This window comes from Erithacus rubecula (genome assembly GCF_903797595.1).
Source record: "Erithacus rubecula genome assembly, chromosome: 3".
Lineage (NCBI taxonomy): Eukaryota > Metazoa > Chordata > Aves > Passeriformes > Muscicapidae > Erithacus > Erithacus rubecula.
The window spans coordinates 103751177-103895355 of NC_136689.1; the positions used below are offsets into that span (position 1 = coordinate 103751177).

Sequence of the window (144179 nt, forward strand, 5' to 3'; positions counted from 1 at the left end):
AGGGAATGATGCAAGGATTCACTGTTACACTGAAGGTTACGGAACCAGGTGTCATTTTTTGATGGTTTCCCTGGGCTGAGCTGGTGTCATTTTCATGTCTGACCAACAGCTTCTCTTCCAAATGGGACACAGCTTAAAAGGGACAGCACTGAAGGAACAGCAGCTACATGCACCACACCAGAAGATCCCTCAAAAGCCTCTGCTGCCTTTAACACACTCCACCCTGTGCAGGCAGCACTGCCTGCCCACTGCCTTGCCCCTCTATACACTGGAGTGCAGTGCAATCCCATCTCTCTGCTTCTGTTGGCTTAAACCAGACCCTTGTTATTTTAAACAGGAGTTTATTGTATTTAATACATTATAAAATTTGAAAAAATTGTAGGAAAGCAGCAGATTCAAACCAGAGCATCTCTACCAAATATTAATTATTCTGGCCCCCTTTGAAAAACACAAAACAAAACAACAAAAAAAAAACTCATTCAAAAGAAAAGTTAACCTTTCACATCTGTGAGGGCAGACAAAAAGTGTGCGACTTCTGTACAAACTACATTTAAAATTTCAGCTTTCCAATGCAATGGATGGTTGTCTCCTGAACACCTGCCCATCCACCTCTAAAAAAGACAGACATAAACCTCCATATGCAAATAAAGTCGAGTCAAGGTGTGTACACATTAGAAAGTGGATGGCTGTTTGGCAATGAAAATGGGTGAAGAGTAGTCTATGAATCCCCCCCTGGCAATGGCTTGTACACTGTTCAGTGGGCCTGGGAATGGCCTAGGACACTTAATGGCCATCACAGCACCAACCTCATCTACCACATTTTGTCATTGCATTTCCTACCCTTTGACATATACATACATATATATATGTACAGACATACATATACATACATATTTTTTTGTGTGTGTGTGTGTATGTGTGTTTTCTTTTATACCTTGAGGTTATTATTATCATAACTACTATTCCAAGTGTTCCCATATGAATTCAGGTGTTGTCTCTATATTTGATATAAATGTGTCTTTTATTCAATTTTAGTTCCAGGACTTGTTTGGAGTCCAAACTGCACATGAAATGTCCCCCTTTGTTTTTTTTCCTCTTTTTTTTCCTTTTTTTTTTTTTTTTTTTTTTTTTTTTTGCATAAAGAAACATGTCCATTTTAGTCCAGAGGCTCTTGCTTTATTCGAATGACAGAGGGTGCACGAGATGTCCTTCTGAGTTCTCGTCTCAGTACGTATTCACTGAATTGGGAAGAGTCCACCCCACCTCCACATGAGCCAACAATCTCAAACCCTCTTTGCTGTAACCTCTCAAGTACCTGCAAAAAAGAGGAAACAAACACCAATGTATTAGTAAATAAACAGAGTGTTCACTGTCCAATGATAATAACTGCTGTTTTCAAATGGATTCAGCTAGGGGAAAAAAATAATTGTTATATAGCTTAACTGTACTGGATTGATTTCTGCTGATTATGGCCACTGAGCAGTGAAAAAGAAAAAATGAAGAAAAATTTGTTTTATGTTTTTAGTGCTGCCAACAAATCCAGTCTTCTTCTGGCCACAGAAACACGACTAGAAAAACATATTCTCTGCTTCCCAGAATTTACAACACTAAAAAGGGTAAATGCATGATTGCACAGTAGATGCTGAGCAAAAACACCTCAATGAAATGGTGACAGTGTAGGTAACATGGTCACAATTTCAGAAAACCTACTATGATATTTACTAGAGACTTAAAAACCAACTCTTTGTTACTTTTATCATCATCTTTACCTGTTCTGGGCTTCCTTTGCCTCACCTGTGAGGATTCCTGGGATGTACCAGGCTCAGCCTGGCAGCCACCAGGGCCAAGGAGGGGGCTGATTTCCCAGACCCCACAGGATGTAGGACCCTGTATTCAGCATGAGAGTCAAGGCCACTGAGAGACAACTGTCCAAGCATAACATGGGTGAGATAGGTCTATCCAGACCCTTGTGTTGAGTGCTAGCACAAGTGCAGTGCCCAGCCAGCTTTCAGAGTGTGCCCACTGCTCAGATTGCTTCATCTGGAGAAAAAGAGGCTCAGAAGGGGTGACCTCCTACAACTACCTGAAAGGAGGCTGTAGCAAGGCAGGAGTCAGGCTCTTCTGCCAGGAAACCAGCAACAGGTCAAGAGGAAATGGCCTCAAGATGCACCAGGGAACATTCAGGTTGGGTTGGACATCAGAAAGAATTTCATCACTATGAGGGTGATTAAGCATTGGAATGGACTACCCAGGCCAGTGGTGGAGTCAGCATCCCTGGAAATATTCAGGAAATGACTGGATGTGGCACTTAGTGCTGGTTTAGTTGATGTGGTGGTGTTTGATCAAAGTCTGAACTTGTTGATTTTGAGATCTTTTCATGGCTCTGTGATTCTCTACCTGGACAGTGGGACCTGGTAGATGAAATTCAGCTTGCAAGCCTGTTCTGTACAAGAATTCGCTCATAAGTCTGCAGCATTTAGGGGGTGTGTTTAAACTGAACAGCATTAATTGTGCTATTGATGATTCCACATGGAAAGTGCTGGCAATGAGGTTGGTTACTTTTAACCAACCAAGGACAAAAACATAACACTAACACTGAAGTTGATTATAATTATTCCAGGACCTACCTGAATTTGTCTCCCAGTTTTTTCTTATTCATTTCATAACACTACTGATTTTAGACATTGCTGCATTGCATCATAGACTACTTTGTGTTGAAAGGGACCTTTAAAGATCATCTAGTTTAACCCCTCTGCAATTAATAGGGACATCTTTAACTAAATCAGGCTGCTCAGAGCCCTGTCCAGCCTGACTCTTGAATATTTCCATGGATGGGATATCCAACACCTCTCTGGACAACCTGTTCCTGGGTTTCATCACCCTCACTGAAAAATTTTCCTCCTTTTATCTAGTAAAACTCTACCGTATTTTAGTTTAAATCATTACCCTTTGTCCTAATTGCAACAGGCCTCTACTATGCTATAAAAAATCAGGAAAAAATCACTGAAAGAGAAAGGTTTTCCCTATGACCACAGAAAATTCTAACACTACTGTAGTTTGTTTGCAAACACGATACACGTGATACATGAATTAAATTGATACGTTAATTAAATTGATATGTGAATTAAATGGAGAAAGACAACTCGACACGCAGAAGTAAATAACTTGCTGAAAGCCTCCAGCTGATTCTGCTCACCAAAACGCTCCAGTGGCACGGAACAGGGTCAGCCCTTTCCAAAGGGCTCCCTTTGAGAGAATGCAGAGGTGAGCTCCTACCTGAACTGAGTTGAGGTGGCAGTATCCGTTCAGCGGGAAGCGGATGACGTGCGTGGAGTCGTGGTTCCAGCCGGCGTTGACGGAATTGCACATCACATCCCCGATCTCTGGGAACACCTCCTCTATCAAGGACTTGTCTCCGCTCAGGGTGATCCTCTCGCCCAGGTCTGGGGCCACTCTCACCACCAGGCACTCGCAGGACTTGGAGAAGCGCCCGCTCTCCCGGTCCTGTTTCCACCGCTCCATCTCTCCCAGCATGGGCTGCAGCTGGAAATACTTGGCTTCTTCATATAACAAGCTGTAGTCCTGAAAGACACGTACATTACTGTGCACAGTTAAGGGAGGCATGGCTGATGGGGTGCTTAAGGTATGTGGGTACTCAGGCTGGTGCTGCTCTAGTTCTGGAACCCTTCAGACAGCTCCTAATTACTGTGTAGAAAGGTGGAATAAAGTAACAGTGCAAGAAAAAAATAGCCATCAGCCACCTGAAACACAAAAAGTGTAGCAGCACTTGTAAGAGTAGGGAAAGGCTATGCTTGCTCAACTCCCTTCTGCAAAAAAGAAAATATCACACTTTTCTCCATATTTCATCCCCACAGTGATGTCATATAATAATGATCTCATTGAACAGATGGAACAGAATTCAATCAGGATTCAGAAAATTCATCACTAGGATCCATTGTGTCTTACAGCAATACTAGCAGGCATTGTAACAGGTATAAGAATGTAAATGAGGGAGCCTGCAATGGTTGTTAGTGTAAAATGATTCAGATATTTGCATAATGTTTCCACATATTAGTGCATTTTAAAAATTAAGTATTTTTTAATACTTCCCTATTTTGCCACTAGTATTGTTTACTACATCATCTCAAATGTCAGAGCAGAGGGAAAGCATTTTTAGGCATAGCCACTGCAGAAGTAATTTAGAACTGATGATGTAGAGTCTGCCTACTGCCATTTTTTAAATTCAAAAAACATAAAAAAAAAAAAAATCTTGTTTTTCTAGGTGTAAGAGCATAAAGCCATTTGGAAAATATTTTTACAGAGAAAAGAGATACATGAGAATTAGGGAAGAGAGAGAAACAAAATGACAACAAGAGAAGCTTGCTAACAGTCAATATAGTCCTGAATTTGAACTAGAAACCAAATACTTGATGAGGACACCTAAATCATGGTAAAAATAAAAAATACTGCTTACATTTATTGTGTAACAAAAATGTAACCTATGTATTTCTAAGCAACAAGAAACACTGTTCATTTTAATCACTGCTTTTTCGTACACCTTAAAGCATAACTGGGGAGAACACCCCTTTGAACATCACAGCTGGATGAACTTGCCAGGAGTTACATTTTTAATTTCAGCACAGCTACAGTATATTTATGTCTTTAAAAGGCTCTACATATGTAATTTCTTAATATTCCATGAAAGGTGACTTTCCCTTCTTCTGTATTTCTGATTACCTGCAGAAGTGCTGAGAGCAGCACAAAGCCATGCTAAGGCTTCAAAAGAAGGAAATGATGCTTATCTGTTAGCTCCAAACTCCCACATTATTCAGGGAGATCCACCCTTGTCACCTATGGGAGCAGCAAGGATGTGTCCACCAGATGATTTAAAAGTTGCTGAAATACAGTTCCTGAACTCAGCCTCACAGCTATTGGCCCTAAACTCCTGAAAAACTGTCTCAGCTATGTGGGGAGAAGGACTGCATACCACTGTGAACTGCTCCATCCCTGCCCCATCACCCATCCCCTCTCCTGTTCAATCCCAGTTGCTGCATTTCCTGCTGTGAACCAGGTGCACTGATGTGTGATCATTAATTAAAGGTAAGGATCTGTTCTATTGAAGACACCACACATACCTCATGTATACCTTCACCATATAACCTCATACCTACTAGCAGACAAACATCACATGGATTCTGAAGCTCTGCCTCTGTAGACTTTCTCTGACAATGAGCTACCACTAATTTGATTTGTTACTAAAAAGTAAAAAAAAAAAAAAAAACCAAACAAAAAAACCCCAAAAACCAAACCAACTAGGCTCTTTATTAAAGTTTAAATAATGAACAGAGAACTATTAATTCCTGACTTCTCTAAAACTCCAAAATTAAACTTGCAGTATGCATTCAAAATCTGAGGGAGAAAAGATTCTATGACTTAATGCCCAAATACTACCATGTGTGCTGTTTATTTTGTCAATACTGTGATTCACACACCATTTTTTGAATTTCAGTGTGGGAGTGGAAACTGGTGCTGCTGCAATCATTGGGGAAGCACAAAAATAGATGAAAGGACAAGTAATCAGCAAAGCTCATGAGCAGTCAGTTGCAGATTGTAACATTGCTTCTGTTTCCATGGGTATGATACAATATTTAATTTCCCTAGGTCAAATCTGGCAAGGCTGCTTTATTACCACAATAGCCAGGAGGGGAAAGTTTAATATTGATGCCACTCTAGGAAAGGAAAATACCACTTTAGCAACCCCATTCTTACTTTTGCCATGTACCACAAACCAAACACCACACTAGTTAAGTTGCCCTTCCATATCCAGGGCTCTGTATCAGACCAGACACTTGCTTTACCACGGTACATGCAAAACACCCAAGACTCTTGAAATCTCACCTTGAAATCATCAGGAATGAGGAGTTTTGATGTCCTTAAGAAATTCAAGATATATCTGAACATCTGCCCATCTCTGTCGATGAAATAATGCTGCTTGAGACTGTCGAGGACGATGGGCTCCGTGCCATCGAAAAGCCGGCCAATTCTGGAGAGGAAACGAGAGACAAGGACCACAGTCAGACCAAGCTCAGCTCAAGAGCTGCCCAGATGGCCCAGTGCTACAAAACCCTGCCATGAAAACTTCACTGAAGCAGCTCTGTGGCTTTTTTTCATTAGAAAAGGGCTGGTTTCAAACCACTGTGTAAGCCACAAGTTTTCCAGCATGGCCTCATTAAGTTCCAAGCAGTACAGCTGGGGAGGTGGAAGGGAAGAAGCCAAGCCAGCAGCCTCTCCCACCTACCTCACTGCCCCAGTCTGTATCTCATAAGATGACAACTCCTCAATTATTTTGGACACCTCTTTTGAAAGTCCCCTTCAGCACAGCCCATCTCCTCTGGATGTTCCAACGCCCCGGACTGACTCATTCCAGGGCACTGCACGGGGAACTTGATTTAGTTTGGAAACTCTACCTAGGGAATAGTTTGGTTTGGCCTTTTGCTTGGTTTTCATTTGTTTTTTAAACCCAAGTCCTTTTTTTGGATAAAATTTACTGCAACCAAAACTAAGGCAGGCACAGTTGAGGTGAGGTGCAGCACTTTATGGTACTATAAAGATGGGAGTACAGAGTTGATAACATTTTAATGTGAGGTAATGCTTTAATGTAAAAGTTAAGTGCTTGTGGCAGGTGTCAATCAGAACACTGAAATAATACAGAAAAAAGTCTCAGCTTTTAGACACCACCCACTGACCACCAGAACCATGCAGCCACCTAGAGAGTGGCAACAAGTCTTGCAACATCAACCACTGGGTGCACTCACATTTCTGGATGTGGATCTCCCAAACCAGCTTAAGTTAGAGCAATAAGAAGGGCTGAAAATGCATAACAAAACCCTCAGAGTAGCACCAAATAAATGTTTTGTTTCTGCACTGGGGCATTTGCAAAACACTCTTGAGTCACTGGTGGTTTTCCAATGAAATGAGCAGGAGTGACTGGCGGGTCTGATTTTTTGTGCCTGTTCATATTTCTGTACGTGCAATATGGAAGTACTTTTTGACAATAAACAGTCAACATAGCACACTGTTTTTGTTTTGTTTTAAAAGCAGTGAATAAGCAGTGAACCCCCAGCAGCAGCAATTAAAAAAAGCCACCAAATACTCAGAGATGATCAGTTCTCCTGGCTGCACAAAGCACTCCAGGCTGAGAGATGCCCCATCCAGTGGCCAGCAGAAGGGGATGTCCAGAAGGCATTCAAGAGGCAAAAGAGGCTCTAAAGAGGGAGAGGCAGCAGGGCTTGCAGCTGGGTCCCAGGGAACTGCAGAGGAGCAGGGCTCCAGGTGACCATACACTGTGTTGCATCAACAGCCAAATATCCTCTCTTTGAAAAAGGCACAGGCAACCCAAATTGAGTTTGGAATGATGTCTGTGCCTGGAGCAGGTGTATATATATAAGTTGTGAACAGAATACAAATCTCATCTATAGTTTCTCACCAACTGGGAGGAGACCAGGAAAGAAATAAAACTCCATTAACCCCAGCTGGCCATTTACAATTCTGTAATAAATGCCTGGATCAATTCAAGTTCATGAAATCTGTAACATACAAGGAATTCAATGTATTTTGCATCATGAGCAGGTAGAGAACACTTGTTTTTTCAAAGCCATCCCTTGAACTCTTCAAGCTTTCTTCCTCAAAGACTTGTTACTGCCTGCCCTGCTGCTCAAAATTTAAGCTGTGACAGCCCATATAACAGAGGCTCCTGCTCACTTGGTGTATGAGCCGCATTTTATGTCTAATATGGAAGTACTCAGCATTTAGAATTAATTTTCCCTTATACTCAAGCATGTCATCTTCAAATTTATCACGGAATTCACACACAAAACATGTATTTGGCCAAGTCAGTCATTACTGAAATGTATAATTGTAATTGGTTTCTGCAGCATTTTCCTAGTTCTAAATTACTTATATAATTACATATTTTAAACCTCTAGGCTTTTTGTCTCCATTTTATTAATTGTTTAGAGAAGAGCAAGATAGTATCAGAGGATGGAGCCTTCTAACAAAACCATAATGCTGAGGAGAGTGCTCAGCCACTGGGAGTGCTACCTGGGACCTGAATAGCTTTGGGAATGGGCTGGAAGCATTAACAGAAAGCTGCCTTAGTGTTCTGCTGCTCTGCAGCAGCAGCAAAATCCTGTGGAACTGCCAAGTCCACATTCCCTCCCGACTCCCCTCCCAGGATCACTCTGCAATACACAACTGCTCTTCCAAATATTAATATAGCGTTGGAAGAGAAGACCCCCAGCAAAGAGGTTTCTGTAAAGAAAATTAAAACATTTTTCCTTTTAGGATAGAAAAATGTAGATTCCAGCTTCCTTCATATGTCCTTCAGGGATTATCTTGGGATACTGTGGGATTGAAATCTGGTGACATGGTCCTGTTCCTCCACATCAGGAGAGGAGACTGGGCTGTGCCTGGATCTGGGGAACAACCAGCATCCTCACCTTCCAGCCTCACCAGGAGCTCTTGGGTACCTGGGGGCACAATGGGAAGCACTCTCTCATGCCTCACTTGTCACCTCCTCTGTACAATACTATTTGATAACCATCCTCCCTGCCACCCACAGCTCTGCTGGCACTCCTGCTTGGTCTCACACTGGGAATATACATGCTTAAGTGACACCAGTCTGCTGGCACAAGAAGGGTCTTTAATAAGGTAAGTCATTACAATACTTTACTTACAATAAGGTAAGTCATAATTTCACTTCCCAAGAAAACCTGAAAGATGTTTTTCCCCATCTCCTTGACAATGTTGGCTGATGATTGGCAAAGACACCTTTCATTTTTAAGTGAGAAATGCATAACAGCTTAATGGAGTTTCGAGACAGGAAAGAGCTTTGAAGGAGGCTTGCAAAATAAGATGATAATTATATGCAGAATTAGCCAAATATCAAGGGTAAAGGATAAGAAACTGTAGTCCATTTACAAGAAAATGTGCTTCTGAAATATTTAATTAAAACTAACAGGCTGGAATTTTCCATATATCAGGAAAATTAATGTCCCATGGGTTGAAAGTGCGACCTCCAATGGGTAATAATTAATGTCTGTGGCTTTAAGTATCATATTCCACTGTCAGAAATCAAATGCTTCAAGGGTTGAAAATATAACCAGTGGAAACCACTGTTTCCATCAGAGAATTTGGTTTTGCTTAAAGGACACAAACTAGATATAGATGAGCCCTTGTTTACTGGGGGAAAAACAACAACAGGGAATGAAAAAGATAATTTTTTTAATTACATAAAAAACTACAGGAATGGATTTTCTTCCCACAAATCAGCACTCCTGCACCAGCATTTCTATACCAAAAAGCTAGCACAGGAAGATGAGATTACTGCAGGATTTCTCAAATTCTTCAGAAAAAAGTCCTGCTTGTCAAGTATAAAAATATACTGTCTGCAGCAAAACTGTATACATAGTGTGTTTATAGCCTTGCTCTCTTATTGCATAAATATTTAAATATAGTATTATTATACACATAAAAAGAAAAGGCTTCACTTTAGTATATTCTGCCTCAGCTGGAAATGTGGGAAAGCAGCAATAAGTAGGAACAAGATGGCCAGTACTAATTAAACAAGTCAACTATTGTAGAACTCTCTTAATGCCAGGAAAAACGACAGTGTTCTGCAGATTGTTTTAATGGCTTTGCTGGACAGAGCTAAAATTCTTCCTTTCTGTAATCAAAAGGATGCAGGGAACATGGAAAATCTTCAAGCCTTGATGTTTGCAAACATGCAGAATATTACATCACTTTCAAATTAAGGTAGAAATAAATTTTTTCTTCTCTGAGAAAATACAGGTTTCTTATAATTGAATATATTTAGTATATAATTTCTCATATTAACATCTTTATCAGAGGACACTACAAACTCCAAACTAATGGAAAATCTTTTTCAATAAACCTCTTTCAACAGTTCTAAGCTGTCAGAGTTCCCTGCTCCCCATGCCTTTCAGAGAACAACAAAAAGGGAGGAAAACTGGTGAGAAGTCCTTTTCTTAACCCATCAGAGGGGGCTGTGCAGCAGGAGGAGCATCAGTGATGCCCTGGAACCTGCAATCCCACACTAATGGCAAGATTTCTGCCTGGAGTTCACCAGGGTGGATATTCAGCAACTAGCAAAGAGCAAAATACTCAAGAAAACACATCTCTCTCCCTCCAATAGTGAATCACATGACAAAGTAAATGCATTTTATTTGAAATCTTACTCATCTGGTTGCAGCCACTGCAGCAAAGGGATTAGGAGTTTGGTCCTTAAAAGTTAAGTGCAAGTTTTATTATCACATCATTATATTTATGTGGCTAATGGGAATGCTTATTTAACACTCTGGAGTGTGTAAAGAGTGAGCTGGAATAGGCTTTTACTTTTTTTTTCTCTGCAACTTTTTAGTCCGAGCTGTCCTTATTAATATCTTTTCATTTTCTTTTACTAAGTGCTCAACGACAATTTGCATAAGAGTCCATTATAAATTAGATCTGTTTAATGGTATGCTCATCTCATGGCTATTTAATTTTAGTTCCTCGTAAGTCTAAATTATATAATTTTGCATTGTCCCCTAGCAGCTAGTACAGTTGAAGAGGTGTCCATGCCAGTGAGAAATGTTATCCTACCCAAGTGGAGAATGATGAGGTTTCTATGGTATTTTTTCAGAGAGCCACTTTGACAGTATCAACCTGCTCTTCTTTTTTGAATAACTCACATTATTTTGGATCCATAGAGACTGAATACATAGAAACCTTTATAACTCTGCATAACAAAAGTTGGCTCATAAACATAACAGAATACATTTGCAATTTTCAGGAACATATATTATGAAAACCGCATTTTAACCAAATACCCTGTTGTAATCTCTTGCTCTCAGTGCTATTATAATTTGTTCTTATCTTTTTCTTCTTACATTTAAAGTTTCGTGTCCATGAGTCTCAGGAATTCCTTGGCTCATACAGTTCCTACATTATAAGAAGATGCATGAATACATATAATTATAAAGCAAAGGTAACAGGGGAAACGTATTAAAACCTAAGAGCTCATTAAACCTTTTATAGAAAAAGTATTTGTATAGGAGCCAAATGACAGAGAAGAAGAATGTACAGGAAGAGGTATTAAAACACCAGTCCTTACAAGATTTTTTTTTTAAAAGTTACATGGCATTTGAAAGAAGAGATAAATGCCAAATACTGAGTAAAAGGATGTCAAACCTTTGTGGAAATATTTGCTAAAGATTAAGGAATTGAATCATTTACATGGAGAAGATTTCAAATATCTTAAGATTGTTACTTCAGCATGACAATAAAATAAAAGGTAGGGAAAAGCTCAGAGGGCTCATCATGCATTTGGAAGGAAGTGAGATAGACAAAAAGTGGTGAATAATTTTAAAGCCAGAGCAAAGCATGTGAGGAGCAGATGGGAAGGATCTGAAATGATGAGTGACATGGTATCATCAGGGAACACACCAGAGACAAAAAAAAAAAAACTCCAAGAGGAAAAGAGAGAAACATGGGATTTGCTCCAACCTGCCTGATCAGAGGCAGCATCAGGAGCAGAGATGAAAGCAAATCAGACACATTACAAAATGAACTAATAGTCGTTGGATCTAATCCAGATGGACAAACTGACACATTAACTGGAAAAGTATAAATTGCTCAACATGGTGTAGTCATGTTGCAGGAATGCTACTGACAGGAGAGCAAACTACGTCTTTCTACGCCACAGAAGAGCGTGGAGAACGGGAGAGGTGTCCCAATGACAGCAGAACAAACGTGGATACACAGCTCACAGGGAACACGGGGGGGTTGAAAAATGGACAGCCAAGGCTCCACAAGTCAGTAGAAGCACCCTAACTTGTGCTTGCCCAACAAAGTTTTTCCAAAATAAAATAAAACCTGTATTTCCCCTGCTAAAGAGGTGACCTAGCTACCTAGGAGCTCCACACCAGAACTAACGATTACACCATGAAGTAGAGCTAATTCAGCAACTCCCTGGGTGTACAGAACACACTGGTTGACAGCCAGTCACCCTGGTGGGTGTAGGGTGCCCAAATGTTCAACAGAAGCCAGTTCAAATGTAGTCTCTGTCACAGCCTTCTCTTGGGATCTTCAAACCCTCATTCCCAAACTCAGGACCATAATTTACCCAGACACAACTGGCACTTGTAGAAATGCTGACATTTTAGAATAGAAAGGAATAAATAGTTGGGATGGGATGTTGAGATCTGTTGACTCATGACCAGAGAACAGTTTATGCAGGTGGATGGAAACCATCTCCCACACTGCAAGATGGCAACAAGGGTGAGGCCAGCAGAGCACTACCCCACACCGTGGATGGGCCAGGCAGTTTCTGTTTACCATATTCCTTCTCTCTCTGCTTTGGTGTACCAGGGAGATGCAGACTGATAAGAGGAACAGGTTGAAACCTTAATCTGCATTTTTTCACGCAAGGCTGGGCAGGTAAATGTTTTAAAAGCAATTTCAATACTGTGTCATCCAAACCTCCTGAATCTTCAGGCTGAATTGCAGGCTTCAGATGTGGCTGAGAGGGGTCTATCCTCTGCTCACCAGCTGTTCTCCCACCCCAAACCAGGAACTTTACCCCACAAATCCCATCACTTTTCAGAAAGTGAGGTTCCTCCATCTGACAGACACTGAAGTCACTGGCACTTCCCAAGACATGTATGAGCCATTCATTTACAAGCTGGACTCAATGATCCTTGCAGATCCCTTCCAACTCAGAATATTCTGTGACTGAATACATCCCTGATCCTCACAGTTTTGCTTGTCTTCAGATACCCAACACACCTTCAGGCCCTTTTGCTACCATACAGATATGTCTCCAGAAAACCTCGGCCTTGCAATGCCCAAATAGGTGTTTCTTCAGCCAAACCACTGTCTGCAGACCTGTGCCACAGCCCCTCTCTTCCTCTGGGACTTTGAGACACCTCTAGGACCAGCCAGCACCCTGAGTGACCCACCTGCCAGATCATGAAGACTCAGAGCAGGCAGGAGGCTGTAGATATCTGCCTTCATCCCTCTCCTCACAGGGGGCAATTAGCTCCAGGCATTAGTGAGGACACCAGGCAAGAAGGAACTGGTACATGGCCTTCCCTGCTCACCCACGGGTCCATAGCCACAGCTTGACCACCAGGATTTTAGTCTATTAAAATGCCATCTCTACTCTTTGTTTTCATGTTGTGCATGCACTGGATATACTGAAGAGCAGTCTACAAGCCTTTAAGTCCCACATCTCCTACAGTGTTTAGTATCTTGCAAATAAGTCCTTAAAAACTTTCTAGTTTTCCAGAGCATATCAAAACCACTTTTCCTAAAATCACCTAAACCAATGAAATGTTAAATCAATTATTCATGCAAATACTTTTGCCATCTCTGTTTTTTGTAACCAAGTTTTTCTTGGCAATGATAACATTTCACAGAAAAATTAACAAATACTCTCTTTGCTTGCCAAGATGATTTTACTAAGCTTGAATCCGATTTCATTGAGGTATGTTATTTGTTTTATCTTGAGGGAAGCTGCCTATTAAGTTAGTAGAAACCGTGTCCTTTTGCTTGTGATATGGTTATTACTGAGCTATCAGGAGTACCTTTAAGTTATTAGGGTGCAATGGCAAATTAAGTACTTTGCGTCATAATTAGCTAATAACTTTTGAATTATATTTTAATCATGTTTAAGATGGTCAGGTTGGCTGTGAGTACAGATAATGGAGGATAGGAGCAGAACAGGAGTGTTTATCACTCAATACCAAAAGCCAGAAAGTAGGTAAACTGTGGATGCACAACATCCCAAAGGAATATATAATCTATATATTCAGAACACTGGACTCCTTCACAGGCAGCAATGTAAAAAAACTGGAACTTGTGTTTAGGATCACATTTAAGTAAAAAGGAAAAATATATCAGTTTCAACTCAGCCTATTTTGAGCTTGTCAACTTTATTTTTTTTAAATAAAAAGATTGTCAACAATACCCATCTTCAAATCCTTGTTGATAAACCTGTTCATGAGGATTCCACAAAGAGAGGACACACTTAAAGCAGCTTGGAAAAAACTACCAGAGACATTTCCCTTTCAAAACTCATGATGTTCAAGAAAAACCAAACAACCAACAAAAAAACCTTCTCAGAATAGGGGAAATCCTTTGATGTATTCCTTTGTACATCAAGCTTGCCCCTCAGCTTTCATGAATTTCATTCAAACCACTATTAGCTCTCAGTATTTCCTCCATATCCTTGAGAAGACTCAGCATCGAAATTCCACATACGAATCGCCAGAAATCAAGAAACAATCTGAGATTCTCCATGAAAGTTCTGCCTTAGAAAAGCAGCAGCAAAACAAGTTCTACATCCAAAACCAATAGATCCCACTACAGCACATGCATGCTTTGTAGAAGCTCCAAGGTGTTGCTAATTCTGCTCCTTTCCAGGATGTTGCTTTGAGAACCTGGCGTCCCACTTCACATGCCTGAGACCTCTTTCCCTATAAATAATAACCATGGCAATGAAACCATAATGAATTAACCTTTCCAAGATCTCCACAATTTTGACCACTCAGCCAGAAATCACATCTATGTTGTTTTGTTAACTGCTGCCTTCTCTAAGAGAAAGGACAACACGTTTCCATAGACAGGACAAGAACACACTTGCCTTTCCCTCTGCAAGAGTTGCACAAGTTCCTCCTGCGTTGCAGCCCATAAAGACAGGAGAATGCACAATTAACCTCTGTGTGCTCTGTGGGGCATTCTACAGGAATGGCTTCCTGAGAGAGAAAGAGGCCACTACTGCATTAAAGCCTAAGTAAAAGCTTCCTATTAATAAATAAAATTGAATGAATAAAAATAAATAAAATCCAGAGAAACAAAGGCTTCTAGAACTTTTAGATGTTAACTATGTCTGTGCCCATGTCCCAAAAACACCATCCTCCAGAGCCCAGAATGAAGTATTCCCAAACACCCTCACTCTTCTGCTTTCAATAAATACTCATGAAAGTTACATACAGAGGACACCAATTTGCTGCTGTGAGCTTGTGCAGCAGCAGCCTGCAAAACACATTACCAGGTCTCAGCCTAGCTGCTGAACTTGGGCTTGGACTGTCAGAAGACAAATTTGCCAGGGAAGGTGGAAAAGATATTCAGTCTGCTTTTTAAAACCCCTACACAAATAGACAAAGGAGAAAAAAATACACATACAAAGAACACTATTAAGGCAGTCAAAACAAGCTTCACAAGTTAAGATATGTCAGATATTAGAGATGCTCCTGCAAGTGATATTTGCAAACCTCCCTCTGTGTGAAAGATTTTAGACTGTGTTTAATCATCCACTCTTTTCTCATAGCACCCTGAACTTGGCACCTAAGCCAGGGATAAGCCAGGCTTGCAGAGCAGGCTGCTGCCCACCAGACCCCTGCTCAATCCACTGGAGCTCTGATAGATGAGGAAGGGACAGCAGGAAGGGAAAATGGGTAGAGGTAGATGAAAAATGAACTCTGTCCAAGAGTGTGCCAGATTTCCTGTGTGATGCCACCACTAAGCACCCTTCCCTAATTTTTTTAGCTCCTTTGAGTGAAGCAAGAAGGCATCAGACTAAGGAACATTGTAAAGAAAACATGCAAGAATGACTCTTCAGAACAAGACTCAAATAATATGCAGAAAATACAGCCCAAGGGACACATGCTGAACTGAGGAGGAGCAGGAGATGCTGATGACATGTCTAGTAAGTAAGCAACACATCTCTCTGCACTGAGGCAGGAAAATGTATTGGAGATAGTATTATTACACATATACTGTGAAAACCACAAAGGTCACCCTGACTGCCCAAATAATGTTATTTTCCTATAAAGCTTACTTTAATTGCAATGAGAGAAACTGCAAGGCCAGCTACCAAACAGCACACTTATTATTCTTCAAATATCAGTGTTCTCCCTTACTTTCTTAGCCCACCTGCTCAGAGATTCCTCTACTAGACTGAAAGCAGTAGTTTCAGACTAACACCCTGGATTAAAAATTCTTCTAGAAGGGCAATCCATATAGTATAAAAGCCTACACAACACATCACAGAATTTAGTATGAGAAACACAGGACTGTACTCTGCTCTTTTTTTGATTAACTGACACAGAGTACAATTACATTGCCATGATTCCTAGTGTGGACACACACAAGTGTCTGCACAGAGAAACGTGTTTATACCCGTGTAACTCATTCCCATACATTTACATGTTTAATTGCTTCCATGCTAGAGGTTGAAATGATTTATGCACTTCAGTAACTAGAAAAATCACACCATTAACCAAATCAGTTCATACAAAACCTGTGTGCTAATCAGTTAAGAGGACAGGAAAGTCCACCTAAAACACCTTAGACAGTGGCTCTGAGCAATAAATAATGCTTATTGCACAGGTTAGAAATGCCAAAGCCACACCTGAACATTTTGCTGCTGGTGGGGTGATAAAAAAACACACAGATAACATTATTTCCATTGACAAACTTTACATATACAAAACAGTGGCTTTATTGTTTATTAAATTAGATGCTGCCATGGTGTAATCATCCCTGCAGCCGTACCAAACCCAACAGCAGGTCAGATGCAATCCTGTGGAGAAGGTAGAGAGAGAAGGAAGAGAATTGAGGCACAGCACAGAAGCAATACAGCCTCATAAACTAGTGATGCAAGGAACAATTAATCCATGGATGTGAAAACAGATACCATAACTGTAGAAAGCAAAATCTGCAAAAATACCACATCACAAAAGGAAATGTTACAACATGGTTCCTTTAATAAACAATATTCAGGATGTGATTCATCAGCCTATTGCCACTTGAGGTACTCTAGGGCATCCCAAAATGCTGGGTGATGGCACAGGGACACTACTGCTGGAGCAGCCACAGAATCCAAGCAGGAACTGTCCACAGGCATTAATTTCCCATGTCAAGGTGAGTGTATCCCACTCACAAAAATGACCAGAAACTAACTGTACCAAATTCATACATTATACAAAATCTAACATTCTTCCTAGACACTCATTTCAATTTTTAAAAAGTCAGGCTCTATTAAATAAAAAATTACAAATTTGTATGATATTAAATTCAGAGCAAAAGTTCATGGTGCTCCTAAATTGTATGGAATTTGTAACATTTTTCACTTAGGAGCTCTTTTACCCAGCAGCTCAGGTCACTCTCACACAGAGGAGCTGACTGGTCCTGAGCTACAGCTTCACTACAGGAAACAGAAGAGTGACATCCAAAGTTGTATTACACTGCAAAGTGTGTGAGGAGTCCCTCTTCCTAAATGCAGTCAGCCTCAAGTATTTCATCAGGGTGTTGAAGTGAGCTGACTCCAGAATCTAGCTACAGCCCATGGACAGACAGACTCCCGCATGTGCACCACTGTGCATCACTGCAGCAGTGACTGTGCACCCCAAAGACTGCAACAGCTCTGTCACATAGCAGCTAATAAATGCTGAATGCAGGCAGACAGGTGGGAAATGATCTCTCAAGAATCACTCAAACAAGCATAACTCCACCAGTCTGGAGCATTTTCAACAGTGAGGATATGTGTTTTACATCCACTGTGATCTTCCTGGTGGAAACCAGCACAACCCAACAGTGAAAATCTTCCTGGGGTGGTTCCAGGCTGCTAATAAACATGATTACTATTAAGCTGAGCACTGCTTTTAAACTAGCAGAAATATGCTGCTGATGAAGCAGACTACTGCTTGAGTTTGTAGGTTTTTATCCTTCACTTAACTGGGAAGCTTTTACACTTGGGGTAATAGAAGGGGAAAAAAAACATTTCCTAAAGGTCTTTCCATACTGCATCTGCCCTTTTCCTCAGATGCTGGTAAAAACACAAACCTTCATACCAATAAATTAAGTTGCAGCTTGCACTAAAACTGAAAAAAAAAAATCTGATCAAGAACCAACACAGGTACATATGCCAAAGGACTAGGATTCCCTTGAAACAAGAAGAAAAAAAAAGCTAAGAATAAGAATTTACTAAGAAAAATATTGAATTTCAAACCTACAGATTTTTAGAACAATGCAAGTCTGGTATTTTTGGGGACAGAAAACAATTTCAAAAAGTTCTCCTCCATGTTGAAAATAAAACACATTACAACCACCTTGCATTATTCCCTCCACTTGTGTACTTAGTTAATACCAATGCTTTTTGCTCTATATGTGAATGTAATAAAATTTTAATTTAGCAGAAATCCAGGTGTCTTGGTAGATTTCTGATTTTTTTCTTTCTTTCATCACCCCAAGGCATAGATATAAATTGTTTTCTGCTATCTTTACAGGAGATCTACGGAACCACGTTATCAAAAGGTGCAGAAGACTGAAAATAGTTTAGGGTAATCAAGACCTGCACTGTTTCATCAAAGCCCCATCTCTCCAGAAGCCACTGGTGTTGCAATAAACAGTTTGGGGCTATGGTTTGATTTTGATTATTTTCCATTACTTTCCTAAAAACCTCCTCTTTTCATGGCAGGCAGAAGCCAATTAGCACCATGAAGAAGTCTGAAGAAAGATAATGTGTTAAAACGGTCAACTTTGACTAGGAAGTCAGATCACCAGATTAGAGGTGAAATGGACCTGGGCTGCCCAGCTGTCTGCTGCTGGGCACCAGGATAGGATTGAACAGGAGGGAGAAGGCTCTGAGGTCAGACTGGGCTCTGTAATGTCACCACTGATACTGCAGCAGTGCAGCCCAAGAGCAGCAAGACCACAGGTCTCACTTGCAGCTGCCCCTCAGACCAGATGCTTTCCCCAAGCCCTACCCAGCTCAGCAGCTGTGCCCACTCCATCCCTGAATGCTGCAGCCCACCCAGAGCTCCAGGCACAGTGGTACAGGCACATAATCCATCTTTGCTGCCTCTAATTGCCACCAACACTATCTATGTGCTTTGATGTCAGCAGACCTCTGGCAGGGATCTGCCCCAGGGATTGACACTGCAGTAAAGAACACTGCAGTAAAGAACCTGCCCTATTCACGCTGGAAACACAAAGGCAGCAACAGCTTTGCAGGGGTCCCTGAGAAGTGTTTACTAAGAACTGAGCCTTGCAACACATGACAAATGGAAGGGATATTTCTCCACTGTGCTTCAAGGGTGGGTTGATCTTCGAGGAAAATCCTCTGCTGAACAAATTCTAAGTGACACAGAAACAGCCTGCCTATGACTGTGGACAGCAGCTCAGGCTACTCAGCAGGATCAAAGTCAGACAAAGCATGATTGCTCCTCAGAGTCTGTGAATGCAGGCAAAATTAAATTGCACATCTAATTCTGGGAGCACATCGCTGGCTTATTTATTATAAATAGACATTCAAATGAGAAAAAGAAGGAGCTTCACCTCAGCTCTGAAGCAGGGAAAGCTGACAGGAACACATTCTTGCTGGCTGAAGCATGTGGAGTCACTTCTGAGCAGGGGCATCAGCTCCCTCCACACTACCTGCCCTACCACTGCCAGTATTTTGTTACTACATCAGAATAATATTAGGACAGCAGTGAGGGAAATACACTCTGTTATGATGGATGTGCACTTAGTCAGCAATGTGCTACAACAAGCTTGACCTTTATCAGGACTAGATTTCACTGACTACTTTTTGAGGGACCTCACCCCATTTATTTTATTCTGTCTACAGCAATTTCCAGCTCATAAAGCTTTTAAAGCTGATAAAGCTATCACCTTTCCCAGTGGAAGCACACTGTAAAGAAACATATTCTGGCATGCAAGGTCAAGGGACAGAACCCTTTCTGTGGTCCTTCATAGCACCAGAAAGGGCTCTTGTTAGAAATACTCCCAGAAGAGCTGCAGATGAGCTGTCCCAATGTGAAACAGCCTGGCACAGCCCCACAGAGTTTCTGCAGGCTCAGGTTCAGGTTTGCAGAACAACATGACTCATTTTTCTTCTCTGAATAAGAACTGCACTGCCAGCTTTATGTTTTTTTCACAGTACCAAACCTGTCATATGTTCTTCATCACTTCCAGGGCCATTCATGTTTATCATGTTTCCAAGATTTCATTAATAAACAAAAGGAAGAAGGTTTTATACCTCGGATTGAACCACTTTGCATTTTAATAGGAAATAATAAATTGACCCATGTGGAAGCTAATCACAATTGAAAGTTGCAGCCATACCAGCTATTTCTATTTTCAAACCACTGCTTTATGCCTTGTGATGATAGCAGACAGCAGCGACTTCCAATAGCATCTTTTTCATCCTTCATTTTGTTGAATCTACCCAAGAGAGAAGCATGAAACATACCTGATTAGGGCTTTTATTTCTACTTCCCAAGAGGGGAATTAAATGCTCACCTAGAATCAGACCTCTGTGGTCTGGAGAGCAGCATCCATTCAGTTTTGGAGAGCTACACCATTAATCCAAAGTGGAAGTGGGAAAGTGAAATTGTAGCTCTGCTGATGAGTTTATCGAGGTTAGCTACTAAGCAAGGGAAGGCCAGTGTGAGAGGCATGGCCCAAGGCCCAGCTTTATGAGACAGCAATATTAGAAACTGGGAAAATGAGAATGCCTGATGAAAAGTGGAGCCTCCAAATGCGCTTTAGCTACAGAAAAGCAGCAGTTTTTCTCCTTTACTTTTCCCATAAGGTCTTCCAAAGGGGAAATAAGCAGGTATCCTACCTGCCACTGTTTTGCCAGCTTGTCTCTCCCTAGCATAACATTTGCCACCACTTCATGCACCTCCTTTGCACCACAAGGATGGACACTGGACTTGTCTCTGGGGCAGCACAATGGAGCCAGTGTGGTTCCCTATGGCATTACTGCAGCAGAGCTGGAAGCTGCCATGGGCAGGGGTATCAAACACCCTCCTCATCAGGTTTTGAAAGGCCAGGGGGAAGATTATCACTCAGGGGAGCTTATACACAGAAGAAGCTAGTAAAGCAAAATTAAATCTTAATATTCTGCAGAGGATAAGGACATTGTTTTGGAAAATGTTAGCAAGGCACGAGAAAAATATATTTAAAAGTCAGCCACTGGCATATCAGGAGTCAATCGTGCTGGGCAGCAAAATATTCAGAATAAACATAAGATTAATATAAATATAGCCTACATGTTTGAAAAGTACACATTAACAGCTTTTCACATGCTTTATGGCGACTTCAGTCCTGTGCAGCTGTAGCCACAGCACTTGGAGAAAAAGCAAAACATCTCATTGTTTCAAACAAACATGAGCAGTTTCATGTGACAAGCTCCAAGTATGAAATGAAAAAAATACTCCTAAAACTCCCACATTATACTGCTAGTAAACTAGAATTTCATAGCAAAAGTGGATAAACAATAGCTTTTGAGGCTGGAGAAATTACCATCATGGTGTTATCTAATCTCTCCCCAGAAGTCAAGAATTATGACTAAACCCTTCCAACATAGATATAGCCTGAAATTCTATGTCAGAAGTATGTCCAATTGTATTTGGCAATCCTTAGCCAAGAGAGAGGCTGACTATAATTGGATGAATATTTGAAGTGCTTCATTATTCATGTAGGAAGGCTAGGTAAAAAGTGTTTTGTAGTCCCAAGACACTGGAGGGTGTGTGTTATTGGGTAATAACCAATTAGGAATGTTGACAGCACTCTGCCTTTGGGATTACCCTGGCCAACAAAGCACCTGGGTGTATGTTGTTGTGCAAAGGCACACACATGCTGCCTACTGCTCAGTTTATTTAAGCTAGGCTTTCACCAAAGGAAGTGGAGGACACCCCAAAGGATGTGTGTTTGACAGCTCAGTTACATTCAGAAATAGTGCTTCTTCATCGTTCTGTCTTCCAAAAATACACCTTTTTTCAACAGGATTTCTGAATTGCTGATGCTACTGGTTATTGAAAACGAACTCCAGTTCTTCTGTTTTACTGTTTATAAACTACCAAAACAGCAACATTCTTACTACTTCCAGTAAGGAAACTGATGGCAAAAGAGAAGCTCTCCTACCCCTGTAATCTGGGAAAAAATTCCACAGTTCTGTTGTAAATACTGCAATCCCAGAACAACAGAAATTAATGATTTTCCTTTCATACTCATCTAAGAAAAACATGCAAATCATTACTACAGGCATGCAAAAGATTTTTAAGACTCCAGCACTTAAAAACTAACAATCCTGACACTTGCTCACAAGAACCAGAAATTCAACACCAATTCAGGTAATGATAGAGTTCAACCCTAGTGATAGTTCAACCCTATCACCACCTCTCACAACAAGGGTAGAACGTATTGATGGTACAAACACTGATTTTTATTTACTCCTTTATTTTCTTTATCGTTGTAATGGGAAAAAAAAAATAGACTCTGCAAATTTACATTCTCATTGAAAACAAAGAAATGACAAAGAAATTACAAGCTGCCCAACAGGACTTTCATACCACAAAAGAAACATTCAAAACTTTTCCTGAAAGATTTGCTTGTTTCAGACATGCAAAAAATGTTATAAGGAGGAACATATCAGTTTTTCTGCAGCTCTCATTTTCTGGCTTGTATCATATTTAGCCTGTCCTGTGGCACTGAGAGTACTGCAGCATTTTCTCTGAAATCCCCCGAATGCCCCCCACCCTCTCCCCCATATATCACCAAGACGATGATGTTTTGATGAAGCATCAAGCGCGGGCCCTCGAGATAATGGATTCAATGGGATACACTTAAAAGATCATTTTTCTCTTTTGTATTGACTGCTTGCACTGCTCTAAGACAGGAAGGGCTTTCATTTTTTATGTAAGCTGCAAGACCCCGAGGGCCCTCTAAAGTGTTTAAGAGGGATCAATTTTCAGATGGGTGGAAGGGGCCCAGCAGACCGTCACGGTTTGGAGCGCCTTCTTCCCCCGCATCGCCAGCAAACCTAGAACCAGCTCCCAGCCCAGCCACCCTGGCATGGCAGCACTTCCACTGTCTGGGCTCTGTGGTTAGCACTCCAGCAGAACTATAATTTATAGCATGCATGGAACAAAATGGGAAAAAAGGTTTCGCAGAAGCAAAATAATCACGGGCTGACAGAGATAAACAGCAGTAGAGCTGCTAAGCAAAGCAGGGCTTGGCGCTGCTGCAGCAGCAGGAAACCATTACCCCATGTCACTGGTTTAATGCAGTGACATTGTTGCAATTACATCCAGGCAACCTAACAAAACAAATTCATTGTATGGCACAAAATATTTCCAATTCAACATTGCAACATTTATTTTTAAATTACAGAACAAAGAACAACTTTTGGGGTGTGGAAGGACATAATCCATCATTTGCTCTGAAGTGACACACTTATGGCAAATGCAGTATATTATAACTTTCTATGCCACAGTAAGCAGCTACAAGCAATTTCTTAGGCAAGGAATGCAAAGGGTTTGGGTGTGGTTCTGTGAGATACAGCTTATCCCTCCATCTCCCTCTGCGTCAGCAGGCAGCCAAAGGCAAGCCACATGTTGCTGCGCTGGGACTTCAATCACTCCTGTTTTACATGTGTCACACAGCTTGTGACAGCCTTTCACCTGCAACACACCTCACATGGAAAAAGTTTTTACCATTCAAATACAGCCTGAATGAGAACATAAATATAATTTTTAATTAAAAGGAATGGGATGTTAATAGGTCACTTAAAGAACAATTATGTCTTCCATTTGATTGACAGGCTTTGCACATTTTATAATGAAAATCCCATCACAGTCTAGAAGTTAGAATGTATAAGTTGCTGAACTGCTGAAGCAAACCCCATTGCATTTAACACTGCTTTGCCCAACTATCCCATCTGAACAAAACCCTTGCCTCTTTCTATTACTCTCCCCCTTTACCTCTTCTAATCCTTTGCAAAAGAAAGTTTCTAATTCACAGAAACCAAATTGCCAGTGTTGCTTTCCTTCTCCAAATGCCTGTTCTGCAAAATGCAGCAGTGTAAAGAAATAGGAAAGATAGGTCTTCAGTAATTAGCTCAGGTACCAGACGTGGCACAGCTGAGTTTGCTGGAAGCAGGAAAAACGAGTCCAGGCAGAGCGTCGCACTGTATTGCTTTGAGCACCTGAGCTACCCAAGTGTCTGCACACACCGTGCTGCACAGTGGAAGGACTGGATAGGAAAGTGACTGTGAGCCCACTGCTTTCCTAAAGGCTTGTCCCCACAAAGCAATCCACAAGTAGCAGCTACAAGCTCAGTTTAAATGCTTTCAAACTAGTCACAGGAGCCCGTTGGTTCTCTGAAGCAGGCAGAAAGCGCCTTGAAAGTGCCTAGAAAAGTGCCCACATGAGCTGCACACACAGCTGTGCTGGAAGAGTCCCAGGCTAATGAACACATCAGGGCTAGGAAACATTTATTTGATTACTGATTTAAAGACTCAGTGAAAGAGATCAATGTGAATGAGTCTCAGAGCATCCCTGAACTGATGACACTAAGAGCAAAAGCATCATCTGAGATATCTATAGAATGCACTGGCTGCTTACCCACTCTAAGACAGCTCATTATTAACAACAGCCAGATAATCATACATGTGTGAGGGAAAAGGACATGCAAGCAAGCGATGTGCTTTGATCTGGTCAGGTAAAAATCACTTGTGACCTCTGTAAGCTGTGACTCCTTCCAACAGAGATAGAAAAGTGTGTATGAAAAAGAAATCAATACAAAGCAATGAGGGACTAGTTGACAGAAGCAGGGTCAATGCTCAGAGTAGAACAGGGACAGACAAAAAGATACTGAAAGGCAAGAGTCAAAGAGACATCAACATCTTGCATGGCATAGACAAAGCCAGAAAATGTCCAAAAGGACAAAAAACAAAAGTAGAATAAATCTTGCCAGATGACACTTTTCTGGTTATGATATTTGAATAAACTTCAGACCAGTTAAGTTAGAGAAAAAGTTCCCATAAAATGAACTGGTGATATTCCCTTGGCCAACACAGCATTTGTGCCTTATTGGCATTAAAATGACTGCAGATAACCATTGAGTCCTGAGCAGTTTTCACCATTTCCTATGCAACCTCTGCAAACACATCCCCAAATGGCAAGCATACTTATATACATGAAACCCAGCCAGAAGGTTGATCATCACCAGAAAGAAGTAAGCCAGAAGTTGGAATCTATATCCTAAAGCTTCAAACACACCCAAGAGGTGGCCGGGTGTTGACGGAAAAAACTGGAAGCCAAATGTTTGCTTCTGCAATTATGTATTCACTAGATGCCAATTTGCTTAGCAACTACATTGCAATTTATGAAAGACCAATGAAGTACAAACAGTTTATGTGGGAGCAGAATGAGAACCTTGTGCTAACATACTCCTTGCCATCAGGAACCTCTGTAAGTAGAGCAAAAGGCAAAACAAACCACTGAACCTCAAAATTATGGCTCAAACCTGGGCTCTATCAGAAGTGACCAATAAGCAGAATATTCAGAGCCATCTCAGTTGCTAATGGGATTTTTCTTATTAAGTCAGTGAGACCAAGAGTCTCAGAATATTGTTTCATCTTCCCAGGTATTGATCAGGCAGAGGGACAAATGCTTGGGTGCCTTCACCCTAGCTTATGAAACCATGCTATTGGACTGAAACATACAAAAATTTTAAGTTTCCCATCCACAAATTTCCATCTATCGAGGAATCCAAGCAGCCTTTGTAGTCAAATGATTTCTCAAAGCACAGACCCTTAACCTTGTTATTGACAGCCTCTGCTGGACTTACAGGTTGATCCAACCCCTACAAACCCACACAAGCCAATTGGCAAAGGAATCTCTACACTGATGATATGGTTATGGATTTTCTTCTTTCACCTCAAGGAAAATGATTGTTACTTCTGAGGATTAGTAGTCTCAGAAATAAGGAGCTGAAGGCTTTAGCTTTCTAACACTCCCAGAGACACTTATTCCTCTGAACATATTTCTTTATACACTTTTATAACCAGGCAGCCAGAGACAAGCATGGCATGAGCCCCTGTAGCATCACGTCTGCAAATCTACTTTTTCTGGCTTTGCATATGTGCAAAGAGCTCTCCAACAACCCACTATCTTGATTTTACTGTCATTTTAAACATTTGAGTGCAAAAGCATTGAACAAGTACAGGAACCTGCTTTTTACCCTCCAAGTAAATACATATAACCCCACTTTTACTGTTATTTAGAACAGGAGAAAGGCATCAATTTTGTGGCCCCTTTCAGTGATGACTCACCATCAGTTACTGACCACATAATGTGAGAACCTGCTAATCTGATGGTGCTATTTCTTTCACCTGTCACCAGCCACAAGCAACAGCAGCAACTTGCTGACCTTGCAAATTAAATTTATTACAGGACTACAATTTGAAAAATATTTACTTCTACAGAGGCAACAGTGATGACTGACCTGTGGTGATCATTAATTGAGGCAAAATGAGGTCAATATATAGCCTAAGTTCAATATACTTACCTAGAGCTACAATTAATCTTGGTTCAGCCAGGACCAGAAAATACCCCTCTGAGCTCTTTATTGACAGATGTGTGTTGCAAGAGAGTTCTCTTTAAAATATCAGTTGTGTAGATTCTCTTCATTTCTTTAAATAGGCATAAAGGATAGTATCATTTGTAGTTCTGTTTCTATTTTCTTTTCAAGTCTGTATATTTGGTTACACTGACCAACACAACTGTATTGCCTGACTGTGTTAAGTCTGGTCCTCATGAATCAACAGTTAATTTTAAATTTTTTTTTAATACATGTTACTGATGATAACAACATCATCAACCACTATCTCAGTTACTGGATCTATAAATATTTATGCTTAGAGATAGCAATCTTTTACACTTTCAATCATCATCCCAAAGCACTCTACAAATTGCTTTTTTGTTAGTCTTGGTAGGAAGCAAGCTAAGCTCAAAGTTAAATCAGTTATCTTGGGTCACAGAACAGGTCAGTGAGAGTCAATGCACTTCCCTACCCCAAGCCCTCACTTTTCCTTGCCACAAGACCATGCATCAATCAAATGATGAAATATAAAAGATTAATAACGAGATAAGTAAGACAGGATAGATAACAAAGACTGAACTGACCCTCTGCCAACTTCTTCTGCCTATTTCCCTCCTACTAGGAATGTTACAAAACATTAAAATCTGTGATCTGGACCATTCATGCTAACACAGCAGACAAAGATGATTATAGCAATACTGAAAATTTTCACAGAAGCTTGCTCTTGATGTTGCTATTCTAGAAAGACACAGATAGAGATGTACCTCTCAGGAAGATAAAACCAAACAAGGAGAGTGGAAATAAAGATGCAGTAACGCCCGCTCTCTCAATATTTCCTTAAAAACCCAAATCACCAAATGCTCATTAGTTAGAAAGTTTTGTATTTTTCAAGTTATGCTTAGAGCAGTTTGAGAATTTCCTACTCGCTTTCCAAAGTGACAGGGCTGCTCTCATGGAGGTGCTACAGAGGAAGGTCTGAGCCAAGTGCAGACCACCCTCACTTCAGCAGGTCTCCCACCAAGACAGAAGTCTCCAGCATGGTGCTGCAATTTGCAGGAGTTTGAACCAAAGATCATGACAGTTTGTTCTGGACCTGGGGACTGGCAACAGAAACTGCCAGAGCTCTGAAACAGGCAAGCAGTGCTGCCTGATTCACAGCATGTCCTTGGAACTCTACCTACACAACTTGTGAAAGATAAGTCTTTCTTACAAACTGTCAAAAAAGGCCAAGGACAGTCTGGGCATTCTCTTAAGTAATTCTGTGCTCTTGATGCAAAAGAAACCCTTATTGATAAAAAAAAATAAAAAATGCCAGTGTCCTAACTGGATCCAAGTGTGTGAAATTTAATTTCCCTGAGGGCTGAGAGTGAAGATTGGGTAAGAAAACTGGGACACGAATGGATTGGTTCATATGAAAACCTGAAATAGCCCTGGGCAGAAATTTGGAAGGATTGTGAAATACTGTATAAGAAGAATCCATCTTCATATGCAGGGAGTAACTCAAGATGGGAGATGTAGCAACACAAATAGATACTCAAAATGTTATACAAAGTTATATACAAGGTTTAAAGTGAATTTTTCCCATTCTGTAGTGGGAATATAGCATGTGGCAATCCAATGCCATGATGTTATGCAAATATTTGAACCAGATAACTTGGACAGAAGTAATTAGAAGTTCAGATGCTTTGAACATACCAGATAGACAACACTGCTGATATTGCTGATATCAGAGATATCAGACAGTTGATGCTTGTATGATCAAAGTTAAGCATCCTCCCATTTAGCTCCAATACTCAGTTGAGGTTGCCTTAGCCTGGTAGACAATAACTTTTGGTAGATGCCATGCAGACAGCATTAAGGCTGAGAGGTGCAGGAATGCTGACTGCAAGCAAAGGGTTCAATCCCACTGCAAGATGATAAGGCACTGGAAGGAGAGTAGGCTGCTTGGGTTAAAGTATCAGAGTTAACCAGCCAGTGCTTCCTCTCCTCACAATCATAAATCCTAGCACCTCAACCCATTCTCCTCAGGCTTTCTGGTGACCACAGGGAACAATGGCACTGCATGCATGTGCCTGAGCTCTTGGGGAGAAAGGTTCCTTTAGCAGACCCTCATCTTGGATCCACCTTTCCTGCAATATTATTTTTTCCCCAGGCAATGGAAATAAAGCACTTAAAAAAAAAAATCTTCATTTGCAAAAACCAAGCAATTAAAAAAATGTTTACACCCAAGTCTTTAACAGATAGCTCTCTGTTGCCAGATACCAACCAGAAGATCTGGTAACTTCAAGTAAACCAAAGATTGTTCAATCTATGCAGGAGTGACTGTATCAAGATCCACAGTCTTGGTGGAGAGAGGTACATAGAAGGACACCTGCTCCCTCCTCAGATTTAAAAAAAAATTTGCTATTTATTTCAGCAGAGAGGCCTCACATTAGGTCTTCTTGGTAGACAGGCTGATTCAAACTGCCTCCTCCTGAAGCTTAAGTCTGGCAAATTTGTTATTGAGCTTCATGAGACCATATTTGAGGCATGGTCTCACTGTTTTCTTGGAAGAACCTGAAGCCTGTTGATGAACTAAAGTATTATAGAGGATTTTCCTTGTGGAAACAATATGTTCTCCCTAATCTGGATTATAAATGGGCTCTTTGAAATTATATGAGACTAGACTTTAAAGTTAATTTTGGGGGCTTTTTTAAAGCATTATTTTAGCTTCAGAATTTATAATTCTAGGATTACTCAATTCAAACCATCTATTAGATAAGCTGCTTGTCTGTCGAATTGCTTCACTGAGTCAGCTTTTGCCCAAAACACAGATCAGTTCTGATTCTTTGGCTTTTTCAAGCACAAGAGCATTTGAGAAAAATCCACAATAGTTTTTCCAAAGCAAAGGACAGGGATCCAGCAACAGTAGCAAGACACTTTTACAGTCACCCCAGCGTTTCTTTGGAGGAATGAATAGATATCTGTCAGTAGGCATTTTACATGTCAAGGCACACAACCAGATTGGGGAACCTAACAGAAGTATTATGGAAAATGATCCCTTCAAGCTACAAATCTTTACCTGATATAATTTAGGGAACTCTTTTTTAAAGTGCTCTTTCCAATTCATACTCTACTGTCCAGGAAGAAGAAAACAGCGAGGCACAAGATGAGATGGTCTTGATCCCAAAAGGAGAAGGAAGAGCACACTTGCTCCAGAGCAGAGACTGCTCTATCAGAATAGGTCTCCTTCACACCAGCAAGTCAGATTGACTCCAAAGCTGCTGGTTTGAATATCACCCTTTCAATCTCACAAAGAAAGATGACTCTGGTACCTGGCCCACAGATGAAAGGTTCATTTTAGGCTTCTGGCCCTTAGACTACATGTAATATGAGTCAGAAACCTAATGACTTTCGTGTCTCAACCTGTTACATGCTGGAGCCTGCAACTGATGCCTTGACTCATCCCTGGAGCACTGCTCTTTCAGGCAAGATAATCAAGACCTTATTTTTCATAGACAATGCTTCATACAACAGTAAGTTGGAGGAGGTTTCAACTGGCCCAAAAATATCTATGAGACCTTCCTAGTTTTGATATCATTCACACATGTGATATTGGCAGAAAAAAACATAAAAGTAATGCTGACAAAAACCTTGTGCTAAAGTTGAGTAACAAAGTTAGAGTTTAGCTAGATATAAACTGACCAGGTCAGGTTCCAAGAAGCAATTTGTATTAATGTCCAAATGTTACTGGATAATTTTTACCTAGCACTCATTCTATATAAATATGTATAGATATATATACACATATATATACATCCCAACCCTCCACTGGAAAAAAGCCTGATGGCAAAATCTCAGACAAAACCCAAACAACTATATCATGATTACTGGCATACTGCTTCATGCCATTGTCTTGACATTCAAACGAGTTTAATAATTGCTCTTTTGAAGCTGCTAATGTTAAAAAAACCTCTCAAGTTCTGGAAGTGGCTGGGAATTCCAGGTTCTAACACCTATGCTGGAAATATTCACTCATCAAGAGGTTCAAAAGACACTGTCAGAACTGAAACACAAACACATGTCAGAACGACTTGAAACAGAATTACTATAACCCAGAGTTTGGGTTTTCTTTAAATTATGTTTGAAGAGCTTTTAAAATGTTTAATTTATTAAACTGGCTTTGATACTACAGGCATAGCTTTCACTTTCAAGTGCTACAATGGCTCAATTGAGCATAGAATACATTAAGCTTAAATTCTACTACCACCATACACATTTTTGAACAACATTTTCATTTCTTCATTTGAAGCAATATACTTTCTCTGTGAATTTGACATGCAAACAGACTCAGCAGCCTCTCATTCTGCACACACAAGTGTCAGACACCATCACTGCTTCAACAACCAAAAAAACCCACTAAGTAATCACAACTACCAGGAGCTGAACACAAGCAACTTCTAAAAAAAAAAAACCCCAAAAGAACAGATTTGGTTTTCAAAGAACAGTTCAAGTTTTCCCAGACATTACTTCAATCTCTCCTGGCAGATCAGGCTTTGGCATGGCTTCTTTTGCTCCCCTCTGCTGGGCCTTCCTGGAGGAGGCTGTCATAAGGAAGGCCATGTGCCTTGCTGCATGCACAGCTCTCTTCCTCCAGCCCTGCCAGCAGCACTGCTTCAGTCACCCAACACTGTGAGCTGATGATGCACAGAGTGCAGGATCGAGGGACACCCAGGCTTTCAGGGAAGTCACATCCCATGAAGAGTGCTTTGTGCCCTTTGAAAAGGCAAGCCAGAGCTGTGGGATCAAGAAACTGAAATTTTCCCCCCTCAGACTGGAGAGAACACAATGGGAACACTGCCTTCCCTCCAGAGCATTGGGCAGCGAAGGGCAAGGTATAGATTTATACAGTGCACACAATGAATTCCTGCTGTCTCTTAACCAACCCTTAGAGTTACAGTACCAATACACTGCTTGTCTGCCAGCACCACCAGTTAATGCCCACACACACAGTTAAATGCACTCTTGATTTCTTAGAGATGCACTTTTGTTTTACCTACTCTACAGGCACCTTTTGCTCACACACACAGCAGTTTGCTGTCTGCTTGACACCAGTGTGCTACGAGAGTCACAAATACTTTGTACAAATGGTATGTGCGAGTTAAGAGCCCAATTAATTGAAAAGTCCTAAGATTCTATAAAAAGTATTCAGTTAATACTGTCCTACAGTTTGCTTCATTCAACCTTGCCTTTGCCACAAGTGACACATCCGAGATGGTGTGTTGACAGTACAGCAGAGTGGTTACTGTTCCAAAAGAAACAAAACAAATACCCCAACACCCCCACCTTTGGGCTTAAATGCAGTATCACTACAGTTTTTGAATGTAACAAACCACAGCATGGGTGCCCTGGCATAAACCCAGGATCCTAGGTAGTAGAAAGTAAGTGCTCTTTTCTATCAGCTTTGTTTCAGTACACACACATCAGGATTTGCAGAAGTGCCATTTGTCAGAAACACAGTGGAGCAGGGAAAGAAAAGTAAATCTCTAACTGCCTACTAACAAAGAAACCTAATTTAATTTTGAAACAAAAGGAGCTAAATTCATCATTCTGAGACAGCCCCAGGACGTCCAAGTGCGAAAAGGAAGAAAAGGAGTTTGCCAAAGACATGCAGAAGAAGCTTTTTAAAGTTACCTGGAATCGGGGTATTTTGTAAGCGTGGCCAAGCTGCTGGTGTACATGTGCCCACCCACATCAATGTGAACTGGTGCGTTGGATTTTGTGAGCTGTGCTGGAGTGGGGATGCCTTGATTGTTCAATGGAGATGCAGGGGATCTAGTGATCAGAGGTCTTGACATATTGGGCCGACTGTCCTGTGAAAAGATAGACCTGGGTTAATGATCTCCTGAAAAACCTTACCAAAGCCCCCAGTCTTGAGTCAATAGGACTGTCTCATAGCCTCAGATTATGACTTTTATCTTAGTAAAGCACAGACAAATATTCGGCAGTTTTTGAAATTAATCCGGCTCCGAGAGTTTGAAACGGCTACATTTTAAATAAGAGGGGCAAAACGCACTGATAAAATCCACAAAGAAGAAACCACACTCAATAAAACAAGTTTTTCCTGAACACTACTTGCAACAGCCAATCCATACCAGCAAAAAGGGTCATTCTCGTTTTTAAGAGTTGATGAAAGCACTGACAGAAAGAGATACAGACAAAAAGACTGAGAACAATATCTTTCTTAATTAAGACGACCCCAGGTAGACTTTCTGCTCCTTCCCAATCCCTCCGTCAGTGCCGTACCACCAGAACAGAAATACAAACCCTCAACTCCTCCATCCTGCACACTCTTCTCTGGAACTCCCAATTCACATAGCACAGGAACAGAAGCAGAAACACCTGGACTAGTCAACTGCTCATGGACTGCAGACCACTGGACATCGGCAGCCTTTGAGAAAGACATTTTCCATTTAAAAGTTGTGCGTATGGCGACAGCTGCCCCCGCGTGTGGCGCTCAGGTGCTGCGAGGCTGCCCGGGGCCGGCGAGTGCGGGCGCGGAGCGGGAGCCGGGGCTCGGCCGGCCAAGCCAAATTTCGGTGGAGCCCGTGCTCTGCTGGCCAAGCCAACTTCCAGCGGGAGCCCGTGCTCTGCTGGCCAAGCCAAATTTCGGTGGCGGAGGGAGCGCCGCGCCCGCACGGAGCGAGCAGCCCTGCGCGCTGCGGGTGGGGCAGGGCAGGGCAGGGCGCTGAGCTGGAGCCAGCAAGGCAGGCGGCAGGCAAAGCTGCGGATTAAAATAGAAATGCATCCGAGAGCGGTTTGGAGACAGCCCCGCTTTCGACTGGAGGACAGCTCCACACGGGGCGGAATCTTATAGGGATGCCCTGAGAACTAAAAGCCCTTGCAAATGACTGAGTTTTACATTTAAAAGGTAAGCAAAGCAGCGAGAAGTCAGATACACTTCATCACAAAACTCCCTTTGTTCTTTCAACACTGTCTTTCGGCTGCACAAAGTAATGGGTTCCTTGTAAACATCTCCTCGGAGCCGGGCAGCGAAACCTCAGCAAAGCGGAGCGCGGTCGTGAGAGAGTTACGGGCACCAAAACCAGCATTGCTCCGTTTTTCATGGCTCCTAAAAGACTCAAACCATAAAGGCAACGTGAGCCAGGTAATCGTCTGGCTGAAATGATTTACAGGCCAACGTTGCACAATAAATCCGAGTAATATGTAACAAAAGGCATCTATAAACCACAAGGTGCTTAACTAATTTTCTTTCATACACAAAAGCGAGCTTAGGTCTAATACTGATAAAAACTAAGGGAATGAAGAAAAACATCTAGTTTAGATCTTGGGGGAGGAAGGGTTGGGTTTCTTCTCTTTCTTTACAAGCAGAAGTTAATATAAATCTGCAGAAATACCAGGCTTAATCACTACAATTGCTGGAGGAGGTGCCTGCAGTGCAAAGAAGACAAGTCCAGACAAAATAAGGTACACACGCTATGCAAAACTAATGTCTGCTACAAATGCTATGTGGTACAACCACCACCCAAGATGCTACTGATCTGCAGAGCGGGATTTAGTAAAATAATGAAGAAAAAATTAAAAACAACAGCTACAAAGGTGAAAGTAAGAAGTCGAGGACTGATACAAACTGGGGGTGGGGGGAGATGTGCTGGACGATTAGCAAGAGGAAAGCAGCAGGTCTGAGAAACCCATTTCAGTGCTTAAAAGCAGACAGTTTGGCAGAAATAAAGACAAATTATCAATGAAAGCTGAAATTTAAAAGAAAAACAAATTCTGTAACTTGTATGAGACAGACACCAGCATGTCCCTTCACAGGATCCTCTCTGGCAAGAAAATATTGCCCTCTTGCAATTTAGCACAGTGCAGCACCACCTAGTCTGTCATAGTTTTTCAATTGGACACCTTCTCCTGTATACCCTGCCTGGGGCTGCTCAAGAGAAAATGAACAGATTTGCAGGGTTAATATTGTAGTTAGGCTGGAACCTCATTCAGTGTAGCTGTGATAGCACTGGCTGCACAACACAGTAGAAGAATGTGTAGTGAAAACATCACTGCCAGGATGGGAGATAGTTTGGAGGACCGTGGGCGTTTTAAAAGGCAAAAGAACTCACAAAACAAAAGGGAACCAGTTTCCAAACTCAAGTCATATCCAAGCTGCCATTTACACAGTTTGCCAGCTAAAACTCACAAGAAATAAAAATGCTTTACAGTAAAACATTTTGCTCTTTTATTTCACCCTTCTCCTTTTCAACATTTCCTCTTCCAGTTACCTGTGTTTATTGTGTCTCATGAAACAAAGTCCTTCTTCTCAATGGCTGATATTAAGCACAACATTGCTAACCTTGCTCCAGTCCTAGCCCACAAAGCATATGTCCCTGATAAAAACAGTTTGGTAACATTTTGGAGACACTTTGAAATTAGGTAATTGTATTTCTACTGCAGTTGTCCCAGAGAAACTAAAGCAGCAATGGGATTCAGAGAAGCAGGTACTTTAAAAAAATCCAATTTTTAAAAATGTGGCACAACTCAATAGCACTGTCAGAGCACAGAAGAACACCATCCAATAGCTATAGCATTTAACAGATCAGTTATATAATTGCATTTGTTAAATCACTGTATTGTTCAGCTATGGAAAGGATGACACAGAGCAAACAGTATCTGAAGAAATACATGGTTTGTGTTGGATTATTGCAGACATGGAAGAGATCAAGCTTTGGTAAAAAGTAGTCAAACAAGGCACTGCTAGTAAGCCAAACTTCTACCACCTAATGTGATTACAAATACAATTCCTTAGCAAAAATTACAGGTGGAGGGAAGGAAGTCAGAGAAACTAAACAGACTCCAGCAAGCTATCTGGAATGGCTGACAACAAAAAGAATCTAAAAGCTCTTCAGAAGCCTTTCTTGGTGTCAGGTAGGTGAGACATGAACCCAGGAATGGGTTCAGAGCTCAGCCTGGTTGTTCCCACACAGGAGATGACAGAGGTTGTTGCCTGCCTTGGGAACTGCATCAGCTTTGTTCACGAGTGGGGCACAAAGCGTGGCACCGCCTGCACTGGCTGGATGGGCAGTGACCCTCCTGACCCTTCATAGCTTTCCTTCTCAAATATTTTATTATTTATCCTACAAAAAATTAAGTAAGAACAGAAAATACTTCAAATACCCTGTAAAGCATTTATCATTATTAATATCCAGATGATTCTCTCCCCCCCCCACCAAATAAAAGTTCCCACTTTCACTCAGAATGAATGTATGATTGAAACTGTGTAATCAAAAGTTCCAAAATCTGTGTGCTAGGCAGGCTAAAGGCATCCAGGTTGTCTAAACCTATTCAGTTTTGGTTCAGCACACAAAAGCACTGCTCTTAGAGCAGTTTGGGGCTCCTCCACTTCCTTACTGATATTTGAAGGAGTCTTTCCACAAGAAACAGCTCATAGGCACAGGTCTTTAGAGTATATCTGAACCTGCTTCACATTTTCTGCTCTAGGCAAGCCCTCCTGTAGGCTCAATAAAAGCAAAAGCAGCCTTGCCTTAACTACTCTGCCTAGGATTTACAAAAATACATATAATTTAGAAGTCTTCCTACCAAAGGGGGCCAAGGATCATGGAGAGGAGCTCACAAATCCCTTCTCTTCTCCCTGCCTTTTCTTCTACACCATCTTCTCCCCAGCTCCACTCAAAAGCATTGTTAAAGAATAAGCCTTTACACCTGGGTTGTAAAAATGCACAGCAGCTGCAGGGCTGAGATGTGCACTCATGCAACTGGTCTACCATGACAATAGCACAGGAATCATGTCAATGTTCTGGTAGCAAGTGGAAGGAATAGGAGGTATCTGAAGAACATGGGTCATTACAATGTGCTAAGTGCACAAAGATCAAAGAGATGGGAGGCTTACTCCTCTCCTCAAAATATTAACACTGGGGTCCTAAGTGTTACTCATTCACACTCTGTGGTCTTGAGTAAAGTCACGTTGGTTCCCTTCTTAAGATAGAAACCAAATGCCACTACAAGACAACCCAAGCTCAGGCACAGGACCAGCATTCAAGTACAAACTGTCTGCTTGGCTCACTGGACTGTGAGGATCATTGCAGTTTGCAGCTCAAGACACTGCTAGCTAGAATTATTTTAGGCAATGTCTTCCCTGTAAGCCAGCCCAGCTCAAGCAGAAGTGAATATGCTTCTCAGTAGCATATATACTACCTGTCAAATCCCCAGCAATTATTACTGCTGAGAAACTCAAATTTACACATTCCTAACTCCCTTGGATTTCTTGGGGGGAGGTGAGGGCAATCTTGTCTTATTGGTTCTAGAAAGAATAATCATGTAGCAGTTTATTCTAAAGCATCAAATCAGTCTATGTTCATTGTCCTTTTTTCACAACACAGAGACATGAGACAGATGCCTCTCCTCACAAAAACTTAGTGCCCAGGAACAACTGGAAACTGCAGTTAGCACATCCACATCAGCCATCTCCAGCAGAAGAGTCTGAACACATATATCCCACTGTATAGGGAATGAATGCAAACAGCAAACAAACTTCAGAAGCTGGCATCAAATCTCTTTTCCTCCAGTACAGAGCAGATATTACTCAAGTGTCAGGGACATCTGTGTGCCTGCACTCTGAAATAAACAGCAGGCTGATGCTCTGGGGTGCTTGTGGGATGGGTGAAAGTACAGCTCGAGAACCTCATCCAAACCAGGAACATTAGAACTGCTCTAGAATTTGGCTTCTGCACAAGTGTCCCTGTTTTGAAGATGAACTTTTTCAAAACAAACATTTCATTAAAGGTTAAAGAAATAATCATGATCATGTCTCACCACAATGCTTAAACAAGTACCCCCCCCCCATTTTTTTGAATTCAGCAAAAAGAGTTGCCACAACAAAGAGGCTGGAGAAAGCATTTATTCAACATAAACAATATCAGTATAGTACAAACAGCACTTTTGGAAGGTGCAGCAAGCAGGCAGAGATACAAAGCTATGTGTCCAAGAAACCCAGGAGCTTATCCTGCTGGAAGGGGAAAATCCCACGCTGGCTACCTCTGTGGGCTGCTGATGTCCTCACACCAAATTCTCTGGCTGTGGCTCTGGTACTCAGCATCCACAGTTGACACCAAACTGTGCTGGCCCCTCAGACAGAGCCCTGCAAGGTGGTCAAATATGACCATGCGCACCACACAAGCATGCAAACTGCATTTTGTCAAGGTGTGCATGCCATCATGGTGCTTTCTCTTCCCCTTCATTCTGAAGAGCCCAGAAGCACAAAGAAATTGCTCAGATCTTTGTCAAACAGTCTTTACATGTAAGCACATCCATCCTTTTCTTCTGCTTCTTCACCCTGACACCAGTGGTCGGTAGCTCCCTGAGGACATGGCTGGGCTTTGCTGCTGCCACTGGGTCTGCAAAACAAAGAAACAGCCCATTGTTTTCCCCAGCAAAAATATGCCAATTGCACTGTCATGTTTTGCCTTTCATCAATATAATCCAACTGCCCTTTCTCTCACAGCTGCAAGGTTTAGGATTGCTGACTCTGAACATTAGGAATTATGTTTATAAGGCAAAACTCCAGAACAATTGTGTTTGAGCGTCACAGGAGAAATGAGCCCCAAAACACAATCAGCTGCAATTCAATGCCACAGTAAGCTAAGACACCAGGTCCACTGAGACTCAATAGTAGTACTAGATTTATTATTCTGAATCTCTAAAGCTTCATTTAAAATCCTGAACATCTGTCAACATATGACAGAAGGTCACATTATCCTATGCAAGACTGTCAAATACAATGGAGAACTTGAGAAGCAGGAAGGTTTTCTGAATATGCTGAGCCACCAAACTGCAGATCTACTATGCCAAGCAGCTGCTCACCCCTCACACAAGTGCCATGCTTGGGGCACTCAGCATTATTTGCAGAAATGCATGCAGCAATGCATTTTAGAAAGGTGGGTGTCACAAGGCCACCTGAGAGTGGGGACAGAGATACCCAGAAGGGTCCCTCACAACCAGGGTGTAGGGTACAGTTCATCATGACACAGAAACCTTGTCCAAAACTCTTTCTTGAAGGTGTCAGGAACAGTATTAGGCTGTCCTGTCTGTATCCTAAAACAGCCCAAATGCAGATGAAGCCAACAAAGGTGATAAACACACCTCTGGTCACACCAGAGTGGCTACAGCAGTGGTGTCTGGAGCACTTACCTGATGGGACAGTTCTAACTGGCACACTCTCCTTGTCCCAGAGTCACTGGCCCTGCAGTGGAGTGCTGATCTGGCCCCTCAGCAGGGAGGTCCCTTTCAGCACATCCCAAATGCTGGCTGCTTGCAGCCTCCTCCTTCTTGAGATGCTGGCACTGCTGGGCATACACACAAGCTAAGTGCTGCAAGTGCTGGAGAGATGGGCTGGCTTTTCCTTGGTAAAATGAGCCTTGATGGGATTTCAGAGCTGACCAGGACCTAGAATAAATGACACAGGTGCAGAGAACCAAATGCAAGGCAAGGGGCTGAAGGAAGAGAGGTATTTGTTTGTGCTGAGTGGAGAAAGCTGCCTACCTGGAGACACAGGACAGTTAAAAACCACCCTTGGACAAGAGCTTGGAGGCACTTTGATAATTCCAGGGCCCAGGAGCCAAGTCTATAGCACACAATTAGCCTGAGCAGAACAGCTCTAACCACAGTTTTCATCAGAAACTTGCCACTGAGCACTTAAGAAAAATCTTTAAATGGAGAAAAATAATTCATGGATAATGGCACAAGTCAAATGAGTGCCTGTGCTTACACCAGTACAGCAGCAAAGGTGAGTTCAAAAACCTAGCAAAGTTTACAGAGATGGGATGTATCTTCTCAAGCACTTATAAAATTTCTCTGAAAACTTCCCTAAGCCTCAAAACTGCAGACAAAAGTTTAATACCTGTCTCAAAATATTTTATAAGTTTGCAGTATTTATGGAAGATTAACTCAGCCTCTTGCTTGTTTGGGTGAGTAGTGCTGAGGTCAGCCCAAATGTTGCCATTTATTACATGCCATTTCTTCCATGGGTCAAGCACAACCCTTCTGCTGGAGGTGGCTGATGCACACACTTGCTGTGCTTGGGCCAAGCAAGTGGCCAGCACAGAATCTGACTGAAGCCCCTGACACAAGCAGGATCCTTGGAATACACCCAACCCACTGTATTATAAAACAAACAAAACAAATTTGGGGTTCCAGCCCAGATTCACTACCCCTAAACACAAACACTTTGGCTTCCACGATGGAAACAGAACTTGTACAGCCTTTAAAAGTGCCAATGCAATTCTCACTCAGCAAAAGCGTCCATTTAATTTACAAGCAAAACCGGATTGGAAAGCTGCTCCCAATGAGTGCTCAGCACATCACTGCCCACCTGACACTAATCACAGGCTGTTCAGGATGCAGCAGGCAAAAACATCCCCTAACCATGCTGGAGGACACAGTGTTTAGATGCAGCAGGACATTGGACCAAAGGTAACAGACTTGCCCATGACACTGCTGAGGGTGTCCTATGAAAGGGGCAGACTGGACAGCCAGCATTTCAGGCTACCTGCTCCACCAAGGGCTTGTCTGTTCTGCACCAGCATCTACTCAAATTAGAAATGAAACCGAATTAGGAGTGACCAAATGAAAGTGTAACTCCTCAGCCTGAGCTGGACATGACCAGTTCAAAATATTTCACAAGGTACAAAATGCAGTGCTTTAGTCACCTTCACTCAAACTTCTTTATTCTCACTTGCAAGAGGGGACAACTATCCTGTCAGATACTGCAGAAACAAGCCAGTAAGTATCAAGTGATCCCTTGGTCTGAGCAGAGAATGAGTGCAGTCATTGTGGACACAAAAAAAAAAAAAAAAAAAAAAAAAGGAGGAAACTCTATTAAAAGATGAGCAGTCCCTGGGAAAGGCTTCCAGGTCTGAAGAGCCCTTAGCAGCCTGGCAGCCCTGCCCACAACACTATAGCTTGATACAAAAGTCTTTGCTTCTGCCCTGAGGACAGTTTCATTTACTTTCCTTTAAACCTGGAAAATAGGTCGCTTTTCTTTTCATACCTCTATCAAACCTCAGGTAGCAGAGACAATGTGAATTTATTTGTACTTCATAGGAAAGCAAGCACACATGAAGGGAGTTTCACCTTTTGCAAAGGGCAGAGATGACAGACTACTTCCCCACCATACAAGGCTTCACTTATTCCAGTAGAAGCATTGATCCAAATATCTTGGATCACTTTATTCCTGCTGCAAGAGGTTTGACATGCCAACTACTTTGCAGATAGAATACCTAAATACTCTGGGGCTCCATTCAGAGTCTACACCTCCTCCCTGACAGAGGCAGCCTCTCTCCAGTCCCAGGGAATAGCCCAGCACAGAGCAGTCAATAGATCCCACTGCCTCTGTGAGGGATGCAGCTTCTGCCAGCTCATCTCCTGCACCAGTGAAGGCAGGAATCTGACAGCCACCTTCATCACTTGTACATGGGCCAGGAACAGCTAAGGGAAGGAGCAGAGGAACTCTGAACACTGGAATCCATCTTTCAACAGCTCCCAAGTAGACTGCTTGTAGGTGGAGATTTATTAATAATGCAATTTTTAGCCAAAATTTTCACTCAAGTTCTGTTGCCTTTTATCCATTTCTAGCAGGCACTCTACACATATTTTGCAAGAGTCTTCACATAAGGATAAGGGAAAAACAACAACAAACACTCTCTCTTGGGTTTAGAAGGAAAGGACTTCTCTTTGCCAGAACCATGGTGGTATATTTGAATGCAAAGTCAAACAACTCCTTAAAAATGGTGTCAAGATTTGAGTGGGAAAGAAACCAACTGGTTACATTCTTCTTGGACCAAATTTGCAATCTGTCCAATAATCTTCTAGTGAGAAGTAACACTAAAAAACAAGCATTGTTAAAATCTGTTTTGTTTGCAAGGTAAGATCCTATCAGCAGTACATGAATAAAGATTAATGTCTTGAATTGCAGTTGCATCTGAAGTTTTTAAAGACCCATAAAAATGTAGACTGCAGTGGGATAACTGGAAGACTGTCATGAATTCTCAGAATTTGAGAAATGGGTTTTTCTTCTTTAGATTTGGCTCATAAACTGAACAAAAATAAGCCTGTACTGCCTTATTTGAAGTCAGTTTACACTCCAGTTTGAATAGCACCTGCCCTTGGGTATGTTCCAGAAGAACATCTACCTTTCCACAAAGGGAGGCTAACACCCATTGTAAAACTTCCAGAGGCACATTAGATGTCTGTTCTCCCCCCAGCAATTTCACCCTTAGAAGTAGAAGGAACACTGCCAGTTACAGCCTGTGCTGAGGAAACATGAGTTATAATTTTACCCTGGGAAAATTGCTGAACTGGGAGCTTCTGGTGTGGCATAGGTCTTGCCTTCGCAATCCAATGGTTCTTTTGATTCACAGAGGCTTTGAAAGGGTGGTGATGAAAAACATAGCCTCTCCCTTTGAATCAGCCAGCTGCCTGCTTTCCTTTGCACTTTTAAATTTGGTTCATTAATTTGCCTAGGAGCAGAAAGAAATAACACTGACCCATCTAGAGAAGATATCTACTCCAGATTGAACAGGAAAACAAAAAACACCCCCACTTGTGGACTGTCTGAAGAATTCTATATCTAGAACAACACTTAGCATGCTCAAGAAAATTACAAGGAAGTCTTTATTAGGTCTCCTGGCCATATGAAGAGGAAAAAGGTAAGGGACAAAATAGAAGGATCTGATAAAACCACATCTTTGAAATGTTGTAAGACACAAGAGCTCTAAGCACTCTGCAGATGTTTCTTGAAGCAACCAGTAATAAAATATTCTCTGCTGGAACTGAAATTTTGAAGACATTGAATTGACTTGGTAATTATGGCAGCAGCCAGTAAAAGACAGCTTCATCTATAACCTGACTGCAGGAAAAAGGCATGAAAGTGCTTTAAAGCAATACATTTGTAATCATCTAATGTATGATAAAAATGTAAACAGAACCACAATTTTGAGAGCCACAGCTCAGTCTCGTAGGAAATTAGAAATAGGGTGTGAAATTGTAATTTTAAATTATACATTCCTCACTCCAGTATCAATGAAACATAATGAGCAAAAAATCCTGCTGACCTTTAGCACCCCAGTGCCACTCAGTTTTCTTCCTTTCTTCCTCTCTTTCTCATCTGTTCCCCTTCCAACAAGTCTCTAAAGCTGAACTTAGCAAACCAACATCCCAGTCTCACCAAAATGATAATCTATCAAAACCCCACTAGAGGGACAGAGACTGCCAAGAGGGAGAACAGTGCAAGGAAAGGGTACGAGTTGAACTTACTGAGATGACTGAGGCTTTTTGGAAGTTCTTGTCAAGCTGGACTGCAATAGGGAGCATTTACCTGCCTCTACCACAATCCCATGCATTTCCAGGGCTAGCTGGGACTTCCTCTCCTCTTGTAACTCCCATTAAAATTATCAGCCTACAGATTTCATAACAAGCAGGAGAACGAAAAAACCCAAACATTATCGTGAGAGAAATCGTATTATGATTAACTATTTCAAAATGCCTGTGGGTTACCTAACACCTTGGGACAGGCAGCATAACAGCACCAAGGTGTGACAGTATGGGGACAGAAACAGCCCCCTGCTAAAACAGGAATGAGGCAGCACACAGCAGTGGGGGCCTCTCCCCCGGGAGAATGGGAATGGGCTATGCATGTGGCACCTGAAACCTGCACTCAAACCCATTGGTGACACAGATACTTCCCTACCCCTGCCCCACTCCAAAATCTGTGCATCTCTGGATTTTAAATCCCTTAGAGAAGCAGGGGTTTTTTTTGGTAAGAAGAGGCTGAAGTCCTGAACTAAGCTGTGACTAAATTCAAAAGGCTCCCTCAATGTAGTAGTGCATGAAGGTTTTTACTTCACTTTCCTTCTTTTCTGGTGTTTGCAGTTTTCTCTAAATGCTGGAAATGTATTCAGGGATGAAAGGAGAAAGTCATAGCCCACCATTCCCCATGCAGGTCAATTCTGTTTTGTTAGTTTGAAGGGCAGGATTCAAGGAAAGGAGAACACAGGAGTCTGCTCTGGCAGGCAAAAGGAGTGCTTGGCAAGACAACGACCATATGGCACATGAACAAAGCATATTTTAGATTTGGTTCATTTGATTCCATTATATGTAAAAGATACTCTAAGATCCATGGCTAAGAAATACAATTTTGGTTATTGTTTTCAGACCTGTAGGGATTTCTCCAAATAGTCCTTGTAGCTCATATGATAAAAACATCCATTTGGCAGCTTATTTTAACTTATTTTTTACCCACAGGGGTGATTAACCCTGAATGTATATAACCCTGTGCTATTTGCTAACAGCAGCCATCATTGCCTGTGCCAACCTCATGAAGCAGCAATCCACTATTTAGTTGTGAACAGTGTCTGCTGAATAGCTTAGCAAAGTCTTAATTTTATATTAAAAGGCTTTTACTCAATCCAACACCAATCAGATCAGCACACAACCTCAGAAGAGTGGATGAAATTTACATTATATACAATATGAACTTTTTTGGATAGCATAGCCTGAGTCTGTGGTAATACTTCTCTGGTCATTACTAAAACATAAAACAGCAGTGGTTGGGCAACAAAAGGACCTGAAAATGTTTAAAGAAGCAGAAAAATCCATGCCTGTCAATCAAAGATAAATGCCTATCTCACTTTCTCTAGCTACTAGCTTTTATTGCCTCTAATGTACAACACATTTCAATAAAATTGAAAATAAAACCACACTGGCATAAACCAATAGCCAACATATCTATGTCAATGCACAGAGAAGAATAACATCCTTAGATGGTTCCAAGGGACAGCTCAAACCAACAAACAGCAGCTTCATCAGAAAAAAAAAAACAAAAACAAAAACAAAAAAAACCAAAACAACATAATAAAGGAACATTATTTTCAAAACACACTGAAGTTGTTAACCCTGGACACAGGCTTGCCACAGCTGGACCAGCCACCAAGGGGTAATAGGCATTTGGCTATGAAATAAATGTCTCTCCTGTCAGGCTGCTCTGTCACAGGGCTCTCAGAGAAGCTGGCAGTGGCCAGAAGCTCAGCTCAGCTCAGCTCAGCTCAGCTCAGCTCAGCTCAGCTCAGCTCACTTCAACTGCTATTGAGGCAGTAAGTTTTACATGAAATTACCCTCATTCAGAATAATACTTGAAGAAATATTTGTTGTGTTTGTAGGGAAGCAGGGGAAGACTTCATTTAACCAAAGCTAGAGGAAAGAAACTCCCTGAGTATCTTGAGTGTAATAACCAGTAAGACCATGCTAGGCCCAAATAGAGTTTTGAACATGTCTTCAATACAGAAAAAACAACTTTAAAGAAGGATAAAGGCTACAAGATTGGGAAAAAAATCAAAGATTTTTAAAAAATAATTAAGTTTTGAGTATCAAAAGTATGAGAAGGTCTCAAGTGCAGTAAACCATCAACTATGATGAAATAATTTTTTAAAACCATATGCAAGAAACCCACCACATCCCAATAGGGACCTGAAACATGGAAGAAATATTCACAAGAGAAAAACTTGACAGGTAAAGGGACAATTGCATATGGCCACACATCCAGAGTCTTTTAAAAACAGATCTCAGATAAAGTATGGGAGATAACTGCAAGGGATTTTATCTGAAACCAGGTAAATTTGAGGGAAATATCTGGAAGGCCTTACAGCCTGCATCTCACTTCATGCTTACATCCCACTCAGGAGCAGTGGAGAAAACCATCAGCTCTCCCTGATGTGGAAAAGGAAGAAAGCAGAGGCTGAAGCACTAGCATTCCTGAAAAGGGCAAGGACACGATGCAACAGAGACACGAGACACATGTTGGCAGTGGGAAACCAAAGTATCCCCTTTTGAAACACCAAACCCCTGTGAAGAAAAGGAAAAAGCAGATAGAAGAAGGAGGAGGCATTAAATTGCTAGGAGTGGGGGAAAAAACTAAAATCATCTCCCACAAAATGCCAAACATTTCAGTTGATAGGTCTCTCCTCCAGAAAAAATATTTGAGAAGTCTGGCTTCAAAAACAGAAGATTTGTAATGACAGAAATAAAGGAGCATTTGAAACAAACAGGAAGGGTTTCAGGAGTCTTGTGGTGAACACCCAGTAGAGCATAAGATAATTTAACTCCAATAACAATCCCAAAGTTGTAGATTGTCTCAGCTATCTTCCATCCCATTATAAATACATTCAACTGAACACTTGATTTCTGATGAACACCATCCTAGAGTTGAAGAAGCAAAAGGGAATAGCTTGGGGAGAAGTTTATCTGTGGGGAAAGGGGGCTGAGTGGAAGGATGAATGGCTAGATCTTGTTTTTCAGCAGAAAAGCAGATCTCATGATTTCCACCCACACTGTCTTGCACAATGAACGGAACTTCAATCCAGAAATCAACAGTGGGTGAGGGTATGTGTGTGCCTTATTCCTCATATTTGAAAAGCAGCATGGAATGAGGTGTGGCAAGTGGAATTCCTAACTTCAGCCCTGGCCAGAAAAGATGGCTGGATGCCAACCATGCCATGAAGGTCTTGTCATCTAAAATCCAAGTAAGTCCTGAGGTGCCCAACACTGTCTCACACTGAGGTGTGCCACAGACACAGAAAAAAACTTACATTGGTCTCACAGGGTTTGATAGCCACAGGAGTCTTGCCTGCCACATGCTTGCTTCAACAAAATCTCTTAACCCATCTCACAGGGATGAGTCTTACAAAGTGCTCAGCATTGAGCAGCTTCACAGAGAATAACACACTCCTGCCAACAGCAGCCTCACTTGACCAAAAGCAAGTCTGGAAGTTTCTAGAATGCTGACACTGTGGAATCCAGTAGGGGACAGATAAAGGTTCAGTTTGTGAGGCACAGTGAAGCAAGCCAGGAGGTTCATCCAGGACTCAGAAACCCAGGAGAAATGTGAATGCATGGCTGAGCTTAAGCAGTAGCAGTTACATTAAAAAATGAACAAAAGACAAGCAGACAAACTCTAATACTCACATGCAAATTAGAATCAATGATGATGATTGATTTTTATAAAGGGTCTAATGATACACTGCCAAATAATTCTTCCCACCTGCAGCCTGGCACCATTTAGTGTATATTTAATCCAAAAGAACCCTGAGCATGGTTTTTTCTTCTCCCCCTTCTTCTGGCTCTTTTTCCACGCTGACGCTTGTTTGCATTACATCTATTTTGAGCTAAATTAAATAGGAGAAGCAGAGTTTTGATTCAGTAGTAGCAATAAATGGGGTTAGCCTGGCATTGATCTGTGTAAAGGGGCCAAAGCTAGGACTGCCAGAAGCAAAACATGGTCAGTGAACTCTACTGCACAAAGAGTGACCCTGCAGCTGAATTCCTAGCCCTGATTACAACAGAAAGAGACTTGCTTTCCTGAACAAAGAGTATTTCAGGCAGCAGATTAGCAAGAGAAAGTCTACTTGCAATGGCAGTCAGAGGAAACTGACCAAAATTAAGAACCACAGCAGACTTTGGAGGATTTTAAAAAGCCTCTGAACAGTGCAAAACAAATGCCTGCCTTACTCTGTGTTTCTTGTATACCATCATCAAGTCCAAATGCTGAAGAAACAATATTTTTCTTTTGCATCTCAGTTGAATAGCTTTAAGTTAGCAAAGTGTGCAGCAGGGAGGATGAGCCAAAATCATGTTAAGGATAGCATGCCAAAGAAGTTCCCTTTTTTTGACTAAGAACATTTATCTTACAGCCCTACAGAAAGGGCAATCACATTTACTCTAAGAGGAAAGGCCCTTTTTATAAATCATGCTTCAAATTCAGCCAGCAAATTTGTACAGAAGGAGAATTTCACAATCCTTAGGAAACAGGGATCACATTTGCTCGCTCTCTGGGTGTTTGTGCTGTTGTGCAACGCAAAGCAGGGAGAGCACAGCAGTAAATCTGGTCTCATGACTACCAAGTTTAATCACAGTGTATCTACCATGGAGAACAAAGTGCCTCTTATTCCCACTGCACAGTGATCCCACCGGATGTCAAGCCAAGCAGGGTCAGCTCAGGCCAGCTTTTGGCTAGAGGCTGGCAGAGCACTGGAATCAGCCATTCCGAGGTCGAAGCAAGCTCACGTCTTCTTCCAGCGAGGCAAATTCACACAGGAGAGGACACAACGTGTTGGGAGCTCAGTCATCCCTAGCAGCACCTTAGAAGCACAGCCCTGCCAAGTGATCCAAGGCTGCTGAGCAGCAATGCCTCTTATCCTCATTTTTTAACCCAGGACATGGTGCTGCGTGCCCAGAGTTCACCCTTGCTGGAATTCCTGAGTCAGGGCTGATGCCCAGCAGTGCAGCCCCACTCCTCATGCTGGCATCACCAGAAGCAGTGGGGACCTCAGCCCCCAGAGCAGTGAGAAAAGGAGAAGCACTCATTATCACTGCTTTGACTTTTAACTTATTTCTTTTCCATATTTTACATGAGAATTTCCTTAAAAACAAGGCTCACAAAACTGAGCCATGTCAAATCCTTATGCGTAAGCCACTAAAGGTCTCCAACCCATTTTCCCTGCATGAAGTTCCATATGTGATTTTCACTTGCTTCTCTACCAAGCAGAAAGAGGAAAGGGAGGAAGATTGAAAGTCAGCATACTGACAGCCTGCAAAAGATTAAGTCAGAAATCTGCAAGATTGCAGCACCTTGGCTTCTTTCTTGCTGCTCATTTGGCTCACCACTTTTATTAGGGGTTGATTTCATCCCTCTCCTGAGTTTTGTGGTGGCTGCAATGTCAGAGTATGGGACGTGGTTGTCATGACTGGGAACTTGCTGACTGATTTACAAGAACTTACAAACCCACATAACCAGAAGATTTTTATTATTCACTCATGTTCTGAATGTTCCTTTCAACTTTCATTGAATGAATCTTGAGAAAGTGAAGATTTATTTCTAGTTTGAAATTCAGTTTGCCTTTTGTAGAAGGGTGCCTAGGCATAATATACCTCTAGTATGGAAAAATCACCCCACAATAACCCTCTGAACAGCTTGAGGTCAATATACCTACACTGGTAACAGCATCTTAAAATTAGGTTGTCATTTTAACTGTTTAGCAGGCATTGAGCCATCTCAAATAGATCGGTTCACTATTAAAAGTGGCAATTATTGTAAATTATACTCTTCATAAGAGCAGCTACCGAAGCTTTAAATATGTTATGATACCTCCCTGACCATACCCTTTAAATGAGGATAGCTGAGGGCTCAGACATCATCATGCAGCAAATAGCTGTGCAATTTCGGACAACTCTTTTTTAACCACTCCTCTCCCCAGGGCTACCACCCCCATGGCAGAGCTGGCAAAACAGACTACATGCCCCTGCCTCCTCTGTTCCAGTTCACAGACTAAATGTGGCAACTAAATTTACTGGTGACAACGATGGCACCCAAAAAATACTAATCCCTTGACCAAGGTTTGTTGTAGCTGCTGAAGTGCAGGCACACGGTTCCTTTTGCTGACTCCACAAGGGAGCAAAAGCCTTTCACAAAGGAGGAGGGCAGCCGAGGGCAGTAACATCAAGCTAAGATTTGCCAGGGCTTGTCTGTCAGAGGACAAAGTTTTGCATTTTAACCACTTTTGGCACATTCCACATTCAGTATTTTCAGGAGCTTTCTAGGATGTTTATGAAACAACTTCAGGGTAGGCAAGTAAATTGATGGCGGCACAAAGAATGCCTTCCCACATTCTTCTCCCATGCTCTTACTGTTGAAGTAAATGAAGATGTAGTTTATGTTTCTGTAATTACAGTTTGTTAAAAGGAGAGCAGGTTGTTAAGTTATGGTAAAGAGCCCATGAGCCTGTCCTCTGCTTTGAATACCATAGAGATGTAGATTTTACCCAATAAAAAGACCAGTCAAAACATTAGTCAGAAAGAATCTACACTCCATCCAGCATAAAACTACCTACTTCTGAAATAGGCACATTAATCAAACCAATCAATTGGAAATTGTTCTTATGAAAGCTATTTTAACATAGGTGAACACTTAAGTTTCAGTCATGTAATATTTACTGAAAGGATACCACGACACATTTGCTCCACGACATCTCTGTACCGTACGTCATCAGCTGTTCACTTTTAATCCTGAATTTCCCCCATTAAATACTTACAGCCTCGTAAAACTCCAGTACAAAAGAATAAGCCACCAGAACTTTTCCTCATACATTACTTACCAACTTAACTGTGTAACGCAATGTGAAAGGTTTATGCACACCAGCTGGATCTCATTACAGCTAAGTTTCTGTCTGTTTAAAGTGTACTTTATCTGGAACATTGAAGTCCCTTAGAATTTCACTTAAAAATACTGAGCTGGCATACACACAACTTTCTACTGCAGGATGCTAACTTAGTAAATAAGTTCACGATTTATGGAGTTTAAAATGCATCAGGTACAATTCAAATATCTGAAGCCAGCTGAACACTTCAGCCTAATACATTCTTCCCTTCCTAAGCATCACAACAACTAGAGATATTACTCCTTGAACTGTATGAAAATCAGCAAGAAATGTAAGAAAGGAAGAGTTTCAAGATAGCATTGGTATGACCTCCCTAACAATCAGTGCTAAGGCTCAGAGGTACACCAGCTTTATATAGCAAGATACATCTAAAAATCAGGAATCTGAGAGGTGATGAATTCAGTAGGAATACCATCAAAGAGTTTACTAAATACCCAGATGAACCAAGGAAAGCTTGTCAAACACTTTGGTATTACCAGCTGAGAGATTCCTGTTCAATCGTGAGGCAAGAATTGCGGTTTAATAAAAGCACAGAACAAAACCAAGCATAAAAAAAATCATGTGCAGTGATTTTATTTTTGTTGTATATTTGACTGTAATTACTGTCTTAAGTACTTTAATTGCCTGGCATCTCCTCAAGTGCCTTGCCTGTGGGGAGGGGAGGCAGGGCAGTTTATAGTTTGCTATTAATGAATGAAGTACAAACAAGTTTACCTTGTCTGTAATCAACGTTCCCATCAAAACAGTTTGAGAGGAAAATGTAAAAGGGTCCATACATCCCACAGGCCCAATGTGACTCTGTTAATATCTGCTTTTTAATGATTAATGTACTTCTGATATGTCACACCTCAGAGGGAGAAGTGGCAAACATCTTTATAACACTCACATGAAAACCATCACCTATCTGTCTATTTTTGTTCTCTTCCACAGACCTCTGCTCCTGGCCACTGATGTGGGGATGGGGTATGGGGACAGGCCCCATATAACCTTCCTTGCATGCATTCTAGGGGAAAAAATGGGGTATGCAAGCAAATCTGTAGGGTCATTTACAATAGTGCTGGAATGACACATATCCAGCCCTTCTTCACTGGAAATAATTTTTGCCTAGAGTGGAAATGGAGTGGAGGGAAACAAGAATAAATGATGAGAAGCAGCTCACACAGGATAAAATAAAATATAATTGTCTGCTTCATTAGGAAATTATTAGAGACAAGAAGCCATAAGTAAAAGTCAGTGAGTTATATGAAAGAGATGGTGAAGCCAGGAGGATGGAGAAGCAAACTGCCATTTTTCACGATTAGTGAGAGACACAGAGTGTAGAAATTTGGCCATTAGTCTTGTTTTCCCACTTAAATTGGTACAGGAGTCTGCTGCTTTGAGGTAACATCACATCAACAGCCTAACATCACATCACATCATCCAGGCAGCAGAGAGAGCTTTCTCTTGTGTCTGTCACCCTGTCCTGCTGGTCAGGAGCTCACACCTGGGGCAAGAGCAGCTCTTCACCACCCCGGCTGCCAACAGCAGGGACTACCAGCATGAATGCAGTAGCTTCCACAGCAAGGATACCTGCCCACTAAAACTCAGACTGAGACTGCTAATTTTCCCATAAGTCACCAAAAATGCTCTTTAGGAATAGCTACCAAGCTTTCCATTTTTACAGATGGGGAATCTTTTCCCCCACCTCCTTTTTTTTTGACTCTTTCACACTAGTGCAGCCAGAACAACATCTCTGCCATGTATCCTGCTGACAGCCTTCCACTAGCTGCTACAGCATCTCCAACACTGTCATTTCCTATGCCTGGAAACACAACTTACTTTTGTGGCACTGTCCCACTGGAACAGAGGCAGCACATTTTTTGCTCCAGGGAAGCTTGATGTTGTGGTGGCCACTTTCCTCCACAGTTAAACACAATTTTCAATTCATAACAAAGCATACTTGACAGTTTCTCCAAAGCACATTCCTTTAGACAACCATGCTCAAAGCATCCTCCTATCATTGTTAGAAAAGCAGATATTGCTGATCTGATAAACACTTCCCCTTGAATAAATGTCTTCTAAAATGCATAACCACATATCTTGATAGAGTTGCATATATAAAGCATGAAAGCAAACCCTGTAAATATTGATTTGAGCCTCCTACTCATGCAGATGCATAGGCAGAAACTCGATAGAAGAGATCATAAAAGTTTAAAATATATTTATGAAAAAAAGTGGAGTATATGACAGCACCTTGACTTCAATCTCAAGAATGAGTTGCTGAAAACTAACACCCAGCCATCTACCTACCAACAAGAAATTCCTGACTTCTCAGAGCTGTGACACCATGTTTCCTTAGGGGGAAAAAAAAAGTGTTTTGATCAAGCACACTACTGAAGCATTTAAAGTTGTCATGTAACATGAACTGACTACACAAGAGAAATTCAGAATTAGCATACACAGAATAGACTGGCATGCACAAGTCATTTTGAATGCAGACAGCTATTCATGCAAATAATTCAACAATCCTAGTGTTCCACTAGGAATAGGTGGGTCAGGTGAACATGGGGAAAATGAGACACTCCAACAGTCTCCCCTTGACCCCATACACTTCCCATACAGTGGAGCTGCTCTCTCTGTTTGGCATCCAGGTGGGATGAAGCTGTCTTTGAAAGCAAGACAGGAATTTTATGAAGTAGCTGAAGGATTAAGAGAGTATATGACTAACTTCTACAGTAATATGATCAAAAACATGTTTTTCCAACTTCCTCAGTGAGCTTTAATAAGATGTGAATGAGAAATTGATCCAGACACTTTACTTTACAAGGAGTATTTCAAGTAGCTTGAGGAAACTACTTTATTGTCCATTAGGCATAAAACCAAACACAATACTTACAGGCCATTTTACCACCCTGCTGACAGCAGTTTTCTTTCAGAATATATACCCAAGACCAACTCTTACTCCAACACAGAACTCTACAGGACACCACTCTTTTAAATTTCACATTTTTAAGGTTAAGGGAAAAAAAAACTTTTAAATTTTAGTTTCCCTAAGAGGCAAGAATACTGTGCACTTAAATTAAGTTCCACTCACTTTTTTTAAAATCACTTTAAAGTTGAAGAAAACCCAGACTTCCCTCCCTGCCCCTTAACTGCTCCTTTGTATTTGCCTTTAGTTTTTCTACTTTAAAGAAAAAAACTGCATAGTCCTTCTTTGCCAGGCAAGGGGCAGCTGCTGAGAGGGGTAGGGCAGCTGGGTAGCACTGGCAGCTCTGCTGCTGGAAATCTGCACAGAAAAATGCCAGAACACCACACCAGAGCATTTCACAGCAACTAACACTGGAAGATCATAACCCTGTAGCAATAGAAGTGTCCGGTCAAATCAGTCCAGCACTTTATAGAAATAATAAAAAAAAAACGGTTCTCATCTATTTTCATTTTTTTCCTGGAAAGATACAGGTTTGATCTGATGTCTTTGTATCCCTCAGCAATTAAAACAACATACACAAGCTTCTGAATGTTTTACATGACAATCACAGTTACTATCATATCATTATCCTATACTGCAAATCCAGCCTACTATTGTATTCACGATCCAAATTATATCCACTGGCAGTCTGGAAGTGAATATACTGCACTGAGAAAAACTGAGGGGTTAAAATTCTACTTTAGCACAAGAAGGAGAGATCTTTTCTTAATGAATTGCCACAGTAAACTCAGAAGTGCTGAATTCTCCTCCTCTGTACCATGGGGATAATTTTGCCAGTTGCACAGTAATGTAGTGCTACTTCCATACATCAATACAATGCATTAGCAACTCAACTAAACTATATTTAGTACCGAGTCACTGTACATTCTACATGCCATTTTTACACATTTGTACTTCCTAGTTATAATAAACATAATTTTCCTTGGCTTTTTTTTTTTAATTTCTTGATTTTGATACCTTCCAATGCCTAAAATTGCACAGAACAGCCTGTATCTAGAGTACTTTCAGTGGAAACAGCAAAAAAAATTGTATTCAAGCACATCTCAAAAGTAACACACTAAAAGTCTCTAGGAAAAGGTAACTTACAAAGATTTCTAAGAGACAAACCCAGTAATAAGGTTGCTTTGGAAGTGTTTCAAATATTCTAAAAGGAAGGCAAAGCTACAAAGTTCTGAAAGGGCATTAAAGTTGTTTCTGCTTTTCAAAAGTCAAACTGTAACTGTATTACACATACTGCTTTGGATTGGCAGCAGCTTCAGAAAGCCGATTTTGCAGCAGTTTGAGGCTGACACAGAAACCATATTGGTCCCATTCTGCTTATTTCATTTTCAAATGGTACCTGGGGGGGAAGAAGCAGATACAAAGGCTGAGGAATTTTGCATTGCCATCTCTGCTAAGGAATATAACTTTTTCAAGTGTTTGTGCTGAGAAGAAAAAAAGGATGGTATTCTTACCAAACTCAGTCAGTTCTAGAGAATTTAAGTTTTCCTCACATGGTTTCATGAACCACATAGCTCTGCCTTATCTGTTCTTCTTCAAAGAACAATTACCTTCCCACTCCCAAGTCTGTCAGTCACTGATCAATATGTTTTCAGAGAAAGTGTTGGGGTTTTTTCTGAGAAACTTAATTTTCAAAGAGATAATCAGCAAGATACATACTTCAGCGCTTCTAAATTAAGAGACAAGATAAAACAAAAAGCTCAATAGTTCTTTCTGAACGGCTGATTAGCCAAACAGCACAAGCTTAGAGCATCTGATTATTTCCCCCATACCTTAAAAATAATTTTAAAAACTGGAGCAAAATGTGAACCTGGTTCACAACAGTCTAAGGGAGAGCTTCCAGAAACTACTGTATCATGACAAGAAAGATATTTTTTACACCCAAGATGGAGACCAACACTGATCAACTTGATAAAAGCCTGCAAAAAGCATCACCACAAACAGCCAGTATCACTGTCACATCTGAGATAAGGAGGAATAGCACGAAAGCTTTTTTTGTGACTAGCCAGTGCTGCTAGTTATAAAATCATTAGAAATACAGAGAAACCTCAAAAAGGCAATCAGTTGAAGCAGGCTCCCTCTTTATCTGAATTTCAAACACAGTTTGTGCTACCATAGGATTCTGTTAGGACATCTGTGCTCCCATTTACACTTTCCAACTTGTCAACCCAACTCTCAGCTAGGTCCTCCCAGTTTGGCATCAAAACTAGATGGGTTAATTACAGCACTTCAGATGACTCGCATTCTTCTGAACGGGGTGATTTCAGTACAAGGGAAGGAATTTATCAGGCATGTCACAGGTGAGACAGCCAGCCCTTGTTAAGAAGGAAGGAAGGAAGCTATTTAAGCCTGCTTCACCTTCTCTTCTTCCTCACGTTTCAGGCAAAAGGTCAAAAACAGTCTCAAGCCACTCCAAGTAGAAATTAAGTGGGGAGGGCAACACGAGTGGGTTTCCCCTTGTCTTTCATGCTAAACCCACACACCCACACTCCCACCTCCCACACTGGCCAGACACACTACACACTTCTGCTGCTACTTCTCCAGGGGAGTATTCAGCCAGAGGATGCTCAGTAATTAATCACTGGTGCTACTGATTCAATGCTGAGAGTTTCAGTGCTGTCCCTTGGTGTGCACTGCAGACAGCTCACCCATGAAACAGGAGCTCTCACCAGCAAGGAGAGGACAAGCTCCCCATCCAGCCAGCCTGCATCAGAGCCAGAGCTCAGTATGACTGCACTGCACTTGAATGACTCAAAGCCAAGGCAACAGACACACTATGCTGCCCTCACTGCAGACCAAGCTCCTTCTGCCACTTTTGAAGCTTACTAGACCCATACAGAGAAAAATCAACAGCAGCAAAAGAAGCAGTTAAAATATCACTGTGGTGAGTAAAAGCTCAGCATTCAGCTGAAGGGTGTTGAGAAACAACTTTTGAAATTTTTCCAACCATCTTTAATATTGATTAAACATAAGTGGACACACACACACACGCAGACACAGACATAGAAAAGGCTTAAAATAAAGGTATTTTAGGGGAGTTGTTCATCTATACATTACACTTCTGACAGACTGACACAGAAGCAGTAACAGAGTATGCAGGTGCCAGTTTGCAGGGGAGCCTGAGAGCTGTGGCTCCTTCATTAGAGCTACCAAGAATGAGAGTCTCAACTACACAGGATTCTCTTCCTCTCACTCCTGATATCAAAAATCAAACTAAAACGAACACAGCATGATCAGACCTGGTCCCTGGGCACTTTTCAGAGGAGAGTGGGAAGTGAAGCACTGTGTAGAAAAGTTCAGCTCAGAAATCACCCCAACACCTCCACAAGACTTTTTGGATAAGGAAATGGGAAAAGGGAAAGCAAAAATTCCTTTGGAAAGGAAAGGCAAATTCAGCTTCACACCTTGCCTCCTGTAAAGAGTTTTCTGCTCTCTTTCCTTTACACAGACAAATGTTCCAGCCTGTGTTACCTGAACAGCACCTACCAAACAACTTCCCTCCCACCACAAGCTACCCCCACTACTCAAAAAAGCTCCACTCAGGCCTAATCTCCTACACCCACCTGGGGGAAGGAGTGGTTTCCTACAGCTGGTGACACTGTTTGAAGAGAAGTGATTACCTCTTTCCAGAAGTCACACAATAATGCATTATATCCACACTACACAACCTATTTTAAGTACCAAGAACACTGCAAACCACATGAGAACACTCAGCATTTGAAGCAAGTCAGAAGTCCCAAGGAAGTGCTAGATCAGAACTGTGCTATATGGAGCAGATGTATGCTAAACATACAGTGAAAAAAAAAAAAAATCCATACATTGGTAAAGTGAACGGGGCTTTAAAATGTCATTCAATTTCCATTTCATTAAAATGATCTGTCTTAGCCACAGAAATGTACAGGTGCATACAATAGGTAAGCTTATCAATGAACTAAAAATTTATTTGAAATGTTTATAATACATTTGTGCACTACAATTTTGATTATTATTGAAACTAGAAGTTGCATTAAGAACACATCAAAGGTACTTGTTCTCATCAGGGATTAAGTCCTTAGCAAGTTTGAAGGTTTTTAGATCAACTAAAACTGGCTGAGTGCAAAGCATGCAAATTTCTAAAAGCCCAGAAATGCTATTTTTTCCTTGTTGATAATCCCCAAAAAACAACTAGAACAGAATTCAATTGTACATCTTCCAATGTTACTTTTAGATCAAGGTATTACAAGAAGTTCCAATCCCTTCCTTATTCCCCATTCTAATGCCTGGAAGAATCTGAAAGCATTCCCTGGAAACATGATTATATATTTTTACTGTCTCAACACTAATAAATCTCTTCCACATCAGATAAAATGCAGTTACCAACACTTGCCCCTTGAATACAAAATATGATAAAAAAATTATCTTGCACACACATATTTGGCTTCATGCCCTTAACAATTTCCTCCTGAAAAAGAGAGTGCATTTGTTGCTACAGAAATAGAAAAGCAAAATAATAAGAAAGGACACAGGGAAAAAGATGAACAGAAGGGCTTCGAAAGTGACTGAAAATCTACAACATCTCTAATTAGGTTCCAGCTTGGAACACAATAGTGGGGGTACCATGGCCTGTTATCGAGTTTATAGCCAAGGGCACAAGACAATACAACCCCACATTCAATTTAATTACAGCCTATGGCTTTTGCAGTAGTGGTGTGTTTCAAAGGGTTTAAGCACTCATTTATTTCTACACCATACATGAAATAAGGCAGCTCCCTGTCACACAGACTCACCAATTAGACTGAGCAGTTTCTGATCTCTTGCTCTCTAGAAACAGAGCAGTGGGCAATGGGAAATCTTTTACAGGATAATCACAGAATACTTTTTTATTAAAATAAAAAAAAAATCAGCTCTCTGCTGCCTTTAAGCTTGTGCATTTTATCTTTGATGTGTATAGAGTACCAACATAGTCATTTCAGATTCTATAGGATGTAAAAGAGTGTCAAAATACAGCAGCACTTCAGTGATGTTTTATTCTCCTGATTGTATTACAAAGGTCATATTTATTTGAGCTACAAGGAACTCTTGGTCACTTCTTGCATTCCTGCCATCACTGAAGGCTGGACAAAGCATGTTCTCTGACCAGCTCATGTGATACAATGAAATAAAATGAATCTAACTTCTAAAAATGAAAACTATTTTGAAAAATTAAGTGAAATTTGTCAAAATCACCGGCTGAAATAGTTGCATGATTTAATACCTCTAACATATCATGCCAATGCAACCAAGAGAACCTATAAAGACAGTTCTGGACCTTTAGCTCCACAGCCTCCACTCTAAATGCATGTACCAAAACACTATTCTTGGATCTGCTCTGAAACACTCTCCCATGTCACCTTAAATCAACTTTCTCCCTAACAGCCGATTCAACATGGACCAACCTCAGTCTAGGAGAGGAAAACCAGTTCTCTCCATTCCTTTCAGTGTATGTACTGCCCCTAAAGCTGTATATGAGACCACCAAGCCTGATCTCCATTCTGCTCGTCTTGTACTCATCCTGGGAAAACCTCACATTCCTACCGAGCTTCATGTTCATTATAAGGAACATAGCCTGGGATATCCTACTTTCTTAAAAAGAAAAAAACTCTCTTCAACAATCTTCAGAAGCACTCAGTTACAAACAGCACTGACTTCCACCCAAAGGAGCAGCAGCCAGGACTTCTGTGTTTCACTCTGGAGGTTGATAAGAAATCTTTGAGGACCACACTTGCCACCACTACTTATTCCCCTTATTCTTCTGCCTTATTCCCCTGCCCTCCAAGGATTTCAGAGCAATTTTGATGACTGTCAGGTATCATAGTCCCTTCTACAGATCTACTTTCCACATCTGTAACTCAGCAGAAGACGAAAAATCTTCCTCAGTAATAAACCCACGAGTTACAAAGTAACAAACAGTAGCTTCTAAGGTAGATACAGTTTCTTAAACCATAAATTAAAGGGTCTTTAACCCTTACCTTCTACGATTTTAACCTCAGGGCTTATCTTAAAAAGGCACCTAGCAAACTGTGGATTTTCTTGCAACCTGGGATAATCCAGTAATCAAAGAGAAGAGCACTAACTACACAGTAGGGCAGCCAGCACTAACCTCTGAAACCTGATCAACAAAGTGCTGTCACAAGAACTAGCAAGGTATTTAGCAGCCATCAGTCTTAATAGCCACTGTACTTCAAGCCCTTAATATAGGGATATTACTCCATCTATTACCCCAGTAGAAATAAAGCCTAGCATCTTTACACCACTATCCCAAGCATCCTTCCCTGAAGGTACCTGATGAGTTTTCCAGCCCTGCCTACTGGGAAAGCACCTAGCAACAATTCTGATCAGAGCACTAGAGATATTTGTAAAAAACACAAGTCCTTTTTGTGGCCATTTATGGAACATGTAGGGTTTCCCAGATCAAAGATCAAGCAGAAAAATTCTCATCCACCTCCTCTAAAATCCAAGTGTAAAATGGGCTAGACTTGTTAGCTACTTTTGATTTGCTCCCGGGTGTGCCTACTACCTACTCATATTCCTCACGTGCTATGGTTCTGCCTTCTTTTGCAAAAGATTTCTGGTTCGGGTCAAAGTAAGCCTTTCAAAGAGAATGTAAGGCAGTGAAAAGATCAAAAGATAGCGAAAAGGGCAACTCTGAATTTAAAGCAGAAGAGGGGAAAAACAAACAAACAAACAATAAGCATTTCAGGATTCCCCAAAACAGCTACAACAAATGTACATGGCTCAGGTTTTAATGACCAAACATTTGGTGGATATCTCAATAGCTAATAAATTCTTCTCAAACAGCCCAGAGAAACCCAAACGAGTAACAGAACAAATGTAACCTAAGCATTTGCAAGTGACAGGCACCTCTACTCCCCCATGGCAGAGGATAAACTATTTCCCTACACCTATTTTTGGGTATTACTATTGTAGTAAGTTCAGCATGTACCAGATCTATAAAACCCAAAAGCTACTACCACATTGTAGTATCAAAAGTTTAAGCTTTAGCTATTGTTCATCTTTCAGCAACATGGGAGATGAACAACAGCCAAATTACATCTCTCTGTCATCAACTTGAACTGAAGTATTGCTGTCAGTGGCAGGAAAATTGCTACACTTCAGAGCAAATAAGGACTGAAAGGAAAGTTGTGCCATGATGGCAATGCTGTATGCTTAAAATACACTATAAATGCTGCTCTTAAGGCTAAAACCTAAAGCAATGGCTGGATCAAGATGAACATTTAATGTACCTTTCCTGAGCTCTGGAAGAGGCTTCTACAAACTCCCTGTTGAAAAGACAAGTTGGGCTAAAACGAAAAATGGGAGCTACAACACAAAAAGCATAAAATTAACAATCTTGCTCAGATAGCCAATGCAAATTGAAGACACTCCATTTAGTACTTTAATTTTCCACAGTTTGCTTAATGCTATTTAAAAAACCCAACAAAAAGCACAGTATAAAGATGCTAAGAAACCCACACATTATGCCACCACTTTTTCACCAGAATATTGCAAAAATCCATGAGTTCAGCAGAATCTGTCGCCTGGAAGACTAATTTCAAAGACAACCAATAAACCACAAACTTATGACCTTCATGTTTTCAAGGAATCAGTAATATTTGTCAACAGTGGAATTTAGTGTCATGGTACTTGATGAGATATATTCAGTAAAAGGCCTAGAAACTCTTTGTTTATAATTAAGCAATAACGATTGAGGGCCAGGGCATTTCCTGGGGATTAATGACCAGCTGGGAGAGTCAATGACTTGAGGCAATGCCTTGGGCCATTAACCTCAGCCAGTCATTAATTTCCCCAGGAAATGCCCTGGACCTCGATTAGTGTAAGTATCATAAAAGGTAGCTAGAGAGAAAAAGTTTAGCATTAACATTCTCCCAAGGAAATCCATTCCACAGCCAGTATTTTTTCATCTTGTCACATCCCAGAAGTGCATAAGTTAAAACTGACACAGAAAAAATGGTGACGAAAAAGGGGGGGAAAGAAAAGACAATTTTTTTTTTCTCTTAAAGATTTAAATTAATGAGGTTTGTAGTGAAGGCAAGATTCAGCTACGAAAGTGACTAGGCATCTCGTTTAACTCATGAAATTGTGAATGGAGGTGAACATTTCCATATAATTACTGAAAAAACCCCACACTGTCTAGTTCTAGTACCCTTGCTGATTGCTCATTTTCTTTCTTGATACACTTAGGAAAACAGCAGATGCCTGTGTACTCTCGTTTAACTGTTTCTCCCTTTCTCCCCACAGCCCGCTGTTAATGAGAATTACAGCTCCGAACGCTTCCCGTAGGAAGCACAGCTTTGCAACAAACGCGACAGCAGCTGGATTTCTCCTCGCCTAAGCTTTATGCAAGTGTGAAGGGATTTGTGGGCTAGGGCAGAGATCGAGTTCTCTAGTCTGACAACTGAAAGCACCAAGGCACCTCATTTGACAGGTTAAAGACACACACACTCCGTGACCACTGACTGCTCTGCCCAGTTCCCTCTTCCCCTTCCCAGACGCACGTGCGGTACTCCTCCTAAAAAGCTAAACTATGCTCGAAGTTTCAAAATTACTTTCAGGATCATTAAAAGCACGGGGAAGAGTAATCTATGGTTAAAGACAGCGAGGAGCATTAGCTTTTACCTGAAATAATGAGCTAGAACAAAAACATTATCTGCACATAATCAAGCCTCTAAGCCATTCAGAGACACCAGATACACACAGCAGGAGATCAAGCTACAGTACTCCACTGAAGTAGTCCAAAAAAAAAGCCTCCCTGAAAGAAAGGAGAGGTCACAGGTATCTTAAAGAACATAGATGCTTATGCAGGCATTCACCGGGAGCCCTGCCCTCCCCTTCCCCACCCCAATTAGCCTTCAGGCTGGTTGATTAGCTGGCAAACTCTTTGAAAGGGTCAGTCTGTCCAGAACTGGTATTTCCACTTGGGAAACAGCTCAGGCATGTCGTGTACCTGTGCTTGCCCAGCGCCGCGCTCTCTGGCTGACGGCTGCGATCCCTGTTATTACTTGACACAAGAATGTCGGAAGGGTTTTGTAATCATGTAGGGCAGCCAGCAGTAAAGTTCTTGCCTGAAACGCGGTATTTTATGGGGCACAACGTAACTGCGTGCGCTTTACAGATTTAGTTAGAATGACTTCCAAACTTCAAGCCAATAGAAGAGGTGCAGTGAGTCTTTAATTGAAGTAATTTAGCTGCGGCGTTCAAACACCCGAGAGGAAAGTACTTTTGGAGGGGATGGGGAGCAGGCACCAGCACGTGCTGGCACACAGCAGAGGGGGCTCTGCAAGGCGCACATTAAGGCACAGCTCAACAGCGTTTTCGACAGCACCGTTTTACCGCAAATAAACGCATCTAACGAATCTGGGCTCATTCCACAGCAAAGCTGCACCCAAACCCGTTTAATTGTGCTCTTACTGTATATTTCGCCACTATGGTAACTAATGCAACTAAAGCCAATTTGCCTTAAAAAAAAAAAAAAAAAAAAAAAAAAAAAAAAAAAAAGGATCCCTGCCAGGAAACAGAGCTATTTTAAATAAACAAATACAAGATGAATGCAATTGCCATATTAACCCTCTTGTTAACTTCTGAAGTTTAAAATTACACCCTCATTACTAGTGTGTAATTGAGTATTCTCCCGGCTGTTTCCTGCATTTGAGGTTATTCAAATAGTTCATTAGCACATCAAGAACACCACACACACTAATGATACCTGATGCCCCTATCTATTATTCTGGCCCGACTTTCAGAAGTCACATCTCCCGCAAGAAGAGAAATAAAAGATGGGGAAAATAAATAAAAAGGAGGAAAAGGGGAGCCCAAAGGGCTGAGCTGTCGGTGCTGCCGCTGAGGGGGGAGCATGGCAGCACCCAGGCACCATTCAAGTCCAACACTCAGGCACACAGTGAGTGGCCACTGGACCAGTGGCAGGGCATGGCAAGATTGGCGGGGGGGGGGGCAAGTAAGTTGGATGACTCGCATCCGAGGTCTTTGGGTGCCTAAAGAGTGAGGGTGCCTGAAGAGTGACCCCAAGAGCCACGCCACCCCAATGCTGGCAGTGTGCCTCAGTGCCCAGCCTGGGGGGGAAAAGTAAGGGGCAGTGCAGACTATGTGGGGCAAGTGAGGGGTTGCCACGTTTTGTTGTTTTTTTTTTTTTTTCCTTTTTCTTTTTCCGGTTACCTGTGTGGGGGAAACAATAGCAGGTGAAACTACTGTGGGTGAGGTGGTGCTTCTGTGCCCATTTGCTTCGGGGAGGAGGTGAGGCAAGGGGTCATGTTTCACTGAGACCACCACCACGGCGGGCGCAGCGGCATCCAGGGGCTCGGCGGGGCGGCGGCAGAGTCTTTTGGGGGAGGCGGAGGGCCCACATGCGTCGCCGCCGGCCGCAGCCCCTGCCGGGAACACTGCCTCGTAGAGCGCCCGCTTGGCCGGGGCCACCGCGGCCGCTTCTGCCTTCACCGGCGCGGCGTCACCGTCTTTGGGCAGCACGTAGGGGTTGGCAGCGGGAGCCCGCGGCCGAGGGCCACCATTGAGGGCGGCAGGGGTGTAGCAGCCCCCGCCAGCGGGGTGGTGGAGGAGGTGGTGGTGGTGGTGGTGGGGAGGGGGGTGGTGGTGGTGGGGCGGCTGCAGTCCTCCCAGTTTGGTGCCAATGCCAGCGATACTGTTGAGGGTGGCAATGGAGACGGCACCAATGCAGTGGTTGGTGTAGGTCTTGGAGAGCTTGGCCGCCTTGGAGAGCATCTGCATGCGGGTGCCCAGGAGGTTCTTCCCGATGGCCTTGTTCTCGTACCAGGTGATGTCACCCTCGCTGCAGTGGTCCCGCGGGCGCTGGAAGAAGGCCTTGCACAGGGGGTTGCGCTTGGAGAGGTACTTGACAAAGCTGGCGTAGGGGCAGAACTCTGTGCCAGTCTCATACATACGAGGCAGGTTCTCCTCGTCGCTGCTCTCTGCTCGCTTCTTGCTCCAGGAGGACGAGCGAGACTTGTGGTAGGGCCCCAGAGCCTTGAAATAGACGAACTTGCGTCCATCCTCATCCACGGCCAGCCCAAACGAGTCCTCCTCCAGCTCCCGCTGGTTCTCCCGGCCCCGGGTGCAGAAGTACATGCAGGTCTCAAACCAGACCTTGTTGAGGAGCCCGAAGGGGCTCTGTGTGCTGAACACGCTGCACGTGTAGAGCTTGCGGAGGTCGGCGCGGGTGATGGCCTGCTTCTGCACCACCGGCCCGGCGCCCTGCTCCTCCAGCTTGCGGATGACCGCGGCCAGCGTGAGGTTGGCGGCGCGGAGCTCGGGGTCCTTGGTGAGGTCGAGGGTGCGGCAGTAGGGCGGCTCGTTGAGGTAGCGGTTGAGGGAGCTGCGGATGCTGATGAGGGAGGACTTGGAGTAGAGCTGCCCGCTCTTGGAGCGCGCCTCGGCGTAGAAGGAGCGCAGGACCCGGCAGAGCGCCCCCTTGTCCATGGTCTCGAAGTCGGGGCTCTGCGCCTTCTCGCTCAGGTACTCGCGGAAGATGCGCACGGCGTAGCGGGTGGCCAGACGCGTGTTCTCGCTCAGCCGCGCCCGCTCCGGCCGCTGCAGCAGCAGGGCCGCCTCCAGCTCCGCGTCCTCCGCCGCCCCCCCGGGGCCGGGGCCGCCGCCGCCCCCCGGGGCAGCCGCCGCGGTGCCCCCCGGGGCAGCCCCGACGCCGCCGCTGCCGCCGCCCGGCGTACGGCCCGGGGCGGGCGGCAGCGGCTCCGTCTCCTCCTCGCCGTCCCACTCCAGACCCATCTCCTCTTCCTCCTCCTCCTCGTCCAGCAGCAGCCCCCCATCGGCTCCGTCCTCCTCCTCCTCGTCCCCCGTTATCTGCACCTCCTGGATCTCATCCTCCTCCTCGCCCTCCTCCTCCTCGCCGGCGCTGCAGTAGCGGTGCGGGCGGGGGGCGACGCCGCGGCCGGACGGCCGGTCCCCCGCATTGCCGCCGCCTCCGCCGCGCCCGCCGCCCCCTCCGCCGCCGCCGCTCCACTCTCCGCCGCCGCCGCCGCTGCCAGGCATTCTCGCCATATTGCCGTCTCCCTGCCAGTCCTCGGGCAGGGCGCATGCGCTATATTGGACCGCAGCGCTGGAGCGCTTTTGTGTTTTAATGACCTTCAGCTACCGGGAGGCAAAGCCGGGCTCTTAAAGGGGCCGCGCTCCCACTGGCGGCGCCGGGGAAGGGGCGGGAGAGGCTGGGGTGGATGGGGAGGAGGCTGAGCCGCGCTCAGGGGGTTCCGCGGGGAAAGGGAGCGGTACTTACCGCGCCCGCCGCTCACCTCGGGTCCGTCCTGTCGAGCAGCGCTGATGGGCGCCGGGCGCGGGGGGGAGCCGCCGGGCAGGTGCGCCCCGGCCCGGAGGTTCCCCCGCCAACCCCGGCGCCCGTCCCACCTCCCCATCCCCGAAAAAGAAAGCGCTCCGCGTGAGAAGCCGCTCTTTCGGTAGGGACGGACCGCCACCGAGCTGCTACGACGCTTAGCACCTCCTCATTCCACAGTAACTTATACACAGACCAAAAAGAAAAAAGAAAACCAAAAAATCCCAACCAAAAAACCCAAACCAACAACCCGCAAAGCGAAGAAAAGAAAACCCCAAAACCAATCAAAACCGAAACACACACACACACACACACACAAAAGACTCAGGCTGTGCTTGACCGCAGCACGGCTCAGACCTCGCTAGGATGCTCCCGGGGAGCGGGCGGAGGACCCGGCCCCGCTCCCCGCCCGCCGTGCTGCCGCGACATCGCCTGCCGCCGACCTCGCACCTTTAATCGGCCGCCCGGATTTCGGTCGAGGGGCTCGGGAGGAGACGGACGCTCGGGGCATTGCATCCGTGCGGCTCGGAGTCCGCCCGGGAACAGCCAGTCGGCAGCCGCGGCGCTCGCTTGGCTTGCGGGAGCCCCGGCGAGGTTGGCTGCGGAGAGGGAGCAATAAGGACTCGGGGGCTGACGGGCGCTCCGGGCCGCCCTCTTGCTCGCTGGGGCTGCAGACCTCAGGGCAGCCGGAGGGGCCGCGGCCCCCCCCGTGCCGCCGCTGCCTCCCACCGCGCCCTCGTTCTGCCTCTGCCACCCTCTTCAGCCACGGAGCAAAACCCGAGGGCGCTCCCGCAACCGCGGAGCCGCCGGACTCAACAGGGCCACTTTGCGGGTGCTCTCGCAGAGGGGAGCCCCGGAGCGGCGCAGCGCGGGCGGGGGGCGCGGAGTCCCGGCTCAGCTGAGCCCTGCCCCCGCCACCCCGAGCCCCCCGCCCCGCTCTGCCCCGGGAAGGCGGCTGGCTGCACGCTGCCTTCCTTACCCTTCCTTCCCGGGAAGGGTGCTTGGCCTGGCTGCGCGAGAGCAGGAGCGAGGGCATAAGCCTAGGGCCGCGCACCGCGGGGAGAGGGAGCCTGTCCCACTCGGGACGGGACGAGGTGCGTCCCCGCTGGTAGCACCCCCACTCTCCAAAACAAACTACCCCCCAGAACTCCCCGTGCTATTATTTAGGCGGGCCATTTCTTTTATTCGGGACGATGAAATAAATATTCATTGCGACTGCTGGCTACACCTGAAATTATAGCCCTAATTGCGGAGCTGTTGGCCTGAGTTACCACATTTGCTGCTTACTCATCCGTAAGAACGGCTCAGCCCGGGCCCCAGCCGCGGTGGTTCCCTTTTGGGGGGGCTCGGTGCCCCTCGGTGCTGGGCGGTGCCGAACCCCGAGGCCGCTCCCTTGGGGCAGGGACCGACGGCCACGGACGGGGCGGCCCGGACAGCTCCAGCCGCCGCCGTCCGGGGAAACGTGGGATGCCAAAGAAGGGATGTGCAAATTGTTGAGCAAATTAGGCCAATTCGAAATAAATAAGCACTGAGGGAAAGAGAGCCTGCCACTCCCGGGAAATAATTGAAGAGAAACCCGGCACTGTTATATTGATGCAAGCCTGGAGTAATTACACGGAGGTCAAAGTTGTTGCATGCAGTACAGAAGTTGTGCTCACTCTGTAGTTTGAGAGCGGATTATGTTCCCTCTTAGGTCGATGGCACATATACAAAATTCTGCATTTTTTTTTCCCTATGCGCGTAAGAGGATATAAATTAGGAGTGTTCTCCCTTTTCATATTTGTAACCTAATCCTGAAACAAAGTCTCAAAGACCTTCCCAGGCGATGGACCAGATGCTGAAACAGATACTAAAAGAAACAATACCTTGTTGCGGTTAAAAGCTAAATGGCCCAGGCAGGCTCCTTTTGGGAGCTATCAGAACTCACCCTAGGAGACAGAAAACTGCAGAACCTGCAGCATAAACTTTTTTTACAGAGATTATTTTTCTTTATTGTTCCCGTAAATTATAAAAATTACGTGACGGGCATTGAGCTTTGATTCTGTCTTAAGACCGTAGATGCCACTTTTTTTTTTTTTTTTTCCAAAGACCTTTTCAGAGCCATATGAGTGCAAAAGGTAATTGAGTATTTTTTTAACTTTAAAAAAGACGAACACCAGGTTGACAGCTTCTGTACTTGGATGTTCATTTAATCACCATTTTCTGATTACAGGAGGTGAACTATGCTGACAGACTTGCAGATGAATATGCAGCCCAGTATACGAATAGTAAGTATAACAGACATAAAGAACTTGCAGTGAGGTTGGAGGGGAAAAATGTATACGGAGCATCTGTATTACACACATCAACTGGAAGCACCTCAGCAGCCAGGGGGAATTCGGAGAGTGGCAAGTGAGGTGTTCAGAGTGCTGCAGGTGCCCGTAACTGGAAAGACACATGCATAAATTATATACCTGTACAATCTATATGCATATAGGTAAGTTAATCACATACATATATGTTACCTTGCCTATCTGTCTGCGTTCCTAAAAATAGCATTTAGCCCAGCCAGTTGTATTCCAGAAGTTTAAATCCTATTGTTCAAGCTCTCCAGTTAGATAAGGTAATCAAACTGCATTCCAAAACTGACAGAGTTGCACAAGGTTGTCTAATGTGAGCTGGCGTATAACATTAAACTTACATCCACTCCACCCTCCATGTCACTAATCAGAGGTTTACCCTGCTGAGAGCTCTGTGCAGGCATAGAGAGCATTCTGCATTCTCCCCTAGGACTCAAGGTTTGAGGCTGATTCTCAAATAGGTCCTGTCCGCACTTGGAGAATACATTTTATTACTGCTGTCAGTAAAGAAGATGTGATACCCACAGAACACTAATAATGGACTGGCCTCACTAAGGATTATCCTTACGTGTACTTGGAGATCAGTTCATATGCCACAGAATGAGTGTGCCAGTTTAAAAACCAAAACAACCTTCTACATGAGTCAGTTGGTTTACAATAAAGGTACTGCTTATTACCACATTAGCAAATAGTTTCAGGTCTTTCTTCACTTCTTTTTTTAAGTTAGTCTTGCCCCTGGCCTTGCTCCTGGCAAGCAGAGAGCTTGCTAGAGTTGTGTTCTCTGACAATCGGCTATTGTGCTAAAGCTTTCCACTGCCTAATTCTCCTCCAGACTAACACAATCTATTTCTCCCGTAGCCTCTGTAAGTGGTTATTTCACTTACAGACACCTAAACCTTCATGCTTCGGTGAGTGTTGGTACGTATTTCATCATGAGGCTTCACGAGGAACTAAACTGGAATATCTCCAAAAGCCAAGAAACAAAGAAAAACCATTGGGTCCGTTTGCTTCTTAGGATCCTGTCTAGGCATCTAGAAAAGTTTATTTAAAAAACAGTGCTGGAAACAACCTTGTGGGTTAATCCTAATGCTGGCCACCTGGCATTTTTTAAAGAAAATAACTTTTTCTCCATGTACACTTTTACTGTTAGTTTAAATACAAAAAAAATTTCTTTAAATGTCTTAATACATTTTCTGAACACAAGATGTTTTCACTGTAGAGGCACGCTATGTGTAAATTGGTATGAGAAATCCATATTGACACTACAGAACTAGAAGGCAAATAACACTTGGGACTCTTGGAAAATTCACTTAGGGAAAAAGCATGTCCTAGAAATCCTTCTCCCACCCAGAAACATGCAGTTTTGAGATAAGCTTTTTTAGCATTTCAGAACTGTCACTTCAAATGCTAATTCCGTTTTTATTTTACTCTGTTATTTTTGTATATGATATTTCTAGTTGTTTCATTGCTTCTTCGTACTAGGGACAGCTAATGCTAACATGTAGTTGCTATAACAGATTTTAAGTCGCTTTTATTTTCTTTCCCCCCCCCCCCCCCCCTTTTAACATCTCCCATCTGTGTGGCAATGAAACAGCTTCATATAACTCAACAAAGGAGACGTTGATTTAGTAAAGTGAGGATGTATCCATCAGCACTAAGTTGCAGCTGTTCTTAATGCGTTTTCAAATACAAAAGCTATTTCACCTCTTAGATTGTCATATTATGAAATGTTAGTAGTCGTTGTGCATATCAAAGCACCGGCTCCCACCCAAACCTTGTGAAACACGAAGGCAGCATCAAGCCAGCCTCCTTTCAGAGCTCCCCGGTGCCAATTGAAAGCCTATTTCCCCAGTATACTCCTATTTTTTTTTCCCTTCCCTCAGGTATTTGCCGTTACTTGCTCACTGTTTTGTTTTGGTTTGATTTTTTTTATCCTTTTACAAAAGCAATATTTCTGCTGCCGAGGCCACGATTTGTTTCCCGATTGCTTTGTTTTCAAAGTAAACCAGGGAAAACCCGAGTCATCATCTTTGTAAGAAAGCACACGTTCAGTGCTTGGCAAATTACAAGACAGGACTTTGCAAATCACCTTTATTTTCAGTGTCAAGCAGCTGGAGCATTTTTGCTTCCAAAAATATAGAAGAGCTATGTTGTCAGACAGCCTGGAGAGAGGCAGGTAATAAATTGCATTGTGCTGCATAAAGGTTTTAAGGGTCTTTTAAAATGTGCTGGAGGTAAGTTGCCAGGAGATACATTAATGCTTTTATTTAGCTGTATTTCAGTTTGTGTTTGTCTTTGCTTCTCTGGTGTTAAGGGCACTCAAAACAAATTGGATGGTCTGTGTGGCACAGTGGTAGCTGGTTAAAGTTGCTCTAGTGGTTGTCTGATCATTTCTATGAACTACTGACACCAAGTAACCTGCTGTGTTAGTGGCACAAAGTTTGCTCTTCACAGAGGGAGAAAGAGCTCTTCCTAACCAGGCTGATAATTGGAGAGTTTTTATTCCTTCTCAACTGAGTCCATACATTCTACATGAAGGTGAGTGAAATTTGGAAGCAACAAGCCAGTAACTTAAGAAAGGGAGCTCCAAAGAGAGAGATCCCTGTGAAACCACAAAGCTTGTTTGTTGTAGGTCTAAGTACAAGTTTTCACTTTATGCAGTGTTTTAAGTACTATGTAATAGAACATAGCTTTATGCTGTATTGAATATGGAGTTCTTGAAATCCTATTTTCTAATCATAATCTTCCAGTAAAAGTTTATTTTGAACTATGAGTTCAGACTGGAAGTCACGCTGGGCTGGATGAGGTCTAGAAATGCAGGGAAGAACAACTAGTTATATGATAATAAGGTCTGGCTAAGAAAACTCCTTAAACATTCCTAAAAGCAAAAAAGGGGAAAAAAAAGCAAAACCCAACAAATCCAAACAAGAATGTAACATAATGAAACTCTGAAGATGTGCACTTTCCAACTTGTTTCTGTACCATATGGATTTTATCTTGGTTCCTTTTACCATCCCCATTGCATGACCCAGAGTTTCTGTGTTGCCATGAGCTGTGCTGAGCACTGATTCCTGCACAGGGCCACAGGCAGAGCTTTACACCTATGCAACTTATTCATGCTTTTCTCAGATCATGGGGTCCTCAAGGGACAGGACAACAGCTGGCCTACAGCCCAGCATGGAAAAGAGAATCTTCTTTTGACTGTCAACTAGTGGCTCTAAAGCCTCTTTATACCATGAATTCACTGTCAATATACTTTTGTTTTGATTTAGTGACTGAAATAAACTGATTATTCCCCTTTTCCACCAGTATTATGTCTGTGTCATCATGAATTTGGAAATTCCCTTTCAGGTATTTATGTAGCAAAAACCCCAGTACCAATGCTCTGTCTTCTTGGATTTTCTTTTCTCAATTGAGTTATCTCAGCTGTGTTGACACAAACCCAATTTAAGCAACTTTTGAGTTGTGAGAGTTCAAAGGAAGCCTACAGAGGGTGTAAACATACTGCTAAACAGTGTCAGAGCCCTGTTCAGGCTGTCACCCAGACCCACCTTTCCATTGCTGTTGAATTTTAAGTTACACTAACTTGTAATGCTGCATTCGAGTAGAAAGGAATGAATTCATAGGTCATATGAAACAAGAGTACTGGAATAAAAAAAGTACAGCAATGTTTACTGCCAGACCAAATCACCTCCTTTATCTGGGTGATTTAATTCATACCAAGAAAAAAAACGGTAGAGCATGTGGCAGAATATTAAAAAATAATGAAAGTTCTTTATGCAAAACCACTTGCATTAATTAAATGTTCCTCCTGAATCTGTCTTCAGATGGAACTGGGGGAAAAGCCTCAGGGTACTGTCAGGACTTTTGTTTGAGGTTTAAAGCTGGAGGCCATAAAGGACCTTTCAGTTTGCACCTGCGTTTTGCTGCATTTTAAGTTATAGAGAATAAAGCCTGGAAAAGTAGAAAACCTGAAATGATTCAGGGAAAATATAAATAAAATTGATAAAATTTAGTGAAAAAGACTGGATGTATTGGATGTACCTCTCTTTTTTCAGCATCAGGTAATAAAACAGATGAAAAATACCTTCTAGCATCTGGTAAGCATCAGTGTTTTGTAAGAGTTTGGCATTAAATACCCCAACAAACCACTTCTGCAACTGTTGAGAATGCTTAACTGCAAAGCTTTTATTTTGTCTATCCCTGAATTATATTGTGCTTTGAAATCTTTGCTTTTTCTATCCATGAAAGGTTAAGCTAAGTGGGAATCAAAGTTTTCTTATTTGAAGATCAAGGCTAAAACTCAATTCCTCTTTACAGAATGAAAAGCATCATCAAATAAATTAAAATAATCTAAAAAATCCTAGAGCCAAGACTGCACACTCATGAACTGAATTATACCACTACAAGCAGGTAGTTATTTGTTAGTAAAGACCCTGCTTGTAGTAGAAATGAGCATTGTTAAGCAAGAGAAAAATTACAAGGTCTTCCTTTGCCTTGGACAAAACAAGGTCACATTTGCAATTTGCAGTGCTTGATCTCTCTGTTAGCAATCTTGGCAAAGGTTTATCAAGTTATTCTGAATAATTTCCTTCAAGTTATGAGTGTGCCTCTTGGTCTGTTATGGACCTGTTCCTTCAGTTTACTCTGCTGTTTACCTGTGAATTGTCACACTCCTTCTTGCTGATGGGTGTCAAAAGAAAAAAAAAAAATAAAGCAGTGTTTAAAATCAAAGCTTCAGTGTGGAAGGATATAAAGTGTGAAATCCAGACCCATTGCTTTCATTCTGGCTTTAGTGATCATAGAAACCTGCTGTAGGGCAGGACTAATCTGCCAGAAAATTATTATTGAGTCCTGGTAACTCAGATATATGTGCAGACTTGAAAACCTTGTTCTTTGTGCCAACTCCAGGTCCTACAAGAACCTCACACAGCATCCTCCACCTGGCTCAGAAATACACTGTGTTCCACCTTAAAGAGGAGGAAGTTTGTTGATTCCCAAACAGCTGTGAACAATTTAATCTCTCTCCAAACAGCCCAGCATCCTATTCCAATTGAGAGCTTCTTGAGGGACGGACAGTTTGAAGAGCTGGTAAGAGATAATAGGGTCTTTCTTTCAATTCCATTCCTATGGATTTGGCCTCGGCAGAAGCATCTTGGTAACAGGGGCTGCCAAATCTCAGAGCATCACAATATTTGGTTGGAGTTTTCTCCTCCATATGCTGGAACTGAGAGGTTAAAAATTAGTCATTGGCAGACAACTTTGAAACCCAGAATTACTGGTCTCTAAATACTTGGAAATCAGGTGGTGAGTCACAGTTTTCTAATTTTAGGAAGAAGAAATCCCTGCAATTTTGAGATATGATTAAGATTTTATTCTGAATGCTGGTGGTTGGAACTCCTGGGATTTCCCAGATGAAATTGCCTCTGACAACTAAGCTGACAACTTGAATTGGTTTTCTGGACAAGTCTCTAAATTACTGAATTCTTTGCCTCACCTAATTTCTTAATAAAAAAATCACCATCCAAATCCTACACAAGCCATTTTTGCTGTCTCTTTGGCAATAAGTTTAGAAGAGTCAAAGAATCCCAAAGAACTACTTCAAGAAACTCATACCCAGATTTCTTTGAGTTCTCAGAACCATGAACTCTTTTTGTTCTGATTATCAGAAGGTCTCTGCACTCAGAAATGGTTGTATAGGTATTTAAGCCAGCTGTACTTTTAAACAGGCTTGCACCTGATATGGTTTCCATGGGAGCTACTTGGTCCTCAGCCATTTGCAAACATGGCTGCTTATGTAGATAATTAAATTAGAGTTAGTGAACACAGTGTTCTTCTGAGCAGCTGACCTTCAGTATTTCTGGTACACTGGTAGTACAGTGAAGGGAAATACATTCTTTCTATGGTTTATATTTCCTGTACTACATTTTTATTTTCCTTAAGACTAGCTAGATGCGACTTTCTGGATACTTTACCAAAATCTCCTACTATTTCACTGTATTTTCAACAGCTACCCTTGGATTGTTCTGCACAACTTCTTACAGAGCATTTAATCATCTTAGTTCTTCTATTTTCACTGGAGTTTCCGAATTTTTAAGCTTTTTTTTGTCCAGCAAGATATGTTGTGCTTGGCTTACTACAATGTTTCATAATACTCTCTAAGAACTAGTTTTATTCAATCAAAGTGGTGGAGTTTAACTACTTAGGAATGCCAGTCATATCTAAAGTGCAGAGGATGAATTATAGGAGCTTTGTTTGTAAAGCTAAATGAATCAAAGTATCTGGAACAATTTTTAATGGTTTTTTGGGCAGGCACTGTATTTCAAAGGAAGTTGTAGATTCATTTTGTTAACCCATTGCTTCAAATGAGTTTGTCAGGTCCCAAATAGGGAGGGACAGGATTTTGGCTACTGAATTCCAGTTAGGAATGGGATGAGTAGAGAGAACCACACACACAGCTGAATAAACTAGAATAATCCTGATGTCCCACTGAGGTCAGCAGCACTAATTAGCATCCAGAGACAGGAAATCTATTTGAACCTGCCTGCTTTGCTTCCTGGCTTTGGTCACATCCAAAGTCATACAGGGAAATGATTCTGATGCTGTATCCTGCCAGAAGCACATGGTGGGATCCTCATGGGCTATCCTGTCCACCCAGGACTTTTATAATCATTCTCTCTCACTGGAGTGGCTGAAATTTTGTTGCATGGAGGATACAAAACCAGAGGCCTTTTGGCTGCTCCACAGAATGAGTTTGACCCTTGCAGGCATACCTGTCTGCCTGGCTCCTAAGCTCTGTGAAGTCCAAGAAGCCTGGTACCTATTCTAGGAAGTCATGTTGAGAATTCCAGCTTTCTCAGTAGTATCAGAAACACATGGAAGCTACAAACTGCCTCCACATTGGGGAATTTTGCCAGGCCTTAATTTCTTTATACTTTCTGTCCATGAACTCTGAGCTTTCATGAAGCTTCTTCCCAGTGCCATGGACAAATGCCACTACCTCCCTTCTTTGTGCTGCTCAGAAACCCACCTGAGGCACAGGCTGCTGAATTCTGGTTTTGTTCATGCTCTCTGAAGGACTGCTCCATCTCTTAAGCTTTCTCTAGAGCTGGGTGACTGTTCATAAAACAACAAATATGCATAAATCCATTACTTTTTCATTATTTTTTGGGTAAATTAGTGGAGTAATATTGGAAAGCTTATACTATTTTATCTGCTGGTCAAAAGAACAATTTTGAAATTAAGAAATAAGAAAACTTTTTATTACTTGAAAGCTTCAGAAAAGTAGAGAAATATTTTCCATCATAATGTGAATGTAAGCACAGTGGTGGCAAATATTGGCCCTACAGTAGTAGTTTCTCAAAGTCCTATGCATAAATGATTATTTTAGTAGGCAGTAGGCAAGCTATCACTTGCCTATATGAAAGATTTATGCTTCATTTTAACCTCAGAGAGAGAGTCATTCCTCTCAATTTCTTCTGCTTTGCAGAAAGGACATGAAACAAACAGAAAATGTTGCGAATGTTCTACAATTTCAACTGGAATAAGAAAATAAACCAAACCCAAAAACCACTTCAGTTGAAAACAGACTAATGTCAATAGGGAAACAATCAAAAACAGTTGACAAAACTTCTGGCTTTGATGACACAATTGTTTTACACAGTGCTAAAAGGGTGCATCTCTCAAGTGTGTGTAAAATATTGCCAAATCACAGAACAGTACTCAGAAATGGACAGGGATTTTATTGTATTGGCATAACCAGTTTGAAGATACTCAGCTGGATAATGGAGAACAACCTTTTATTGTGTGAAAATGACCTATTACTATAAAGTACCTATTACCTAATCCTGCAAAGCATTTCAAGAAACACTCCAAAAGCAAGAAAAGAGAATCTAAGTCCACTGGTTGCACCTGTCCTTTTGCATCCAGCCATGAAGAACATCCTTCTGCTCTGGGCTGACACTGCCTGGGTTGACTCTGTTGAATCTGCCAACAGAATAAGGCTTAGCAAATAGACTGGGGAAAGGAGAATTCAGTCTCAGCTGTTTGCAGTCATCTGAGAGCTTCTGGTGATCCATGCCACTCTGTTTGTGTTGCTGCAAAATGCATACACCTTGGGGGAAAATATTAGTAATCTGGGCACAAGAGCTAAAAACTTTCCGGTAGAATAATCTGAATCACATATTTGGCTTAGTTTCCTGATGGAAGAAATAGAAAGTCCCTTTGCTCCGTGAAATTAACCATCATTCAACTAACTACTATATTTTTAAATGACATTCTCAGTAAGCTGCAAGGATGCCAAGAATGCTGCTGTGCCCTAATGATATATGTGAGACCTTAATGTTGACACACAGCTCAGGGTCATGAAGATTTTCTAGGAGAGAGCAGAAACTCTAGAAAATCTACCACCACATTAGCAAAATTAGCAATGTTGAGGGGAACTCTTCTTGGACTCATAACAACTGGTCTGACCCATAATAACTTGCAAAGTCATAACAGAGAGAAGTAAAATTTCAACATGGTCATTCCTCTTGACAAAAGACACCCCTCTGCCAAAAAGAACCTCAACCAAACCCCACAGAAATTCAGACCAAACAGATGGCTCTTTCCTCCATTAGCATCCTGTCTTGCTCCTTTTGAACCACTGCCACTGCTGTATCAGAGAACATTTGATACTGGCATATCAGGGCTGGGCTGGGTTAACTAAGCCTCATAAGATGGAACAACAGTGAACAACAGGAAAAGGTGGGGGGATGCAGTTGTACTACAAAATAATTTGAAATAATTCTGAAATTATTCCCACTCAGGTTGTGCTTTCCTCCAATAATCCCTGTGTGCCCTCAAAGTTTGTAGGCAGTTAGCCAAACCTTTAGAGCCCTAAAGCCATCCTATTGTCAAACTGTCTACAATTCTCCTAAATTTTGGTGAGAGAAACATTTAACAGAGGAAGACGTGGTCTGGTTGCTTTCAGTTTTTCCCATCAGCAGACACTCAGTGGATAGAAAAGTCACTGTAGGAGCATTCCTGTAGCCCTGATCCATTTATGTTCCTTTGGCACATGCAGGCATATTCATGAGCTCTAGATCCAAACCAGGTGAATTACTTTCAGCAGACAACAGAATTTGAACTCTGTTGTCCTAGTGGAGGGCAGTGGTGGACCTTTGTGTTCAGGGCAAGAGCACATTTGACACAAAAAAGATATGGGACAGATCTGACAGACATAAAAGGATGCTGTAGAAGCAGATTTCCTTCATCCCACAGCTGACCAGAGGTGGGATTTGCCTCTTTTCCCTCCCTTGGTGAAGGCAGCAGCAGGAGCAAGTCTCATTTTCTAGGGCTCTGGCACAGATAATGCAGACTTGGGACCAGAGCTGATTTTGTCCTCAAGGCAATCTGCTGCCCTCAGCACTTTCTGTGTTGCTAGAGCCTCAGGTCAGCTCTGTTCAATCCTCCAGCAACCTTCTCTCAACACAAACTCCTGCAGTCATAGGTGAAACCTAAGTAAATTTCCTCTGCTCAAAGAGGCAAGAACAGGATTTCTCCTGGGACACCTGGTAAGGACTCCAAACAGTGGTGCCAAGCAGCACATATCTTGCAGTTACTTTCACCAGACAGGACCACTTCACCCTAAAGGTGGCTGAAAGTGAACAGAACGTTGGGTTGTAAGGCACACCAAGGGTTTTCTCATTTGCCATTTTCACAACTCTCTAAGGGGTACAAAACCTTGTAGTTTCTCTTTCACTCCAGTTGAAAGAAACCAGAAATTTAATTTGGATGCTACTGTCAACAGTCCAGTCTTGAGCTGGTAAATCTGGCTGATAATTATCCTGGGACTCTTCTTTCTTATTTTTCTAAGATAAACTCCTCAGTTTTTCCCCTCTTCCTTGTGCATCACACCCAGTAACTGAAATGCTACACATCAGTCCTAGCTTGGACAGTGCCTCCCCTCCTCATTCATCCTCTGCTCTCTCCAAATCATGCCATACTTTCTCCCATACTTTCTCCTTCACCACCTGTTCTTCCTTCGGGAATGAGCAGAATTACACACCCATCTGCCTTAACTGTTTCCTCCATTTCTGCTAGGAGAAATTGAGAAGATGAAAGACAGGGAAAAGTGGTGCAGAAAATACTCTGAATGATATCTGAAGTTGCGCTGAACATGTCTTCTACAATCTCCTCCTTCTGCTTTATCTCTTCTTCTTTGCAATCTTGTGGAAACCAGGAGGAAACCAGGAAAAAAAAAAAAACCACTGTATGGTTTGTCAGCTTCAGAGAAGGAGAAAAGAAAAACCCCTTCCTCTTTTAGTGTGATTACATCTCACTTACATCCCACACTTCTCTGGGAGAATCCCTGTCTACTTTCTTGTTCCTTTGGGGCCACACACGCAGCTGAACAAACAGCAGCAATATCTGTGGGAAAGACAGGATGATTCCACCCTCTTCCTCCAAGTTTCTTCATTTTTCTGTAATCCTGCCTGCCTCCTCAGGAGGTTCCAGTTCCTCACCTTGGCACACCATGCCCAGCAATTGTGATGCTGTACTCAAGGTGACACCAAGCTCTGCAGTCCTGCCAGGACTGTTATCCCTGGCCATGTGTGGGGGAATCTCTGTGCTTTCAGCCACGTGTCCTTGCTGGTGTTTGGGTGAAACAGTGCCCAGCTCTTGCTAATCTCTAGTATTCATGACCACATGATGTTCCAAAACAAAGCATGAAGAAAGAGATGAAGCCTGGATTATTTTTTTAACAGTGTATTTGGGAGTAGTCACTTAACTTCTGTGTTTGAGTTTTCAGACTGCAATAATTTTCAAGTCCTGTTCTAATTTCCCTTCTCTTACTGCCTTATCAATTTATCCTCCACCTCAAACATATAGGCTACTTATCCTCCATCCCAAACATTAAGGATAAGGATGATTGTTTTTACCCTTTTAAATCCAGGAATCTCTTGGGATGTGAGACAATGGGAAACATACTAGGAGGTGAGAGGAGAGGCTTGGCAGTGCAAAAGAGAATGCAATAAACCAGTTATTTCTTTTCCAATCATTAAACTCCACACCCTAGAGTTACTGGTCTTTATGGCAGCCTGGTCAAATAGAAAAAGACACTGAAAGCAGAAGAAAACATCCTATGTTTCCAAACTGATGCATGGACAAGGTGCCAAATGATTGCATTTCATTCATTTGCCACAAACTGGGTTAGCTTTGAGCTTGAAGGAGAGAGAATAGCAGGTTTTTAAGTACTGCTTCTGGGTCTGGCATCAACATTTCTGTTGCCATAATGAGTCAGACATCAGAGGCAATACACATGAAAGGATGCAGACCAATGCCTAGGCAAACAGAAGGGGGAAAGCAGAACTGAAAAATAAGTGCACGTGTCAGGGAAGAAGGATTCCATCCTCACAAAACTTTTGAAATTATAACTTCAATTTCCTTTATTTCATCAAATAAATTCACTTTGAAATAAACCCACTACTACCACCACCACTACAAAACCCCTCTAGAATTCTGGGCAAAGTTAATTTGCCAGAGGCAGAGTTTGTTCTGTTAATTGCCATTTGCCATGTACCAATGCCACAGTCCCCAAATGCTCTTGCACATTTCCCATCACGCAAGCACACACACGATTAAGAACATTTGAGCAGTCATCCTTAGAACTGTGAAAAACATTAATCCTCAAATGAAGGGAAATCAGCCTTCTGAGCCACAGAAGCCATGGCCTCAGCTGCTCCTTCCCTTTGCCTTTAGCCAGGGCTGAAGGGCTGTTGGATGTTTAGGGGTAGATAACTGGGTCTGGTAACCGACTATGGGGTGGAAAGCGCATTGATGGAAAACATCTCAAGCTCTGGTTTGCACTCTTACTTGGGGGCTTCACTGGGAACTCAGAGCAGTCCAGAGATGCATATTTGGCACTTTTCAGCTGTCAAGTAACTCCCTCAATTGCTCTCTTATGCCTCACATTTCCATTGCCTTTTCTTCTTCCTTTCTTTTTCAGACTATCCCTTCTTCTCTGACTCCTCTTTCAACTTGTATCATCCTCACCTAGAGAGCTTACACGTGTTGCTTGGTGCTCTTCTTTACTATTCCTTGCTCTCTCCAACATTTTATCAAAGATAATTGTCACAAAGAAAATACTTATTCCAAGAAGTTTTAGTGATCTGCTAATCAATTAGTACAAAATAATCAACTACAGAACTCTAAAAGATCTTTCATGTTCCTTACTGTCCTCTGTTACTAGGCTTCCTTCACTATATCAGGACTTCACTGTTGACAGTTTTACTAAAGTGGCTGATTAATAGGGAAGTTTTCATTTTATTTTGACCAACAATTGTACTGATAGAGTCTCATCACTGTTAGCACAGTTGCATTGATGTGATGGTACATGTAGGCATCACCTCTTTGATCTTGGTTAGATCACAGAAACTGCTTTCCATCTTGGGGATCAGAGCTGCAAAATTTTGTCTTGCAAAATTATGTGACATAAAAACCCCCTACTAAAGCACACAGACTTCAATAACCATGTATATAACCCTCTGGTACCTCCATTGCTACAGTGTTAGATGGTGTTAATGCAATACAAGCCAAAATGGTGAGGTCACTGCTCCACAGGAGCACAGTAATGAGGTCCAATATCCACAAAGAACTTGCACTCACAGGTTATTGTTCTGGAGTCTGTAAATGATTAACATGGATTAATTCCTGCTTTATAGACATAATATCGGGGTTTCTCAAAAATGTAGGGGTATACAGAGACACTGTAAGGATTTTGGAATATATTCTATTCTTTAAGATTACATAGTGTTGGAAAGCAGAGATCTTACAGAATATTAGAAATGTGTTGAATTCCTGACTCTGCTGCCAAGAATCAGCCATCATTTTACATGTAGTGCCTTGGTATTTCAGGCTATGCCTGCCTTGTGTGATCCCACACATGTGCTGAAAACAAAGAGAAAGTGATAAGGCTGCAGAAACATCATTAAGCTTTGATCTGAAAAAGGATCCTGACTCTTATTCTGCTGAGAGTTTGTGGGCACCAAAGAGAATATGGTAAGTTTGCTCAGCAAACTAGAGGTGTGACATTAATACAAGTTACCCAGCACTAGAGTCTTCCACACAGCCACAGCTAAAATAAATCTGTTTACCCACTAATTAGCTTAAAGCCAGCATAGCTATGTTGCTTCTCCTACTGCCACATTTTCTTTTGCACTTAATGATCTAATCACATCCTCCTTTTTCTACAGGGCCTTTGCCTCATTCAGTGCCCAGGATGGATGCGACTCATTGAATAGGCATCTGTAGTCTGACAGTTTGTCTCAGATTTGCCTGGAGCTGAAGATACATCCTTTGATTATATCCCTGGCTCTGCTGCAAAGTTTCTGTGTTAGGGTACTGGACGAGTCACTTAAACCAAACAAAGTGGGCACAAAAACCCTTTTTTTTTTTTTTTTTTTTTTTTTTTTTTTTTTTCTGTGGTTATCTGTAATGACTTGAGATCTCATTTGTGAAAGAGTTAAGTACTCATTACATGCAACTGGAGCATAATGCTGCAAAATGCTAAATGTTCTGAAAAAGAGAGAGACACTCAGAGGTTCAAAATTAAAATTAGTAAGACAGTGTCATCTATGATCTTACTGGACTCCCTTTCCTGTATCCAAAATACTTATTCCAGCACAGGGACAGTGTGACAGTAACAAGTCCATATCTGAGAAATGATAGTTTTGAGGTTTCAAATCCCCATTAGGACAAAAGGAAAACCATTCTCAGTTCAGAAGGCTGGACCTCTGTCTCATACATGTTCCAGGTGTTTAGGCTGTCCTATGCAGATGCTCAAATTAGCAGACTTTTGATACTTCTACATCATCTGTCCACTCAGTTTAACCAAGAAGGCTTGGACCTTCATGATTTAATTAAAACTGAAAAATTCCAGGAAAACCCTTCAGTTTTGACAGACCTTTCCTTGTCAGACAACTGTTTTGTACATATTTCATTGTCTGAACTGCTGAGACTATGGCAGGACTCTGGGATGAGTGTGCCAGTTCCACTGTACAAATTTTTGTTTTCAAGAGTTGTTGCTCTGGGAAAGGTCAAACTAGGCTTGCAAAGCCATGTCTGAAGTTCACCTGAGCTCTTCTGTATCAGCTACAAATGTTCCACAGTTCCAGGGGAGCCTCTCCTGGCTAAGGTCCTCATGCCATCCTACAGACACAGAAGGTGACCAATTTCCTTGGTAAGCCCAGTAACTCTGGGCAGTCTATTCAACCTTAAGGCCCCCAGGTTTGTCCAGAAGGCTACCCTGCTTCAGGCTTAAAGTAGTCAATTGATACAGCATAAACCATTTGAATGAAGCTGGCACCTGTGTAAATGTCAAAGCTTTATACTTTCTTCACATGCATACATCCCTGTCCACACCACATCTGAATCTCTTAATCTTTAGGAGAAGACAATGTCTCAGAAGAGAGGTCACTTGTCTGTCCAAGGCTGACGTCCAAGGGCAGCAAGAGACATACTAAGAAGCCCTATTTACTAGGCACTAAAAAAGCAGGTGTCTTCAAAGCTGTTCCAAGGAGAGGAGACACTCATCTCATCCCTCTTGGACTCCAGCCAGGTATTTCTATATCCTTTTGCAGCAAACCTTCCCACTTTCAGAAGACAACAAAATTTAGGCAAGACTACTAAAAGAGATGGAGAGATTTCAGGAGACTGTGGCAGCAACAACAGCCTTTGCTGTCTGGGTTTTGTGCACATCACTTCTAACAGGGATCAGTGCAACCTGGCATTTTAATAATATTACTGTGGGAGAGGTTCTTTTCTGCAGCATGCCACAGTTTCTTGTGCAGTGTCAAAATTTGGGATCATTTGGTCTGTGGCACTCATCCGTCTGTTGTAACTGAGTAGGTGTTGGGTGGGGTTGGCAGGAGAGATTTGTTTCAGTGTTTGTTTTTATCCTGTAGAGGAATGGCAGAGCCAGTTCAGTAGTTAATTAAATACTCATCTAAAATCCAAAAAAAAAAAAAAAAAAAAAAAAAATAAAGTGTATGCTCATATTCTAAAGAAATGGTGAATAGGGCAGCTGGCTCTTCTCACTGCTGAAATGTGGGGACATTGCTCCCATTTCTGCTTGGTTCCATTTGTTTTAGGATGCCTTCTCCTTTGGGCTGGCACTCTGGTTTCTACTCCTGACTCAGCCAATTGCCTCCTGGCTAAATTTGAATAGGTCACTCCATCTTTTGTGCAGCAGTTTCCCTCTCTGGAAAATGCATCCAAAGTAAAAAAACCTCTTTTTTATAAACTTTGAAAAATGCAGTAAGATAGGTGCCAATATCATTACTGCCATTATGTTAATTTGTGGTTATTCCATTCAAATAATCATAATTTTAAATTAACCTGTGCTGTCATCTGCTCATGGCAAAAGAAAGGATCTGAGCACAGTGAAAACAAATCCACAACTTCTATGGCAGACTCTCCATGTCTTTTTGGAATTTGTTTTTCTCATTTCACTCAGAGCACAAAAATTCTTCTTCTTTAACTGTCTGGTCATATCTTCCCACCATTCACAAATGCATGGTGCACCAAGCAAACATGTCCTTCCCTGTGAGTGACTAGGGAATGTTCCACCTGCTCTGTTTTAACCTCTGGACAGACCTTGGTACTCATTTCTTTGCCTTGGGACAGTGACTCCTGCTGTTCTGTTTGCCAGTCTAGTGGGATGTAGTTGTGCTTTCTTTTTAGAAATGAGCTTTACCCTGCTCTGTGATCAGTTTATGGATTGAAAGAAGTTATTGATGACACTGGAAAATGCTTTCAGTGGAACATCTATTTGCAAATGTACTAGATAACCAAGGAAACAGGGGGATTCCCTCTGCATAGCTAAATATAGTCATTTTTGTCCAGCATGTCTAATCCTGTGAGGCTCTGACCACTTCCACCTGGCACAGGCAGGGGTGCTTGGAGCAGCTTGCAAATTGCTATTTTGTGACTGGCAGATATGAATGCCACATTCATTAATCCCAGAATATATTTAAATATGTGCACTGAGCTATTGAGATTACATAGTCTGTGCTTGTGTGATGTGGCTTTTCACTTTCCCCCTTCCCCTTCTGGTATATGCACAGTGAGAGGTGTTAGCCTAGGAGTGGAGTAAAAGAGTTTGTGGGAAGGCACTGCATATTGAATGCTTTGTATTTTCTGGTGGCCTCTAAAGCGTGGAATCTTGGCACTCTCAGAGTTTAGCAATTTTGCACCTCAGATTATCAGTCCTGTTACAAAAACCAAAAGTCAAATCCTGGGTTTTTAAATGCAGTTTCTTCTAAAATGCTCTGTTAGAGAGATCAGAAGCATCCACTGGGGACATTGATTAAGAAGAATGAAATGCAATTTGTTTTGTTTTGTTTTGTTTTGTTTTGTTTATTTTGTTTTGTTTTGTTTTGTTTTGTTTTGTTTTGGATAGTAAAAAAATTCAGTGTTGGTAATATCACCCTGAAGTTATCTACCATTTTACCTGTAATGTTACTCTTTGCCAGGGAAAGGAGGAGGAATTAAATGGATTTTTTTGTAGATCAGGTTAGGCAGAGAAGTTTCATATGATTATTTCTTAGCTTGAAGACTAAAGCATGTGCTGTATTTAGAACTAAATTCATCTTCCGTTTCTCTACTGTGATTCGTGTCATAATAAACTTTAAGTTTCTTCTCTAAATTATTTCCCTCTCTGTAATTTCCTCTGGTGACTTCTGGACCCTGAAGTGTTACTAGCTGCAAAAATACAGATAGGAGTATTTTGAACTTCAGTCATTCACAAGAAATTCATAATCTTGACATCCCACAAATACTCTATTTGGTATGAGATGAAAGGATCTTATTCACTGCTTTAATCATGTCCTATTCATTTCTCTAAACTAGGATTTCACTTTATTCAAGTATTTCTCCACTTCTTTCTTACCTAATCCAGGACTGACAAAATTTTAAATAACTCATAACAAACTGAACACTTTTTGCAGCAGGACATGATCACTGCAGCAGTAAAGGAAGGAAAATGCACAAGAGCAGTGAAAGGAACTTTTGGATTACAGAACTTCATAATTTTTATAGAAAAACAACTCAAAGGCTCCAGTACAGCTCTCCTTAAAACTGGATCACAGCTTTGTTGTAAGGCACTAAGCCCCATTTTTGTACAGTCCTCTCTTCTGTCTCTCTCCCAGGGACCAGCCCTGGGTGAACCTCACTGGCCAGCCCTGCTGAGCTGAATGATATTTGCTGTCAGTTATAGAATCTTCAAATCATAGAATAGTTTGGGTTGGAAGGGAGCATTAAAGGTCATCTAGTTCATCCTGCACCAGGGAGTTTCCACTTAGCATCAAAATATAATTCCTCTTATCAGCTTTAGACTTTCTGGCTTTATGTTTCCTTTAGTATTTCTAATCGTTGTGAGACCATTGCCCAGACTACCTCAGTATGCAAAGGCAGGGAAATAAACATGGAAATAGGCAGGAGTGATCTGCAGCTAGTTCTAGCCAAGAATTTAGAAAAGCTGTCCTCCAGGAATAACACTGGTTTCTTTTTTACAAATTAACACTGCTACATGAAAAATTTCCTAATATTGTGGCAGAGTAAAATGAAAGATTGAATTTATTTCCCCAACTGTATTAATGTCATAATTTACTTTCATGATGTGCTTCATCTCCTCTCTTAACAAACCAGCTCTTTTGGTGCATTTTGGGTCCATTCTGTGTTTAACTCCGGCTCAGCAGGGTGACCAGGTGAGTTCACTGGGTGAGGAGCCTGGCTGTGTCAGGGGAGCCCCCTCTCACTGCTCTCCAGGTTCTGGTGCTGCCTGGAGCCTCTCCAGCTTTGCCTTCAGGCAACCCAGCACCACAGTCTGCCCCTTCCACTGCTGCTCTGCTCTTACATGACAAAGAAAATAGCAGGGTTTAAGAGGTTTTTCAAAAACTGAGGGTGTTTACAGAGAACACAAAATATTTCCTCTCTTATTTGGCACTTTCTGTGTTGGCAAAGCAATAAAATTCATGTCACCTTCCTCTTCATCCCAGTTTATTTGGGTTCCCAAGTTTTTCAGAGTTGTCTCACCCTGGTGACCAAGGAGCCAGATAATTTTCCCAATGTTGTTACATTTATATGTCCCACCTTATTGTTCTGATAATTCATCAAAGGATTCTACTGCCTTCCTTGCCAAACTTTCATGCTTCATTCCTGCAACCCTTGCTTTGTTTTGTAAAAAGGATCTAGGGCAGAATTGCACACCTCACTTCATGATTACTAGATTTTCTTAACATCTTTTGAGATAAATTATCAAAGACTTTCTGAAATTTCCTTAAAAAGTTATATTAAATGGTTCTGTGTAATCACTGAGATTTTCAAGATTTTTTTAGGAAGTGATAAAAGGCATGTGCCACTGTTACACGATCAGCCACGCTTAGTATTAAGCAGATTTTTTTAGTTTGCTAACTTATATTTCAGCATTTCTTTCATTTTCGTTTGGTTGAGATGATCTTGATTTTAAAGTAAAAGACATGCAATGTTCCATTGCTTTGGTATAGCAGAATAGCCCATTTTTAAGGAAAACTTGCATGATTTTTTAACAGCTATCAGTCTTGATTGATGCCATCTGCTCTGGGAGGTTTGTTACTTTAGCATGTCAATCCTGCAGTTTCTCTTCTGATACCTCAGTGTTTGACAGGCACCCATCTACAGTAATTAAATAGAATAGCTAGAGACTGGCTGTATTTTCAATTGGTAAAGACTGATGGGAGGATATAATGTAGTCCCTGTAATCGTATCTTGTCATTTTCAACTGCCCCTTTGATCCAGCAAATTCACTAATTCTGTTTTAGATATTTAAATTTCTCATTTGTTTGTAGAAATGTGTCTCTTAGCATTTGAAATATCCTCTCAGTCCTCCTGTTCCCCTTGCCAGTTTACTATGTTCCTGTCTTTTGGGTTAGTCAGGGCTTGATTTCCTTTTCCTGAAGGTTACCTGTTTGGTTCATCATGCTGTGTTTGTTTTTTCTAGCCTTCCTGCTTCCTTTTTGGTTTCAGGGTATGCATACCTTCTGTGATGCAATTAGGTATGTTTAAGTAGTTCCATGTTGAGGGTAAAGATTGTAATGCCTTCAATTCTGACTCGTTCTCTGCACTTTGCAACTCTCTCCTCCCTCCAAATGCAAGAAATTTAAATGATTATATTTTAATTGCAGTGCAGTTTAAGGGTTATATTGTTATTAGGCTTCTATCTGCACCCCAGGAAGCTTTATATTATGTTTTGTATTTCCTGTGTTTCACCAGGGTTGGGGTATAGTTGTATATTAGCTTCTTTATTTAGGACTGGCCCAGACCTGTCTCTACACTTCTAGAAACTGCATGAACTGCAGTTGTGACACAAATACAATTTCAAATAAAGGTCCTGCCAAGATACTTTGAAGGGAAATGATAAATTCAGAATGGTCAGGCCATTGGATGCTGGAGCAGGCTTCAGAGAGCTCAAGGGCACTGGCAGGGCTTTGAAAGAACTGAGTGTGTTATCAGGCTGGTGCTCTCTAGAAAGGTAAGAGTTGCTTTTTTATTCTTTTTTCTTTTTTTTTTTTTTTTTTTTTAACACCATGATCCTGTTTAACCATTTTTGTTAAACAAGAAACTGGGGAAAAAAAAAAAAAGAGTAAGAAAAATCCTGGTTTAAGACCAAGAGACACACATGCTTTGTTTTAGCATCTCTCTGCCATGGTAGGACAAACAGCTTTAATCAGTTTCAAAAAACCACGCACAGCTCTGGGACCCAGAGGAAAAATGGAGGCATTTAAAGGAAAATGCCCAGAGCACTGAGAAGGGGAGGAAAGAGGATCAGGGAGGAAAGAAGTGACATCTTGCCTTCTGCTCACACACTGACAGGAGGAATATGATCTGTACAGGAAGTAAAAATTAGGGAAGGGTCAGGCAAAGCTCTGAATATGAACAAATGGTTTGCATGTAGAGCCTGGCTATGAATGACACCAGATCACAGGACTGCAAAAATACAACCAAATCCACACAGGTCCAGCTTAGGCTGGGGGACCTGGGAGTGTTCCAAGTCTGGATGACTGATCCAGCTCCATCCCAGTTCCCTTCCCTGTGAGTGAGCATGGCAGCCAGGTGGGAGCTGTGCACCCTTTGTTTGAGCCACATCACCAGTTTGGGCATCCCAGGAGCACAGCAGGACATAAATGTCACTGCACACGGTGGAGGCCACTCCAGAGAGGGTCATTGACTTCAGCACAGTGGGGTGGGGCTATTTGGCTTTGGCTAACTGAAGTCAATGGGAAAATCTTCCTGATGCAATAACTGCAGGACTGACACCTTTACAGAGAAGAAGCAGAAATCTCCAGCTTTATATTAAAGTTCTCTGTGGCATAAGACAACATTACGTTCACTGGAATTCAGCTTTGAAAGGAGCTGCATAGAAGAAAGTAATAGCACCACCATACTTTTTAGGAGAAAATGAAAGAAGAACATTTTTTTTTAAACTGACCCTTGGCAGCCTGTTTAAAAGAGCTTGAAACTATCTGAACTACACAAGAAAAAAAAAAAAAGAAAGAAAAACATGCCCACAAGGGCTGAAAAATCACTTCAGTAATAGATGGCTTTTAACTTTACATCAGAAAATGTTTGGCAGGCATAATTTTAAAGTGTTAGGAAAATGTGTGTGATGACTGCTTGGGTGAAAGAGCAAATGTAGTCCACAGTGAGATTTATCAAATGTTCACATAAGCAATCAGAATCTGGCAGGGCCAGCCGTCCGTGGAGAGGGGCAAAGAGGATCACAGCTCTAAACTTTGAAAATTAAATGAAGCCCACTGACTTCTCACAGGAATTTTTTTTAGCATGTTCATGTGTCATGGGAATGCTGGTGAGCAGAAGGCTATGACAAAATGCCAGCTATAAGGCATAAGGGAAACAAAGCACTCCAAACCCCACCAAAATCCAAACCACCCTTTTTCTCTTTTAAAGCTGCAAACAATCTTGATGTCTCAACACCCCTGAGCCTCCTTATGTGTAATCCTTAACCACACAAACAAGCCTATTGACCTGACTGGGGTTATCAGGAGTCTTCCAGGATTTGCCTCTTTTCACAGAGACCAGAAGAGCACCAAATTTCCTGGGGCTTGCACAGGAATATGTACAGAGGCTTGAGCTCCTGTGGCAGGAGCAGACAGTGTTGTCTGGGGGTCTCAAGAAACTCTCTGTTTACAAAGCGAAAGAGAGACATCAAGGCAAAAAAAAAAAAAAAAAAAAAAAAAAAAAAAAAAAAAAAGTGAGCTATGGTGCTAGGGGGAAAAAAAGAAGACAAAAAAAAAAAAAAAAAAAAAAGCAGTTTGAAGGACAATGTAGTTTTCCTTAGTTTTATTCTACCTTGCTTTTGTCATTCTGCTAGAATAGCATCCTACTAAAGTGTATTTCTTCAGCATCTTTTGTGGCACAAGAAGATTTAAAAAGAAAGGCTTTATAGTTCAGACACCTCATAGTTCTCTCCTCCCACTGCTTGACACATGACCTTTTTGCAGCAAGCAATAACACTTGGGAAGGTGTGTGCTTGGGAGTCTCCTTGGAATGTGGGGCTGTGACAGCAATGGAAACCCTGCCAGAGTGCTCCTGGCTCCTGTGTGCCAGAAATGAGGCACCAATGACACAGCCAGGCAGCAAGGTGCCCCAGACCTGACGTGGGCTTTTGGAGAGTGATGGAGGTGCTAGAAATATGTAACAGCCAGGCCTTGCTGAAAATGTCAGAGGAGGGAACCAGATGGGCGAGTCTTATGCTCCTTGTAAGAGCCTTGACAGGTTGTGGATAATTAGTTTGTGTAGACTGGAGGCAAGCCAGCAATACCTTGGTCTAGATCCCACGTGTGGGAAGTATGAGTGGGAGTTAGGGGTACCTTGTGTCTCCCAGGAACAGACTGTGTCCTACATGTAAAAAGTCAGAATTTGATCCTGCTTTTCACTTTCATCAGGACTGTGCTGAGTTTCCAAGTCCCCAAGGATACATGAAAGTCTGTTTGACTCAAACTGTTAGTAACTCATACTTTCCATATGAAGCTTACCATAAAATAACAAAAAAAAAAAAATTACTTAATTGAATATATTTGGAACTTAATATCAGAGGACTGTAACAAATAGGAAACAGCCAAGCACCATACAATCAAAGAGAGAAGTTACAAATTTCAACACACAAGCAGCTGCCTTATGGAAAAACAATCAAAACCACTACATTTAATATGGCTATGCATCTAGAATAATTTCCATCTAGACATGGAGAAACACTTAGCATATTTTGCTTGAGATTTCCCCACTATATTTACTGGAACTAAAAGGGAAACTGTGAAACTCTGCAGCCAAGTGATTAGTCTAAGGTCATAGGGCAGCAGATCTGGAAGAAGAACTTTGGAGTCTGGGTAATATTCTTTAACCGCAAGGCCATCCTTCAGTCTCTTTCACGCTGATGACTTTGGAACTAGCTTTAAAAGATCCAGTGAGAAGCAAGATGGGAGTGATAGATAGCTGCACTAGATAGCCAAAGGCAACGAAAAAAGATTAGAGACATGTGGGGGTATTTCTAAACAAAAAGATTAAAACCAGAACTATTTCATTTAGAAAGGAAAACAGTAAAAGACGATGGAATTGAGATGTATAAAATAATGAATGGTGTGAAGGAGAAATCAGATGCCCTTCATAAAACAAGAAGGCACCTAATGGAATTTTAAAAAGGCATTAGCTTATAAATGAATAAGGACATCTCTCAGCAACCTGTGGAACTCTCAGTTGCAGGACATTGATGCAAATACTTGAGGAAGATGAAGGAATAAAGGAAAGACTGTACACAGCCAGTAATAATACACATTTTTGAGTTAAAGAGAATGCTTCTTTAAAGCCACAGTTTACCCACCTCTCTTCCTGAGGAAGAGCTAACTGTTTTATTCCTGATCAGAGCTCTTCCTCAACAGGAACTCTCCTACCTACTTGTTTCTCAGGAAATCTCTTCCTTGAAGCAGCATTACCAACCTTAGAAATTCAGTTTTCTGCTAATAGCAAAAATCATGTCCTCATTTTGCCTCCAGGAATCCCAAGCTATTTTTGTAGCACAGAGGCCACTGTAAGGAAAAGCTGGAGGATATGGAAGGTTGCACTTTCTCATTTTGTCTCTCAGCTTACATCTGCAGACATCTTGAACTCCACTGCTTCTTTACCCCTTCTCCAGAGCCAAGCTGCAGATCCAAGTGAGATTGATTCCACTTGGATCTCATCAGTGACCATCTCTTGAAAGCCTAGAAAAAACATACTGGCCTTTTGTTTGCCCACACAGAATGGAGTCCTACCTGTCCCAGGTCTCCCTTTTGATTCTGAATTCCTCCATTGGTCCACCAATCTTCAAGGCTCTCCCTAACTTTTTTGAGCCCCCTTTGCTAACCAGGGCGATTGTCCTCTGCTGATTCAGCCAGCCTTTTCCTCATTTTCTCCTGTAATGTCCTTCATGCCTTCACCTACAGCCACCAGCTGGGACAGCTGCCCTGGCATCACTATGACCCTCTCCCATACAGATGCTAAGCCTGTCAAACCCTTTCCTGCCATCCCACTTAGAGCAGAACAGGCTGCTATAGATAAATGGTGTCAAATCTGCCTGCTGCTGGCAAGCCAGGAATATCTGTTTACTTTGTGTGAGTGGTCCTTAGCGCAGGGATTATCTCTCTTTAGTGTTTAGAAAGGATTTGGTGTAATGGGTGCATAATGGGCTACAGAAATGATAAGGATCTGTGAATTATTCAGCACTGGTCCCCCGTGCTGAACGAATGGCCCATCAATCTCTGTTAAGGGCAATTTAACTAAACCTCGAGGTGAGTCTTGCCTTCTCTAGAAAGCAGTACATCTCGGGGAGACCCTCACTGGTATTTTAGCTAGAGACCCCCATTTCATCCTGTTCCCTAGGTCCTGGCGAACCGGGCGCTGCTCCATCTTTCCCTTGCCAGCTCTGTCATCATCTCTTCCACCTAATGCCGCCACCAAGTTCAGTTCACAGAGGGAAACAAAGCTGTTTAAAGGCAAAGCGCTCTTAGGAAGTAAACTTCCAGCTACCTCGGCAGCCCCTGGATTCTTTGGTTTCCAAGAGTTCTCCTCTCCTCTCCTCTCCTCTCCTCTCCTCTCCTCTCCTCTCCTCTCCTCTCCTCTCCTCTCCTCTCCTCTCCTCTCCTCTCCTCTCCTCTCCTCTCCTCTCCTCTCCTCTCCTCTCCTCTCCTCTCCTCTCCTCTCCTCTCCTCTCCTCTCCTCTCCTCTCCTCTCCTCTCCTCTCCTCTCCTCTCCTCTCCTCTCCTCTCCTCTCCTCTCCTCTCCTCTCCTCTCCTCTCCTCTCCTCTCCTCTCCTCTCCTCTCCTCTCCTCTCCTCTCCTCTCCTCTCCTCTCCTCTCCTCTCCTCTCCTCTCCTCTCCTCTCCTCTCCTCTCCTCTCCTCTCCTCTCCTCTCCTCTCCTCTCCTCTCCTCTCCTCGACAAAATTTATGCAAAATTTTCACTGATTATAAAAATAGATATTGATTACTTTTTCTGTGAAAAAATAATTGTTTTTATAAATATTTCGGTCGGTTGACATCTTTCAAATTTCTAAGGAACATCCAAAATAGTGGTTTTCGGGTATGGAAATTGATTGTTCACACACACACATATATATACATACATACACACACATATAAAAATTCTTTTAAAAAGCTATTTTAACCACTGACAGATATGTTGATGAAAAAACTTAGTCATAGCCCACTGGTCACATCTAAGGTACCTTTTTTGGAGCTATTCTCCAAGTAGCCCAGATTGTACAGGCATATACAAAACAGAGTATTACCAAATTTAAGGTCTCACTTTCAATGCTGCATCTTCTAGATAATGCATCTGAAAGTGTTTTGGCAAACTACTGCCTAAACAGGTCCAGTTTACAGCCATGTTTATTGTCATTTAGCTTGAATGGCTACTTCTCTCCTCTCTGGGATTCACTACCTGTGTGAATTCACGGGGAATTTTCATATAATTTTGCAGACTACACATTGCTAAAAAGGTCATTCAAGCCTCTTCTAATCTCCTTTCAAAAGACAGACTGTCCATTCCCCAGTCATCCTTCTAGCTGTGGTTCCAGCTTAAGTTCACCCTCCTCAAAGATGAGTCCTCCAAGATACACACTGTGCTATAGATTAAGTTTCACCTGTGACTTATGGAGAAATATTAAATATTTCCTCATATCTGCTGGAGATACTTTGCCTGAGACAACCTCCCATGATTTCTGATCCAACCATGATGTGGCTTGAGAGATCACCTGTGAGAACTAAAAGCTGGCAGGTGAGGTCTGACAAAGCCTAGGACAGCAGTTTTGTTCCCACACCAGCAGCCTATTAAGAGAGGCAGCCACAATCACAGAGTCAGAAATGGAATGCACATGCATGTGACTCTGTCCTGCAAATCATCCTGAATTATATCAGGGAAAATAAGGGAAAACCATAGATGTCTATACTGAACGTGAGGTCTGAGGCAGAACTGAATCATAAACTGGCGGAGAGGGAGAAACCACAGATGTAAAGATCTTGTTTGAGAAGGAGAAGCAGAAAGAGCCATTAACCTAGAGAGACAGAACACTTTCTCCTCTCATCTTTGCTGTTCAGAGGTAGGTTTTTAAATAATCTTGGGTTTTTTTAAAGGCTGTACCTTATCCATGAGCACACTGGGCAAGGAAGACTAGCTGAGTAAAAGGCACTAAATAGTTTGTCAGGATGAGTTGTCCTTTGCCCCAGCAAGCACTCCCAAACTTTGTATCTCTCACCGCAGACTTCAGCTGCTACAAACCTCCTGCAAAATCTGCACAAACCTGACAACGACATCAAACATCAAACCCTGACTTCCACCGCCACTGGGGGTAGGCAGCCAGATGAGGAGCTGTCAGGAAGAGGTTATCAGGTGAGCCACTCACTCCATAAACACGGGATTACAACTGAACTTCCTACAGCATCAGCTTTGGCTCATTCGGATATGGGATATTGTTAATTTGATTTCTGGATTAAAAGCATGATTAAAACAAACAGTAGAGAACCCAAGATTATTAAAGCTACAGCATACATCATCAATATGGAATGTGCTAATGGCTTTCAATTCAAGATTTTTTTTTTTAAGGTGTTATCAGCTAGGAAGATAGTAGCTACTCCCTTCTCCTGCTGATAGACATTCTCTAAATATACATATTCAACTCAATTTACCAAAGAAGTAGAGAAAGAAGAAATCTCTGCCTGCATGAGTGGTAAAGGTGGACAGAACAAAAATGAAGATGTACATTTTATATTTGTCTCCTTCTAGAATCAAACTTGTTTTTTATAATAAATAAATGTTCTATGGAAAGTGGGACAACAGAAATCTGTATTTTAACACAGAAAAAACAAATTAATGCTTTGTGAAACAACACAGAAGTCAATGGCACTACACCAGAGATGAATTTTACCCAGGCTGTAAAAAGAAAACATAAATGCAACACAGACCAACAGAGAAGATTCCATTTAGAGTAAGAATTATGTTTCTGTCAGAAAAAAACCAACAACTAACTAAATTTATTTCCTGGAAGGAGATCCAACTTGGCTCCGCTGCAACAGCGTAAAAGGATCCAAAATAAGTAACAGCAGGCATCTCCACTAAAATTTGCTTCTGATCAACATTATTTTTCCTCTGGTACTAGAGAAGAGTTGAACACGTACTGCAAATGAGGCACAGTAGTTTACTGCACAGAACTGAGAAAGGAGGCTAAAGCTCTGGCATTCAAAACTCTGCTCAGCCAGGGAGCCAGTACAAGGTCTTAAACCATATGCACTCTGTGGAGCTAATTCCCAACTAAATGCTTCTATTTCAGACATATAAACTCATATGAGGGGAGGGGAGAGGTGCAATAGTCTTAATTACACCCAAATTCTATGCCTGCTTCTCTACACATGAGGATGTCAGATCAGACACTCACTGCAGTGATGTCAGCAACACCGAGGCACTGTCAGCTCCCTGAAGTACCTGCATCTTACTAAATTCATCTAATGACATGAAAGCAGGAACTTTATGCTGTGCTTTAGTGGTGGTGGTTTGTATATACCAACACACATTAAAATATGAAGAGTAAAGCTCCACAACCACAATCTGTACATCTGTGTCTGCTTTATGGCATCCTGAAAATATTTCTAAAGTAGTTGGAATACAGAAAGCAGAAATTATCATTTCTTCCCAGCTAGGCTCATGTGAAATGCTATCTGACTGTGACTGGCAGATTTGGTATTTTATTAATTGTGAGAGACCCCACTTTGAATAATGTACAAACATTTGTTATGATCAGTGAGTATTTCCCTTCACATCACATTTTCTCCATACATAAACTTACCATAATCCAATAAAGAGCCTATGAGTGCAAGTCTTCTACATGCAGCCTTTCCACTATGCCCGTTTTTTTTGCATGCAATGTTCATGCAATTTTTCACTTCTTCCTGAGTGAGATCTGCAATGAATGGAAGTTTTCCTCACACAAAATCTTAAGAGTGTTCCAAAACTGAAGGCTTCATTCAGAGATAGCTAGTAAGAAATGCTTCTCAGAATCCAGTAAAAAAAAAACAAACCAAAAACAAAAACCTGCACTAGACATGAGGAAATCTCTCATCTAAAAAACCCCACTATATCAAAACTCAACTAGGGAATTACGCTGAGGTGACAAATGAAATTGTAATGGGGGAAAAATAAGAATAATCAAAACCCAACTGAATCCTAAAGTTTCACAGTAATTTGTCTTTCAAAAAGTGGATGCACACCAAATACTCCCCTTAAAATCTTGCATCTAATTCACTTGTGGTCAAAATGGAATTTACATTAAGTCAGTGTTTCTAAGGGACAGAGGAACGCATAAAGTCCAAACTTGACTTAAATCCAGAAGAATTCCACTGAAATCAATGGTTATAGCAGTGCAAATCAGCAAGAGATCTAAATCTGTCCTAGCTGATTCCAGATCTATCTTTTATTTGCTATATAGCTTCAGGCAAGTCAGTGACCTTCTTTTTATTTCTCAGTTTCTCCATCCGTAAAATGGTGATAATATTGCTGTAATACATGAAGATGGGGGGGAGGGGGGGCAATTAGTTCTCTAACACGGTCTGGATATGGAAATTTCTCGGGATCAATGATTTTTAGTCATCTCCATCATCTTTATTGACTCTTTATAATCATAATACTTGGCTTTTTGCTTGCTTGCATGTTTCTCTCTTAAAAACCACAAGCCATAGCCTGGTATCCTTATTCAAGTTTTATGCTGTTTACTTCCATGGCAGGATTCACATGAGAAAACCGAGCTCAAAATTTGGAATTGGCCCCAGCAACAAACGCTGAGGCTATTTCAAACAAAACTTGTAAATCACTGCATGAAATTAATACTGCTTAGGTTCACTTTTTCAAGAGCGCAGTTTATTACCTGATGCCCAAACAAACAGGGCACAAACAAGAAAGCCGCAAATCCTTCTTCACCCTTACAAACCAGGCACGCTGCGCTGGCATTTGAAGGGACAGCCGGTTTTGCTCAAACAGTTAAAGCGGGGAAAAATAAATAATGAAGAACAACCCAACCTGAAAACACCCAAACGTCTGACAGCTCTGAGAGGGACCTCTAGCGTGTGCTAGAACATTTTGTGTCGTGCTTCGGGCGCAATTAATACACCAAAATCACCGCAGTCATTTTGAATAGGCAAAGGGAAGTTTCGCCAAGTGCCTCCGACCCGCGGGGCCTGCATCTTTCTGCGGGCCGAGCATCCTTCTCGGGGGCTGCCGAACCCCATCCGCAACTATTAAACTGACACTTTTTTTTTTTTTTTTTTTTTTTTTTTTTTTTTTTGACCAATCGGGCTCGGTGCGTACAAGGAATCAACTTCCCCAGGTCACCCCGGAGTTTCCCCAATCCCGCAGCGCCCAGCTCCCCTTCACGGCCCCCAGCTCCCCGCCGCCTCCGGCGCTCGGGGGCAGCTGAAGCTGGAAAGTTGCGTTCCATCCCCAGCCTTTCCTCCGGGCTCGTGACCGGGAACAGCAATTATGGGAACCGCCAGCCGCACCGCGCTCCCCCGGCACAGGGCACTGCCCGCGGGCACCGGGGGGTGCTGCCCCTTCCCTTCCCTTCCCTTCCCTTCCCTTCCCTTCCCTTCCCTTCCCTTCCCTTCCCTTCCCTTCCCGGGAGGAGCCGCGCTCCTCGGCAGTCCCCAGCGCTCGACAGAGGGAAGCGTTTCGCCCATCTTTAATTCTCCCGAGCAGTCCGAGCACGCTCGGTGCCCGCGGGGCACGCTCACATAAACTTGTACCGCGCTGATTGGAAACAGGCGGCGGGAGCTCGCTTTCTTCTTCCTTTTTCTTTTCCTTTTTTTTTTTTTTAGCCGGCGGACCCGGCTCCCTCATCCGGGCCGGTGTCGGACACAGGGGACGGGGCAGCGCAGCCGGTCCTGGGGGGCACCCGCGGTGCTGGCGCGGACGGAGCGCGGCCGCTGCTGCCCCGCGGGGGGAGAACCGAACCCTTCCCTTCCCTTCCTTCCCTTGCCTTGCCTTCCCGGTAACAAAGGGCGCCGCGGGGGGCTCCGGAGGGGGCGCGGGCATGGGGGAAGGCGCCTCCCGCCCTCGCACAGACACACACGCACACATGCACACACAATGGCGGCCCCCTCCTGCAGCCCAGGAGAACAATGCCAGGCGCGCACCCCAGCGCGGAAACACTCCCGTTTGCATCAAACACATCCCCCCGCCCCGCACACGCCGCCGCTCGAGTCCCCCCATGGCAGCGGCGGGGAGAGGAGGCGCCCCCTCTCTCTCTCTCCCCCTCCCTCCCTCTCTCCCTCGCTCCTCGTCTCTCGCCCCGGCCCGGCGCCGCTCCCCGCCGCCTCCCCGCGGCGCTGCGCGGGTGCGGGAGCGGGGCGGCCGCGCCGCGTCCCCGCGCGGGCTGCGAGCGCCCGGCACATGCGTGGAAGAGAGCGCCCGACTGCCTCCGCACCCTCTGCAAACAACAACAAACCCGAGCAGCCCTTACCTGGAACATCCGAGACGCCAAAGTGTCCCTCTATTTTTTTTTCTTTTTTTTTTTCCCCCCTTCCTTTTTTTTTTTTTTTTTTTTTTTTTTTTTTTTTTTTTTTTTTTTTTTTTCTTCCCCCCTTCTTTTTCCCCCCTTTCCCCCCCACAACTCACACTTCCGATATTTCTCTCTCCCGGCAGCGGTCTGCTCTCCTCGCTACACCAGAGAGAAATGCAATAGCTTGGCTAAGGTAGACAGAGCAAAATACAGAGAATAGTTGCTCCAGGGCTTTGAAACCCCTCAAGGCAAGGATCAGGATACAATTAGCTCATGTCTCTACCTCCAGTCTGAATCAATCTCCGAAATAAAAGTTAAATTAAATTAACTGATCACACGGGCATAAAATTGATCTCCTTCGAAACGTGCATATAGAAAGATATATATATATATCGCGTGTAATTTTTTTCGGGTTTTTTTGGTGGAAAAAACAGTCTCATTCCAGCCTACAACTTGCTTTTTACTCTCCTCTTGCACAGAAAAGCTGATTTTAATCGTTGTGATTAGTTTTGATGTAACGTTTCCGCGGGCGATTTCTGCAAATGGATGGAGTGTTTCTTTGCCAGAAGAGGGAAAAGCAGCAGATGATGATAATTATAAGGATTGTTGGTTGTTTCTTTCGCTCTTTCTGTCTCTCTCTTTCGTTTTATTTGTATTTAGATCTGTCTCTTCACTTTCCCGACTTGACCTGACATTGCCATTACACTAAGGTCGCACAACTTGTTGATTAGGATCACCTCCCGTTTTGATCGAGGGATATGGGATAATTTGGCAGTGGAGCAACACATTTTCTGTTCCCTTGGCTATATAACTTCCCAAATGACGTGTATAAAAATAAGCACATGGAGTCTGCTTTGCCCCAGTCAAGTCTGAATCAGTGCCTGGGGGTGATACACAAACTCATTTCAAATGTTCAACCATGCAGAATTGCAAAAAGATTGAGGGAGTTGCACTGCATTTTTAAAATTTTTATATTTGTGTCTATCTATATTTATTTTTTTTTAAGCAGCTAAATTAAAAGAAAACAAATCCGTGTAAGCAAATCCAGGAATTTACCACTTAGGTTCATGTGACATCTCTTAAATGCTACTAACTTTCCTTCTCCAATTACCCAATTACAATGGAGCCTTGCCTTTTTAATTTTCTTTCTGCAATTTGCAGCTGCGTTCTCCTGAAGATAACGAAACCGTGAATAGACAAATAATTTACAAATCTTATTCTTTGTCACTTTTCCCTCATTCTACCTTTCTTCGCCTCCCACTCCACAGTATATTGCTTTGTTCAAAGCTACTGTGCATAGAAGCTGTATTAATTTGTTGTTGCTCTTGTTGAAGTGGACTATTTTGTCATAAACCCACGGGTCACCTCCCATTAGTGTCACATCCTCGCTGTATACTTTTGTGAAACGGTATGTTTCTAAGCACTTCACAGTCCATTAATTCAGGGACTTTGCTGACATTTCTTAGGAGAAAGACCAGGCTACCAGGCCAAAACTGCCCAGTAAAACCCCTAAAGAGAATCAGACTTGTCCAGAGAATATCTGCAATTAGCTTTTATTTTTCTTTTTTCTTTTTAAAATATGTTTTTAGTATTTTAGAGAAAGTAATGCAAAATATAACAATCGCCTTTTCTCTTGCGGCAGCTGCTGCAGCCTAAGGAATGATTAATTCTCTTGCTTAAAAACACATCCAACGCAATGCTTTCTTTTTGGTTTTCCTCTTTTCTTTAAGTGATAAGCCTAATAACATGGTAGGACTTCTCATGTAGGAATCTAACACCATTTACGAATGCTTTGTCATTCTGTTGCAACGAGAACAAATAGGTTAATTAACCAGGATTGGCTGACAGAAATTAAAAGGAAAAGCTAGAGTAATCACACACTTACACGCCCCAAGAAACGTGGCTTCATCTTCAAATACTATTTTTAATATTCTTCCAAAAACTAGTAGCGCACAGGAGGAAAAACTCCCCTCAGCCATATGCGCCTTCCCCAACTGGGTTTGTATGAAACAGGATCATTGCAACCCTTACTAATGTTATGCAGCTTGAGCACAGTCATTTTTAAGTACTTAAAGCTGGTTCAACAATTTAAAGGTTCTCATGGTTTGTCAGTTCACAGTAAAGAAAAATTTCAGTTTTCCATCCGGATGAAATAAAACCTCACATAAAGTCCAATACACCTGTGTCATGACCTAACTTTATTTCTGTATTACAATGTGTCAACACACAAAAAATTTTATGGCCTGTGTATGTGACTTTTAAATGCTTCACTGCTCTTCTCTTTCTAATAAATAAATAAAGCCATGCCAGCAGCCTGGCACTCATTAGCGACCTGCATAACACAGTGAAAAATAATCAGTAAAGGAACCAACTTCAATTCCAAGCTAGCAAATGGCTATTATGGTGAAAGGTGAAGAAAAATAGCAATATAGAATCCTTTAAAAATATGAAAAATACCCTTGTACAGTTATTTTACCTGCAGCAAAGTGTTTATCAGATGATGTCAGCACTAGATAAGAAAATGTATATTTTCTTATGATACAAAAAATCATATTATTTTTTACTTTGAGGAGGCTCATTTGGTAATACTTTCTTCTCCAAGACAGAAAATCATGGGCTGAAATGGGGTAGGGTAAATGCCCACAGGGGCAGCTGCAGGCTCTTTTGGGTAGATATTGCTGTCTCAGTTTGTCCACTATCATATCAAGATGGGACTGCAGCCCAGTTCTTCCCCTCTACACGGGGATCCAAAATATGAATAAAATGGAGACACATGAATAAAATGGAGATTTGCTCAAAGAAGTGACTGCTCCACTGAAGTACTATCTGCACCTCTTTTCACATGCAAATTAAACATTTCCATTGTAAGTCCCCAGAAGAGGAGAGAGACCTGGCTCTGGTTATTCTTTCTTCTCACAGTTTGCAGTATCCTCAGCCTCCACTGTCTAAACTCAGGCCTGAGTTTGCTACTGATGAGGCCAAACTCTGATCTAGGGATGTATTTTGACATTGATAATGTTCACTAGCTATAAATATAACTCATACAGGCTGCCACATATATCTAAATATGATAGCAGTGTTTACCTTTATTAACTGCTGAGAGGTAATTTGCATACAAAGGAGAACACATTAAACCAAATTATGTTCCATTTTACTTGGAGTTATCTTTTTTTAAACAGATTTATATAAACTACAGCATGTTTGTGCATTATGAATATTTTACTGATGCTGAATAGCTACCTTAATGAGCTCAAACTGAGCTCAATATTTGACTTCTGAATTTTCCCTCAAATCATCACCTGTTCATAATTAGCCTCTGGAAAACTGCAGTAGTTTTTCCATATCATTGTCAAAGTTAACAGTTTGGAAAATTGCAGCTTTTGAACAGGCAAGTTTTCCAACGGCTGCAGATCATACGTGTCCACTTGCTAAAGGGCATTATTTCTGATTTAGCTATAATCCTGTCTTGAAACAAGTACATTGGCTTTTTCAGGAAGGCCCTCTTGTCAGCTTGACCTTCTTTTAAAAGTTCCCTCCTGCAGTTCATGGACTTCATGTGTGCTGCAGTCTTCTTTCAAAAATACTGTGAAGAGCAGCTTAGAGTGCAAATATAAAGCTAGCAACAGTTGCCTGCACTAGATATTTTATCAGTGGCTCTTTTTTCCTTTGAGAGAAATGGAAAGATACATTTACATACAGAAATAGAAATATTACATTGCATTTGAATGGGGGAGATTTATAAACACAGTTTTCCTAGATTTGTTTTCCCCAAGGGGTGTTAAAAATAATGTATCTTTTTCTTTATTACCAGTAACATTTTAATGCAGTATTTGAAGAAATAGGTTTTGTTATTTAGCCATGAAATGGATTGAACAATGTGAACCCTCCCAAACAATGAAGTAGCCAAAGCAACATCATCCCTTCTGCATTTGTGAGAGTAAGAGGGTGTTAGATCTTCTATAGGAAGGGAACTGAACTTGAGCAGCAGTAAGATTCTACATATTTACACTTACCATATTTCTACATAGTCCTTGTGTACTGCTTGCACATGTGTCCTTTTGCTGCTAGTTAAAAAAGATGAACTTGAACAAAACTACTTCCACATCCCACTACACTTCCTGGTTATGTGGTTGTCCCTCTGTTAGGCAAGGCAAATCCACACAGAAACAGAAGGAGTGGTAAATTTCCTGGTGGATCCCTTAGATCTGGTCTCATGTCATGACCAGATTTGGCAGTTCTGCCTGCCAGTCACTGTAAGAGGAGGTGACATCTCTCTCTGCATCCCAGCACCAAAATCTCTTGTGCTGCAAGCTCCTTCAGTTGTCTGCTTCAGAGAATACCACAGACTTGTTGACTCACTGTTTTAAGGTGTTTTAAATAGCATCCCTAGAATGGGACATGAAGCTCAGTTTTTGTAATTTTATTATTGGTATGAAAACTCCCAGAGTGAACTCTCTTCTCCAGAAACATAAATTTTTACAGAAGGAGTGTACAAAATTCTCCTGGGAGCTTCTTGCTCCATTATGAAGCTATGGATAGTCTTACAGCCTGAATGGATAACCAAGGGATCACAGAGTAGTTTCACAGAAAGCCTCTCTTCAGGTTTTGGGGGCTGTTTTGTGTCTTTTGAAAGCCTTCAGCACCTCTAAATCCCTCAGCTGGCAATGGAGGCTAGAGGTGCTAAAACTTCTAGCAAATCACAACACTTGTGGGTAGATTAAAAAAGTTAGAGTATTGCCTTTGAGCATGTAGGGTTGAAAATGTGAACCCTGGTGTCATTGCCTCCTATGTGCATATGCATTTATAATTAACTTTGGGGAATTCTCTGCATTTCTGTCATGTTCTCTGTGTTTCTCTTCCCTCACCAGTTATTCTTTCTCCTGAGAAGCAGCTCTTCTTCTTGCTTGGTGATTGTAGAGGTTTTCTGGGGGGCACAAGAGGATAGTGCCACACTGGCTTTGTTTCCTGCTTTCAGACATTTCTATACAGAAAACTTATCTCTGCTGCAAAGTAGGTGAGAAAGGACCCATTCTGTACAACTTGTGAGGGCAGAGGCAAGTTAGAGTTTACCTCTGCTCCTGCTGCCTTTGACTGGGTTTCCCCAATGCAAATTGGAAACCTCTACCCCTCACTGCAAGGCAGAGGTTTTCTTCAGATTAGTCAATACCCTTTTGCAAAAGGATTAATGCACTCTTATGGTTGCTGTAAGTTTTTCTGGGCTGGATCATGTGAAACACCAGCAGGGTTGAATGTGGAAGGAGCTTCAGTTGGTCCCCCCGTTCAGAGAGACCGTGCAGAATTCAGGGCATAACTGATAATGTATCTCTTGAGATTGCACAAATTGCTCTAAGATCATTCCAATTTAACTGTTCAATACATTCTAATTAAAGACTACACTGAGGAAAAGTGGGTAAAATGTGCTTTTGTGGGTATGTGTGTGTATGTTGGGGGGAGAAGTGAAATTGGTAAGGAGAAAAATAAGCATTTGATTAAATTGTTTTGCTGTTTCATATTTCATTAGCCTGTAACAGAAAACATGGTTTCTACAGGTAGAATAATCTGCCTCATTCTCAGTTCATCTAGTCCATAAACACTCAGTTTTACTTTTTGGTCCTATTGCCTGAGCCAGAGCTGCTCATGAGAAGCCCTATAATACAATGGAAGTGCCTTCAGGGCACCATAGGAATTTATGTTAGTGTATCTCTTTGTGCATCCTTTGGGTGTCACAATCTCTCTGCATTCCTACCTATAAAAATGATTCCCTGAGCACACCTATATACACAGACACAATGAGCAGAGGTATTTGGTGTTGTTAAATAATAAAACACACCAACAACCTTCCCTCGTGGATTTTTAACATTAAAACCACCATTGTCAGAAGTGTTACTCAACTGTACCTTGAGATTTCAGAAGGGAAATTTACATTGATGTTACAGTTTTTTAACAGAGATATATTTCTGAACACTCTCCTCCAGAAAATGTGTGATTCAGCATAGTATGGAAATACACTGAGATCATTATTTGAAGTATGAATTTCGACCCAAGAAACCATTCTACTGAACTGAGCAAGTATTTCTGAGTGATACACAATACAGCTGCAAGAGAAACTCAGGCTGTGAAATCTGGATTTGTGTCTATGTTTTGAATAGCCTTAAGTCTGAGAGTGAGTATTATGATCTGGGATTTTCAAGGAGCTGATCTGGATAAAGAAAGGGGCAGATCGCAGGATGTGAACAGGACTGTTGCTTCATCCACCCTTCAGAAAGTGTTTAAAAGTAGCAAGGCTTTAGACTTACAATTACTGCTTGTAAGGAGTGACCTTCAGACTTTGGAAACAGATTAATTTTCTAGACTCATTGTAGAGTAAGTGTATCTTGTCACAAGGATATTTGAAGGAGATACTCACTATCCTTCTGCTAAAGAAGCAGCAAGTGTCTGGAAAAAATCCCTTTCCAAAGCAAAAGCATGTTATTATTTGTATTATATTTATGTGTAACAGAAACAATGTTATGCTTTCAAAATTATACATGAGCTTTGAAAAACTGATGTTGCTAGCACCTCCTGTTCTTTCTTTGTAGAAACAAGAATCTGTGGAAAGCAGTGGTACTTTTCTGTTTCTAATAACTTGGAGAAATCCACTTTTAAATCAATAATGTTTTTCTCCCAGCCACTTCCTGAAAAGCAACAGTTTTCCACATACTCATTTTGTATCACTGTAATTTTGCAGGGAATTTCAAGACCTGGGCTACTCTGGCCATATTATGCAAAGGAAGAAAATTGTTTAAATGCTAAGGTACTGAGTGTCTCCTTCTTGGTTCCATATGCAGTCTATATATCCCAGCTGCAGTTATAAGGGTAATTTTTATGTTTTATTGATGTCTCACTACCTATTGTTATATAAGAAAAAAGTATATAGTAGCGGTGATAGACAACAGTAGTTTTTTTGATAATGATAGCAGTCAGGGGTATGAACCTTGAGGCCTCATCACAATCCATGTTTGTTAATTTCTTGGTCAAAACCAGTGGCTTACCAGAAGCACATTGATATTTTAATCCATGCCCTGCTGGTCCTATCACAGCTGCTAGAGGGACATGAAGAGACCTACATGAAGAGAAGTTAAAGAGGATTTTAGTTGACTGCCTGTGAAAATAAACACAGTCACATCTCCTAAGGCAGAAGCTGAAAATGTCTGCCAGGGAAAAATGTCCATCTGGCAAAACTCTCCCTCTCATGCCACAGTCAATGAAAATTGCAGTGCTAGCTCATGCAAAGGCAATACTGCCATACATACCTTCAGGCAACCTTTCTCCATCCAGACCAGCAGAAGACAGATGTTGAGAGAAGTCTCTCCTGCTAGCCTGCTCTGGTTTTATTGGTGGTATTTTTTCCAGTCTTCAGCCTTCCAGTGAGCAGCAGAACCATAGAGACTACACAGGAAAGGGGTGCTCTAGAAGAGAAAAGACATGATGATCACCAAATATAAATCCAGAGACAATTCAAGGAAGGTGGCACAAAAGAGGCATCTTGAAAGTAGGAACACATCAGCAGAAAGCATTGCTGCCAAGGTGACATCTCTGCTAGGAACAGTAGTCCCCTGACAAATATAAAAGCAAATGGTGCTGGCAAAGAGTCAGTGGCTGGATGTGGTTGGCTTAGTTGCTGGTGCAAGGAAAGGAGCAGGGCTTGTGCCAAGGCAGCTGATTGCCTTCTCTTCCTGCAAATACACTACCTGTGTGCACTGACAGCTACTCCAAAGTGAAAAACAACTACTGCAGATGCACCACACTGCAAAGGTGGCTTATCCCTCTGTGTTCTGAGCTTATCTTCTGTGAGGGAAAATGCTGCCAGTGCAGTGGCAGCCACCTTTGCTTTTATGACACCCAGCAGAGGAAAGCAGTTCCCAAAGTGATCAGGAAGGATCACAAGTGCTGAGAAAATACTCATTTGCCAGTGCCTGGTTATTTGCTCCCACTTATCAATGGTTTGGCCGTGATATTTTCTCTTGATTTCTCTCCTTGCTTTTCAATTTGTTTTTAAACTCAGTGGTCAGCTAAACCATCCACATTGATGCCTAGGAATGATCCTCAGTTATTTCTCTAAGCTATCATGCAGATAGACATGAAAATCTACTGGTTGTGACTGTGCAGCAAATCCAAGCCAAACTTAAATCAAAGTAAAAGCTATGAGATCTCCTGCCAAAAAAAGCTATGAGAAAACCCTGCCAGTGTTTATTCCCTTATAGTCATCCAAGATAAATTTCATTTGATCATCAGTCATCCCCAAATCCAGGATGTACCAATGCTTTTCAATTCCTCTCAGTATTCTCACAGTTCTCTTCAATGGCATAGGACAACGACTATCAGCAAGTGTCACTCACTCATTATTTACTTTCCTCTGTCAGCTCTCTAGTGCAAACATTCACTGATAGAGGTTTTGGTGTCCCCTTTGGGAACCCTTCATTGTCCTTTCTCAACAGCAGCCACACCCAAAACCTGAAGGACCTGAAGGAAGTCCTGGGATCTCTTAAGGGAAAGGGAGTTGGTGTGTACAGCCTTTTTCAGGAACAAGCTGAACTAAACTAGTTGAAGCCTGTGTCAAAACTGGGTTTGTTTTTCTTCTTTGGTTTTTAGTTTCTGTAGCATGCCTTAGAATTTATTGGTCACGACTTCCCAAGAAGCGAAGTGTACTTGCTTCCCTGGGAGAATCCGGTGAATACTCTTTCAGCTGCTTTGCAAACATTGACTAACTAATCCATGCAAGACCCCTGGAGATAGGAAAACGAGGCAGAGAGATTATATGACTTGCCCAAAGCCACAGGAGGAATAAGTGTCAGGCATATTATGAACAGGGCATATAGATCAAAGGAAATACAATGAGCACTCAGGAGTTCCTGTTTCCCAGTCTGCTTTTTACAACAGAGAACAACATCACTTTTCTGCTGTATAGCTCTTACAGGATGTTTTTAGGAAAGGGTCTTGTCAAAAGCTTGAATGAAATCCAAATAAATCATCTTAATTCTACTATATTGGTGTGGATGACTTCTGTTTTTGAAAGACTTCTGTGCTTGCCAGAGTTCAGTGAGAAATGGTGTTGTAAGATCACAAAGGCACAATTTATTTCTCAAGTAGAATTAATACAACAACTTCCCTCTATGGTCTTGGCTATACAGCTGCAGGATTTATTTTTATGAATGTGTTTTCAGTCTTCTTAACTAACTTAGTTGCAAAACTTTAGTAAGTGAAAGATGTATGTTGCAAACTTCCTTTTATCACAGCACTTCAGGGAATAACTTACAAATAGATGTGTAGTACACACTACCCTTTTGGATTTTTTGGATACTTGGTTCTTCAGGACTTTGTATATCTCAATAAAAAATAATTTTAATGGCAACTGTAGTCCTTGTCAAACTGAAGTAAATAGAAAAGTTCCTGTAGATTTAAATACTCCAGGTTTGTACTTCTCATTCCTATCTTGATCTCTAAATGAATTTTACTGTGGGGATCATATCGCAGATCCACTGTGTAAGCTTGTGGAAACAAACATACTGCAATTTCCTATTATTTTTGGCACTGGGAACAAATATGTTGTGTTACCTTTTCTTTCAGGTTTTAAAAATTACTTGGCTTATGAGAAGTCCTTTAGAGGAGCTGTAATACTGAATACTCTTCTTTATCTGTATATCTGTATGTGTGTATAAACATACACATATCTATCTGAGAGCAGCAGAGTCAAAGCTATGCACCAACACCCTCCATTTCCTAATTTTAAAAATTATGAGTTATAGTCTCAATACTTTATTCAGAATGGCTTTTCCCAACTGAATTCTGTAAAGAATCTTTTAAAGAAAGATGAGACAATCAGAAATACTGCTGGGCAGACTGTGTAGTGAATTGCAGGAAGATGTTGCATTTCAAGTTATAGGTGAGCAGTGAATAGGATAATGCAACATAGTTCCTCATGCAATGGAGAAGCAAAAGAGAAGAGAGCTTTATTTAAAGAAACACTGCACATATATATAGGGTAATATATGCAAAACAGAATAGAAAAGACTCATTGATCCTAGAAGGCAACACCTCTTTGAAAACATGTTTTCTGCAAAATCTCACAAGACACTCACACAGCTCTCACACACCCTGCAGGTGTATAATCATTGTTATAATTTCTTATCCTTGTGCAGCCCAAGAAATCCAAGGCTTCAAGGCTGCTTTTCCCCTGATTCCCAGCAGTATCCCACAACAGGAAGAAGAGTAAACACCATAGTCTTAAATTGCTGAGCTGGATCTCAGGCTGCCTGGAGGCTCTCTCAAGGTCCAGGTGCTCATTACCCTGCTCAGCCACTGGGTGCTCCTGGGTGACTGCAGATGGCAGCTACCCTGCACACAATGGGGTCACCAGTCATGGCAGGGGACCTGTTTCGTGATCACTATTTGGACATGATCTTACCTTTTCAAAGGGTCTTTTCTGAATTTGACTTGCTGGGTTCTGCAGGGTACTGAAATTTGATTGCTTTTTACTAATTCCTTTTATTGTGGAAATGCTGATTGGATCCTCCTTAGAGAGATTCCTCACAATATTTGAATATTGTGCTCAGTGTTGGGCCCCTCGCTACAAGACATTGAGGTGCTGGAGTGAGTCCAGAGAAGGGCAATGGAGCTGGTGGAGAGTTTAGAGCATTACTCTGATGAGGAGTAGCTGAGGGAACTGGGGTGTCTGGAGAAAAGGAGATTAAAAAAGGGAGATCTTATCTCAAGTTGCACCAGGGAGGATTAGATTGGAGTCTAGGAAAAATTTCTTCACCAAAAGGGTTGCCAAACACTGGAACAGTGTCCAGGGAAGCAGTTGAGTCACCATCCATGGAGGTGTTTAAGAGATGTGTAGATGTGGCACATAGGGTCTAGTGGTGGACTTGGATAATTTGTTGGACTCAATGATCTCAAAGGTCTTTTCCAACCAAAATGATTTTATTCCATGATTATGTAACAGCAAGAAGTTCATTCACTGGTTTTTAGAGCTGCATTTTGTCCTTCAGCCCTGCTTATCCTCTTGCACTCTTTGCACAAGTGCAATGATACTTAGCACATGTTTAAATGCTTTGATTAACTGGGGCCTAAGCCCTCCATATTGCACTGATTATTATACTGATTAAGGTGACAATTAAAATTTGCTGTTTGGAAAAATGAGTTGTCTTTGACATTACTGTTAGAATGGACATTCATTTGAGCATATTTACTACTGTATGATTTGACAGAAATGCATGTTTTGTTCCTCCAGCACAAAATGAAAATAAGCAGGACCAAAAGGGAAAACCCTTGCTTGTGGGGATGCCGGTGTTTCCAGAATGTCTGGGTCATGATATTTCAGAAAAAAGCTGTTCCCACCCCGTTGCACAAAATAAGCTGGCATTAGGTAAAATAGTTGCTGTCCTTGCCATTCTGAATTTTTCTGGTAATTCTATGCTGGTTGCCTTTGCCTGTCTGGAAAGCATTTCTTCTAATATTATTTGCTACATCATTTCAACATAATGTTTGTAACACACCTGGGTTCATACATCTCTTACCCATGATGTTTAAATAAACACAGTCCCTACACATTCAAGGGTTTTGTTGTTGTTGATTTGGTTTCTTGGGAATTTGTTTTGGTTTTATTTTCAGTTTCTCAATGCCAGGTTATTCCCTGTGCATTCATGGGGTAAATGCCCAAACCCTACAGTTGTATTTAGCTTTGGCTTGCTGAGCTTCATTTCAGATTTGAGAGAACTCCAAAAGGTAGGTGATGTTGTGCCACCCCAGGCACATTTTGGCAGGTGCTGGCACAATTTCCAGGACTCCTGGGGACTGCAGTTCCCCTGCAGACATGGGAGGGCCTTTCCATTGTTTCTGCCTCACTGGGTTGAGAGCTTAGGTGTTGGCTTACCTTGCTTCCTAATCATGCATTTCTTTGCTTTTCTGCTGTGCTTCCTAGCTGGAGTGCTGTTTTCTCACTATTTAACTATTTATCCTCACTATTTAACTATTTATCTTGAGTGGCAAACATAGCCTTCTCCTTAGGTTTACCTTCTTAACTCCTGCTTACAAACGATATGGACTGAAAATATCTGAAAGGTGGGCAAACACATCTGAACTGTGTCGATACAGAGTAAGACAGGTAGGTGTAAGAAGGAAAATTATGCTCTTTTTTCATTAATTTGATCAATTTGCTGTTTGATTTGTTATTCTGACACCAAAGCCTTTAAGGAAGAAAAGAGTTCTCGTCTAATTACACCCATCTGACTCCAGCAGTGATTTGTTTACTAAATTGACAATACCTTTAATTTTGGATAACACCTCCCTTGTAAATGAGATTAATACATTCACTGTGAATGTGTAAGTGTTGCTTCATCCCTCACTGTCACAACTGCATTGATGACATCTTCCAGGAATCAACAAAAATCATCTTGGATTTACCATGAAGATTCAGGTGGCAGGGGTGAGGAAATGTAGGAAAGGGACAGCAACACTGGTTGAACTCAAGACCAATGTGTGTCCACAGACACTTTGCATTCATGGAAATGTATAAATAGTGGTTAGATGATCTTATATTTTAGGATGAAAAAAAAAAAAAACCAAAGCAAGATCCAGCTACCTGGTAAGTGCTTCAGGGTAAAGGCAAATTCAGGATGTTCCTGCAGGATGGAACAGCCTCATGCCTGGCTCGTGTCAATGACAGCACAAGGTTATCAGCACCATCAGCTCTATCACTGAGCACCATCAAGCCAATAAAAGAAGGGATTCTTCTCCTGGTCTAAGAAAACAGCTTAGTGTATCTCTGTTGGATGCCTGACACTTTTGATTGCCTGTCTGTCCCATTGTTGCTGATATTAAGATACAAATATTAGTTCCTAATTGAGAGTAATTGTGTGAAAAGACAATGAGAAAATGGCTGTCTCATAGTTATCTCACTGACCAGGGACTACAGCACCAGAAATGCAGATTTGTGGCTTGCTTAAGAACTGAGGGGAAAGAGAAACAAGATTGAAAGACAAGCCTTGAAAACATAATAAAAAAATGCAGTTAATATAAGCACTGGTTTTACTTGAGCTGAGATCTTTGTTCCAAATTGAGCTAGCTCACAAGAAATTAAATCAAAAATGTTATGAAACAATGGAGTTTCTTTAAGGTCTTCCAGGCCAAAACCTCAGAAGGCATCAGCACCCTCTGTAAATTAATCATTCATCATGGAGCCTGCTTTTATTTTTATTTTGGGCATCCTTATAAGTAAAATCAATTTAACATTATTTACACAGGCACACTGTAAATGAAATAGTCTGATTTATTTAATCTGAAGATCTGGCCCATTATTATTTACATTAAAAGACTCTATGTGGAAAGAATCCTCACAATTCTTGTCATTTCCCCAAGTGAACCTAAATAATGAAGTGTGTGTGTGTGAAAAGAAGTACAGAAGAAAGGAAGAATGAGTATCTTGATAATTAGTCTTGTCCCCTTCTCTCCAGCCAGATTATCCTTAACATCCCTTTTTTAGAAGATGCAATATTAAATCTTCCAAAGCAGCCTGCTCTAATTATCCAGTGGAATTTACTGTACAGAAACTGTGTAGTTTTATAGTGGAATCTACAGTGTGATCATAAACCAGCCTTGCTGTGTCCTAAATTTTATGACACAAAGATTGCTTGAAGGAATAACCCCTTTTGTCTGGCACATTGGAGCCCAGATTGCCATGGCTGTGGCTCATGTTTTGTTCATGTGTATACATATGTATATATTTTCACTTTCCGCTTCTTTTCATTTCTCTTGGAGCACTGAGGTTTGTGTATTCACTAGTTTCAAATTTCTGCAGTAGGGGAGCCGAGGAGTTTGCTTTTTATTTTTTTTTCACCTCAGTTTGTTCCCTGAACTCTTCTTGCAGTTTAACAAGTCAAATACAAAACACAGGGGGAGTAAACATCCACATGATGGTACCATGCGTGATATGGCATCATTGATTGGATATACTGCATTGGAACATCACACAAAAGAGCCTGTAACGAGAAAAAAAAGCAGTTGCCTGAAGCTTTGAGCTTTCAAATTAGGCTAAAGAGGTTCCCCTGATAACCAGCAGTGTTGAAGCTTTCAGTATTATTTAGCTGCCCTGGTATCAGTATCAGTTTTCAGTCAGAAGAACCCGGAGACCCCACACACTGGTAAGGTAACCCACCTGCCCTTTCAATACTTTGATATTAAAAGCCTATCTAAAAATCTCCAGTTTACCAAGCATAACTGGGAGCAAATGCAACTCTCCCTTCTTCAACACTATCTCTGTCTGTGCAGCCTATTTTGCATCAAAAGATCCATTTGAAAGTAGAGATCCCTTAGAGCTAAATATTCTAAACTGACAGAAGAATTTCTAGTGGCACACCAGCCTAGAGCCATATTTTTATGAGGACATCACTTTCTATTTCTAAGCTTCAGTATGCACTCATGCTTCCTCATTGCCAGGAGCCATGCCACATCAAGTTGCCTCCTCCCAGCTTTTATTTTTTTTTTTTTTTTAAATGGAGTCCGGTTTTCTGCCTAATTTATGGCTATCTCCTTGACAAATTGTCAGACACCTATGTCAGTAGGACAGAGGTGTCCTAGTGTAGCACAAGCCAAAAAGGATATTGCAGGTATGATTGAAAAATTTATATGGGACAGCCATTTGTAAGTCTGATTAGTCTTGGAGGTTGGGGGAGATATAAAAACATCCCCAAACCCAGACACGATATTCAGTTTAGTCCTTAGGTGTAAGACAGGAACTCACAATAGGCAAGAGCCTTAAGTTCATGGGGCTGACCCTGCATTGCTTGGCACCTGACAGTGTTGCAGTGAAGGGAAGCTGTGCTGGACCCTTGGCACCAGCAATGCTTTGCAGAGCTGCCCTTGGGTTCAGCCACCTTGGGGCAGGGCTCTGGGCTCCTTTATGTCTTATTCAGCACTGAGCAGGCTGCTTGCACTCAAACTGCCATTGCTCCAGCTCCTGGCTAGAGCCTGGCAGGTCACACTGCTGGGTTTTGAGAAACAATGATGGGCCTTCCTCAATTTAACGTCATTGGAAAACACTGCTTTTACAGTAACAAAGCAAATTTTTTCCCCAGTGAAAAGGCATCAGGGTTGTGCTTGTCTCTAGCAGTGTCAGGGAGTTTAACATTTGCTAAAATATTCTCAAGGACTAGCACAGGATTTCAGTCTTAAAAATTCCACATCCATCAAAGAAGGTAGGAATTTTTATGTTAAAAGAAGAAAGATGTGCTGTTATAAGTCAGCAACTTAAAATGCCTTTATCTATACAGCCTGCAAGACATCTGCAGAACATTCAGCAATTAAATATGCCCCCAGCTGAACAATAATGTTGCTGCTTGGTCTGCATATAAATTAAGAATGAGTTAAGGGTGTGTGTTCAAGATGGGCCCTGTTGTTGTCAATATCCTGTGCCATAAGCTGCCCTTGAAATCACCCTGGAGTCTGCAAAGAGTGCTTGTAAAGGTCCCAGGCACACATCTTTTCCCTTCTCACCCCCATAAAAGAGAGTGCCGATCCTTGAAAGAGGGATAAGTAGTAATCATTCATCATCTTAGATAGCTTAGAGTTTCTCTCAGCCTCCCAGAATATGCTGGTTTGGGAGGGACAGAGGAAGAAGAAGAAAAAAGGCATAATTTATCCAGGGTTAGATTTATCCAGGTCCCTGCTTCATGTGAGTACCAAGCCAGGCTGGGAAAATCTGGTGAAGCTCCCCTCCCACTACAGTACCAGGGTTTTCCCAGAGGTGCCACCATACCTGGAGGTTGGTTTTTAGACTGCTGAACTCTGCAGCTTTCCTTGCTTGGCAATTTTGAGGGCCAACAGTCTGTTTTTAGTCCCCACAGCAAACGTCCTGTCCAGTTGTGGTTTGGAGCTCCCAGGTGTGTGTATGTCTCTGTGTGTATGTGTGCTGGAGGGTCTGGAAGAGAAATCCAGCTGGAGAGCTGCACTACATCATTTCTGAGGGTGACTAGAAGATGTTGACACATGATGCTTTCTGTGACCCCACACAGAGCAGGGACAGGAACATGCAAATCTGCAGCAGCAGGGATGGGGTTTGCTGGAGCTCAACATTCAGGGCTCAAGGCATTAACTTCTGCTATGACTTACACTGTCCTTATGACTGTGTCACCTTTCTGTTTACATTGAATTGCCTTGAATTTAAAACAAAAGATAAACTAAAAAATCCCAAACATTTTGCTTTTGCCTATTGGGCCTTATCATCCCACAGTGCAACAGAAGTCACATCTGTATCTGAAAAAGAGAAGCACTGGCTGGCTCATCCTGGTAGCAGCATTGTGTGGACAATCTGGAGAGCACAAGAAAACCTACAGCTACGTGGCACAGCACCCTGCATTTTAACTGGGCCCAAGCACATGTGGGTTTACAGTAAAAAATCAAAAATCCAGTTGGATGTCTTTCTTCTGGGCAGAGCTTTCCGTGTCACCTCTCAGCAGGAGAGAGCTGCTTATTCTTTACCTTGATTCTAATTTTAGCAATACCTTTCTTTATAAGCACTACAGAATATCTTTTTTCTTTCAGCAATCTTGTAACATCAAGCAGGTTATACCTCCCTTTCATTTTCATTTTTTTTTCTTATTTCTCATTCATTTTTTAGGCTATTTGAAAAGAAACGCTGAATTTTGCCTGGTAAAAACATCACTTGATTTGTTGGAGTTGATATAATGGGGTAAAGAGACTTAAAGTATGCAGGGAAACCAGCATGTATTGATAACTACATAAGCTTCTGGGAGAAAGGTAGAGAAATATCCAGCAGGAGTAAATATGGTAAGGTATGCATAGGGCAACTCCAGACCATTAGCTAGGGACCCATAATGGAAAAGTGCCATATTTAAAGGCATTTTTGTTTCTACAATTTTTATGACAGTTTTATGGCAATTCTGTAACTACTGTACATGACTGCTTCATAGTGATTCCTTTTTATCTCTTGAGATTTTCCCAAGATGTTAGGATGTAATATATGGAGAGAAGAGCAATCATCACATAGCAAGCTACACATAAAAGAGTCATATAATCAATTGTTCTGATGTCATAAAAGTCACAATCCACTGGTCTGATGTCACAGTGATGGATTGGGAGTTTTAATGCTTCATTTATGGTGTTTAAAAAAAATGTGGGAAGGGGTGGTTATGTCAAAACACATGCCATTCTTAATGTGGCGTTAACAGAGCTAAATGGGATGCAGTGATATTTATTTATTTGACCACAGAAGTGTGAGCCAAGATCAGTGTTAACAGCATAAATGTGACTACTTCTGTGTGCTTTCAGAAACCAGTGGGCAAGAGCCAGGAGCAATGAATATTTACTGCAGCTGAGGATCTCCTCCAACGTTTTAATTAATAATAAGGGAAATAAGGGCTCAATCATGACTTTGCCCCAGGTCAGGGGCACACGGCTGTGGTATCCAAAGAGCAGCCTAGGAGCCTGTGGCTGGTGGTGTTGCAGTCTGCTGCTGCTTCCCACATGCTTGGGCAAAGGAAATACCCCCAGCTTGCCCTTCCCTTGCTCACAGTAACCAGCAGGTGGGGAGAGGAAGAGGAGTGGGAGCTGGAACAGAGGTCTGCTGGTATTGCCATGGAGAGAACTGAATGGACACAGCAATCACATTGGTGGTTCTCCTCTCTTCACTGTGGCCCACAGCCAGGGAAAATTGCTTGCAGGGAAATGTGGCATAGCCCTTACTTTTTAGGTGAGACAGTGCAAGATGGGTCATGTGGGGCCATAAGACTCAAGACATCCTTAGGTCACATACTTTGGGATTTAGGATTGGAAAACTGTCCTGTTTCAGTGTTTGCACTCCTGAGGCAGCAGGTTGTTCAGAGGGGTGTGGACTGGTACCATTTTTGTGGTCACTCTGTGGTGAGGAGAGGGAGTTTATTACTTTTACGATGGAGGAGCTTGAGGCTGGAACTTCCCATTCCAGCAGTCAGCCACAGCCCCCTACTAAAGCAGAGCAGGTGGCTGTGTCTACTCAAACATTCATTGGCTAGTCCTGAAAGTGTCACTGACAGGTTTCAGGGTTTGTGTGTGCTGGGATCATGGACAGGTCATGAGTCCCAGTAAGTGCCCTGGACTCACAAGACTTGGTTTAATTTTGACTCCTGTTAAGAAGCTTTTGTTTGCAGCTAAGACAACTGCAAAAATCACTACTCCTTATCAAAAACCACAGCTGTGAGATCACCATAGACATGGGTGTTATGCATAGTAGCACTACTGCCTCAGTTTGTGATGGGCACAGGAGCTTTTGCATCTGGCCAGGTGTATATCTGGACAAAAAAAAAAAAGGTCAGTCTTGGGCAACATTCTTGCTCATCCTGACTCAGTTAAAAGATGACTTTGTGGCATTGCCAGAGAAGTTATCACTCTCCTGCCAGTGCTGTTCTTAGCTCCTGTCCCCTTCCCTTACCTCCCCTTTCTCCCCTCTGCTTTCACTCCTTCACCCATAAAGTCCTTTTAGCCTAAGAGTGTCCCTCCTGGCTCAGCACAGCTGGGAACTGTGACTTTAGGAGCATTTCAGGCAGTGTCTCCAAGGCATATCAGCCCAGCAGTGCAGAGGACTTGTGGGTTTACAGGCAGATAACACTGGGCTTCCCTTTGCAGGGGAACACTTAGTGCCCAGTGATGGCCAGAGAGGGAACACAAGAGTCCACTTGCAGAGAGGGATCCTCTTACTTCACTTGGAAACCTATTGTGGGTTCTCTGGACAAAAGTGAAATACTTTATTTTTGTGTTCTCTGAGGCTTAGGAGAAGGACTTTCACAGCTACCAGGAACCCCTAACAGAACCACTGCCCTGTGCTGTCTGCATCTTCCCTCTTATCCAGCTTATTTTCTCCTCCTCAAACACAAAGTTGGCCAAGGGATGCATTGTAAATATATGTACTAATGTGTATTTTTTCCACCATCATTTTTGAAGTTTCATACAGTCCCCTTCCTTCATGTTGAAAGCAGAGTAAGAAAACTCCAATTTCATGCCCTCAGGCCTGAATAAAAGAATAAAAACAACACAACATTTGCATCTGTTTAGCAAGTTCTATTCTAGAATTCTCCATGCAGGAAAAAAAAGTGGGGAGAAAAGCCCCATCATTGCAGGTGACATGGAGCTGTTCAGAGAGTACTGTGGGAAGGAAAGGCACAGAAGAAAATTATTGTCATAAATGGCCTAAGAATTCATGGCCTTATGATTGCAAACACAAAGTCTAAAAAGGTTACATTCTCTTGCTTCTCTGCCTACCCCTGATATCAATGAACATCAGCTAAAGGTGGCTGAAGAACCAATTTCATGCATCTACTGTAGAAGGAAATGAACTGAGCCAAGGGCAAAAATAAAATTATACAAATGTTATTATAGACTAGCCTGCTTCTGTCCTAGTTTAATTCAAATTTCAGTGCTGCAGGCTTTGCTGCTGGCAGTAGCCTTCCTGAATAAATCAACATTTGCTTACATCTAAATTATTAGAGAAACATGTGACTTTGTTTATTGTATAAATTATACGCAAGGTTAAAGCATTAACTGTTCAACGGGCTCTGTGCAGCCACACAATCTCTCCCATCCCCCCCAAACCTTTTTCCCCCAACACTATTTTGAGGCATCCAGGGTGGGCTGGGTGGGGGCTGCCTGGCAGGAGTGCAGCTGGAGGCATCATTTTAAGGCCTTTCCTTTCACTGTGCTGCCCCGGGGGAAATCACTCACTGCCATGCAGAGCATGCAGAGGATGAAAGGCACCCTTGTGCTGGCTGAGCTCTTCAGCCCTGCTTTGCAGCACTGCTTGTGGGTGCAGGAGGGATGGGGAGAGGTGTTCAAGCCTAGGCACATTTGCTGGCAGAGGAAGGAATCTGCTGCCACCAGCACTGCTGTGATGGGTGGTGGGATCCCAATTGCCTGGCTCCATGGCAGGTTCCTGGCTGGAACCACAGCAGCCTAGGGTCTGGGACCACAGCAGCTCTGGGGGCTCCAGCAAGTTTGTGTGCCACAATCCCCAGACTCCCTGTGGGTATTCCAAGCTTCAAGCTGCTGAAGTTCAGCTGGGAAGATGCTCATTAAGAAAACTGAGCAGCTCTGCTGCCTTCACCCTGCTTGTCCCAGCCCTGAAGGACTCATGTCACCCATCCCCAGGCTGCCAGATCTGTGTCTCTGTAGTGACAACTGCTGTGGCCCCTCCCAGCTGGACTCCCTTTCCATAGCTGCTTTCCTTACTGCTCTTCACATACTAGAAGCACTCCTCTTCCCTTGGGAATACAGTCCTGTTTCACAGGAAGGCTCTGCTGCAACAATCCTGAGCACTGCAGCAGTGTAACTTCTAACTGCAGTGTCTGGGATTATTGCTGCAAACTACTGAAGGACCCTCATTTTTAAACAAAGCAAGCAGAAAACCCAGAGGAGCCCTTGTCCCCCAAAGCCAGTAATGTCTCACAGGCCAGTTGGTATGGTGCTTTTTTGTCACAAGTGTATCACCACACAGCAGCTGTGTAAATCTTTTCCACAAAGGTATCAGATGCCACTAGCTCGGGGTCTAGGATATGGAATCCAAATATATGCCTCCTGAGTTCCTGAAATACTATCAGGAGGTTTCTGTGGCCAACTGAACTGAATATTTTGTTTACATTTGATTTACACTTACAAATTAATATGTACTTTCAGTGCTGTTAAAGGGCCATTGAACAGAGCTGTAGTTTTATATTCAGCAACAGGATGTAATTTCCCTATCAATAAAGTTGTTTGTTTTTCTCTGCACTCGATTATTATGGAAATTTCACAGTTTCTCAGCTATAGTGATGTCTAGTGAAATGAGCAGGCCATTTATGTGGATTTTTTTTCAAGTGTCCTTACTCTTTTCTATTTATGCTAATGTTATTTCATGCTAATAGCAGACTATATTTTGCTTTGTTACTATTAAAACCTGGCTGGCTTGAGTAAAAGGAACATTTCTATAATGTTTTCTGGAAATGATCTAACACAGTAAAATCATCTCCATTACAAGTGTGGCTTTAGAGGAGACCCTGTTTCCCTGTGCTTCAATCCAAAAAGTGAGAAATCCTTTAGACATAAATTAATTTCACTGGCTCCTTTTCCTATTTTTGTTCTTTGTAAATGATAACTTACTGTGTAATTTAGCTATGCTGCAAGGAGTTCTTCTTCCAAGAGGGATTCGGGAAGCATATATTGTTTATCTCAGCCTGTGAACATGAGGTTTACAAATCCCATTACCAAATAATGGGATTGGAATTCCTATTTCAATTTTTATGCATCCTTTTGCAAAAATGTGACCTCCTTCTCCGTCCTGAAAAGCTGAGATCTTCCTTCTCCATTAGACAGGGCTCTGCATCATTATAACCTGTCCTGGCTTCCTTCCTGGGTATTGCCACAAAAATCAGTGGGATCTTTAAGCATGAGAAATTCACTTTCAGCCTGGAATGGAAGCTAAAGAGAAGCCCAGCTCCTTTGCCTGAAATTTATATCAGACTTGTGAGGGGAGACTCATTGAATGAGAAGATTCAAGGCAGAAAATGTAATTAATATTTAGGCATTCTGTTTTCTATGGTGGTTCTGTTTGTGCCTGCCTTCAGATCCTCCTCCCCCAGTGACACTGAAAAAGTGCTGAGGAAAACTGAGTTCAGCTACCCCACAAGCACCCCACCAGGGAAAGGTTCCCATGAATTCCACAGCAGTTTTGGGGGAGATGTCAAAATGCAAGCTAGCTCTTCCTTGGCCTTATGCTGCTGCCTCCGAGCTCTTACACCAGGGATGAAAATCTGGCGCAGCGACGTCTTCCCTAGTTGGAAAATTTGCCTCATCTGACTGACAAGCCTGGGCACTGAGGTCAGCTGGGAGGCCTGGCTGAACAGAAGGCTGTAATGAAGACATTTTCTCTCTCCTGGCTGACCTCCTACAGCCGACAGATTTGAATAGCCTCTTCTCCAGCTGACAGAATGAAATGCAGGCTAGCAGAGATCAAAAGCACTTACCATTTATCTACCTAGTTATTCATAAAGTCCCTCATCACCATGGTATCTGAAAGCCTCCAGTGAACTGGGGAGAGTTCCCTGGGGCTAAGAGCCTCCAGTGCTTCCTCACAGCAATCAAAATTGCTTCCTGAGGGTTGGTTTGTTTTTTTCCCTTCTTTCCCTGGCTCATAATTTTTATCCATTACTGCAGATCATCATGGGGATTAAAGGGAAGATTGAATCAACTGGGCAAAGGCTTTGACTGAATTTGCATACACTCTCATCCAGCTCCAGTATTCTAGCTTCTGATCAAAAGATTTATTGTAACAGCAGAAAAGTGGCTGAAGAGAGGAATTAGAAGTTCCCAGCCACAAAGTTCTATCTGAGAGGAAATTAATAGAGACCAGCCTACCATTTTAAGACCAAGACTAAGTGTATTTTATATATTGAAAAGACAAGTAAATGAATGCATGGCTGAAATATTTTTACAAAGAGGTACAGAATTTTCTGGGAGTTTTCTCCTTGTAACTTGCACTGTGCTTTGACAGTTGGTAATGCAAAGCAAACAACTCACTGCTGTTAAAGAGAAAAAAAGGACAAATACGAAAACAAAAAAGAGCATTTCTTTTAAAACGTTTCTATAATTTTTAAAATGGTTGGCAGATAGGCCAAACTGATAAACAGCCTACTCTGCCTGGACATTGGTGTTACCCATTTCTTTTAGGACTGAAAACAAGTTTTTAAATTGATCTTTGCTCTGCTTCCTACTTGTCAGCCTCTTGTGACATCACTCTTACACTTTCCCATTGCAGCTACAAGGCCAAATCCTTAATTTTTTGAGAGGTGCTGGAATGCTTCAGTGGCAAATGTCCTGGAGTTTCTATTAACAAAACAATGAAAAAATTTAGTCATGGGATGCCAGTGTTTTCTTCTTCTGATTCATATGAAACAATCAGCAATTTATTAAGAGCTTGTTAATTAGTAATGTGGCAAACTTGATGATTAAAAAGAAACCCAAAGCAACAGAGAGGAGAACCTCTACTGGATTATCTTATGGAAAATGCAATCAGGCTGCAAAAGGAAGCTAAAAATAAAACTAATACCTTCTCCATTGACCTCAGGCAGTTGCAATAGGATAAAACACTCTTCAGTTTGTTCCCAGCAGTTTTGTGCAGTGTTGCTCTATGATAGGACTAGCAAGTGTATTCTGCTTGGAGGAAGATTCATCTTGGCTGAGTGTGTGGGAATTTTGAGTTCAAGTGAAGCTTTAGAAAAATCATATTTCAGGTGCCTACAAGTTTATAAACACAGGTTCATGGAGAAGTGGTTGCTGCCAGAGAAGTACCTACTTACCCCTTTATTTAAACATCTGAATGGCATGAGGTATGGTACAGGTCATTAATGTAACACAGCAGAAAAACCTGCTTTAAAATAAATCTGTCCTTTATTGCCCAGGTGACAGGAATCCCTTTATTGTGTAATCTAGCTCTGTTGGAAACTCCAGTAGCAGAGCTCCATTTTGGCAAACATGTCTGGGGTTTTTTATACAGTATTTGCTTTGACATTACAAATACATTAAACTATTTAAAGTTTACACCAGATTTTACCAGAACAACTGCTAGAAATACATAGCAGTACAAAACTCTACTACAGTATAGACTACATTATAGTAATCTGCAATATTATCACACTGTAGTATAAAACTATATTGTCAAGGAAATAAATCTCATGTCTGAGGAAGTATCCTTTGCTGGTTTATATGATACTTTTTAGTCACATAGCTGTTAGTTTACTAAAGTCAATATATCATAGTGGGGCTTCCACTAGCTGTTGCTAATTAAACCAATTTTACCATATATGTAAAATTATTGGAATGTCTTCTGGGCAATAAGCTCTTCTGGCCCACACTGGGTATATAAATCAGGCACAGGACAGTGCAAAAGATATTAAGCTTCAGTGTCCTGTGTGTATAAACAGTCTTGATTTTTTGGTTAGGAGCATAATGTTGTATCACAGGAGAAACCTGGGCTGTGGTGTTAACCTCACCTAGCTCAGAGTTTAGGAGCACTGCAGAGGTGATACTTTCAGCCTTGGAGGGATAATGTATCATGAGCACCTTGTTCACAGCAGTGCTGCAGTCCTGAAATAGGCTATCATCACTTCTGGGAGCTGATGGCTTTCTGCTGCAAGGTAGCAGTGTCATCTAATACTGTGAGGCAAGGGGATGAGGGTGTGGAAGGACAGAATTTAATGAGGAACAATACTTTGCAGCAGTGCTTTAAGTGCCTTGGGCTTGGTGTCCTAGCAAGCTCTGGATAAGTGAGGAAAGGCACAAATAACTTGGACTTTCACATTGAAATAAAAAAAGAAAGAAAAAAAATTTAGTTTACAATTTTGCAAGGATCATTCAGGAAGCTTTAATTTTCCAGGGAGTATTCTGATGGTTTCAATGCTGTGGAATTATACACAGCCAGACCTAAAGCAGGTTTTTGCTTCAGCTGGCACACAAACCTAAACCCTGTCCTGCCCAGGACTGATGAGACCAAGTGATAGTGCCATGAGACATGTGCCATGAAATTTCTAGTTCTCTGCTCTCCTCTGTCCAAGGGAATTCAGCCTTCTCTCTCATTTCCAGCTGGAGGGAGCCCAAAGAATAAGGGTTTTTGAATTTTCCCTCTCCTCCTGCTGAGTCCTTCATACAGGGCCAGTTCCATCTGTTGAAAGGACCAGCTCCTTTTCTGACAACTATTAGAAAAGGAGTCCCATGTCCTACTTGGAACAGGATTCTAGGCAGTGAACCCTAAACATATATTAATTGTGTCTTAAAAGAGATTAAATACCTCAGCCCCTGAAACAGAGAAAACTGAAGATACACACATTTTCCCACAGTTTCATGTTGTATTGCATCTGTGTTTTGGTCTCTGTTATGTGATGATCCATCTTTTGTCAAGCATTGGGTAGTGTCTTTTGGCAGAATCTTCTGTAGTGACCAGACACTCAAAAGTTAGCCAATAGCAAAAGGCATGACCCTGCCAAAAGAAATTCTAGGTAATTTTTGTGCCTCTAAGATGTGAACTTTGAAGCAGTCCATAAGTCCATGTTAAGAAATTGGTTCAGCATTGACAGAGAACTCTGGTACCTGATGTGCCATACTGCAAGCTCAGGCATGATGCTGCAGTAACACAAACATGACTTTCAGGCAAGTGACTTCCAGCAGGGAACCGTGTCTGGACCATTGATGACTGTTATTCAGGTGATGAGTCTTAGCTGGTAAAAATGACAAAATCTGAATCCAAAACATTCTGACTATGAGAGCAAATGGTTGCATGGCTTTTAAGACTGTCTGCATTAATGGCTAGGCATCCCTTTTCCAGAGCCATAAAAGTAAAACCAACAGAAGTGAATGCCAAATCTAGACATCTCCGACTACAGAGTTTCTGAGATGTCCACAGATTGGACAGAATGCATGTGCAAGAACATCTGGTACCTGCTGCTGGTGCTGCAGAGTGAAGCTCTAGGTGTGTGTTCTTCCTGCACTCAACAGCCCTGGATGAAGGTGTTCCTGTCCTAGCTGCTGGATGTTATTGTTCCTGCCATGACATGATTCAGTGAGAGTTCCTGAGCAGAGCAGCTGGGTGAAGTTGCACAGATGAGGAAGGCAATTTTTCTAACTGTCTGGCTTGAAGTAGATAGGGAAGGGCTTGTGTGCCCCTTTCTTGGCAGAGCTGAGGTGACAACGCTTTATGATAGGGGCATGGTAACCCCCAATTAGGAATGATTGTCTTTGACAGGCACAGCTGTTTGTAGAATCCATGACCTAGTATGAAAACTTCAAGTGTCACTTGAAAATTAGCTAGACAATGGCAAACAAGATTTACAGATGGTGAAAATCTGGCACTAGTGGCATTAGAGGGCTTGGCACACAGCACTTGGGCAGCCACAGGGTTGCAGGACTTCTGGCTCGCATCTTCCTCCTCCAGTCTCTCCCCACTTCTGCCTTTGAGCATCGCCCAGTGGCAGGGTCAGATGGAGGGGTGATCCAAGGGATGCCCTCCCCATTATGTCATCCAGTTTGATCTGTGCATCAGCAGAGCTCCACAGCTCTGATACTGAAGAAAGCACACACAGAGCCTGCAGCTCTGGCTGCCTGCAAAAGCAAGTGCTGGCCTTCAGCCCGGGCAGCTGGAATGCAGAAGCGCAAAGCAGAAGGAACAAAAGCACTGCTTCCTTTCTCTCCTCTTTTTCTATGCACTCAGTTAGTTAAGATGGTTCAGGATGCTGTCTGTTCTGTGGGCAGCCTGTCATCCTCAAGCTGCCATAACCTTGATTAAATCCAAGTACTTTAATTAGAAGAGAGCTGCAGCTCTGCATGGTTGTCCCCCACTCTGCAAGCAGCGGTAGAGAAGTACAATTACACATAGTGACAGATGGAGAGCACTAACGTAGGTGTTAAACCCCTGTGCAGCTCACAGCCCAACAGGGCTGGCTCAGCCCCATGGCTCTTCAAGGAGAATGAGCTGGAGACTTGGAAGTTGGCAGAGTGCATGGGTATTTCATAGTAGGACTTAAAAATTGAAGGCACAACACTTTTCATCTGAGTAGAGGCCTGCTGGGGACAGCTTTGCAGTAACTTTTCCATTCCCTTCTGGCCATTCCTCTCAGACATGAGTCCTGGTTTTGTCATATTTTGGGAAATTATGCAAAAGAGAGTTTGGTAAGAGCCTGCTTCAGGTAGGTAAACAAAAAATTATGGAAGATGGTTTTGGCATTTATTTTTTATCTGATTGTATTAAAATCTCTTATAAAAGCTGCAGAGTTGATCTTCAGCTCTCGTCTTTTATAGTATCTTCATTCTGAGTGGATCCTTCATCCTTAGCAAGTCTGAGATCCATGAACTTGAAAAGGACAGAAAGAGGGAGGGAGAGAAAAAATAAACTCAGAGATATTTTTTTTATGTGTTGATCAATGTCTTTTGAAGAGAGGCATGCACAGGAGTTTCCACTGCATTGGTTGCAGTTAATGAGGCTGCAAGGGACTTTTTCTCAGCAGTGACAAGTTCCCTTTTGAGTGCTCAGAGTAACATCACATAGTGTTTCCAGACTTAGCTACCTCTTTTGGAAGCTGGGCTCAGCAACACTGCAGGATGGCAGCTGTGGCACATAGTCCAGTGACTTTCTCCTCATCAATTAAAGGGCTAATGAAGTAAGTCTCACTGTAGCTGAACAAGCTGGGCTTTTCTCTGGGATCGTTTGCATCCCCACAAGGAGAATAGGGAGAAGGGTGAGATCTTTCAGCATCAGAATGATACAAAAGAGTCTTACTGGTGCAAATACAGCTGTGGAAAACAGAGGGTTTATTGTTTCACCCATGTTTCATTCACAGCCAGGGGAGTTCTGATGAAACAGTCACACTTGGGGGAAGGGGAGGAAAAAGCATTGTTTATTCAGTAGGGAAATTATAGAGACATGACCAAACATTGCTCCTCAAAAGTGTACCACTGCTCAAAAGCCAGCATCTGAGGTAATTTATTAGTAGGATTTATACTACTGAGCAAGCTATCTGGAGAAACAATAGAAATTAGTTCCAGAGCACCTTTGCTTCCTGATACTTGTGAAATCCAAACAACAAACAAAAAAGTCAAGATTGCTATCTATACTTCTTTGAACACATAAACTTCCATCTCAAATTTGCCAAGGGTAAGTGAATGCCATCCAACTGCACTTTTTTCTCTCAGTCTGCTTAAAAATCAGTACTAAGGATTCCTCCCTGACTTTAATAAAGGTAGAGGGGAAGGGATAGAGGAAGAAGGAAGCAGCTTTCCAGATACTTCAGCCAAACTTTTGGCTGCTCACAGGGTTGTGAGGCATAGGTAGGAAGAGCCCTGGTGATACAGTTCCTGGGATGCAGCTCTAGGAATCTCAGGAATTGCCTTTGTTGGTTGGAATGCTGCAGCTCCTACATGGGAGATGGAGTCAGGACATTTCTCCTTACTGCCCCTGCCCTTTTCACTCCCTACAGAAAAATGCTTCCATACAGACTTTTGCTGCAGTTAAAGGTCTGCAAGGTGCATTGCTGCTTCATAATTTCCCCCCATTTGCTTGAGTACATAAACTCTGGATTTCTGCTTGTCTGTCCCAGTGTGTGCTGGAGGGGAGGGAAGGCCACAGAGGCACAGAGACAGCCCTGCTGGCTGTGCCCTGGGGATGTGTCTGCTCAGCCTCCAGCAGGCAGATATGGGCTTTCTTCAGCCAAAAGCTGCACACAGGGGTCACCTTGCTGCCTGTCTTGTCTGCCTCCAGCTATGTGGCTTTATTTGAAGAACACAAGGCTTGAACCCAGGGCTGGAACCCTTGATCAACCCAAGATTTGATACTTCCAGCAGATCAATCAGGTCTTGGTGGTATGGCTGTGTAAGGAGACCTTGTCACTGACACTGCATGAAATTCTGAGAGGGAATTCAGGGCTGATTTTTTCCACCTAGATGAAAGGAATTGGTGTGTTAGCAGAAGGAACAACTTCTGGTCCTTCTGTAGGTGTGTTATTTTTGCCAAAGGACAGAAAAGGTTCCTAGATCACAGGCAGCCTGAAGGCTATGATCCAGGAGAAGATGAAGGAGAAGCATGAGTTGAAATAAAAATTGCAGGTCATGTCACTCCAAAAAAAGCTTTGCTGCAGTCATCAAGAAAGAGGAGAGTATAAACACAGAAATTCAGTGGGTTTTGAACAACAGGGGAAAGAAAACTAGTGAACATTAAAGATGATACTCTAACATTTTCTTCAGGGCTCTGGAATTGCAACACCACTGTTGGGAAAATTTGCAGACAACCACAAGTGATGAACAGAAGTGGGGACAATTACATAGTGATTAAATACATTGGAAGAATAGGACCATTTTTTTAAAAAAAAAGCATTTCATGCTAAAAAACAAGCTGAGGGAGGTGGTCTATGGGGTAGGGCAGAGGAGGGAGAGAGTGCTCTGAAAAGGAGCTGAAAATGAACAACCTGTGGTACTCAGCAGGTTTACAAAGAGAAGGAATAGTCTTTTGTGAAAGCCTTGTGAGACAAATACTGGTGTGCTACCTGCAGACCTTGTGCTCACATGGTAAAGGGAACAGAAAAGAGCAGTGAAGAGAGTCACAGTGATAGTCGTGCTGTGGTGTATGAATGCAAGACAGAAAAGAATTACTGGCTACCAAAGGGCTCTAAATTCAAGCTGATGGCTGGAAGTTGAAACACAGAAATTTACACAGGAAGTGAAGTGCAGTTCCCAATACAGAGGGTGAGTAAATGTGAAGTAAAGGAGCCAGGGAATTGTTGGGGTTTTATTTCTCAGTATCTTTAAATCAACATAAATCAGGGAATAAATTGCTTGAACAAATATAATTTTTTTTCCTTAAGTTTGATGAATCTTTCATCCTAGATGAGTCACCACAGCTTGTGAGCATAAGGGAATGTGCTGGTTTGTGCTTGCTTGGAAAGGCAGTGTTCAGGGTCTGTTTTGCCCCTAGTAGATTCACACAGACATTTTGATTTTGTAAAGGATATAGGATAGTATGTTAAAGGATGGTAGGATATAACAGGATCAAAGCCCAAGTGTCACAAGAATAGCAGTAATTAAAATACTCTGATCTGAGTGTAATGGCAGATTTTTCATTCCAAAGGTAATGCAGCTGAAACTTTTAATGCTTGCACACTTCTCTGCAGTTCTACTAATAATGGGGCACTGAAATCTTTCTGTTTGAGGAAAGGATCCCTTGCAATTGCAGGGAAATAACCTCTGCTTCACCAATTTCCTTATGCTCCTTTGAGATGGTTGCACAGGTTTCCTGTGCCAACTCTGCCCAAGTCTGTTGTGACTTTTGATGCTGAAGAAATAACACTGCTGATGATCTTGAAGGTCACATGAAGGCAGGAGAGCTGCAGAACAGCATGGCTTTGCACCCAACTGCAAGCTGATTGGGAAGAAAATGGTTGCAACTGGACAGCCTAGGTCCTGCTAGCCTAAACCTCATGGGGACAAATGTCTTTTTTCATCTAAAGTGTTAGCATTTCTTACTGGAACTGTGCAAAGAAAAGAAATTAACCCCCCTTGTGGGATGTGATGTTCCATTAGCTGATTTTACCATCTTTGTTTATCCATTCCTACACCACAAACCCTGAACATGTGCTACATGTCCTTAGGCACTCATTGGTTAATTTACTTGTGCAGAGTAAGGCAACAAAATTATAATAATAAATTACAAAACATAGTACAACTGGAACAAAGATGCTCTACAAAAATTCTTCCTGCTTTTTTTTTCTTTGGCATTTCTTCTCAGACAGAGATATAGCATAAAACTACAGGTCAAAGTATGGTCTGTCACATTAATAAATCTTATGAGAAAAGCTAAATAATTCATTAAAACAAATTAACACATTAATAAGAACAGAAATGAGTTAAAATACAATAAAATATTATGAATACATCTCAGCCTGTATCTAGAGCCTGTTTAAAGTGAATCTATGCACAATTAATGGGAAACTGAGCTCTAGTTTTTTGTATGATTATGTATAGGGCAGATCATGCAATATTATATAATCTGCAAGGTGTTTAATCTCTTTAGCACTTCTGAAATGAAACTATATGTAATCTGGACTTCAGGGTCCTCAGCTACTGCAGTGATGGGAGTTTTAGAAGTAAGGGAAACTGGTGGTCAGAAAATAGCATATATTTTTGTGGGACTACACTCCATAACCTCTCACTGCAATTTCCTATATTTGTAATTTCTAAGTTTAAATAGAAATATTTGAGTTTTTCAGTTTAAATAGAAATATTTGGTTTGGAATAAAACCATCTGAATTCTGGATAAAATAATGACAAATTTAATTGTCACACATTTGTTTTGAATGTGTTGTTAGATCTATTTTCACTGCAGCATTGATTCATGACATTTTCCTCTTTTTGTAATGGGATTTCTGTGGCTGCAAAAAAAAAATGAACAAAGGAAGTTGTTATGGGAGAAAAAGCTAAAGGCATTTTGGAGGCCAGGAAAATGAACTACAGTGTAACCCTTCTGAGCTTTTGGGTGAGGACAGAATTTGAAGTCCTGCTGAGTGAACCCATTTATGTGCTATCTGGGGAATGATGATTTCACTGGCACTTTCCAGACTTGGCATTGAAGAAACAGATCTCATCACTCTGAGATTTTTGCACAGCAACAATTTGACATCTTGAAGTAAATACTGTGGGGTTTGTGACTTCAGTTTATCATGTGTTTTATATCCTTGTCACATAGGTAAATGATCCAAGAACTCAGAGAAATTCCTAATTTGAACAGACATCAAATACCAGGTGTAAAGCAAAGTTCTGTCAGTGAGAAAACTGTTGTATTTGTCTCTGAAGGAATTTACAGTCCATGCTCTTGAGCTGAGAGTCCATGAGATAAGTCTTGCTCTTCTCAGGGGCAAGGCTGGGCTTTTCTGCCTCACCAGTGCTGTGCTCCCCAAGGACTTCAGTGAAGAGATAGTATTTGGATTTTCTTTCTATTGCAGCAGGTGTTGTGGAGATAAAAAGGCTGCAGTGGCAGTAGGGGAAGTTGTGGTTGTTAAGTTTTCACTGCTGCAGAGAGACCACAATAGGAAAGAAAGCTGAGGCTAAATCTTGATTTCAAAGAAAGAGGAACATTACCCTCTTCTGCTGTAATAAGCAGTGATAGCTGCAAAGGCATACCCTGTCTTGCAATGCAATAATTTGTTTACCTTTCTCCTACTCACAAGCATGCCTTTCTGGCTACTTGATGTTAAATATTGGTAGTCCAGCCTGGGAAACAACAACTCTGGGCAGAACCTCTAAGAGAAACATGTAGGTCATTTGGTGAGTTGTGAGAAACAGGTGGTCCCTGAAAGCAGACATGGAGGGGTAGGAAGAGAACAGACAGGGGCACACACCCATTTGTCACCAACACCTTCTGCTCTGGAAAGGCAATATCTCCAGCAGAGTTGACTATGAGGAAAACCAGGAGCAAATATTCTAGAGTAACTTCCCAGCTTCCCTTCCTTGTGTCCCCCCTGGTTTTATGAGGTACATTGCAAATCAGTGCCAGTAGCTTTGCCATGACAAAGCCCCAGATGCTGTTCTGGGTGAAACCCATCTCTGTAGGGGCTGAAGTCAAGGCCATGTCATGTGTCTCCAGTGCCTTGGTCACTTGTCACTCAGGAAGGAATTAAGCTGCCTTCTGGATAGGTGCCCACAAAGGATGTGATAACTCTGCTCTGGACATGCCCTGGTTCTCAGTATTGACCATGCAGAGGCTCAGATGCCTGAGGAAGTTACTGCCACTTGTCCTCATCAGCCTGAAGCAGTGTTAAAAACTGCTTCCCACAAAAGTTTTCACCAAGGACTTGCTCCTCAGTATGCATGTTGAGATGCACTAAATGCAGTAAATGCAATAGTATTTGACTTTCTGTCTAATACTAAGATATGATGGGACTGGTTTGAAACTCCCTTTTTACCACCAGCAAAACAACAGATACAGTGTGGGTCAGAAGAGGAACACACCCCATGCAAAGTGAGTCCTGGTTCAATGTAAAGGTGCTGTATACTTTCCCTACTTAACTAAGCCCTATGGAAACTTCCAGGATGCTCCAGACCATGGAAGTGCCCTCCCTCTGTCTGCAGTTCAGCAGCTTGGGGCAATAAAGGCAGAAGGAGCCTTCAGAGGAATGAGTCTCCCTGCTGTGGTGTTGCTGGTGGTCAGCTTCATGGTAATTTTGTTTTTTCCTCCTTTTTTTTTTTTTTTTGAAACCTTTATCTGGGCTAACCTTCGGTCCAGTGGTGCAGATGTTCATCAGCCTGCTTTATTTTGAAAATAATGGGGTATTTGTAGGGCAGTGATTGTCCCCATTAAAAAAAAAAAAAAAAAAAAAAAAAGAAAAGAAAAGAAAAGAAAAGAAAAAAGAAAATAAAAGAAAAAAGACAAACCCCCTTATCCTTGAAAATGAAAAAGCATGCCTCTCCTACTCTGTCATCTCTTCTAACACATTGCACTGAGGGTTAAAGGCGTGTCTCCATCTCCTCCCCAAATGTCTTTATTAATAGCTTTCAAGTATTGGCCTCCTTAGGCCATGGACAGATGCAGCTCTGGACATGCTAGAGGCTGCATAGCACTCAAGGAGATAAGACAGTTTAGTTTAACACAGCACGAATGATTCCAGCCTCAAGTCCCAATCAAAGAGATTTACAGCTGTTTTAAAAAGACAGTAACGTTGACTTGACTGGTGAAAGAATGCATGAAACCACTCTCAATAAAAGGTCTGGTTTTAGCAAGTAAATAAATATTAGAGGCAGAATGCTCACAACTTGATTGTTATTTCATTAAAAATTAGCATAGCAACCTAATTGTAACACACCACCAATATTTGTGCTTTTGGAATTAACAGTCAATACCCCACAAGATAGATACATCCTTTAGTTAAAACAATTATAAAACAGACATTGAAACAGATCTCCTTTGTCACCATTTAGGAGCAATTTAATGCATTCTGTTCCTAATATTTTATGATGCAGAAATTCTACTCTCTAATTTCCTTTTCAAGCTTCTATCCCAAGGGGGTTTTAATTTGATATTTTCTACTTTAATGTAAGAGACCTTGCTCAGCACCTTCCCGGATCACGCCCTGGGAGAGGCATTAAAAGCTCAGAGCAAGCCAGCCATCCCCCTCTGCAGAGGGACAAAGCGACCCCACACCACGAGAGGGGTGCCTCAGCATGGATGGTAATGAAGTGACCATCTGCAATGTGCACAAACAATTATGGGTTGGCTGCCCTGCCTGCGCTCAGTGCTGGCACAGCCTGGTGGGAGGAGGCGCACTGGGGCTGCGGGCTGCTGGTGCCCGAGCAGGGGCTGCAGGAGCAGATCATGTTTATCCCTTCACCACAAGGCACACAACCTGCTGAGCAGACAGGTGCTGGCTGTGCTGATGTCCATGGGCAATGAAGCCTGCTTGTCCTAGTAGCTGACATCTATATCTAGATCTATCTGGATTTTTAAACTGATACAACATGAAGAATGTCACTCTCTGTTACTGTATGTGTGTATCTTATGGATATCCTTTAAGCACAATGCCTTGACCATGTCTGCCCTGCTTTCTTCAGCTGATGGATTTTGCCACGGTAATAGGCTATTGTTTTCCACAGTTTTTTAAATTTATCCTTCAGTTCAAATGCTTCTGGACATGATTACAGTTAGACTCTTTCCCCAGTACTTCAACAACTCTATTGTTTCTACTTACATTTAAAAAAACTTTAGACTTCATTTTAATAAAGCTCAGCTATTGAAACCAAAGTAAATTCTGCCTTAACATATTCAAAAACTTTAGAAGAAGCCTACAGAGCTAAGCATGCCTAAACCCTATTGATGTCTCAGGGTACCTATTACAATACACATACTACAGCACTGCAGTAAGTTTAGTGCTTCCTTTTTTCTTCCTTTTTCTGCCTCATATCCAGCTGCTTCTCTGCTGGTGTTAAAAATATTTTATTGGCTTTGCTTGGTCCAAAGTTAAAGTTAAGCAAGTACAAGCTTTTATAAAATACGATCCCAAGATTTTCTGTGAAAAACAAGGATGACATAAATTTTTACTTCAGTGTACTTTCTTCAGTAGTATTTGAGACCTTGCTACAACATAACTAGAGCCAACTAGAGAAAAAGACAATTAGAAATAAAATTTCTGTGAACAGGAAAAAATCCATTTAATTGAGTCTTCACTGTCTTGTTTGCAGCAGGAAACAATTAAACTGTATAGTCAAAGTGCTTTCAAGAAAACATTGTGGGTGTCACCCAAGGCAAGATTGGCAAGATAACTCTTATCTAGTCTTTGGTCCATTTTAGGTAGGCAGCATCCTGTACCAAAGGCTTTTCTGTTCCAAACCAGAGCTGAAGTCAGAACAGGAAGACAAGAGGGTGTTTCAGGTTTCAGCCCTATCCTGGGTAGCTGCAGTCCTGCCCTGCTGCTTGCCTGTGCTGCAGATCCAGCTGGGGCTCACTGGTGGGTGCACTGTCACTCCTCCCCATCCTGTGCCCTCCTGGATAAACCAAGGTGAACATTTTCTCCTCGTGCTGGTGGTGACAGCCTTTGAGCAGCATGGGTTTGGTGGAGGTAATGAGGTCTTGGTGTGTGATCACCACCTGCCAGCAGAGGTTTGCAGAGGATGGGGTTAATGGCACAGCCCCCCTCTCTGCCAGCCCCTGGTGGGCACAGAGGTGGTGACAGCCATCCAGCTTCCCTTCCTGCCACCCTCAGGCCATGGAGCAGCTGAATCCAGGCCCAAGAATACTGCAGGTTTCTAGTAACATGCCTGCACACATAAGGAGGGATAACTTCAGTCAAGTGGCCCTGAGAGAAGATATCAGGCCTTTGTCTCAAAGCAGCTTTGAGCATCCTCACATACAATCTGAGACGCTGGGCTTGTCTTTTGTAGCACTCCTTAATTCTTCAGTAGTCTTTCCTTGCCCACATGTGGTATCTGGCTGACATACAGGCAGTCACAGAAACAGAAATTGCTGTGGTAGGTAGGACTAGTGGCTAATCTGTTGGGATTATACAGACATTGTCACATGCCTTTAAAACTCAGTTTCATCTTCTCCCTCCAGGCTGTTGTCAGCATCCTTGATACTCTTGTAGATAAATGAAACTGGCAGAGACCACCTTTATAAACAATGAATTTTTCATCTCTCTGGTAACCCATCTGACCCTGTGCAGGCTTGTCCACATTTTGTAGATTCTCAGGTAAGGACTAAAACAGCAGTGAAGACCTTGCAGCAGTCCTTTGCAGTGGAAAAGGCCAGTTAAAAATTGAAGGCAACAGAACCTGGGGCACACTCCTGCTTCTAGGATTGCAGCTGTCTTCCTGGGATTCCCTCCCTCAGGAGCTGCTTTTAGGACTCTTGAGCTTAGCTGGTGCCAGAGCTGCCTTGCACCTGTGTCACAGCCCAGACATTACTGAGAACAAAGAGAGAAAGATCATCTTTCCTTCTAAGGAGATTTTAGAGTAAAATGAGTGGTTTTAGCTGGCAGGAGGCAGAGCTTACAGATACACTCATCCACTCCCCTTGCAGGTGTGCAGCTGCCTCTCACCTTCTTTCCCATGGTCAAACAGATGGAGGCAAAGGGGCTGCAATCCAGACAGGTGTGAGGAAAAGGCTTTGGGAAGGATCCAGGACAGAGGTAACAACTTAAAATTGCCCTTTGGACAGAAATTCAGCCATTCTTTGTGTTCTCCAGCCCTGTCAAATGATTGAATGCCACTGAAATATCCCTTCTTCACAGCTATGAGGACTTAAAGAGCACAGCTGTCTGTTTCAAACACTGCCAAGGCCACAGAAGGAGCTTGCCATAAGAAAAGTCATCACAGTGAGTGCTTGAGTTATGCACAAAAAGGAGGAATTTGTGATAGGAAGGTGCTAATTCCAGGGCTGGCCAGGGTTAACATCTGGTTAGCAAATCCTGGTTAATGCATCCAGACCAAAGTTCCTGCTGCAGCACACCATGGGAAAGGAAGGAACTGATCATACTGGTCAAACAAAGATCACCCCATGTCAGACCAATGACCACTGAAACACCCACAGACTCATTTCTGATGCCTTTTACCAGAGGACTGCACATGAGACCTTATCACTCTTAATAACAAGCTAAAAGGAGGGTGTAGACAGGTGGGAGGTGATCTCTTCTTGCAAGTAACAAGTAATTTTTTTTAATTTTTGGTTTTTAAGAGATATGTATCATCACCAGCAAATAAACTATGCTTGAAGAACAATATCTGCTGCAAAGATTTGCAAATTGTAATTCAATACATTTGCATTAGTGGGAATATTTCCTTTAACTTCAGTATGCCACTGATTATTCTCTTGTTACAATACTTGTCTGATCAAAAGCATTATGCTTCAGGCATCACTGCAACAACTAATCCTTATATGGCCTTCTGGCAAATGGATTTATCATACTAGAGCTGGGCTCGACAACTGAAATATTGTATGGAGGGGTAGTTGGTAATTTAGGCTACAAATCAGCAGAAAGAAACCTAGCAGCAGGTTTACCTCTCTAAAATAGCCTGTGGTAGGTGGAAAAAAAATGCAGAGAAATGGATCCTACAGATGGACTGTCTGGCAGCTGGTGGCTGCCCTTGCACACATATTTTTTTTCAGAATGAGGTCTCCTGTAACCTAGAATTTACTAGCAGCTCACTATGGAAGTGTTGGCTGTGTTAGACAGCTCTTAACACCTGCAGTGTCAAAATAAAGCCATTATAGATGGGGAATATGCATTCTGCAGTGAAAAAAAGCACTTATGTATAGCTCACTCAGTAGTTATTTAGGGCACTTAAAGATGAAAAAGCACCACAGAGTTAGAGGAAGATCATTACTTTATAATGAATGGCCAAAGTTGTCAGAAGCTCATTGGTAAACACACCCAATAAAGAGAAAAATCTCAGCAGATTGAAAAAGGTTAGTAGTTTTTCTACAGGACTTTATATTTTGCTCCAGCTTAAGTCATAAATATGCAAACAAATGTGGGGAAATAATTTTGATTGAGGATTTTAAGGATGTTGCTAATCTCCTTCATATTAAGACATCCCATAATTGGCTGTACCAATTAGTCAAGGTGAGTGGCTCAGATTTCTTCTACTGACATTCTTCTACTAACAAACAGAAAATGAGCTGTCTCCTTTCTAGAGTGTATTTGTCTAGAAATAGCAAGCTCAGTAGCAGGACCATAAGGTCCAAAATGCAAATCCAGTCCTAAAAACGCCACCCTTCTCTTTAAATCAAAGGTTATGTAAAAGGACAAGAAAACTTATTCATCTTCAGGTGTGGCACCAAGACATCATCCCACATCTGCAGAGACAGCAAAGGATCATTCCAGCCTGAATGTGCCAGCTCAGTATCACTTTTATCACTTTTACTCAATCTTTAGTTTGTTCAATGAGAAAGACATTAAAGATGCCAATTCAACCAAATGTGTTTTCAGTTGAGTATGCAAACATCTGCCTCCCTCAGGTGGCTGGTGACTGCCAGTCATAACTGGTTCAATGCAGTGAACTCCAGGTGGATGTTTTTCTTTTCTTAACACACAAGGTCTCTTCATGATGCCAGATGTTATCTATGAATGTAAATGACATTCTTCTGAAATATCTTCAGTCACCTGAGTTACATGCATACACTCACTCTCCTATCCATTGGGAAATACACAACAAACAAAAGTTTGCAGCTGTATCCCCAGACTTTGATTTAACTGAAGGGGCGAGTAGCTTGTCTCCAGGTGTTTGGTCTGCTGTCAGTATTCATTGATCTGCCTCTTACTGCTTCCTACAGTTTTATAAACACCCATTTCTCATTCATCCTCTCTGCTACTAAAATTTTATAAAAAAATAGAGAGACAGCCTTGGTGTTTCATGAGCTGTAGTCACCACACAGAGAGCAGGAATTTGTTAGCCAGGTTAGTACAACACAGAGAGTGCCCACATGGAGCACAAAAAGACTATCAGCTGTGGTAGCTAAGGTTTAGACTGAGGTTAATCCACTGTGGCTAATAAATATCCACCTTCCTAACAGCATCTTCCTGTCCTTGGAACATATGAGCTGCACAGAAACAAATGAGAAACTGGCCTCAATTGCTTTCCACACACAGCTTTGAACAAAAATGATGCAGGTTTGCTCTCATGATATTTGTTAGGCAAAATTCAGGGATGAAGTTTATCAAGCACAGGAGATAAACTAGAAGGAACAGCCACAATAATCTTTCTTTCCTGCATCAGCATTTGCATTTTTTCTCTCCAGCAGATTTTGACAGAAAACATGTCAATGTGATCTGGGAATGGTCAATTTTTTTTTTTTTTTTTTTTTTTTTTTTTTGTCAAACTGTAGCTAAACTCAGCACTTCCATGACAATTTTTTTTTCTGTCTGGCTAACAATAATTCTGATCAACCTATTCTGTGGTCAAGAAATAATTAAACCCAGAATGTGCTGTCAGGGATATACAAATTCTTATTTTCCTTCTAGATATTAAGAAGGGATTAACTAGGACAGTTTCAAAATATATTATTTCTATGATTACAGAGAAAAGAGTGTCATGGGTTTTAACCTTTCAGGGTGGTTTTTTCCGTTTTTGTTCCTCATCTTCACTCAAAAACAATTATGAGACTATCCAAGGGGGAAAACCTGAAACAACCATATGAACACCAAATGATGGTGGTAAAAGGAACAAGAGATTAATAGGATGGGCTCACCCCTGGTTTATGCCTTTATAGTTTCCTCTAATGAGGTACAATGTTGGGTAACTGGTGTCATGTCATAATACATCATATCCATATCAGGGTCCATCATGTCACACAGAGTAATAGGAGATGACAGATTCAATGGGACACTATCAGCCTAGATTTTTTTTTTAAATTTTCATGTATAAAGATTTAAAATATATAAAACATGCTAGTGGTAAGTTAAAAAAGACAAGGAGGTGAGGAAGAGGAGGGACCAAGAATAGTCTTTACAAGACAGAAACTAGGCCAGGGCAAAATGTCAAGTCTCAGACACATCACTCAGAAACTCAGGCATGCTGGTCATTTTAACCTGCAGAAGTAACTTAGTGATAACAGCTGAGCTGCTCAGAATTTGAGCTCTAACTTTTGTGACTCTAACTACTCTAAATAAGAGTAGGTTCCAGTTAATTCCATTAACTTTTGGTTCAGTCTACACCCTGGGATTGGATTCAGGAATACATACAGGTTCCTAATTTCCTGCAAGTTCTTATCTCAGTCTGCCTCTGAACAAAATGTCTGTGCTTCCCTGTGCCAGACCAGAGCTTGTCTCGGGAGAAATTGTGGGGGAGGAGGGAATCAGAGTAATCCTTTACACCTGCCCAAGGGCCTGGGCAGGCAAAGGGCTGGACCAATGCAGCTGTGGAATATTCACACCTGGCACTCATTGTGGTTTCTGTAGATCCTGTTTTAGCTGATTTGCAGCCCCTGTTGCACCAGCAGTGCTCACACAAGCATTAACCATTGCTGGCTAAGCTGTGGCCACACACACAGAGCCATACTTAAACATAGTTCAACAGGGAAATCAGGTTAGGCATCCCACTGTGCACTGTCCCGCTGCAGGGAGACAACACAAGCTCAGGACTGAGCTATTTATCTCCCAGCATTCCCTCAGTTTCATCCCACTATACATCTGCTTGTGAGACAAACAATGTCATTTTCCAGGTGGCAGCATGGCAGGGACAATGTTGGGTGTTGTGGTCCTCATGGTGATGAATACAGACAGGCATGGCTTAGCTTAATTTCCCCCAGGCTGTAATTTCATGGCTCAGGACACCTCTGGCAATGCCTGAAAACAGGCATATGTTTCTTTGGCATATTTTTTTTTTTTTTTTCTGGGGAGCCCCAGCTTCAGAGCCAAGCCAAGGTACTGCTCTCTTGGGGCAGGATGCTCCTGCTGACCTTCAGGGCCACTGTGTTTGAGCAACTGCTACAAGCTCCACTCCAAGTGCCCAGACACACATGACCATCCTCTCCTGGAGACTTGATAAATCATGCCCAGAGTAGCTGTTGCTTCAGCATTCCAGAGAGAGTTGATTTGCTGTGCAGGTGAAAACCTCTCACAGATTGTTTGGATAGAAACAAGGAGTACCAGTGGTACCTGAGTGACTGAAGGACAGATTGAGAAATCTAATAACAGCTCTGATGGGTAGCAAGAAGTAGCTGAAACCATTGCATTGGTTTTATTTGCTCTGCAGAGCTTTGGTAAGGCTAGGAGTGAGATTTTCTGTGTGTCTGAGAAGGGAGGCTGTAGGAGGTGCTGAGCAAATAGAAAGGAGGCTTCCACAAAAGGCTACTCTATGCTCAGAGCATACAGGTGGGGATGTGCTGAGCTGCTGTAATACAACTGAGGATGACTGAAAATTGTGCACATTCCTTTTGGTTTGGCTCTAATCCTAAATCTGTTCCCTGTGCTCTTTTTATGAGTTTAGCAGGGCACATATTGCAGTTCATGTGGGGATTTTTGTTTGCCCTGTCAGAGATTTTATTGCACTAAAAGCTGGTGTTTTAATGAATGCTTATAAGGTGGGACTGTAACTGTAAAGATGTTTTAAAAGGTGTTTGAACTACAAACAAAACTAGATGTGTGTTGTGTAAATATGAGAAATAACCAGGCAAAGCTGGAAACTATCATCTTTATATTAAAGATTTCAGCATGATTGCTTTTATTTTAAGCTACACAATACAGAAAAGCAAACACTTTCAAGGTTAAAATGATGTCTGTGCATGATGCTCAGGAATGCATTCTGTTTCTTAGGGTTTGGGGATAATGGGAGAAGGATATGTATCTCCTATTAGAGTAAAATCCCTCTCAACCATACTCAGAATTGTGTATTTTATCTTTTTCATTTGTTTTTTGTTACAGCATGCAGCCGCCAAAATGTATTTCCAGGTCGCTGTGGCAAGAAAGGTTCGCCCTAATCTCCTGAGGCATCCAATACAGGTGATGGAGTGCGAGGAGCTTGTGACAAAGAACTTGACTGAACATGAAGAAGCAGCGCAGGTTCTGTCTTAACAGAAATTATAGCATGGACAAGAGGGACATTGTCTTTTTCTTCTCATTTCCCCAGCAGCATCCGCGGCGCGGCGGGTGCTAACGCTGATTAACACCCGTCTCCACCCTGAGCCGGATGAAAGGGGACTCAAGAGATGACATGTCCGAGGAATTCGCCTGTGCATTCCAGGGGCGGCTCACCAGTGGTGGGAGAGGCACCGAAGCACAGGGCAGGGTGCCTGGGGAGGATAACCCTCCTGATCGCAGAGCCCCAGGCGAGCAGAGAGCCCGCTTATTCGAGCATCCCTGCCTCAAGCGCTCCATTTGCTGCTCCTCTGCACCCAGACCCTGTGCGCAGTACGGGGAAGCAGGAGGAGCTCGGTTGATGTCCTTTAAAACAGCTTTGGAAGAAAGGGGAAATATCGCTTGGGAATAGCCAGACCTCATGTCACATTACATCAAAGCTGGAACTAGTGAGTCTGTGAGACACAGAAATTATATTTGTGCTTTTGTTTTTCTGTACCTATTGATACAAGAAAGGTCTTTTCTTTTCAAGCTCTTAATTAATCTGTATGAAGCCACTGTTTTTGCCAGAAGTGAAGTTGGCAAAAAAATGTTTGAGAAACAGAATAAGAGTTACACAGCCCAAAATTTATATAAGTGTGTATGGTTGCTGACACTGCAAACTCAGCTATGGTATGATAGTTTAGAGAAGGAATAGATGGAGAATATGTACTCTCTGCATTTTGAACTACACACACTGAAAGCAGAGCAGTTAGAAAAAGTCTAAATCAACATGGCAGCATGCTGGTTTTTCCCTGGAATAAGGTGTTCCTGTCCCCTGCAGCTATAATGCATCAATATAATGCAATGAGATCAATAGCTCAGGCCTGTAACTGTAGATCTAGTTAAGGCAGTATTTGTATTAAACACTTTACTGTTATTAAAGTTTACTATTGCTGCTCTAAACTCCCAGGCAAACTTCTGCAAGTCTGCTATTTATGTCAGCTGAACTCTCCATGACCTGTAGCCTAGTTAACTCCTTTTCATAGTTCCCGTGTCACTGACAAAAAGCTTTCTTGTTCCATGGCATGAATAACCAATTTTGGTATGTATTTTCCCAGTTAATATATTTGCTTGTTACTTTAAGGAAAATCAAAAAGATTCCTCTTCCATTTGTTGTCATGGTACTGTAGTGGTTTTCTTCCCTTCTGCTTATGAAATAGGAGATGGAATTCAGGGAACAGTTCAGGATTTTTGTAGTGAATAAATGGGGTATATATTTTGGTAAATAATCCTTTTGTCAAGTGATTTTTCTCAGCTCGTGGGACACTTGTATTGAAGCAAAGATGTGATTATGAATAACTGTTTTTCTCATTAGCAGTGAATATTCGTGTTTAATTAACCAAGTGAGTTGAGCCTGTTTGCTCTGTGTTCCTTCTCTTTACAAATTATTTTTAATAGTCAACAAAATATATAATAGGATACAGTCCCCTGTAAAGCTTGAGTTTGTTTGGGTTTCAGGTAATGTTTCTGTCCACGACTTCAGATGTTGATGAGGAATTTCTAGGTTTCATTGAGCCAGTAAGGTCAACAAAATCTTGGGATTACTGTTTTCAGGAATTGGTTGCACAAAAGCTTTAGCAGCTCATAACATCTCATGAGGGTGTCCCTGGCACAACAAAGGATGTGCTGACAGCATCTTAGGGTGCCATAAGTACTGAATTGAAGCATTGCATCCAGAGGTGGGAAGCCAGAGTTGGCTGTAGAAAGGAGCCTCTTCACACCTGTACTGTGGAGGACAGCTCATAATTCTGAAGGAACCATCATCACCACATTGACTTTAGAAACCCAGACTTCTGACATAAAAGATTTCCTGATCCTCAGGTGCCTCAACATAGCAACTGTGGGTTTCATACAGGGAACAAGAACTATTTATGTGGTACAGCTTTTTGGAAGACACAATACATTAAAAAGATCTACAGCTAAATTATTTTCATGTGTTCATCCTCAGTAAAATCAGATGAGTCCCACTTCTATGTGCCTATACTTCTATGGGAACCCGTTGTTTAGACAGGTAAGGTTTCCAGTTTCACTCTTTAGAGGATATATACTCCTTTCAGAGTATTGAATTCCTGACACTTTTTTGATGACCCCCTTTTATCTCTGGAGGAACATTTCCTTTACAAGGAAAAATGGTGGTTCCTATTCTCTTTGGGCTGAGAAAAAAAAAAAACAAAAAAAACCAACAACAAAAAAAACAAAAACAAAAAACTGTAAATAGCTTAGTAAGCATTATCTCTCCAAGGTGGTCCATGACAAAGTTCTCCACTTGCTTTCCTCTTGTTCACTTGTGTGGAGGGTTTATTCTGGCACAGAGCAGGTGATACAGATCACTGTGCCATTCTAAGCGTTTTCATCTCTGTCACCTTGTGAGAGGTTGTGAGAGAGAAGTGGCACCAGCCACATGTTTGATTGATGCATTTGCCTCTGAACTCTGAGGCACAAAGTGCAGTAATACACCCCTCACACAGCTGGAGAAAACTGTCATGCCATAGCTACAAAAGTCAGAAAGACTTGTTCAACAGGAGTTTTTCAATGAAGCTGAGCAACACAGTCACTGGAGTCAGCTTACAGTGTGTTTTTTCTCCAGCCAGAACTGCAAACCCTGCCCAGGGGACTTGGCCATCAGAAGCATCAATGATGGGTTGTCTTCAGGGGAAGATTCTTCACTTGATTGCCTGCACCCAAAAGCATTTTAGTCATAAAAATTGTTTGATTCATTAGAAATGGATATTAATTGTTTTGGGTATTTTGTCATTAATCAGCCAAGAAACAGAAATAGGAATTAATCAGAAAAAGTACATAGACATATATGTTTATGTTTAAGTGTACTTCCTGCTTTGGGCTGATTGCACTGCAAAAGTCACTGATCTAAACCAGAATGTCAACTTCAGAAAATAAGAGCTTAGCAAACCAAATCGTATAACTGCTTGTTCTTTGTTTTCCTTCTTTCTTTCTGTTTGCAATCTGGCTGAAATACATTAATAAACTTAATGCATATATACCAAAACTAGGGAAATGCATCTATTTAAGCCATTCAGAGTTTATGCTTCAGGATAAATATTTTACTTTCATGTAAGTTTATACAGCCAGAGACAGTACCTGTCTCTTAACTGTTTAGATATGAAATACAGATTAATTCAATTGGACTTTAGACCAGATCTTGAGGTGTTATGTATAATTCAGAATATTTTCACCAAAACTATAATGGTTTATGCCAGTGCAGTGCCTAATGCGTTGCATAGTTGTCTTTCAGATAAATCCATCAGCACTAATCTTTTGTTAAGATTACACATGAAGTCTAAGGTGGGCAGAGGAGCATTGCATTGATGAATGCTTTGCCATATGTAGGGGCTTTGTCCCACAGGGTGTTCAGCCTGATGGATCTGCTCCCATCTCTCATGTGTCAACCACTGTCCCAAGGTGGAAGTGCTTGTGGGAGTCAGAGCTGTGTATGGTGCAATGGAGAATAGACTGTCCTCATTAGACACTTTTATAAATCCCTTATCTATGCCATAGCACCTAAATGTGTTCAATGCATTTATCCTTGAAAACACCCCAGAAGGTAGAGAACTGTTATCTTTATGAGGGAAGAGCAGAGGAGTTGTTACATCAAGGAAACATTCATGAAATCTAGTATGGAGTGCAATTAAATTCCTGTTTCCTGGGCATGTTCAAGAGCCAGGCACCCTCTCCTAACTCTCCTAACATCCTTAATGGGTCATATTGCTTTTAGGAGAAAACTGCAGCAACTTTATATGATCCATCTGTTTTTTACTGGAAGAAAGAGCTTCATAAATAGCATGCATTCATTAAATTTATCTCTGGCTTTTTTGCAGGTGGGAAAACATTTGTTTAAACAAGATTCAGATTATTGGTGGAGCCAATGAATATGCACTTCCCCACCAATTCACAAAAAGGTATTGCATTTGAAAACCATAGATTTGTCTCCCTAGTTGCTGAATTATCTGACACAGGAGAATTCATTTGCCTCATTCATGTTTCTAAAAAGCTATATTAAAGCAGGTGCAAACCTTATTTTTTGTGAAAAATCTGCCTGGAAGGAAAAAAATCAAAACAGAGTTGGCATTTCCAGAAGTTTTCCTACTGCTGCCTGGCAGAGGACAAGCAGAGCAGCTCTTCATTCACTGGGTGTTTGCTGAACTGCCCCTCCAAGAGTGAAGAATCTGTGCTTTGGTTTTTCCTCTCTCAGGTCATGTCTGGAGTAATCCAGTCCATCACCAACTCCTCCTACCCAGCCACTGGCAGCCTGCTGTCCTGGAATATTGCTGCAATTGGTCTTTAGAGCAGAACCTTGGTCTGAGGCTCTGTTATTGTAACATGCTTCCTCCTTTATAACTACACCAGTATGGGAAAAGGGAGGGAGGGACAGAGAGAGAAAAGGCTTTGTGCACCTCTGGTGAATTCAGTCCAAGAAACAGAGAACACACAGGGACATTAACTGTGGGTTAACATGAAGGTTGTAATGATACAGCAAGGATATATCTTGACATTAACTATATATTCCATTTATCTCTTACATGGTAATTGTCTACTTGTCTGTTATAAAAAGAATTTCAATAGGAAACAAGTTATGGCTACTACTTGGAAATCAGTCAAGCTTGTCTCCCCTGGCAATTGCAGTGGCAAATATATAGATACTGTATGCTATTTGAATAAGACTTCCCTTGTAAATGCCTGAGTTCTGCATTGTCTACCTCTCCTTATCTGAATGGGCTAATTGAGACACAACAATGATTTCAGCTGCTAGGAAAGCTGAAATAATAACAATGATGTTATTATTGTCTATGCAGAGACAATTTTCCCCCAGAACTTGAAATATATTTCCAAGGAAGTGATTCTGATTCCTATTGTCCCTCACACAAACACAGGTATATTTTTAAAAGTCATGCTACAGCCTAGTTTGCTGTCTTTGGTGTCAGTGTCAAAATTAGAACATGATTTACTGTAAGAAATCCAGTTCAAAGATTGAGATGGAGAGGTTCTTTACAAAGCAGTCAGTACTTTTTCTATTACACTTACTTTAAGATCTACATTAGGT

At 42.0% G+C, this 144179-nt stretch overlaps 1 protein-coding gene across 5 annotated transcripts; it reads right to left on the reverse strand.

The window, feature by feature from the left end:
• Window positions 1-321: 321 nt before the first annotated feature.
• On the reverse strand, window positions 322-65927 carry KCTD1 (potassium channel tetramerization domain containing 1). Of its 5 annotated transcripts, none has more exons than XM_079300050.1 (5): window positions 65489-65927; window positions 32128-32306; window positions 5899-6043; window positions 3277-3582; window positions 322-1315 (listed from the first exon to the last, which is right to left on the reverse strand). In XM_079300050.1, exons 1-5 carry the CDS (start codon window positions 65552-65554, stop codon window positions 1157-1159), a joined length of 855 nt encoding a protein of 284 aa, XP_079156176.1. In that variant the 5' UTR covers window positions 65555-65927; the 3' UTR covers window positions 322-1156. The 5 variants fall into 5 exon arrangements, with proteins under 5 accessions (XP_079156176.1, XP_079156175.1, XP_079156178.1 ...); XM_079300049.1 differs by having other exon boundaries at window positions 65396-65927; XM_079300052.1 differs by lacking the exon at window positions 65489-65927 and adding an exon at window positions 64985-65219.
• Between the last annotated feature and the right edge of the window lie 78252 nt (window positions 65928-144179).

Bases quoted from the DNA above. Each gene is read 5' to 3' on its own strand.
- KCTD1 (XM_079300048.1), bottom strand. From the start codon at position 64,752: ATGGCGAGAATGCCTGGCAGCGGCGGCGGCGGCGGAGAGTGGAGCGGC. The intron at 32,307-62,898 runs GTAACCGGAAAA...ATCTTTTCACAG, and splicing joins CTATTGTTTCCCCCACACAG to GACAGTCGGCCCAATATGTC. The intron at 6,044-32,127 runs GTAACTTTAAAA...TTTCCTCTCCAG, and splicing joins ACAAAATACCCCGATTCCAG to AATTGGCCGGCTTTTCGATG.